Genomic DNA, 119,050 nt, shown 5'->3' with positions numbered 1-119,050 from the left:
CCCTGGAGGGAAGTCAGGAGCCCTCCAGGCAACAGTAAGCTGAAGCCCTTAAGAGGCCAGTAGGAGTCAGATTTGGGTTGTGGGAAATGGGAATGAAATTTGCTCTTGACACCCTGAAGGGATTTCCAGACAAGAAAACCCCCAGGACCTGAAAATACAGCCCTGCTCCTCAGAGATGAGAGTGGAGAGAACTAAGCTGACTGGACCAGGAGGCCAGGTTGACAGGGGCTTGGGGAACCTCCAGGTGTCAGGGGTGGGGGTGATGTGGGGGGGGTGGGTGCTGTACCCGCGGGGGGGTCCTGTACCTGCAGGGGGAGGGGCTGCTGTACCTCGGGGGGTCGTGTACCTGCAGGGGGACCGAGGGGCATCGACAGAACCACGGACACCGCGTCGTGGGTCAGCTCCGGCCCGCCGGGAAGTCCTGCCTGGCCCCCCCGACCCCGGGGACCCCCGCCCGGCGCGCACCCGGCGGTTTCCTGCAGTGGAGGGCCCCCCGGCCGCCCTGGAGCCCCCGGCCCCCGGGTGCTGCTCGGCCCGCGGGCCTGGGAGCGAGGGGCCGCTCGGAGCTGCAGCCCGGGCCGAGCCGGGGGGTGGGGTAGCCAGGCGCGGCAGGGGCGTGTGGGCCCAGCCTCTTCGGGCCTCGCGGGCCAAGGCGGCCCCGGGGACCAAGCTCCAGCGGCATTGGGAGGTGCTGAATCGGGGGAAAGCAGCGGGCGGAGCCGCCGCGGGGACTGCACCCAACTGCGGGGGGCCTTCTGGAGCGGGCGGGGCGGGTTCGCGAAGAGCCAATCAGAAACAAGAAGCCCAATTACGTGGAGATAGCGGATTCTGAGTGGAGGGACCACCGGGGGGGGGGGGGGGGGGGCGGGTCGGCCGCGGCCCAGCCTCGCCCCCCAGTACTGTACGCTGATTGGCGGCGCGGGTTAGCGAGAGGCCAATCAGAAGTCGAGGTTCGCGGGCTCTGGCTGGCTGGGGCCGTGGCAGGATCGAGAGCCGCTGGAGAGCCGTGTCGCCTCGGCATCACGAGTCGCTGCGGGTGAGCCGGCAGGGGAGAGCGGGGACCGCCTCGACAGCACTGGGGGTGCACCGGGGGGCCTGTGGTGCGACTCTCCCGCAGTGGCCTGGGGACCGGGCGGAGGGGCGGCCGTGGGTGGGGACGGGGTCCGGGCCGCAGCCCCCTGACCCGTGCGCCCCGGCCCCCGACTCTCCGGTGGCGACTGGGCGGAGGGGCGGCCGTGGGTTGGGACGCGGTCCCGGGGCTGCAGCCCCCTGACCCATGAGCCCCCACCTCCTTATTTTCCTGCCTCTGGGGTCCTGGAGCACCCCACTCCCCCCCACCGCGTGCTCCAGCAGGAGGACCTCCAGAGCCCCCAGCCGCCCACTGTGGGGCCCTGGGCTGGGCACAGGGGTCACCGATGTTCCCTGGGCATAACCCCTCTCTGCACCAGGCGAGGTCAGAGCAGGGGAATCTCGGGAGAAGGGCACTGTGCAGGGCGTCCTGAGCCGAGTCTAACCAGACTTTGTCCATCTGGCCCGGAGCGGGGAGAACTCAGAATAACTAACTGCGTTTCCACCAGGCTATCTCCACACAGTGCAGGGTTGAAAGTCCAGACCCCCGGGTGTGGGACAAAGTGTGTGGTATTCACCGGCCGCGTGTGGGGTTGGAGAACGTCTGCTCCCTGGATGCTTTCTCAGTCACTTGGTAAAGCCCTCTGGCCTCAAGTGTAGCCCGACCTCCTCTGGAATTTGGATTCTCTTCCTTGTCCCTCCACACACCGCAGACATCAGGGCACACACCACTGATGAACGTATCTCTTTCCTTGTGCTCATTGACTTTGAGGAGCTGACGGTCAGTGCCGTTAGGGTCATCGTTTGAGTCCTTGTGTACAAAGAAAGGCAATTTTCAGCTCGGAAAGAAAGAACCGTAGAAGCATAGGAAGTCAGAGCTGCCAGGGACTCTCAGGGTGGACCTGTCCAACCCCTACTTAGCAGAGATGTGACCAGTGCGCCCTTTCTGAGGCTCAGCCGTGCTGCTGGGATTAATGACGCTTTGTTTCTCGCAGCAGAGCGACTTTCTGCCCTCAGGGTTTTTTATTGTGGTAAAACACACTGGATCGGCTCAGCTCCTTTTTGTACCAATTCGTCTTTTGATGGCGAGAGCTGCCAACACTGCTTCCCTCTCCTTCAGCGGTGCCAGCCTCGTTGGACGAAGGTCTGGGAACATTTTCTAGGCTGGAAGGGAGACAGCTAGGTTCCTTTTATCTTTAAGGGTTTGTAATTCATATCAAATTCAGAATTACTCTGACATCCTTAATGCTTTAGGAGTTGAAAAACTGTGAATCCAATTCATGTTGGGTTTAAACCTTTCAAGTATTTTGAACTTCAAGTATTCTTACTACTGGCCTTATATCAGTTTATAAATCTCCAGAAGGAATGTTAAAATTTTCTGTGAAGTCTTAAAGCCCAAATACAGTGTGATAGGATATGTTGGTTCCCACAAGTTTCAGGTGCAAGGATTATGTTTTGAAACCCCATTCAGGCTTTGTAACAACATCTTAGTGAACAAGCCTAGAAAGCAAATACTCTGGTCAGAAAGTAAACATGGAAAGTGATTGGCAAGAACGCAGTGACTATGACAGGTGGTAGAAACTGGCCCGTGGCGGGAGCGGCTGGCTGCAGGCTTCGGAGGGGAGAGAAGTCACTTTGGAAAGAGGATCTATAGGAAGACAGGGAGGGGGAGGAGAATGGCATTTTAGGCTAGTATTCTTTTTTTTTTTTTTTTTTAAGATTTTATTTATTTGACACGGAGAGAGAGTACAAGCAGGGGAGCGGTGGGCAGAAGGAAAAGCAGGCTCTCTGCTGAGCAAGGAGCCCGATGTGGGACTTGATCCCAGGACCCCAGGATCATGGGTTGAGCTGTGCACCCAGAAGTCCCTAGGCTAAAATTCTTGTCATCACTTGAGTCATCAGGCATAGACTTGGGGCTGTGGCGGGGAGGGTGTCCTATGGGAGAGCCCCAGTGTGCCTCTCTGAATTTTATCCCTGTCTCCTCACTGGAGTGAGGTGAGCTCTGGCTTTCATAGATCCGAAGTGATTAGACGTTCATGGGCATAGTGTGATCTGGGGAGCTCCGAGAAGGTCCTAAGACCCCACCCACCCTCAGCCCCTTGTCCTTGCCAGTCTCTCACAGGGACTTTTTTTTTTTTTTAAGGTTAAATTTACAAGGAGTAAGATTCACAGATCTTATCCTTAAGTTTCAAGTTTGGACAGATGTATGTATCCGTGTAAACCAGGCATCATTGAGATCTAGACATGGCCCTCCAGAGAGCCCTCCAGAAGCGACAGCTGTTCCGGTTTCTGTAGATGAAAGCTCACTCTTCTTGAGATGCTTCTTGTATGATGCCATCTCTTGAACCGCCATCAGAATCATGCCCTGAAATGCAGCCCACCCGCAGACGTTACTCGTTACCTACAGCTTAGTGTGAAGGGGGCGTTGGAAGAAAGCTATTTTGGAAAAAGAGGGAAGTGAGGGTGCATGGAACTCAAACATTTGGTTCCTGAAGGCTGTTCAGAAGCCCTTCCCTGTGGTATCTGTGTCACGTAGGTGCTTTTGAGGGATGCCAAGTGTGTGCAGTTTTTTTTTAAAGGTATTATTTATTTATTAGACAGAGGGAGATCACAAGTAGGCATAGAGACAGGCAGAGAGAGAGGAGGAAGCAGGATCCCTGTGGAGCAGAGAGCCCGATGCGGGGTTCGATCCCAGGACCCTGAGATCATGACCTGAGCCGAAGGCAGAGGCCTTAACCCACTGAGCCACCCAGGCACCCCTGCAATTTTTTTTAGTGTTTTTATTTATTTGTTTATTAAAGATTTTATTTATTTATTTGACAGAGAGAGATCACAAGTAGGCAGAGAAGTAGGCAGAGAGAGAGGAGGGAGCAGACTCCCCACTGAGCAGAGAGCCCGATGCGGGGCTCGATCCCAGGACCCTGGGATCACGACCTGAGCCAAATGCAGAGGCTTTAACCCACTGAGCCACCCAGGTGCCCCATAGTGTTTTTTTTTTTAAAGTAAGCTCCATGCCCAACTCACGACTGTGAGATCAAGATGTAAGCTGAGATCAAGAGTCAGACATGTAACTGATGGAGCCACCCAGGCACCCCTAGATTTTATTTTTAAGTAATCACTCTACCCAGCATGGGGATCAAACTTATAACCCTGAGATCAGGAGTCACATGCTGTACGCCCTGAGCCAGCTGGGCAGCCTTGTGGAACTGCCCATCATGTTTACTTCCAGCCCTTATTCTGCTTGGCTGTAGAAAAGTGATTCTTTGCAACGTAAAGGTCAACTGAGTTCAGTGTTAATTCATACACTTCAGGGGTGTGCTTAGCTCAGGGCTCTTTGGTGTTCTCAGTTTAGTACTTACTGCCTTGTGACTTGATGTTCTGAGCAGCTTCTGAGTGTCGGACTGGGAGGGTGTTTGTGACCGTGAGCTGACGTGCCTCGTGTCCCAGAGCGCCCTGGGGCATCTGCTTGTGTCCTCCAGGGCTCACACCGTGCCTTGCACACCAGCCCATGCTTCTGGATTGAAAGTGTGTATGGTGAGCTGGACGGTGAGGTTATGATTCAGCGGAACTGGTGGGCAGCAGAGTAAGATCCCTGGATCTGAACTTATGTTTTAGCCCCAAGCTGTCCCCTCTGTCAAAGGGACAATACCATGGGTCCGGGGTCTCGGTGTGTCTCAGCAAAGTGCTCCTCCTGTCACGACCTCAGTCTCCCTGGGAAGACAGCTGCTGGGGGGAGTGGGCCAGGAATGGGACTAGGGCGTGCCAGGGGCTTTCCTACCTCCTGTTTGTGAGGTGAGTTTGAAAGTAATCTATGATGCAAGAATATTTATTCACCTGCCCAAACACCTCTTTCTTTATCCCATTTATGAATTTAATTTTTCAGCTTTATGAGTGAAAATTAATGAAATGCATAGAATCAGGAACGAGCAGCATCATGATGGGTCTGTCTTAAGAAAAATCACTTAAGTAAATGTGTTCATTGTGTGTCCTCTTCCTAGTTGGTTTGTTTTCCCGAGACATAATGTCACACGGAGATGATCAGCAATCCCAGGCTCTTGCCAAACCTACTTTCAGTGACGTACAAGCCTCTGCATTGGTGGAATCGGTATTTGGGTTAAAAGTTTCCAAGATCCAGCCACTTCCCAGCTATGATGACCAAAACTTTCATGTGTGCATTTCGAGTGCCAAAGACACCGCAGATGAGCCAATGGAGTACGTCCTTAAGATAAGCAACACCGAGTCCAGCAGGAGCCCGGAGCTGATTGAAGTGCAGAGCCACGTCAGCATGTTCCTGAGAGCTGCTGGCTTCCCCACGGCCTCTGTGCGTCCGACTGCAGGAGGCCACCTCAGCTCTCTCGTGTCCGTAGGTAAGAGCCTGCCAGCTCACCATCACTGCGTCCACTTATGTTACTGCATTTGAGCTACAAGTAGAAACACTGGGAACGGGCTGATGGCTCCCAGTGTAGGCGTGGGGGACGTGTGGCCTCCCCAGAGTGGAGATGGGGGGGCTCTGATTCACAGGATCTGTTGTAACTCTTCCCCTCAGAAAGGACTTGACGGGGGCACCTGGGGGCTCAGGTCGTGATCCCAGGGTCTTGATCTCAGGGTCACGGATGACCTGGGGCCCCCCGCTTCCCAGTCTTGCACGTCCTCTGAATCCGGGGCCACCGAGCCATCATGTGTGCGTGGCTGGCTCTGGAAACCTCGGGTCTGTCCGTCTGTCCTTTGGACCCCGTGAAGCCTGTGTGTTGCTCTTGTCCTGTGACGTCTGTGGTTCTCCTGGTCATAATGACCGAGCAGGACAGCCCCGGCCATCTCCCTGAGACGTGACGGCATGTGCTTGCGTCCATGCAGATGGCGGCTCTGGAGTCGCAGGCTACCTGCTGAGGCTGCTGTCCTACCTCCCGGGGACGCCTGTGGCCGAGATCCCCAGCAGCCCCCAGCTGCTGTACGAGGTCGGGAGGCTCGCCGGCAGACTGGATGAGACCCTGCAGGTAGGACGTGGGGCTTTGCTCTCTTCTAGGACCTTTGTATTTGTTGAGTTGTGGTCTGTTTCAGTTAACAAACCCAGGGCCGGACTCCCTTTCTCCTCCCGGTGCCTCCTGTGGGCTGTTAGGAAGGGACTAGGGCCGCTGCTATGGGCATTTCTTGACTGCGAGGCCTCTCTCCGCCCAGCCCTGCGCCTCGAGGGAGTGTGGGCAGGATTGCCTGCGTTTCCAGGTGGTCCCTACGCTCTTGGTGCCGCTCCCGGAAGACCGTCTGCATTTGCGGAGTGAGCCCCACACTGTCCGGCCAGCGAGCGAGCCACGGCCAGAGCCAGAGGCCTGGGCGGACGTGTGTCTACGTGGTGGTGGAAACGGTACTGTGGACGACGAGTGTGCCCTGCAGCTGCCCACAGCATGTGTGTACGTGCCCCTTGACCGTGCCTGGCTCCGGGAGAAGAGGACGGGCTCCCCTGTCCCAGAGGAGTGTGCTGGGGCGGGGGCAACACGCACGCTAAGAGGTGGTCTGAGCCACGTGATCTGCATGAGGAAAACACCTCCAGGACCCCCGCTGAGTCCTGCTCATGCCACAGGCCACGTGCCTCTGTGGCCCGGTCGCCCTCGCTCCTGCCGTGACTGTTCTCGCTCATCACAGTTGCCTCCCTGTGGTCAGGCTCCTTCTCCAATTTCCTCTTTGTGCCCATTCAGAGTTACTTTCTACAATTACAAATCCAACCACGGACCCTGTCAGCGGCTTCTCGCTACTTCGATGTGGAGGCCAAGGTCCCCGTGTGAGGCCCCGCATGCCCTGTCCTGCCTGTGTCCCCACAGGGCCTCCGTCCGTCCGTCCGTCCTTCTCTCCATCACTCCTTGTGGATCCCCGACGGGCCACTCTGTCTCACACGTCTTCACGTGTGTCTTCGCACATGCCACTTTCTGAGCTACCGGGACCTTTCCCCGTGCAGCCAGACTCCCACGCATCCTTCAGCACGTGGCTTGGGCGTCGCCCTCTGGGAAATGCCCCCTGGACCCCTCCCTTGTTGCTGTGCATAAACAATCACTCCCTCTTCTTGCGACTTCTGAACTCCGACCTCCTGTTGCTGGCCTTGCCGAGCAGCATCCCGGCTACCTATGCTACGTAACAGACCATCCCCAAACTGAGCCTTCAGACATGGATTTATTTCTTGTGTCTCTGTGGGTCGGGGTGTGGATGGGGCCATGCGTGCAGCCGCACTCAGTGGGGTGCTCGGCCGGGGGCGCTGTGGTTCTCCCCCACGGGGGCTCTCGTCCCCCAGGATGGCCCCGTGTCCTCACCATGAGGCAGCTGGTTGCCGAGAGAACAAGACGGGGACAAAAGTGGAGACAGATGCTGGTCAGATTATGAGATACATTGTCGTGTATGACACGAAAGGGTTTAGGGAACTTGGAGGGTTTTTATTTTTATTTCCCGGGTTTTTTTTAGTTTAAATTAAGTTAATTAAGATATGACGTATTATTGGCTTCAGAGGTAGAGGTCAGGGATTCATCAGTCGCATGTGACAGCCGCGCTCGTCACCTCATGTGCCCTCGCCTGGAGGGTCTTCAGACGGGCACAGATTGCGACGTTGCGGCACTCCGTGGACCAGTGTGGTGGACAGGCTGGCAGAGAGCCGGAGTGGGCGGAGCGCGTCTAGGAAGCGAAGGAATCATCAGAGAGAAGCTGACTGAGGGCCGGAACCCATGAAAGCTTCAAGATACATGTTGGAGACGGAGCCGGCCGGATTTGGTGATTGATTTAAAGTTCCGCGATGGGACACAGAGGGGCTGAGGAAGACGCAGGCTCTAACATGTGTGCTGGGACCCGGCGCCGTGCACAGGACGGCAGTCACCCCCGACGTTGGTCACAGGGGAGCCCCGTGCCGCGGGGGAAGCTCGCCAGCCTCCGTGGACCTCACGCCGTGCCCCCTCGTGGCTCCCGGGGTCAGCCCGTCGACGGTGTCCTTCCCTGTGGCTGCTGCTTTAGAAGAGTCACCAGAGCCTTAGCGGGAGCTCAGTGAGAGAAGGGCCGGGGCACCCCAGCCATGAGACGGAGGAGGTTCCTATGCCCCCGTCCCAGAGCCCCTGGGGCCGAGCAGGAGACTTCCTGTGTGCCTTCTGTCCCCGTGTGCCATGCAGGCGCGTCTGGTAGGGGAGGTGAGGTCTTGCTGGTTTTCCCATCTGACAGTCTGTGTCCCTCCTCTGGGATGTTTGCGTTTAACCTAGTCATGCCATGGCCCCCGAACTCTGGCTCGGACGCCCAGGAGCCGGAGCTGCGACGCTCACGCTCGGCAAACCTGTACCGGGCGCCCGTTAGGTGTGACGTCTTTATTCATTTTATTCTTTCCGGTCTTCGTTCGTCAAACGACCGCGCGGCTGGTGTTGACACTCAGGTTTTACCGTGAAGGAAACAGATCTGCAATATTAAGCGGAAGAGCCTGTTGAGACCCTGCTGTGTCGGACCTTGGGGCCGGGTCCTGTCCCGCACCTCCTGCTGGAGCCCGGGCCCTCTCCCATGGGGTGTGTGGCTGGCAGTGCCCTGTTTTAGGAGCCGGCCCAGAGTCCTCCCCGGGTGGACCATGGCTCCGTCTATTGTGCTCTTTACAACGGAAAGGAAGAAGAATGCCCGGTAAACTTTCCAGTGGTTCCGAACAGGGTCAGCGTTCTTTCTCTCCCGTACCTTGTCCACTCATACCTGCAGTCCTGTCCCCCAGGGACACAGCTTCTAGCAGCGTTGTCATGCCGAACGTTCCTGTGACCTGGAGTGGCCCTTGGCACGTCATGCTGTCAGGAGGGTCAGACCGTGTCCTGTGAGGATGACTGGGCACTGGCAAGCTTGACTCTGCCAGGAGGACACTCTGGGGGGCAGGACCGCCGTCTGGGACTATGTGGTGGCCAGTCAGGTGGGAGATGGCCCCGATGTCATCACTGGAACCAGGGCCGGGGACACAGTACAGAGACAGCTCGGCTCAGCGACAGGAAGCCCACAGAGCCGCTCAGGCATGAAAAGTCGCCCCTGTGAGAGGTGCTCTGACCGAGGCTACTTAGCAAGTCCGTAGTGGTGACAGTGGAGCCTGGTCCAAACTCCAGGCCTCGAGAGTGGATGGCAAAATCCACTAAGAGGAATGTTTCTAAAGAAGTAGAATAAAATCCAAAACCCAGCATACATCCCATGGGCTGGTCCACATGCTGCTGACGGAGGCCTGTGTCCTGGGCTGTCCTGCGACACGGCTGTCTCGCTTGAGAAGTCACGCCCAATGGACGGAAGGGCCCTCAGCGCCCCTCCGCCCGCGAGTAGTGACTTCCCTCGTTATCCTGTGTGTCGTGATGGGCAGAGCTGTTTCGAACTCCATATAGAGTGGCCCAAGGCTAACGGCCTTGGCAATTCTAGAATTTTCTATCCCGGGAACATTCATTTATTTGGCAACTGTCGCTGGAGCAGCCTGTTCTTTGAGCCGGGCACCGTGGTAGGTGCGGGAATGTGGAGCTAGCCGACGGACCAACCCAGAGCACGGCCCTCGCAGGAGCTTCCGTTCCCGTGAGGCTGGAGAGTAAGGCCAGAGGGTGAGCTCTGGAGAGCGGTAGCCGCACGTGCTGTGGGCTCCCGGGGAAGACATCAGCGCGGGGAGGGGCAGGAAGGACCGGAGGGGGCTGATGTTTCGGGTGCGGTGGCTGGGGGGGCCTCCCACAGAAGGAGCTGGTGGACGTTCACGGCCTGGCTGTGTGTCCAGGGGAGCAGCGAACGCAGAGGCCGTGGGGTGGAGGTGTGCGGGCACGGTCCTCCCCACCGGGAGGCCGCTGTGGCTGCAGGAGAGTCCGCAAACATAGTAGAAGGTGAGGTCAGACAGGTCACGGGGGGGTGGGGGGGTGGCCGTCGGGGTCAGCAGAGTTCTTTCTCCATGCCTCCAGCTCCCGCTGGGGGCTCCAGGAAGTCCCCCTCAGCTATGAGTGAGATGGGGACGTGCCCTCAGAATGACAACTCCTGGTCAGGTATGCCTGTGTGGGGGGGTTAATGGAGCGAGTCGGTGAGCGCGGGGGCGCCGCGGGCCCCTCGGACCGAGCCTGAGAGGGCGGTCTCTCGCCCACCCAGCTGTCCCTCGTGGCCGCTCTACCTGCCCAGACTCTCAGGGCTCCTTGTCTTCGGTTTAGAAATTCCGTCACCCAAAGTTAAGTCATCTTCGTCGGGAGAACTTCATTTGGAATCTGAAAAACGTCCCTCTTCTGGAGAAGTACCTGGACGCCTTGGGCCAGAGCCGAAACCGGGAGATTGTCGTACAGGTCATCCAGCTGTTCAAGGACGAAATCCTGACCAAACTACATCACTTCCGAGAGTGTGAGTACCCCCGATGGGGGAAGTATTTTCCTTGCTGTTTACACTGGCATGTTTAGAGCATCAGAAGAGCCTGGACATAGGACTCAGTTTCACCAAGTCTCAAAATGGGGCCAAGCTTGCTTCTCGTGCTTTAAAGAATGGTACTTCTACTTCCCTTAAAATTGCCACATTTGAGATCCTCTCCAGACCTTATGTGATCACACCTTCCCCTCCCTACTGAATTCGCACTCACTACATACGTGTTCATAAATGAGGTGCCATGACGTTCTGCATGTTTTCCACTGTTAGATGGGATCAGGTGGTCTTACTGTTCTGAAACCTGCTTTTCTCCATCCAGGTTAATCATTTCATATGGGTTCTAGCTCATTTCGCCCATTGTTGCACTAAGTAGTATCCCATACTACTCAGGTATGCGCCACCATTTATTTCAATGTACTGTGCTATTTTCAGTCTCTTCTCTTGTCGATAGAATTTTAGGTTGTTTTTTTTTTGTTGTTGTTCTGTTGTGGGGTTCCGGTGAGCACACTAGTGTGTACCTCCTTATGGATGTGGGCGACAGTTTCTCCAGGTGGAAGCAGCTTTTGACGGGGCACGAAGCACGGGTCAGAGGACCAGGCAGGAAGGGCACTTGCTGCAAGCCTGATGAAGGCAGTAGCCTCCCTCCTGCCTCTGCTTTCAGTAGGGCCCAGCTCTGGCTGTCGTCACAAAGTATGGAGATGAGGTGGGGGGCTTCCCATGGTTCTGGAGGCTGGAAATGTGAGGTCCAGATGCCAGCATGCTCCGTTTCCTTCCCAGGCCCTAGCCACCTTCTCTCCGCATCCTCACGTGGTGGACAGAGAGCCCTGCGCTCTCCCGTCGGTGTCTCTTCTTAGAAGGGCACTAATCCCACCATGAGGGCCCCACCCTCATGGTGCATCTAAACCCCATTACCTCCCAAAGACCCCCAGCTCCAAACACCACCACGCTGGTCGGTGGGCTTCAACATGTCGGCCGTGGGGAGCCGTCACAACTCCATCTGTAGCGTTTACTTCGTGTAAACATAACGCAAGGCGGTAGCATAAAAATAGAGTTGACTTCCCCCATCAGATCTGCACCCCCTGCTCATCACCTCATGAAAATGGTATCTGCCATTCACCTCGCTGATCTCGCCGAAAACCTGGGAGTTGGCAGCCTTGACTGTTCTTTGTCACACGCTTCACACGCGCTCGAATTCTCCTGGTTCCAGTTTCACTTTCCCACCTTTACTGCTCCGCCGGTCCTCGCTACCCTCGCTTCTCGTCTGCATTACGGGGTGCGCGGCCCCGCGCGTGCTGAGGTAGGACTGCTGGGCCATAGGACAGGTCTACGTGCCGCGTGACGAGACGCTGGCACATGGCTTTCCGGAGAGCCTGCGTGACTGTGCGCTGCTGTCAGCAGAGGCTGCTTGTGTCCGCTGCTCCCCATCCATGGTGTCCTCACAGTCTGACCCCCTCCAGTCCCGTAGGAAACAGCGATTCCTTCGGTTTTGCTCTCCCGTTCCCCATGTATTGGCCATTTGGATAAACTCTTTCGTGAAGTGCCTCGTCAAGTCTTTGGTCAGTTTTCCAGCTGGGATTTCCTTCTCAGTGATTTTAGAGGTTCCAGATAGTTCCTGGACACAGCTCCTTTGTTGGTTATATGTGTTGCAAATATTTTGTTCCATTCTGCCTTTTCACTCTCTTTATGATGTGTTTTGATCAACGGTCCTGAGTTTCTTGGTTTCATATCCGTCTGCTGCTCCTTGGTTAGTGTTTTGTGCCTTGGGTCGACATTTCCCCTACCTTGTGGTCCCGAAGATATTCTCCTGCATTATCTTACTGAAGCGTTACAGTTTTTCCCTTTCATTACACGTCTATAAACTGTCTGAAATTTATGTATGGTGTAAACTTTTCTTGTGGTTGGTAACGTTTTCACCAGCATTTATTAAAAACCCATCTTTTCTCGCGTGGCTTTGCAGTACCATCTCCGCTATAAACCAAATGCCTGAGGCTCTCTGTGTCGTCCCCTGTTCCCCTTGCCCGTCTCCGCTCCTGCACCACACTGTGTGTCAGCTTGGCAGGGTCATGCTGCAGTGACAAGGGGCCCGTAAGGTACTGTGCACTGCGGTAGCAGAGCTACTTCTGACTCCAGCGGCCTGTCCAGCGTGGACTGTCTTGGGTTCTGTTCTGCGGACTCTCACGCTGGGACCGAGATGCGTGGGATGGAGTGCTGCTGTAGCCGGGGAAGGGGAAGCTGGACACAGTACACATCCTTGCATCTCTGCCCTGAAGTGATGTCACTTCTGTTCAGTTCGAAGGGCCAGAAAGTCCCCTGGCCATACACAACTTCTTGAGGAGCAGAGAAGTACAACCCAGCATGTTCCTGGAGGGAATGTAGCTGGACTATTTGTGGGTGTTTCTAAAGATTACCACACTATCTTAATTTTTTTAACTTTTAAGGTCTTGTAGCGGGTAGAACATGGCCTCCCACCTTCTTGTTCTCTTGTAAGAGGGTCTTGACTATTTGGGGTTCTTTTTACTTTAAGTATGTATCAATTTTGGAATCAGTGTGTCATATTTTTACAAATTTTTGTTAAGATTTTGGTTAGGTTTGGATGGAATCTCTATATAAATTTGGAGGAAATAGGTAGGATAGCTTATTTACACTTGTTTATGTTACACTTAGAAGATGGAGGAATCTAATCATGGACATTGGCCCGTCTCTGCACTCACAGAGATCTGTAGAAGATGGTTCTTAGTTACCCTTCTGGTGTGGATTTCTCCTGTAGCTGCACTGTGGGCAGGGAGCATGGGTCCTGTCGGCGCTGCCCAGGAGAGCTTATTCACTGGTGGAAGTGCTCTGTGTCTGTGTGGTCCGTTGCAGTAGCTTCTAGCCACCATGGAGCACCTGCAGTGGGACTCGTGCCACTAAGGAACCAGAGCCTCATTTTATTTAATCTGAATGATTGTGAATGACATCACATGGCCGACGACTACCATATGGGACAGAGCAGCTTTACGTGACTTCAGGACTCCCAAATTTGTTAAGATTTATTCGATGAAGCAGCATTTGGTAAATTTAAAAAATGGTCCATGTGTGCTGAAAAAGAAAGTGTGTTCTGTGGTTGTTGGGTGCAGTTATGTATATGTTAGTCGGTCAAGCTCGTTGCCCTGTTGTCTAAATTCTCTATTTACTGATATTTTTGTCTGTGTGTTCTAACAATTATTGACAAGTGTATTTTAAGTCTCTTGCTGTGATTGTGGGTTTCCTGTACTTTTTGTGTATCTCTGTCAAAATGTGCTTTGTATATTTTCAGGCAACGTGCACATAAAATTAGGATTGTTACCTTACTAGTGAACTGAAGCTTTCGTCCATACAGTTTCTCTCTTTACTATTTGTTTCCTTTGCCTCAGTGTCCGCTCCCTGGGATACCGTACAGTTGTGCAATCCTGTCCTGTACTCTCGCCTCTGTCTGTCTGTTCCAGTTCTTTCTTTTCTTCTACTCCTCTTCTTTTGACGTCATTGTTTTTGAGGTCATTCTTTTCGTAACTGTATTTCTTTCTGTCCAGAAGTTTGGGAGCTGTATGCTGTCATATGTGACCCCGACTTATCAAAGTGTAATGTGATCCCAGACAACATAGGGACCTAAAGATACCTTGAGTGCATTTATGTCTGTCCTGGCTTATAAGCCACTGATTTGGTAAATGTGGTGAACTTCAGATCCCTACTTGGGGCCTCCAGAAGACAACGCTACTGTTGTTTCATAGTCAGGTTTGTTTACATTTACTTATGTGTTGGTTTCCTCTCCTCCAGCCTCAAGCTTCCTGCCTGGCCTCATTTTGTTCCCGCCTAGAACACATCCCCTAGCATGTCCTCCAGTCCAGTTCTCTAACGGTGAACTCTCTGATGTCATCTGTCTGAAAATGCTTTTGTTTTCTCTTCATCCTTGAAGGATATTTTCATAGCCTATAGGACTCTAGGTTTTGGGGTTTGGGGATTTTAGGTTCCACTCTCTCCTAGCTTCTCCATTCCTGCTGAGAGGTCAGCTGTCGGTCTGCAGCCTTTGAAGACCACCTGCCTTTTCCCCTTTGGGGTTCTTGTAGGATGTTCTCTTTTTCTTAAATGATTTTTTTTCTTAATATGCTTGGGTTTCTCAAACCTGTATGTGGATATTGTCTTTCATCAGTTGTGGGAGCTTCTTGCCCAGACCGATTGTGTTTTGTATTTTTTCTGTGCCTATGCTGCATTTTAGATATTTCTCTACCATGTCCTCTAGTTTATCGATTCTTTCTTAAGTTATGTCTAGTCTGTTATAGCCACCCACTGCATTCTTTTCTCATTATGTTTTCCAGTTTTAAGAAGTTCTTTTTTTTAAAGATTTCTATTCTTTATTTGACAGACAGAGATCACAAATAGGCAGAGAGAGAGGGGCAGGGGGAAGCAGGCTCCCTGCTGAGCAGAGAGCCCAATGTGGGGCTTGATCCCAGGACCCTGAGATCATGACCTGAGCTGAAGGCAGAGGCTTTAACCCACTGAGCCACTCAGGCACCCCTAGAAGTTCTTTTTTAATTAAAAAGTGTTTTACATTATTTTTTGTTCCCATATAGTTACCATACAGTGTCACATTAGCTCAGCTGTACAATACAGTGATCCACCATTTCCACATATGACTCAGTGCTCATCACCATAAGTGCACTCGTCAGCCCCTGTCACCTGCCTCCTAGAAGTTTCCGGTTATTTTTCTAGAGTCACTACCTTGTGTCCAGAGAACATACTATATATCAGCACGCAAGGAAATCAGGCACCATGAGCAAGAGCCAAAAGAAGCTCATTTGAGGGGCCTCCAGCCAGCTGAGTCCATAGAACACACGACTCTTGATCTCAGGGTGGTGAGTTCAAGCCCCATGTTGGGTGTAGAGAGGACTTAAAAACAAAAAAATCTTAAAAAAAGAAACTAACTCAAAACTAAATCCAAGACTGTGGTAACCAGAATGACTGCTCTGTCCTCCTGCCTCTCTGGACCTGGCCATGTGAGTAGTGGGGTGTGAGCAGGCTTGTCATCCTTTTGTGAGTTCGTCATGTCATGTCATGGACTTTCAAGTCCTGTGGTGAGCCTTCTCCCGCACCCAGCAGGCAGCACGTACATTTCCTGTCCCCCTAAGGGGTAAAGCACATTGCCGACCTGGAACACTGTCCACGGACCCGAGGCTGCGTTCCTGCTCACTGCATTTCTGTTCTGTGTTTTAGAATATAAGTCGATCTTGTTCTTGAGGTTGGCTCTATCTTTATTTTCTTTTCTTATTTTCGTCATTACTATGTATATTACACACAGGAGGCTTATCAGAGAACGAACTCACTCTGCCATCTTGATCAGAATGCCTTCTCTTTCTTTAATTCTCAAATTCAACAACTTTTGTCATTTCCCCCCCAGGCATTGAATAGCTCTATCATTTTTTGATAGGCCAGTGGACAAGGGATAGAAGCAATAAAATGCTTGTGTAAGTATAGATTGCGTGCTTGAAGTAACGTAACTCAGTGGTTCTAAAATCCCATTTGATTGCATAAGATGCACCGTTCCTTCACCTCTGAGGAGGAAGAAACCTTGCCAATGAGACTGTGACACAGCGTCTGTTGTATCATGCATCCCAGTTTCACAGATGTGTAGTTTAGAATCTGTGGTTTCCAAAAATGTTCATTGTTTCTGCATGTCACCCACTGGGCTAAATTACTTAAGCATGAGTTACGTGATCCCAAGTCACCTAGAAGAAATCGGCATCGTACTCAGGAGTGGATGTTACTTTCTATCACACACTTACCTGAAAGTACGTGACTCACCGCTTCATGCTCCTGGACGTCCCTGTGTCTCCCTAATCCTTAGCCAGGGTTTTAAATCAGAATTTCTCAGACTGTTCTTGAGAGAAAACAAGTGTGGTTTTTCCCCAGCGCCTGCTGCGTGGTCCTGCTGTTCGTGACCGGATCACACCCTGCACCACACACGATTGACCGTGGGAGTCCGGTAACACCAAGCTGGTCTGTACTCTTAATGACATGCACGATCACACTCTTAGATGACAAATTGCTGTAAACACTCTCAGTCTTTTCTAAACATGCTCAATGTCTGTTTTTATCTCATACATGCTAGTAAGAGTTTGTGGACCATCAGTGACCACAGACCCCCCACTTCTAGTGGTACTGACTTGAGATCAGTGTCTAATTTAGTAATCAAAGGACTGGGAGAACTCACAATTATTTGTCATCAGACTTCTTTTTTTTAGAAATCCTAGGTTAAAATAAAGACACATCTGGCCCATTCTAGGACTCTTGGCTTTTTCTTCTTATTTTTTTTCCTTTAAAAAATTTTTATTTTTTATTTTAAGCCCTCTCTACATCCAACATGGGGCTTGAATTCACAACCCCAAGATCAAGAGTTGTACACTCCACTGACGAGTCAGCCAGTCTCCGTTAGGACCCTTTGTTTCGTACGATAATGTGAACATACATATATTCCTTTTGAACACTCTCCATTCATTCTGCCAGCAGTCAGAACCACGTGTTTGCAGCGGCCAGCCTGCATCCTCTAGCCTCGTACTGATAGAAGCAAAGCAAATACAACCACTAAAATTAACTGCTTTTTTTTCCCTTTCAGAGAAAATTCTTTTATTTCAGGCAAAATAGGGTTTGACTCTACCTCTGGACTGCTCATCACAGCTGAGTGGCAGTGCCCCAGGAACAGGAAACGGGCAGAGAAGGAGCTGGGGAATTTCATGTTTGCCCGTGGCTTGATTTTTCTCCTTGTAGGTGTCAATCATGGAGATCTTAATGACCATAATATTTTAGTGGAGCCCAGCAAGTCAGCCTTTGGCGATGCTGTGTACCACGTGTCTGGCATTCTGGACTTTGGTGACATGAGCTATGGCTACTACGTGTTTGAAGTGGCCATCACCATCATGTACATGATGATTGAGAGCAAGAGTCCGCTGCACGTGGGAGGTCACGTCCTTGCAGGCTTTGAGAGCGTCATCCCGCTGATGCCCGTGGAGAGGAGCGCCTTGTTTCTGCTCGTGTGTGGGCGCTTTTGCCAGTCCCTGGTCATCGCAGCGCACTCTTGCCAGCTACACCCAGAGAACAAGGACTATCTCATGATTACTGCGAAAAACGGCTGGAAGCGCTTGCAAGAGATGCTTGACATGGGCCGGAAGGCTGTGGAGGAAATCTGGTTTGAAACTGCCAGGTCCTATGACTCAGGGGTCTCCATGTGACTCAGGGAACCTTCACGTGAGCTCCGATCGTGGAAAACCCAAGGGGACCTAATCAAATTCTATGAAAGTTTTTCCTGCTTGGTGAGAAATGAACTCACGGAACAGACCAGTGCCTGTGGAACCACGATGGCCTTCCAGCGATCTCAGGACCGCTACTTACATGTATGCAAGTGCCCACGAGCAGGTGCGTCCCTCTGGGGTCCAGCTTGCCTTGTGGGTAGAACATGCAGAAGGGTGGTTTTGAGTCAGATCATCTCTCAAGGACTATCCAGCCCTGAGCTCAGTGACTGTTCTAAACTTTAAAAGGAACACATGTGTATGGATAGATTCATGTATTTTAAATAATTGGGTGTAACACAGGGACCTGGTTAACATAGCCCCAGTTCCGTGAAGCCTCGTCCTATCCCCCCACTTCGCTAAAACCTCGCTGTGCTCTGTCTTCGTTGTGGCACATCACTTGGTATCGTGGATTATGGCCATCACGTGGGAGCTCTTGGAGGGCAGAGACTATGTCGAATTATTTTTTTGTCTCTTGTCCCTTTTTTAATACAGCGCTTTCCTCGTGGTTTCAAAAGGTATTTGTAAAATGAACGTATGCTACGAGAAATGTGTGAGAAGGCACAGACTAAGAGGCAGACAGTATTCATAAGAAGAAGGGTTCGCGTGCTTGAGAGGACAGCAGTTGAAACTGGGCCTGGATGGTACTGGACCTGCCCGTAAGCCAAGGGAGACCCCTGGGCAAGGCCGCCGACTCCTGAGTGAGGGGCCCGAACATCACTTCGTTTTCAGCTTGAGACTAAGAGGGTCTCTCAGCAGATACTGCAAAAGTGCTCTCCTTTGTGGTCCTTTTCATATGAACACATGATGTCTGCGAACCGCAGCTCCCTGCACACTGACGTGCGTGGTACCACGGTCTCCTTCGCTGATTTTTCTTCATGTCTCCCTTTGTGCAATTCAGTAAATGGCTTTACTTATTCTTGTGGGTTTGTCTGTTCTCCAGGAGATCTCAAATCTCCAGTCCTGGCCATCCAGGCTTGTCTTTTTCCGTGTATGTGAACAGACATCGCTTCTCCATCTGTGAAGTGGACTCATGAGACGAAATTCAGTTGTGGTTGGTAGGGTTTATGATGAATAACAAAGACACTCCTCTTACTCTACCATTCAGGGGATTACAAGGGTTTTAGAGCAGAAGGAAACCCAAACCTGTATTTATTATATCACAGTATTTTACATGCATTGTCTCATTTAATCTCCACAACAAACCCACGAGGGAAGTAGTGCTGTGATTAATCCCCATTTTCTTACAGAGCCAGGGTCCCAGTCCTCCCTTCTCTCACCCACCGGGCATGCACGTGTGAGCACATCTGTGTTAGAATCAAACGAGATCACTCACGTGAAAGCACTTATGCTTCTGAAATTTAAGGCATTGTATATATTTTTTACAAAGATTTCATCATCATTTTTTAAAAGTAACCTCTACCCACAACATGAGGCTTGAACTCTCAACCCCAATATCAAAGCGACTGAGCCAGCCAGGTGCCCCCATTGTTTTTTTTAATCTAGCTTGACCATTCCGGAAATTGGGGACCAGAAAAAGGAACGGAATCGTGGATTTCACTCCCAGACCACTGTTCATTCTCTTGAACCATGAAACTCTACGGATCTCCTTCTTAATTGCTCCTGCAAACATGGGTTCTCCTTCACCGAGTTCCTAATGCAGATGTTGCTGGCCACGATCTTGATGTTTAAGTACGTACGGGCTTGCATCAATAGTGTACTACTTGGTGTTTGTCCTTGCTTATCTCCAGTCAGTTCCGTGTAGTTTTAAACTCTGGTGGCATAGGGCCGCCTGGCCGGCTCAGTTGGTGGAGCCTGTTGACTCTTGATCTTGGGGTCATGAGTTTGAGCCCCACATTGGATGTAGAGATTTAAAAAAAAAAATAGGTAAACTTAAAAAAACCCCATGTCTTTGATGGCATACATTGAATAGTATTCATTTTCTGTTGTTAGCTCCGTACCAGGCCCCTGGCACACCCTTAATAAATTGCTGGGACGAATGCATTTCCACAAGAGTCGATCCCTGGTCCTTTCATCCACGGAGGGGAAAACCCAGTTCTAGATTTGGGGATCAATGCCGTATGCACAGCAAAGACTCTGCTCTTGCTTTTTCTGTCCAGGCTCTTATCCCCTCCAGGCTACAGAAGCACCTTACTTTCTGGTATTCTTATCCTTAATCTCTCCAACCTACCTCCATCCTTTTAGAGACAGATTAAAAACTCCAGCTGCATATTGCCGTGTGACAATTTAACCAAAAACTTAGTGGCTTAAGTCTCAGTCATTAGCATCTCATGGATTCTGCAGATAGAAACTCAGGCACCAGGACAGCTGGTCTCTGCTCCCCAGATGCTTGGGCCTCTGTTGGGAGGTGATCTGGGGATTGGGGGAAATTCAGTGACTGAGGATATCAGCAGCAAACTTCACTCACGTATCTGGCAGGGGATGCTGGGACCTCGTCTAGGCTGGTGGCAGATCACCTCTCCATGTTCGAAGAACGAGCATCCCAAGAGGACAAGACAGCAATCTATCATCTTTTATGACCTACCGCTGGAAGTCACAGCATATGACTTCTGTTGTAGTCACAGGCCCAGGGGACTCAAGGCGAGGGGACACAGGACCTCCAAATGGGAAGCATCCATACCATATTGTAAAAGGAACATGTGAGGCCTCATCATCCTAAAGCATCACTTTAATGCTTCCTGTGACCCACAGGGGGAAAAATTCTGGCGTTGGAGGCATCTACGAATCGGCCTGATGTCTCTCCTCCTTCCCTTCCTTTGTTGTCTCCTTCATTCTGCTCAGACTCAACTGCTCTGTCCCCCAAACTGATCAAACTCGTTCTCTCTTCTGCTCTTTTGTCTCACCAGATCTTTCTTCCGTCGACCTGACATCCTGCCTCTCACTTGGGCCTGAGAACGCATAGTGACCCACCAGCGTGGGGCCCTGTGCCGTTTTGCCTGGCTCACCTCCTCCTGTGCCCGGGAAGCAGGAGCGACAGCAGAGGCCTCATACACGGCTCATTCCCAGGCTGCCTCCTCTTCAGAGTCCAGTCCCCCAGGAGTAATTTTCCATCCGGCCTGAAGAGCCCGGAGCCCCTGCCCTCTGGGCCTCTCCTTGGAGGGTACTATAAGCCCATGACTCCGTCTTAACCCAGATCTGGCCAAACATGCGACCCAGGGGAACTTAAAGCACGAACAGTAGGTGGTGGACGGGAGGATGGGAGCCGCTGGGAGCAGGGCAAAGGAGCGGGCACCGAACAGACACCAGACGGGGTCAGCCGAGCCGAGTGCTGTGCGCGCTGCTGGTCGGTATGGCCCTAACTCGGGCGGGCCGAGCGGGGAAGAGGCTGAGACCAGGCGTGGGCCCCGCCGGGGGTGCGTGGGCCCATCCCGGCCTGCTCCGTGTGCCCGCAGTGAGAGCGGAGGGCAGAGACCCGCAGGCGGGACGCAGAGCATCTGACGAGCTCGGGACCAGCCCCGCCGAGCAGCGCACGGCCGCCGGCGGGACGCCCCACGCGACAAGCGCGCGGAGTGTCGGGGAAGCGGCAGAGGAAGGGCCCGGGGCCAGCACCGGTCACAGGGTCCGCGCGGAGGACGGGCTCAGCCGCAGCACAGCGTCCTCGCCCGGGGCCCTTCCGACCCGAAGGTGCGTGGCCACTGGGGGGCGCGGGGCGCAGGGGGGGCGCGGGGCGCGGGGGGGCTCCCGGCGCCACCCGGGCACACAACCCAGGCCTTCACGGAACCGAGCGGAAGTAGAAGCCAGAGTCGCCGGCGCTCCTGCTGTAGTCGTCAGCTCCGGCCCCGCTCCCGGACTTCCGGGCCAGCGGCGGCCCCGCCCCCGTGCTCTGCGCACGCTCGGGCGCCATATTGACAGCGACTGCTGGACCGTGGCGGTGGCGGCCGGTGTTCTTCCTCGTGAAGAGTCTCGGTGGACGTCTCCACTCTTCCGTGTCCCCGCTGGTGAGCTTTTGCCCCTGGGCACCCGCGGAAGGGTGGCCGCCTTCCCCGCGGCCGGGGCTCGTGAACGTCGCGGCAGAACCGTCTCGGCCTGCGGCCGCAACCGAGGCGCCCAGGGTGCCATGACTCTGCACCCGCTTCCTCGGCGACAGGCCGGCCGTCGTGGGGCTCGCCTGCGGGGCGCGCGTCTGGGTCGGGGCCGGGGCCGGCGTCCGAGCTGGGATCTAGCGCTCTCGTCGGGGTTGGGACTGGGGTCCCAGCTTGGATCTAGCGCGCTCCTTGGGACCGCGTCCATGTCCATGCTTGAGTCTGTCGCTCACGTCCGGGCCGGAGTCCAAGCTTGGAGCTAGTGCGCACGTTGGGGCCGGGTGTGGGGTCCCAGCTTGGATCTAGAGCGCACGTCGGGGCCGGGGCCGGGGCCGGGGTCGGGGTTCGAGCTGGTATCTAGCGCGCAGGTCGGCGCCGGGGTGCAAGCTTGGACCTAGTGCGCACGTCGGGGCGGTGCGGGGCGCCCAGCTGGGACCTAGAGCGCACGTCGGGACCGGCCCGGGGCTCGAGCTGGGATCTAGCGCGGACGTCGGGGCGGGGGTGCAAGCTTGGACTTAGTGCGCACGTCAGGGCGGGGCTGGGGTCCCAACTTGGATCTAGAGCGCATGTTGGGGCCGGGCGGGGGCGGGGGCCCGGGCCCGGGGCCCGTTCGAGCTGGGATTTAGCGCGCGGGTCCGGCCTGGGTCCAGGCTTGGACCTAGTGTGCACGTCGGGGCGGGGCTGGGGTCGGAGCTTGGATCAGGCGCTGCGATGGTCCGGGCGGAGGCTGGGGTCTGAGCTGGGATCTAGTGCTCCCGTCCCAGTTGGGAATTGGGCTCCGCGTCCGGCGAGCTCTGCCGAGTCGGGACTGGGGTGGGGGTTTGGTGCGCACTCTGGGGCTGGGGCCAGGGTGGGGGTTGCACAGGTGGTGTGGGGGCGTCACTTGGGAGGGTGGGTACCCGAAAGTTGCCCTGCTGGAACTGCACCGGAGGTGCACAGCGGGGCTTGTGCTCAGGGCTGTCCTTCCCTTTCCCCTGCTGGCTAGTGTACAGCCTCCTAACTGGTTACCTTTCTCCCGCTCTCCTCAGCTACAGTGATCTTCCTGAATGTCATCCAGTTCCTGTGGCTCTGTGGCCCACAGTCCTGCCGTGGAGCCCCGTTGCCCGAGAGAGAACACTTGCAGTTTTTACTTGGGTTGGGGGGCTTTCAGGGTTGGGGTCTGGCTTGGATTTCTAGCTTATCTCTCTAAGCTTGCTTCTCAATATTCTGGGATTTAGGAAAATGCGCTTTGCAGTCTGAAGTTTGGCATTTACACTAAATTGCACTGAGCCCCATTGCTGGCTTTTGCAGGAATAGTAGGATCGCCAGCCCTACCTCCTCTAGGCTGGGACTCCGCATCGTCCTGGAGATAGCAAGCCTCAGCCTCTTCACTCGGTGCTCGAGGCTTGTGCGCGTCGGAGTGCATGCTCAGCTCTCTAGCTCCTTCAGGTTTATTTTAAGTTTAGCAGTTTGTCTCTCACCATTGAGCAGGCGTTCTCCTCGGCCTGGGCTGCTCTCCCCGTCTACCCATATTCTTCCTCTTAGGCCCAGTGGTTCCCAGCCTTATTTGTCTCTTCCATGTCTAATTTGAACTCATTTATTTTTATTTTTATTTTTGGTAATTGTTTCTCAAAAAGCAATGGTGTCTGCCTCCCTCACCTGAGTACCAGATTGTAAGCTCTGCAGGGAAGGGATTGGTGTTCCCTGTTTCGGGATTCCAGCATCTGGCCTCGTGCCTGCTGCATTGTGGATGTTGGATGAGTGAAGGGAGTGAACAAAACAGATTTTTCTTTTTAAGTCAGAAAATGCTCCTTAAATTGTTAAGTTTCATTTTAATAATGATCTTACTTTCTTCTTACAGGAATTACGTGAAGTTCAGAAAACATGGTGAGTTGCTACGCATGCCCGTGAGCTGTTGCCTGATAATTGCTATTGCTTGTGCCTCTAGACTAGCATGAGGAAACGGGACGGAAGGGGTCTTCTTCCCTGTCAGTCCCTCCCGCACAACTGAGCTTTGCATGCCAGCGTGTTTCATAAGATGGTTCGTGGGCTGACTTCTGCTGGGCAGGACTCACTTGCCTGTTTTCCTCTGCAGTCTCGAAGATATGACTCCAGGACTACCATATTTTCTCCAGAAGGTAAAATCGAAACTGTTTAAGCTATCTCAAATTTAAAAATGTCTGTAGAGTGTTGAACTAAAAAGGGGGGTGGGTCTACAGACTTTTTTTTTTTTTTTTTTTTTAAGTTTTATTATATAAGTAATTGTCTGCAACCCCACATGGGGCTCAAACCACAACCCTGAGATCAGGAGTCCCATGCTCTACTGACTGAGACAGCCCAGGCGCCCCTATGTAGGAAATTTTTTTTTTAATCCTTTGCTAAGTTCATCGTTTTTGTACTTTGGGCTGATTCTGGACACCGGGTTGGTCGGGTGCCTCATCCAGGGTGAAAGTGAGGCTCTTGCGTGTGTCCTGCCAGTGGTGTGACTGACTCCCTGGGGGCCGTGCTGCTGGGTACTCACTGCTGCTGTCTTGTAGGTCGCCTGTACCAGGTGGAGTACGCCATGGAAGCTATCGGGCACGCGGGCACCTGCTTGGGGATTCTAGCGAACGATGGTGTTTTGCTTGCAGCAGAGAGACGCAACATCCACAAGCTTCTTGATGAAGTCTTTTTTCTGAAAAAATTATAAACTGAATGAAGTGAGTGAGATCTTAGGGAACGGAGTGTAAAATGTCTCACTTTCTCACGCAGTGATATCGCACATATGTTGGGAGAGCTGTTCTGTGTGTCAGGGTGGAATTGAAGAGAACGGTTTTTACCTCTGAGGATTTTCTGCCTTTTAATTATCTTGTGTGAAACCTCCTCGAGCCCCAGACCTCGTGTTACCCTCTTGAAGCAGAGCCAAGCCCTCCGTGGGGAACCGAGTTGTGTATTGATAAGACTCAGGCTTGGTAGTCCCACAGATCTGGGTGAATTTAGGAGCTATGTGACCCTACACCGATTATTTAATGTCTCTGGGTCTCAGCCTACCGGAGCAGTTAAGGCAGTTTAGTGAAATGAAATAAACACAGACAAACCAGCGCAGTGTGCGGCTTGTAGCAGGACCTTTCCAAGCATTGTTCAGAGCGGCTGCTCCGGAATTCTGTGGAATTACACTGACTCTTACCAAACCACAGGCCTCCTGGAGGTTGTGGGGACAGTTCAGCCAAGCCCTGTACCCTCGGTGATGGTGGGGTGTGTGGGACGTGGCAGCTGGCAGCGAGCAGGGCTTGCTGATTGGTCCATCTCCTCAGTGGTGGGCCAGGTGATCGCTGCTACTGGGCTTCTCTGATGGCCTGTCCGAAGGAGTGCTGTTCCCTCCCTCTACAACGTCACTGTCTCAGGCTTGCCAGGCAGGACAGAGGCTCTCGAGTCTGTGGGAGAGCCGGGGCAGAACAGGGGATGAGGGCAGAGGTAGAACTGTCCCCTTCGTGTGAGCCTAGCCCTGGGCTTCTAGGCAGCCTTAGAAAAGGCCCTTCCTGTGGGTGCCCTCCCCTTCACCTCCATCAGGCCAGGCCTCAGGAGGGAGGAGGGTACAGAGCAGCCTGTCTCCCTATCTGGTAAGACCTCTCTCGCCTTTGTGATGAGTCTTGGGATTTACTTTAGCTTCTTCATGGTATTCCCTTGCCTGTTCACAGGGCGGGTGATGGTAAATACATCTGTTGGGGAATTCATGGGTGCATTTGTTTAGTTTTCACGGGAATGACATCTGGTTGAAAGTCTGTAAAGATGAAACTTCTGTCAGTGGCTTTGGAGCAAGGGTGGTGCGTTTCTGACCCGAACTCGCAGACCTCTCCTGCTTACCGATCCTGTCTTCCTTTTCTCAAGGGACATGGCCTGCAGCGTGGCGGGGATCACTTCCGATGCCAACGTTTCTCACTAATGAGCTGAGGCTCATTGCTCAAAGGTATGCTTGTAGATAGCATTGGTGCAGGTACCTGCATAGTGGCCGTATTTCTAAGGAGGAGTCATTTGTGCAAAGGTCAGAGTCATTAAAAAATGTATTCCTGGAAAATTCAAGTTTTCTTAGACCAAGGTTTGTAACATGTACTTCCTCTAAGCATATCACAGTGCGGCATGCTCTCCTCCCCTCTTGGAATCACAAGGTAACTGTCCCTGTGGCACACATTTATTTCCAGAGGGTGTGTTTGTTTGCTTAGGGTATATCTGTGTTTTAGAAAAACTGTTAATATGTCAATTTCTTTGTCGTAGGTATTTATTACAGTATCAGGAGCCGATTCCTTGTGAGCAGTTGGTCACAGCGCTTCTGTGACATCAAACAAGCTTATACACAGTTTGGAGGTACTGAATTTTTTGAGCATCGTATTCCAAAGTTAAACCATTTTATGAACAATAACCTTTTTGAAGATGCTAAAAGTAATTGAAAATTAAATAAAACATTTTGCATAAATTCCTGCTTCATGAATTAACTGGCTTCCGCTGTGTAGATTGTCGTATGTCTTATTAATAGACTGCTGGAAGGCCGTTTTCAAATCTGGAAACAAATTGCTTTCTACATAATAATGAAATTCAGCACCAGTCTTCTGTGTCTTTATTCCTTTTCCTGGCTGTGCCCAAATCCTAGAGACAAAAGTGGCATTTTGGCTGGCGCTTATCTGTGATGTTCAGAAAACAAAGCAGTTTATGAATGCTTCACTTCACAGAGAAGGCTGTGGTCCCCCTCCTGGGCTCAGGGAACCATAGCAATCCCGGATTCAGATCGCTGACAGGTTTGGCTGTTTGCTGTTGCTGTTAAAGGAAAACGTCCCTTTGGTGTTTCGTTGCTCTACATCGGCTGGATAAGCACTACGGCTTTCAGCTCTACCAGAGTGACCCCAGTGGGAACTACGGAGATGGAAAGCCACGTGCATTGGGAACAACAGTGCTGTGAGTACTTTTGTGCTGCGGTGTGAAATTGAGCAAAAGATCAAAGAACCACCACAGTTTTCGAGCGGCCGTGAGTACAAGACTACTCTAAAATAGCTGCTGCGGCCCTGACGTGATGGCAGCGCACCTTTGATCCTGCTGACGAGGAGCTCGCAGGCACCGCTGATCCCCCGGGACTTCCCATCTACCTTTGTAATGAAAGGAAATGCCAGTTTTCAGGAAGAAGTGGAAACAGACGTAGTTATTTTTCATATCCTAGTTCTCAGACCCCTTGACTGCTGTCACGGACCCCTTGCAGGCCTGGGGAGGTCCAGGTTCCAGACCCCCTCGTCACCCCACCCCATGTCTCCCCTCCCTGCCATTAGGGTTGTGCGTGTTGGTTATAGTGCCCACCAGTGATTCAGTTGTTTCTCTTCTGACCAATCCGTATTCCAAAAAAGTGCAGGAATTTAAAGGAAATTCTTTGTTGATTCTCCTTTATGTCTTATAGGCAGCTGTGTCAATGTTAAAACAAGACTACAAAGAAGGAGAAATGACCTTGAAGTCCGCACTTGCTTTAGCTATCAAAGTCCTCAATAAGACCATGGATGTGAGTAAACTCTCAGCTGAAAAAGGTAATTGGTGTTCACTCCTAACCGGCTCACTTGAGTGAGAGAAGCCATTGAGCGGCTCCTGTGTTTGCCCTGACGTGTCCGAGTTCTTTGACGCCTCGGCCTTAATGAATTGAGCGGCCTTAGACCTGTTTCCTAAGTGAGGATGCTAAGCCTTCGTGAGGTTCGGTGCCTTGACCATAATCCCACCCTGTGTTCTGAGCGTGAGGGCTTGGGCCTGAGTGTTCTCAGTGTTCCTGGTTAGAGATCTGAGCTGTGCTTTTGGGTTCATAACCGATCAGTTTCTCGACAGCCTGCTCTGTGTGTGCGTGTACGGACGATAATGTGTGTGTACTTACGTGTTCATCTGTGTGCTATGGTGTGTCTGAGGGATGACATTCGCATGAATTGGGGTATCCTCTGTTCTTTAAATCCACTGAATCTTTTATGTTAGCCCACGTTTGCAATTTTAAGTACTTTATTTAGTTTAAGCTCTGTCTTCATATAAAACTATTTCTAAATAAGGTTTTCAAAAATTAGGGTCAGTTAATGGAACGATTTAGTTTAGGATACTTGAGCCCCTGGTGTTCCTTAGAAAATGCAGTCGACTTGCAGCCTGTCCTGTCATGTACTTCTCCCTGATTTCAAGGAGGCAGTACCCCGTTTCCCCTGCTCAAAAAACTCCTTCTCCTTTGGTGTCAGTTTACTTTTCTTGTCTGTGGTCATGGAAGCCTGCTTTTCATGCTTCGTTTGAAGAGCTTTCCAGAGTCCCTGAAAAAGGCATGTGATTACTGGTTAGAGACTCTGTGCCTTCAGGGGCTCCGTGGAGGACATGGAGGCTCCCGCTGGTGTCGCAGCTAATGGCGGGCCAGCTAGAGCAAGAGGTTGGCGTGCTCTTTGAAGGAAAGTGACAGACTGGCGAGTCGGAGGTCGGGATTGGTGAGGGACCTGTCAGTAGGGGCGTGTGTGTGTCGCTGGGATCGGGACAGGAGGGAAGGTATTGTTGCTGTGGGAGCGGCCGGGAGTCTGCGTAGCGCTGGGCCTGGGCTCCGGGGGGGCTGGACTCTGAGCCGTTTGCCGAGGGCGTCCGCCCCTAACCGCGTGTGCTCCCTTGCAGTGGAGATCGCCACCCTGACAAGAGAGAACGGGAAGACGGTCATCAGAGTCCTCAAACAGAAGGAGGTGGAGCAGTTGGTCAAAAATCACGAGGAGGAGGAAGCGAAAGCCGAGCGGGAGAAGAAAGAAAAAGAGCAGAAGGAGAAGGATAAATAGGAGGACCCAGGGGTTTCGTAGCTCGCGTGGAGTCACTTCAGGGCCCTCGCTGTCCTCCTTCCCAGCCCGAGAAAGCCCTCGCTTGTTCTCGCCTGTGTGGGGAGACGCGGGTCGTACCAGCTGCGTCGGGTCCTCGCCGTCTCTGTCCGGTTGAGTCCTGCAGCGCGATGGCCTGCTGGTCGTGGACGCCCTCGCCCCTCCTTGTTTTGGGTAATAAAACTTGGAAAGAAAGGCGGAGGTGAAGGAACAGAGTGTCTGTGGCAGGAGTCGCGACGGCCCCGGGATCAGCAGAGGCCGTGGTCTGCCGTGAGCTAGGTGCCCTGTGGCGTCCGTGTGCGTGGCGTCCGTGCGCGGGGACAGCTGGCGTGGTGCTAACTTCATAAATGGGAAGGGGGGCATGGCGCAGTCGGGGTTTCCTCTGCTGTTGTCCCCCTTCCGCCGGGAGTGGAACAGAGAGTCTTCGTCTAGGTGTCTGTGGGGTAGAATCCAGGGACGCAGGGCCCCGTGCTGTCCCCAGCGTGGATGGGTGCATACCGGACTGGAAGTGTGTGCACGCGCCTGCGTGAACGTGCACGTCTGTGAGGAGTTGGCGACATGTGGAAGGTGTGACAGAGTGAGACCCCGTGTACCCACTGCCCCCCTCTGCCAACAGCAGTTTCAAAGCGCCCTGTGGGAAGGGTCCCCCGCGGTGTCCCTTTCCCATGTCCTCCTGTCTGCAGGGCTTACACCCTGGAATCCCACCCCCCGCTCTTCTTACAGAGGCTCTGTCCACAGGGATGGGTCTGAGGATGAAGGCGAGGGCTGGGCTGGAGCGGGCGGTGGGGGTAGGCAAGGCAGGGTGAGGGTCCTGACACTGGGCAGGCTGCCCGCGCTGAGACACAAAGGCAGCAGTGCAAGAGAGGAACCAAAGAGGGGACCGTTTACGTCGACCAGAGGGAGCTCCACTGCTGAGTCCAGCCGTCCTTGTGATGGAGCCTCCTTTGCCAGAAGCTACAGAGATGCGTTCCCCTGATTGTGTCCCCGGCCGGCCCCCCTGCACCCCACAGCCCGGGTGTGGGAGACGCCAGAGCTCTCCGGGGACTTCTCAGGCTTGAGGGCCCATGAGAAGCGCGCGCCGAGCTTGTTAGAGCATGCAGGGCCCCAGCCAGTAGGTGTGCGCAGCAGGGGCGTTGTGTGCCAGCCCCACTGCTGGCCTTCCTGCCCAGGGCTGTTTCCAAGACCCTCTGACATAGTGTTTTGTTGTGGTGGTGGTTGTTTATTTTAAGATTTTATTTGTTTGACAGAGAGAGGCACAAGCAGGGGAGCAGTAGGTAGTGGGAGATGGAGAAGCAGGCTTCTCACTGAGCAGAGAGCCCGATTCGGGGCTCGATCCCAAGACCCCAGGATCATGACCTAAGCCGAAGGCGGATGCTTAACCCACTGAGCCACCCAGGCACCCCTTTGTGGTTCTTTAATCCAGATGGCTTTTGCTCTAGACAGCTGGTTCCTGTTACTCCCCGTGGCTGTGTTCTGTTACATTGTCCTGAACACCGGATGAGCAAATGGTGATCCGTGGCCTGGGGGGAATGAGTATCAGGCCAGGATCCTGAGCTGCTGGCCACACTTGCACCAACCGATCAACATGTGACCTTGTTTTGTGTGTGTTTCTGTTTAAAGACATCAATGTGTATCGGTAATTCATTATCTTGGGCTCATGGCCAGCAGCTGTAACCCGCCATCTGACCCATCCATCTCCTCCGTGGGGGGGGGACATCAGCAGGCACTTTGGCCCCGAGTTTAGTTGGGATCACCAACAGCACAAAGATGGGAAAAATAGGCACAAAATAGACCAAAAGAGTGCTATTGGCACACAGGCTGAAATGAGGAGGCAGGGTTCCACTCCGAAGCTGGCTGGGCCGGTCCACCTGTGGGCCCGTCCACAGTGACCAAGAAGGCCCCACCCGTGCTGGCTTGGGGTGACAGGCAAATCTGCAGATGCAGAATCTAAGTGGTGATGGCTGGCTCCGTGGGGTCACGTGATCCTTTGGGTCTCGCTTTGCCCAGAAGGGGAGGTAGATGGAGAAGGGAGCTGCCGGTCTCCAGACCAGACCCAGGGTGCAGGCGTTGGCCATGAGAGCCTCTCACGTGGGCCATTCGGACAGCCTTGTGCCGGGTCTTCCCTTCAGTCTGTCCTCGGCACGGCAGCCAGAGCAGTTCTCAGTACAGGCCGTGGCCGGGCCGCCCTTCCTGCACGGGGACAGCCGCTTCACTCTGGTTTACAAGGGGCCCCACGGCTCCTTCCCTCACCAGGTGCTCATCTGAATGAGCTGCTTGTTTCTTGAAATAACCGAGCCTCTTCACCCCAGGGCCTTTGTGCCTGCCAGTCCCTCTGCCTTGAGACTACTCTGCCCTGGGAGTGTCTGCATTGCCCGCCCCCCCCCCCCCCCCCCCCCCCCCCCCCCCCCCCCCCCCCCCCCCGGCAGCCCCCTGCCTATGTTCAGTGTCACCTTGTTTGGGCCATGTCCCCAAAGGAGCAGCCACTCCCCTACACACGCCTCCTCCCTTTCCCTGTGGCTGTGTTTCTCCAAGCCCTCACCACCACCTGGAACATCTGCTTACTGTCCAGAGCTGGGACTCCACAAACAGCTATGTCCCAGCACCGAGAACAGAAATGGGGACATATTAGGCCTCAGATACTAAGGACTGAGGGAACAGTGGTCCTTGATATGCTGGAGTGAAATCCTGAAATCCACTGCCTTCCTGTCCAGATAGTAGAACTGGTGGGTTTTGTGTGTCCTGACCACCCCTTGAGCACTTTCCTAAAGTAAAGAGAACCGCAGAGGCCAGGGTCCTAGCACATTTTCCTACAACATCCGGAACAAGGATTCAGGACTCCATCCTCATGGTGGAAAAATCTCAACATACCTTTAATATATATATATATATATAATTTTTTTTTAAAGGATTTTATCTATTTGACAGAGTGAGCATGAGCTGGGGGAGGCAGAGGGAGAAGCAGCTTCCCCGATGAACAGGGAACCTGAGGTGGGGCTTGAACCCAGGACTGTGGGATCATGACCCAAGCAGAAGGCAGATGCCTAACTGACTTGAGTCGCCCAGGTGCCCGTATGGTTTTTTTTATTTTTTAATTTTTTTTATTTGAGTCCTCTCTGCACCCAATGTGGGGTTTGAACTCACAATCCAGAGAGGAGAGTCACATACCGCACTGATTGAGCCAGCCAGATGCCGCTGGCCCTTTTGTTGAAATAATTTCATGCTGGGGAGAAAGGGAATCCTGGGGGTGGGGTAGGGGCTGCCCTAACTGGTTTTTCCCTTGCTCCAAGGCTACATCCAGCCTAGATTCTCCCCAGCCCGATTCTGGTCTGTGGCGTCTTTGTGGCTCCGGGTTGCAGGGTGTTGCTGATGCGTCCTGAATGTAGCTCAGCAGTCCTCACCTGAACACGGGCTCTTCCCCTCAGGGCACGGCCGGGGCAGGAGCACTGACAGGCAGAAGCAGGGAACCAAGGAGCTAACAGGCTGAAATCTGGCGTCGATTTCCTTCGGGCGAGTTACAGATCATGGTTTAGAAAATGACTAATGTGGGGGAAAAATTAGGTGTTCTTCTGCATAATTTTACTTCTGGAGCTTTTTTTAATCAGAAAATAAGCAAGACTCAAATTTCTGCTGTCTAGCACTTCGAAAGGTCCATGAAAGCATTAGCAGTTCAAAATTATTCCACGTTCTGGAGGAAAAAAACAACCCAGAAAGTAGATTCATTTCTGTTCCTGTTTGCCATGTTGCTGGTAATTTTAGGTGATGGCAGTTCGTGGCTGAGTAAGACACGTTCCCGGTTATTACTGTGCCGGAAGGGCAGGGCTGTAATCTACTCGCTAATGCGGACACGTGCTGGACCCCGGTGGCCGCGAGCCGCTCGGGAGAGAGGGCCTGGCAGCGGGACAGCCTCCCACATTTATGGAACGGCTGTAGCTGAGCAGAGCTGGAGCCTCCTGCCAGGGGAAGACGATTAAGGACAGGAGATGAGGCTGGAAATGTGCAGAGACAAGACAGCTTTGCTGACCGCGTTGCCTGTGCTCTGCGCCATGCAGGAGCCACAGAGAGTCTTTATTTTTTTAAATTTCTTTTCATGATTTATTTATTTGAGAGAGATAGCATGGGGGGGCGGCGGAGAGAGAGGGAGAAGCAGACTCCCCGCTGAGCAGGGATTTCCCATGCGGAACTTGATCCCAGGACCCTGAGATCACAACCTGAGCCAAAATTGAGAGTCAGACGTTCCACCAACCGAGCGCCCTAGGCAGCCCAGATTTTTGAGTGAATGACGGAAATGAGTACACCCTAACTCGAGTCCAGCAGCCGGATCAGATGGGAGGAGACAGGGTGGGGAGACCAGCATCGAGGCTGCAGAAATGGGAGGAAGGATGAGGGTCTCGGTGGTGAAGAGAAGAGAGTGGGGAAGCTCCCCGGGGTGAGGGGCGAGAGGAGCCGCACCAGGGCTGCTGACTCAGCCCACAGCTAAAAGGCATGAAGAACAGGAGCGGGGCCCCAGCGGCTTAGTCAGGGCAGCCTCTGACCCTTGGTTTCGGCTCAGGTCATGCTCTCACGGTTGTGGGATCGAGCCCCACGTTGGGCTCCATGCTCAGGGCGGAGTCTGCTTCAGATTTTCCCTGCCTCTCCGCTCGTGCCGGCATTCTCTCAAATAAATAAAACTCTTAAAACAAAAAGCTTCATGAACTACCCCTAAAATTTTCTAACCTTTTTTTTGTTGTTTTGGCCTCGTAGGGAGGAACTTGGTGACATCACCTATGAACCCATGAACCCATCACACGCTTTCCGCCCTTTTTCTTCCAGATGCTCTACATTCGCGTTTTCTTGGGCTCTGTCTGCCCATCTTCTTGCCCAGCTTCCTGTCACGGCCCTTAGGAAAGTCATTCCTGAACTCGTTGTCATCCGCGTCCCAGGGTCTTCTCATCCTAGCACTTGAATTTTTGTTTTTAATGCTGATAATGGGAGGCTTTTTGTGTTTTTATAGGCAAAGCTGTGAGTCATTTATGTTTCTTGTTGTTAGTATGATACATATAAAGATACTCCACCCCCACTGCCAAAGTATATAAATGTTCGGTGCACTTGGAAAAGGTGCAGGCACCCTGAGGTTTACTGCAGTGTGTTCAACAATAGGCACACTATGGAAGCAGCCCAGAATAGAAGACGTGCTGTGTACACGCAATGGAATATTACGCACACACCAAAAAGAATGGATACTTACCATTTGCCACGACATGGACGGAACTAGAGAGTGGGAAGCCAAGTGAAACCAGTCAGTCAGAGAGAGACAACTAGCATATGGTCTCCCTCGCATGTAGAATTTAAGAAGCAAAATAAACAAAAAAGAAAAACCAAGAAACAGACTCTTAACTGCAGAGGACACGCTGCTGGTGGCTGGAGGGGAGGCGGTGGGGGTGGGGGATATGGGCTGGGATGGAGCGGGCACTTGAGATGAGCATGGCTGGTGTGCGGAGGCGTTGAATCACCGTACTGTATACCTGACAGTAATGTTACACTGCATGTGAGCTCTAACGGAATCACAGGCTTTTAAAAAGTATATGGACATTTTTCTAGTAAATTTGTGGTCTTACCATACACAATTTAAAAAATGGAATTGGTAAAAATATAAAATAAAAAATTTAATTGGTATCTATTGTTAAAAGTCAGGATTTCAATTAGCGATGCCACCTTAATTCTGTCATTCACACTAATGTTCTTGAATGAATTCAGAATCAGATACAACAAAATGGTGACGTTTTCTCCATAAGGGCTTTGTGGCGACATTACGCACCACCCATCCCCCAGGACGCGCACACGCAGTGGCTTTAGTTTGTCTCCACGGCTGTGCCGCCAACACCACGGTTTAGAACGCTTTCATTCTCCCAAACAGAAACCCTGTCACACTTGGCCGTCACCCCAGCTCCCCTGGCCCCGGGCACCCGCCAGTTGGCTCTGCGTCCACGCAGATTTGCCTGCCATAGCTGTGTCCCAGAGTGCGGTCAGCAAGCCTCCGTGTGGCCGTCTGCGACCGGCGTCTCACCGAGGGTCATGTCACGGTTCGTCGCAGCCCAGCGCTGGTTGGCAGGTCACAGCTTACTGGATAAGAGGAATAACAGCAGGAGTCCCTTGTTCTTACTGCGGAGAGATACCCGCTGTGGGGTCGTACTATGCGCTGGACGCAAGGGTGGTCTCCGTTCGGGGTTTCGTGGCTAGCGCTGCTGTGGACTCGCACGCCTACACTCTGGGTGGACTTGGGCTTCTGTTTCTCGGGCATATCCCCAGGTGGAAGTGCTGGGTCATGTCTTGTTTAATTTTTAATCCACCTTCGTGCCAGACATTCACATGAGCAACTCAGGTTGTAAAAGGGTCTGCTTTCCCCTATTTTCTCTTAAAGAGACCAGGACAAGTGGAGAGTGCGTAGACTCCTGAGTGAATGTCTATGAGTTTGTCAGCTTCCGTTGAAATAGGGCTCACGGTTGGAGAGAACTTTGGATTCCTTTCATGTTGGCAGCCTTTGTACCTAACGCTAGGAAAGGCCGAGTCTTTGATTCTATACCCAGGCGCCTTATATAATATTCTCTGAAAAATTCCAACTCATACAGAATGGGAGAATCCAGGATAAATGTCTCCTGGGTCCTGAACAATCCAGTAACTTACTTTTTCTGATTATAAAGCAGCATGTGCTCGCTTTGCAAAATACACAACAGATTAAATAAAAAATGGCCCGTACAGTCTTGCTCAGAGCTGGCCACCGTACACATCCCTCCCTGGCCCAGATGCTGAGTATGTCTACTGGCAGACTTCAGCAAATCACAGGCCATTCGTTGAAAAACAGTTTCAAAGAAGACATTAAAATAGATATTTCTCCTTCTCGTTGCTTCCCGAAGGGTTTTGAAGCCTTAGAAAACCCTTTCTCTGTAGGACAGAGCAGAGACTATCATTTCTGGAGCAGACGGTCTGCATCAGTGACTTCACCTCTGCTGCGTCTGATAGTCACCTCGTGAAACCTTCCTTACAAGTACAGCCCCCATTGCTGAGGGCCTTGTATGTACTCGGCGACTCAGAGGCATCTTTCTGTTCTCTGGCTGAGGAAAGCAAAGCTCAGAGAAGTGTGTGAGGTGTGCCTGGCCCCCCGGTCTGCCACCTCTGTCCCCGTGTGGGCTGTCCTGCCCTCCTTGGGGCCTCCAACACCTGTCCCCCTGCATGCATGGCTCCCTACCAGGCAGTTTCAGGCTTTTATTGGGACGCTCATGAGGCTTGACCCCTCGCACCCCTCGCGGGCACAGCGCTTCTAAGGCCCTGGGAACGACCCGTTATTATGTATTCCTATGATCCTATGTGCTCAGAGTGAGGTCTTGGTAAGACCCACTGTCGGGTCCCACACCCGCTTCCCCTCCTCTCGAAGGTCCTCAGAGGGGTCTGGCTGCACCGTGAGGTGATCGTTGATCCTCCCAGAGTAGAAATGGCTTCCCTGGCATTTCCTGCCAAGCTCTCTCCAGCTCAGCCGGCGCCCAATGGGAAGGTGTAGAAACAGAAGCTGCATGAGCCCACGGACGGTGTCTGGCACGGTGCCAATCGCTGGAAGAGCAGCAGGGCTCGGCGGAGATGGAGTCAGAAGCCAGTCTCCAGACGTGCAGAATTACAGGCTGAGGATTCAGTCCTCACGGCCAAAAAGGCGGGAGAGAAAGTCTTCCTCAGATGGGTCCCTTCAGCCAACCCTGATTTTCTAGGTATGGCATTATTTGTCCACTTTTAAAAAATGAGTAGTTTGTTGAGTCTTTTGAAATTCTAATTAAATTATGAGGACCCACACCCAAATAATAGAAGAATCTTTACTATAAACCTGTTGCTGCTTTCCACTGTCCCGAGGAGAAAGTCTGTGCTCTCCCTCCTGGCCTCACCCTGTTCCCCCGTCTTGACGCCTCTTTCTGTCCTTCTTCACGAAGCTCTCTGGTCCCGTAGGGCCACACATGAGCTGCCCCCCTTTATCTGGACCGCCCCCCTCCCCATGCTGTGACTGGTGCTTTCCCTGTCTCCCACCTCAGACCACCCCCTCAGGAAGGCATTTTCTGGCGCCCCCATCACTTTCTATATATTTCCTCAAGAGTTCTTAGCAGATGCTGAAAATGTCTTGTTTGTTCTCTGCCTTCCTCTCTAGGCTGTAAGTTCTGCCCTGTTTGCTGTGTCGTCCCAGGAACTGGGCCTATGGTGGGTTCTCAATTGTCTGTTGAACGAATGGCTGAGATGTGACAGAAGGAATTCAAACTCGCGTTTATTTGACACCAAAGATCAAAGGCCATGTACCTCCCAGTAGGCTGTCATCTTGCTGTTTTCCAGTCCGTTACCCCGCAGAGCACTGGGGAGAGCAGACGTGTATCCCAAGTCCCACAGGCAAGCTCAGCTCTGGTTCCCTGATGACAAGGAGAGGACACGCCGCCTAGGATCAGGATGTCCTTTGGCGCGCAGAGCGTCTCAAGCATTCTTCAGTGTGCAAGCAACTGAAAACACCTGAAATTAATCAGGCGTGTTCTAGAAGAGCAAGGAAAGATCGCATCTCAGGGGCACAGCTGTGGAGCTGGACGTTACCAACGGTTTCCCGTCGTCAGAGACCTGGCTCAGGTGGCTTGGAATTAGGTTAAAGATAATCAATTCTCTGGGACAATCAATGTCATCTATTACTCTAACCCTCAGAGGGAACTCTTTGTGTTGCTGAAAGATGCCCATCTGGTCGCACTTCTCAGCCGTAAAAAACTCAGCACCAGTCACTGTTGCACAGGAACTGAAGCTGGGGGTGGGGGCTTGCTAAGTCAGTTCAGGTGGGTAATGAGCAGGTTCCCAAACGAACGTGAGAACAGCCCCAGCGTGCTGTCTTCTTACCCTCCCTTCCCTAAAAGCATCATGCGGTCGTGTACAAATCACAAATGAAGTCTATTTAATTTTGAATTTTTTTGTGTGCTTTTTGTGAGTTTCAGAATTTCATAACACCCCTTGATTGGAGTGGGAACAATGAAATTGGCAATCGTTAAATTCTGGGATGGCAGTTCTGCTGCTGGGTGTGTAGCCACAAATTTCTGGAGCATCTGTGGTCTATACCTGTGGTATAATTTGTCCTTTGAATTTACTTCGGATGTGTGGGGCAGTGTCTATGAATCTCTCTCAGTTCCAGAATAGAAAGTGAGTGACGTCCGGGTTGTGTGTTTGATGAAAATACTTAAATTCTACCTTTTGCACAGAATCAAGCACTTACGATCGTGTCTTGCAGACATCAAAACAGGGGCTTAATGTCTTTTATAAATCTACACCAGTGGGCATCGGGGAAGAACAGGTCACTTAATACAGTATAATTTATACTAGGTTGTGTTTACTTAGTACAAATGTTGAGCTTTGCATATCGAGTAATTGCAAATCTGGTGAAGAAATTTATGGAAATCCATATTCGTCCTTTTTTTAACCATAGAAATCTCTATGCTTTAGCAGCTTTATTTTTTTTTAAGATTTTATTTATTTATTTGACAGACAGAGATCACAAGTAGGCAGAGAGGCAGGCAGAGAGAGAGAGAGAGAGAGAAGAGGAAGTAGGCTCCCCGCCGAGCAGAGAGCCCCATGTGGAGCTCAATCCCGGGACCCTGGGATCATGACCCAAGCCAAAGGCAGAGGCTTTAACCCACTGAGCCACCCAGGCGCCCATAGTAGCTTTATTGAGATAGCAAAAACATGTGTGTCTAGGAAGTGTGTGTGTGGCGACAGGATCACCACAATCGAGCTAATTAACTCACCTACAACCTCCACGGAACCACCACTGCTGTGTTGGGATTTGGTTCAGATCTGTCCGTGTGTATTGTTTCTGTTAGTTTTAAAAGAAAAATTCTTTCATGACGTGCTTCATCACTCCTGGATGTAAAAGCTCTGGACGTTTCCGGGGCATGGGTTTTTCAGTGGAAAACATATCTTTATTTGTAACGAGAGCTTATATTTGTCCAAATAACATTGTAATTCACTCTGGCTTGTGAATTGCCATTTCCTTGTCCACTTGTGTTTTTCTTCTGGTCATTGGGTCTACGACGTTGTGGCATAGAAATGCTATTATTAGGAGCCCCTGGGTGGCTCAGTGGGTTAAGCCTCTGCCTTCGGCTTGGGTCATGGTCCCCGGGTCCTGGGATTGAGCCCTGTGTCGGGCTCTCTGCTCAGCAGGGAGCCTGCTTCCTCCTTTCCCTCTCTGCCTGCCTCTCTGCCTACTTGTGATCTCTGTCAAATAGATAAAACCTTTTTTAAAAAAAAAAGAACTGCTATTATTAAACTCTCCGGACACAGCTCAGATATGTATATGGTTTATATTTTTGTGATCTGTGATTTTATGCACTTCTACTTAGCTATGACAGTGTAATAAAAATATGGCCAACTAATTTTCTTTCTTGAAGCTTTGTACATGAAAATATGTCTGCCCTTTTACATTTTGATTAGTTATTGAAATAGCCCCTGAAAAAAAGGACCTTTTAGTCTTATATCCTTTCTCTTGAAGGATGAATTTTAATACCCTATCAATACTGGCTTTTTCTTCTTTAACCTGTGAAAAACGCATTTAATTTCAGCAGCAAAATTGACAGCATCCATTTTTATCTTTAATTAACTTTTCAGTTTGGCTTTCATCTTAAAGGCTCACAGCAGAATTTATCACCAAACTACAATGGAAATGCTGAATGGGAGATTTGAGAATCTGCCCAGCTCTGCGTTTGGCTCAGCTGACCCCATTATAAGGCAGGAAGTGCACAACAAGGTCGGTACGCAGGACGCCACCTTGGATCACCCCACTGCCAGACGGCCGTGGTTATCGGACTTCTGACCGTGCCCCCCCACCCCCATGCTCTTTGGCTGCAAAGCACCAGTTTCCCTTTGCTTAAGGGCTCTGTAGGTGAGCACATCAGAGAATAACTACCCCATAGAGGACCCCGTCTGCCTCCTGACGGCAGGCCAGTGGGGGAGCCTGCCTCCAGGTTGTAAGGCACCACTTAGAAAATAAAATAGGACAAAATCAGAGAGAGAGAGAAACAAACCACAAGAGAGGGTTGCTGGAGGTGGGGGCTGGGGTAGCAGGGGTTTGGGCATTTGAGGAGGGCATGTGAGGTGATGAGCGCTGGGTGTTATACGCAACTGGTGAATCCCTGACTTCTGCCTCTGAAACCAATAATACACTGTGTGTTAATTAACTGAATTAAAAAAAAAAAAGATTGGGGTGGGGCCCACAGAGCGCATTCGTTCAGAATGGTGGTCTCCGAGGCCTGGGTTTGAGTCCCCGCTCACCATCTTCGGCTCACTAGCTCCGAGATCTGGGGCAGACTCCCCAGCATTCACGCATTTACCCAGCAAACGGTCTGAGCCTCGACCGGTGCTCCAAACGCCGGGTGCAGCTGGGTGAGCGAGGCAGACACAGCTTCAGCCTTTGGGAGCAAATGTCCCACGGGAGGGACTGCATACTGAAGGGCTCGAATCACACAGACTGTGACATGTGCTGAGGGGAGGGTGCAGAGGGAGAGGAGGACCTGACCACAGGGCTGGTTTGTCTCTCAGGAGGTGACAGGAATCAGACACCCTAGGGGAGGTGGGGGTAAGAGAGAAAGGGCAGGCACCTGGAACACCGGAACACCGGGAAGGCGGGTGTAAGGGGGAGGGGTGAGGCTTGCGCTAGTGAGGGCAGCCGGGCTACTCCGAGGGCCCTGGCACGGACTTGGGCTTTGGCTTTCCACATTCAGATGATCACTCAGGTTGCCCTCTGCAGAGTGTTGGGGCGCGCTGGGCAGCAGGCTAAGCTGGAGATGCCTGCAGTGGTAGGAGGGAGGAATAGGGACGGGTTCAAGGATTAGTTAGGTGATGAGCCAGGAAGGGGCGTTGGATGTGCCCAGCGAGGTTGGGGCCGGGGGGGACCTGAGCATGCCGTGTTTAGCTGGAGTAAGTCGCTGCATGGTGGTGCCACAGACTGAGCTGGGAAGAACGAGAGGCCAGGATGGACTGGGACTTCCTAAGTGCCTGGTGCAAGTGACCCAGGGGGACACACTGGGGCTCCGAGGTGAGATCAGCACCCGAGTGTGCATCTGCTCATGTCAGTATGTGGGAGACCCCTCCATGCCCATTAGTAAACGAGCATGGTGATTTTCCCTCCTGAAGGTCCATTTGGTTTAGGTGTCTATAAAATCAGGTGAACGTACTGAAAAGTATGCAGTGAAGCTGAGTTTGGACATTAGAGACAGATACTCATTTTCCTTCATTCTGTTTTTGTGATATGCTGGACATTTGATTTACTATGAAAACTGTTGTGTGATATCCAGCACTGACATGATGAATGTTGCTCCAGATGACATTGAACTTGGGACTGAAGAGACTATGCATTGTGCATGACAGTTTGCCAATCTGTACCATATGAACTGCTGTCATAGGTGAGTAATGTTAAGATTCATAGGTTATACTGTCTTCATTTTGGAATGATTTTTAAATAAAATTAAATTATTAAAAAAAAAAAGTGTGGGAGTGTGGGGTCTGAGCAGGTGCACTTCCCAGCATGCAATCTGGGTGGAAGAGCAGGGACCCGCGAAGAGAACGGAGGACAGAACAGCTCGAGGTTGACACGACACTGCCCTTGTTGGACAGCTCGAGATCAAGTGGGCTTGTGTATTTAAAGAGTGCGTAGATCAGGACAGCCCCCCACTCCTTAGCAAGGTTAACATGGTGATAATTAAGTTCCACTTTCTGTGGCGGGGCACTGACTGGCTGGTGGGCAGATTCTAGGCCTGGGAGCTCATTATCTAGAAGAGGACATAAGATTTAGCGAGAAAAAGATGGAAAGTAGGAATGCAAGAGACAAGAGTTCTGGGTCCTGAGAGAAGGGAGGTGGCTAAGGCTGGGAGGCACCAGGCTGTGCTTCATGGGGTGAGCAGCATTTGAGGGGGTTCCTGAAGAAATGGTAGATGTGGATATTCCAAGAAGGGGTGGAGGAGTATGGCCGCAGGCAGGGATGTGGGGTGAGAACCCCACTCTGGTCAGAGGGCAGTGTGTGTCTGGGATGCAGATGTGTAGGGCAGCCCCTTGGGTCAAAGCTCAGAGCGCCGGAATTGGATGCTGCGTTAGGGGACATGGTCGGTGGGAGCTGCAGCATTCACGCCCTGTGTCAGCGGTGTCTCCTAGCGGTGTGACAATGCCTATTACCAGAGTCAGGTGTGGCCACCACAGCCAGCAACTGAGAGTGATGGGCATATCCTTCCAGAAAAGCCATCCAAGATGCACACTTTATGTTCCATAATTATTTGCTTGGATTTTAAAGTGCCCAACAAATTTCTCACTATGCCTTTCACGTACAAGCAATCACAACGAGTGGTCCTTTCCCCAGACTGTGTCCATCACCACTATTCTCGTGGTTATTGATAGAACTCCTGGGAGAGGTCCGGGAATTGTAATTATGCTTGCTGATGGGGCTGACGCCACCCAGGTTTCCCCCAAAAGGTCCTGTGCCCTCCTGCCGTGATTCAGCCAAGCTGCTTCCAGTCCCCTAGCTGTGAAAGTGCAGTAACACTTGCCTTGCTCAGATGCTGTCCTGCTGAGCTGTGTGAGTGTCTATGCGCCCCATCTGCTGAGCGGAGCGAACAGAAGTGTGCAGCGAAGGGACCACACGCACTTTCCTTCCAGTGCAGGAGTGTCAGTGGGGACTCACCCGACCCCTCTCTGTGGCCCCAGCAGAGCAGCATCATTGGGCTTTGTCTCCATGTTCCTGGCTGTACTTAGACCGAGGGGAGAATTCTTACCTGAACTTAACCATTGTAACATTCTTTACAACCAGGTTTTTTTTTTAATCAGACTTTCTGGGTCTGGAGCTTGGTGTGAAATTCCTGATCATGAGGAGTCTTAGAAGTGTGAAAAATCAGCGAAACGCTCTGCCACGTAAGTTTAAAGTCAGTTCGCCTGAACCTCTTCAGCCAAACGAAGCTTTCTAATCAATTATGAACAGAGAGAATGAAATGCAGGGTCGGGAGGGATTGCAGATGGCACACCAGCAGTCTGCCCGGGCCAGTGGCTGCATTTCTGTTGCATGGAGTCATCAATCTTTACAGACGTTCATGGACGGGCACGTGGTGGGGGGGGGTGCACCGTTTACAGATGCTCATGGTCTGGCATACGGTGGGGGGCACCGCTTACAGACACTCATGGTCCAGCACACGAGGGGGGGCACCGCTTACAGACACTCATGGTCCAGCACACGAGGGGGGGGCACCGCTTACAGACGCTCATGGTCCGGCACACGGGGTGGGGCACGGCCTGCGCCGAGACGGCTGCGTGTCATATCTGCGGGCGCCTGAAGGAGGGTCCGGACTGGGCCCCCCCGGTCCCCACGCTTGGCTTCAGGGACTGGGGAGCGGACAGGCGTCCCCCCCACCACGTCCTCGCGCTTCAACCCGCGCCCTGGTTCCTCCGCTGTTGTCCTGAGGACAGGGAAGGACTTCCTCCTATTGGCGGGGCGCAGACTGGCCCCGTCGCCCCCGGAGCGGCACACAGCGCGGACGTTAATCAGTGATGGTGACCACAGGTAGTTGGGGGCCTGCCCAGGTCGCCGGAGGCCAGATGAGGGACCGGCCAGCTGCTCCAGGCCCCGTCTCCCCCTTCCCGGGATTGAGGGCTTGGCTGCAGCCGCCGGCATTGGGGCGCGGAGTCCGGCCAGTTAAGGGGCGGGGCCAGGCGCGGAAAAGGCGGAGCTCTGGCTCTAGGCTAACTTCTAAGCCAAGAGGCCAAAGGTGGGCTGGGGAAAACGGAGGCGGAGCTACGGGCGAGCGGGCGGGGCCAATGAGAAGGGGCGGGAAAGGGGCGGGACCAGGCGCGCGAGCCCTCTCAAGCGCCGGGAGCCTCCTCACGCGCGCGGAGTCTCCTCAGGCGCCGCGAGCCGGTGGAAGCCCTGCAGGCTGAGGTGGCCGCGCTGGCACCGGACTGAGGCGCGCTCGCGGAGCAGCCCCTCCGAGGCGGCGTCCGTTCTCCGTCGGCTCCTGCCCCTCCCCGGGTTTCCGCCCGCTGGGGCCCGAGTTCCTTTCCCGCGCGGCCGTCGTGAGGTTGCCGCCGGCGTTCCCGCGCGGGGCCAGGCGATGTCTGCGTGGGGGTCCCGGCCCGCGGTCCTCGGCCTCGGGTCCCGCCCGCTCCGCCTCCTCCTCCTCTTTCAGCTGGTCGCGGGGCGCTGGGGCCCGGCCGGCGCGGGGGGCGTTGCGCCTGGAGGTGAGGCTGGGCGGCCGGGGGTCCCGGGATTGCGGGGCGGCGGGGTGCGCGGCGCAGAAGGGTCAGGGGCGCGGGGCGGCGGGGCCCGGGGGGAGCGCAGAAGGGGCGGGGGTCGCGAGGTCCGGGGCCCGGGGATGCGAGGGGCCGGGGGGAGCGCAGAAGGGGCGGGGTCGCGGGGTCCAGGGACCGGCAGGTACGCGGCGGCCCGGGGCGCGGGGCGGCTCGCGCAGGGCCCCAGCTGCGGCTCGCGCTGAGCGGCTCGGTGCCGAGGCCGGTTCGGACCTTCCGCGGGCTCGAGCGGGGGCTCAGGCCGCGCGCCCAGCTGGTTGGCTCAGACTCCGGGAGGCCGCTTGGGGCTGTGTCCCGTGACCCGCGTCACCGGAGACCGCTGGTTGACACCGGGGACGCGGCCTCCACCTTTCGGGGTCCCAGAGGCCACTGGGACCCGCGGGGCCCGCCGTCCGCGCCCACGTCGCTCCGGTGCTCACAGGCGTGCGGCCGCTCGCCCGCCCCGTCCGCCGTCGCCCCGCGGGGCAGCTGTTCCTTGGGCCGTGCCGGCCGCTGCCCGCCGGTGGTCCCGAGAGCCGCGTTGGGGCCGGGATAGAAGCAGCGGCACAAGGAGAGCGTCTCCAGCTTCCGGGCGTGGGGACACTCCGGGCCGCGCTCTCTGATCCCGAAGCCCGCGCCGCTTCGCAGCCCCGCGGCGCGCTCCCGGCGCAGGAGCGGGAGGACAAGGGCCGGGTTCGCGCCGGTGCGCGGCTCCCGGGAGTCCGTGCTGACCGCCGGCCGTCGTCAGGAGCCAGCGGGACCTGGCCGCGCCCCCGTGAGCGGTGGCTTCCGCTCCCGAGGCTCGAGCGGCTCCGCGCAGGCGGGACGCGTGTGGGGACGCGGGAAGGACGGCGGCTGGCGCTCCCGCGGGGACCCCCGTGCCGGGACTGTCGTGACGAAGGCGCTGCGGCGCTGGCAGGCGGCGACCCGGGGTCGCGCGACGACCCCGCCGTGTCCACGGTGCTCGGCCTCCTTGGGGACCGAGCTGTCCTCCACGTGGTCCTCCGGACTCCGTCGTGCGCCCGAGGCCGGTGCGGTGCCGGCCAGACCCGAGGGCCACAGGCCCCGCACCCTGACGCGCTGGAGGCGAGCGCTCGGTGGCGGCGGCAGCCGTGTGCCCCGCGTGGCGCGCAGGGTCCTGGTGGCGCAGCCAGGCTGGCCCAGTGTGGCCCGAAGCCCGCCCTTGAAGCAACGTCACGTTCTGTCGCGTTTGTTACCTCTTTGCCCACGGGAGCTCCTCAGGACCTGGGCCTCGTTTTCGGGGTTCATTTCAGTTCGCGTGTCTGCGGAGTGTCAGGTGTGCCGCACGGTGACTCAGTGCTCGGGTGACCCCGTCAGCGGCCCCCCGCCGGCCCCTGCTCTGTGGACCGCCGTGGTCCTCCGTCGTGCCGAGAAGAGCTGGGACGCGGCTCGGAGCCGGCGTGTCGCGGGCCTCCGGGGAAAGCTCTGGGCAGGACGCCAGAGCCGTAGCCTCTCCGGACCCTGAAACGAGCGGTCGCGTGGCTTCCCGCTGCGGCGCCGCCACCCCGAGACCGTGTGCGCTCGCGGTGCGTGGTCACGCGAGAACAAAGCGAAACTGTGCCCGACGGGGGTGCACGCTGGCTCGAGTGTCGCAGGGGCTTGGGCCCCGCCTCCAGCACCCTCGGACGCTGCTGCCCGCCGGCTGGATGCTTGACCCTAACCCTAACCCTAACTGAGAGGGCGGCCGCGGATGCTTCGGTCCCTTCAGCCGTCATCGCTTCAGTATTACATTTCGTCGTTTTCATATTTATCTTAGAACTCGGTGTTACTTTCCTCACAAACGATCCTACTCGTCGATTAGAGGGAGCGCCAGTGGGGAGGGGGCAGAGCGAGACAGAGAAGCGGCCTCGGCTGAACAGGGAGCCTGTTGGGGACCTGACCCTGGGATCTGCATCGCCCACTGACCCTGGGATCTGCGTTGCGGACTGACCCTGGGATCTGCGTCGCTGACCGAGCTGTCCGGGCGCCCCCGATACAATCTTAGGATGTTCACTTGTTTCTTAGGGTTTTCTGCGACCAGCCCTCAGGGGAAGAAAGGAAGTCTAGTCCCCCAGCGGCCGTACCTACTGGCCGGCGGGAAACTGCAGAGTTTGAAGTGGCTCAAGAGGCAGCTTTGTCCGCTCTAAAGAATAACGGGGCGCCTGGCCGGCTCAGCCGGGACAGCGGGTGGCTCTTGACCTCGGGGTCACGAGTTCAAGGCCCACAGCTGGGGTGTAGAGATTAAGAAAAATAAATTAAGAACTTAAAAAGGATGGGCTCCTGGGTGGCTGAGTGGGTTAAAGCCGCTGCCTTCGGCTCAGGTCATGATCTCAGGGTCCTGGGATCGAGCCCCGCATCGGGCTCTCTGCTCAGCAGGGAGCCTGCTTCCCTCTCTCTCTCTCTCTGCCTGCCTCTCCGTCTACTTGTGATCTCTCTCTGTCAAATAAATAAATAAAAATCTTAAAAAAAAAAAGAACTTAAAAAGGAGAATAATTAGTACATTAAGATAATACCAGCCTTTTTAGCGGAACTGACCACGATTGCGGCGGCGATGTACGCGAGTCAGTCGTTGGTCAGTTATACTTCTCGGCTGTGGGACCTTCGAAGAGCTTGAAACTTAATTTTTAGTATATGTGGTAAGAAGTTCTGTCATGCAAAGGGGAGTAAAATAGTTGTTTCAGGGAAAACAAGGGCTGTGAAGGATTTTTTTTTTCTTGTCACCTTTAGTTTTTCTACTCACATTTTCAGAAGCTAGTGGGAATACGCACATAGTGCCGTCCTCTCTCCTTCTGTGACGGCGTCCACAAGAGTCTCTGGGTGCCTCAGGTCCTCAGGCAGGCCTTCCGCATTACTTCAAATTACACGTTAAACGCAGTCGTGCTCTGTGAGCTCGCCTGTGAGCACCTGGCAGGCCGGGTCCGTCTGTGCATTTCCTGGTGAACCCGATTTACTAATGTAGCAATGGAACTTTGAAAGGTTTTCAGTCATTGGTCAGAATAGAGTTTTTTTTTCATCCTGTAATCTACAAATTAGATCTAGCAGGTAATTTTTTATAATTAGGATATGACTTTTTAGCACAGTAATTTCAGTACAGAACATTTTTCTTCTAATAGTAGTCTTTTCCCTTAAGAAGTGAAATTATTTTTCTCAGATGTAATTTTAAGTTAATATTCAATAAGCATGTCTTGCTTATGAGTTGGCAAATTTGGAATAGTTGTGAAAAAAGTTTCTAACTTGTTTGTCTAGAAGTCTACGCTCCAGAACAGCATGGGTATAGTTTTAAAATGACAGTAGGATAGAGGAGATTACTTTAGCGATCCTTTTCTGCTCTTCAACTAAAATGTTCATTTAAAGGATCTGTTTCCATTTTAGGGATTACATGATATTTTCTCCTGTGTTTAATTCAGAAAACTTATCTTTTTTCCCTCTTAAGTAGAATTATAAAACCCCCCCTTTTTTAAAAAAAAAATTTTATTTATTTATTTATTTATTTGAGAGAGAGAGAGAGAGAGAGAACATGAGAGAGATCAGTGGGGAGAAGCAGACTCCCTGCCGAGCAGGGAGCCCGATGTGGGACTCAATCCCAGGACTCCAGGATCATGACCTGAGCCGAAGGCAGTCACTTAACCAACTGTGCCACCCAGGCACCCTATAAAACCCTTTTACTAGTAAAAAGAGCAATTAAATATAAATATTTGAATTCTGACAAAAGAGATAGCATGAACTTTTTTTTTTTTTTGAAGCATGTCATCTACTATGTTTTGACAGTCACACAAATATTTACACCAAAGTGTGATAGGGGCTTTAATAGAAATATGACAGGAATAACAGAACGGCCAGGAAAGCATGGTCAGTTCTCTACAAAACATTCCCTCCACCTCTGGGCCTTAGAGGCCTGGTTCTCGCTCAAGGAAATGGGTTCCTCTGTCATCCTGTCCAATGCCGCTTACTTGTACACTGTCCCATACGGCAGACCTGGAATGTGGGCACACTAGCTCTCCACTGCCATGTCCACACTATTACCTCTTTCTTCCCTTCTGAACAGAATTTTTTTTTTCTTCTAACAGGAATTTACAGGTTTGATGCAAAACAGCAACAGCTGGTCACTGCTAACAATGTAGTGTAGTGCCCATCCAGATTGTTCTCTGTGCATGTGTGGTTTTCTCTGGTGTGTGCGAGCTTTCTAGGATAATGTAGTCCAACTTATTTATTTTTGCTTTTGGTGTCGGATTCGGAAAATTATCAACAAGACCTTTGTCAAGGAGCTTACCACCAATGTTTTCTTTTACGAGTTCTGTGGTTTCAGATCTGACGTTCAAGTCTATAAACCGTCTTGAGTTAATTTTTGTGCCTGGTGTGAGAAAGTGGTCGGGTTTCATTCTTTTGCATGTGCCTGTCAGGTTGTCCCAACACCATTTATCAAAGAGACTGTCCTTTCCTCCTTGTATATTCTTGGCTCCTTTGTCCTAAGTTAATTGACCATAGAAGCATGGGTTTATTTCTGAGCTCTTTATTCTGTTCCACTGATCCATGTGTCTGGTTTTATGGCGATATATACTGTTTTAATTACTACAGATTTGTAATATAGTTTGAAACCCGGGAGCATGATGCCTCAAGCTTTGTTCTTTCTCAAGGTTGCATTGCCTATTCGGGCTTTTTATGGATCTGTACAAATTTTAGGATTACTTGCTCTATTTCTTTGAGAAATGCCATTGGAATTTTGATAGGGATTGTGTTGAATCTGCACATCATTTGGGGTAGTATGGACATTTTAACAGTGTTCTTTCAATCCATGAGCATGGAATATCTTTCCATTTGTTTCTGTTGTCTTTCATTTCTTTAATGTCTTGTAGCTCTCAATATATAGGTGTTTCATCTCCTTGGTTAAATTCATTCCTAAGCATATTTTTTTCTTTTGATGCAATTGTAAATGGAAGGTTTAAAAAACATTGCTCTTTCTGATAGTCTGCTATAGAAAGGCAACCGATTTTTTTGTAAGTTGATTTTGTACCCTGCAGTTTTACTAAATTTGTTCATTCTAACAGCTTTTTGGTGGAGTCTTTAGGGTTTTCGATATATAACATCATGTCATCTGGAAATAATGACAGTTTTACTTCTTCTTTACCAGTGTGAATACTTTTTATTTCTTATTCTTGCTTCATTGCTCTGGCTAAGACTTCCAGTACTATGTTGAATTAAAGTGGTGACAGTGGGCATCCTTGTCTTGCTCCTGATCTTGGGAAAAGGTTTCAGCTTTTCACTGTTGTGTATGGCGTTAGCTGTGGGCTTGTCATACATGGCCTTCATGATGTGGAGGTGGATTTCCTCGGTGTCCACTTTGTTGGAAGTCTTTGTCATGAATGGATATTGAAGTCGGTCAAGTGCTTTTCTGCATTCACTGAGATGATCATGTGATTTTTACCCTTCACGTTGTTAATGTGGTGTATCCCACTGACTGGTGGGTGGGTGTTAGACTGTCCTCGCATCCCTGGAGTAAATCTCACTTGATCATGTTGAATGATCCTTTAGTGTGTTGGTGATTTGGTTTGCTGCTGTGTAGCTGAGGATTATCGCATCTGGGTTTGTCGGGGATGTTGGCCTGTGATTCTCTTTTCCTGTGGCATCCTTGTCTGGTTTTGGTTTCAGGCTAATGTTGGTCTCATAGAATGAGTTGGAAAGTGTTTCTTCCTCTTCTATATTTGGAAGAACTTGAAAGTTGGAGAAAGATTGGTAATAATTCTTTGAATGATTGGTGGAATTCACCAGTGAAGCTAATGAATTTATGGAAGAGACTGTCCTAGATTTTTCTTTTCTTGGAAGTTTTAAATTACTGATTCAATCTTCTTACTAAGTATCAGTCTGTTCACATTTTCTATGTCATCATGATTCAGTCTCAGTAGGTTGTGTGTACCTAGGAATTTACCTGTTCTAGGTTGTCTAGTTTGTTGGCATGTAACTGCTTCCAGTAGTCTTTTATGAGCCTTTGTATTTCCGTGGTATCATTCGTAACATTTCCTGTTTCGTTTCTGATTTTATTTATTTGGGTCCTCTTTTTTTCTTGATGAGTCTAGCTAAAGGTTTATCAGTTTTGCTTATCTTTCAGGGAATCAGCTCTTTGTTTCATTGATCTTTATTTTTTAGTCTCTTTTTATTTATTTCTTCTCTGATCTTATTTCCTTCCTTTTAACTTTATGCTTTGTTCATCTTTTTCTGACTCCTTGAAGTGTAAAGTTATGTTTTTATTTGAGACTTTTCTTGTTTCTTGATATAGACATTTATAGCTAGGAACTTCCCTCTTAAAACTGTTTTTGCTGCATCCCACAAGTTTTGGTATTTATATTTCCATTTTCATTTTTCTCAGCATTTTTAAAATTTCTCTTTTGAATTCTTCTTCAAGCCATTAGCTGTTTGATAGCATGCTGTTTAATTTCTACATACTTGTGAATTTTCCAGTTTTACTCTTGTAATTAATTTCTAGTTTCATGCTGTTGTGGTCAGAAAAGATTCTTGACATGATTTTAATCCTCTTAAATTTATTAAGACTTGGTTTGTGGCCTACCATATGATCTATCCTGGAAGAATATATATTCTTTTGTCTTGGACAGAATGTTCTGTACATATCTAGGTCCGTCTGGTCTAATGTGTCCTTTAATGCTGACATTTTCTTGTTGCTTTTCTGTCTAGATGATCTAGCCATTTATGTATGTGAGGTATTCAAATCCCTTACTATCATTATATTGTTATCCATGTCTCCTTTTAGATCTGTTAATATTTGCTTTATATATTTAGGTCCTCCCAAGTTGGGTGAATGAATCTTAACAAATATCACATACTTTTTTTTCCTTTGGATTGTCCTCTTTATCGTTAGGTATCAACCATGTTTGTCTTTCAAAAAATTTTTGTTTACTTATTTATTTAAAATACACTCTGTGCCCATTGTGGGGCTCAAACTTACAACCCTGAGATCAAGAGTTGCAGGCCCCCCACCTGAGCCGGTCAAGCAGCCCCATGTTTGTCTTTAATTACAGTCTTTGTTTAAAGGCTGATAGAAGTATAGCTGCTCCATGTGTTTTTGGTTTCTGTCTTCATGGCATCTCTTCTATCCTCACTGTCAACCTGTGTGTGTCCTTACATCTAAAGTGAGTCTCTCACAGGCAGCACGTGGATGGGTCTATTGTTTCTAAACCATTCAGCCACTCTGTCTTTTGATTAGAGAATTTGTTCTGTTTACATTTAAAATAGTTATTAATAGGTATGTACTAATTGTTTGGTTAATTGCTTACTATTTTTGTAGTTCCTCTTTTGTTCTCTTCCTTCATAGTTTAATGATTTTCTTTAGTAGTGTATTTATATTCCTTTCTCCATCTTTCTTGTATGTATAATAGGTTTTAGCTTTGTGGGTACCATGAGGCTTACATTAACAACCTATGTCTTTAACAATCTGTTTTAAGTTGGTAACAACTTAAGTTTGATCCCATTCAAAAGGTTAACATTTTTACTCTTTCTCTGACCCATGTTTTATGCTTTTGATGTCACATTTTGCACTTTTTTAGTCTTCAGTGTCCCTTAACTAATTATTGTAAACATAGTTATTTTTACAACTTTTGTCTTTTAGCTTTCATACTGGTTTGTAAGTGATTGACTACTTTTTCTATATATTTACCTTTGCAATAGATTTATTGAGATTTATTCTTTCATATATTTTCTTGTTATTAATTAGTGCTCCTTTTCAGCTTAAAGAAGTCCCTTTAGGGCGCCTGGGTGGCTCAGTGGGTTAAGCCGCTGCCTTCGGCTCAGGTCATGATCTCAGGGTCCTGGGATCGAGGCCCGCATCGGGCTCTCTGCTCGGCGGGGAGCCTGCTTCCTCCTCTCTCTCTGCCTGCCTCTCTGCCTGCTTGTGATCTCTCTCTGTCAAATAAATAAATAAAATCTTAAAAAAAAAAAAGAAGTCCCTTTAACATTTCTTTTTTTTAATATTTTATTTATTTATTTGATAGACAGAGATTACAAGTAGTCAGAGAGGGAGGCAGGGAGAGAAGAGGAAGCAGGCTCCCTGCTGAGCAGAGAGCCCGATGTGGGGCTCGATCTCAGGACCCTGAGACCACGACCTGAGCCGAAGGCAGAGGCTTCAACCCACTGAGCCACCCAGGTGCCCCCCTTTAACATTTCTTATAAGGCTGGTATTGTGGTCATGAACTCTTTCAGCATTTGCTTGTCAGGAAAACCATTTATCTCTCCTTCAATTTTGAATGCTAACTCTCCTGGGTGGAGTCTTCTTCGTTGGAAAATGTTCCCTTTCAGCACTTTGAATATATCACGTCACTCTCTTTGGCCTGCCAAAGTTTCTGCTGGAAAATCTGCTGATAGCCTTATGGGGGTTCACTTGTATATAAGTTGTTTTCTCTTGCCACTTTCCATATTTTCTTCTTATTTTTAACTTCTAATGTTTTAATTATAATGTATTTTGGTGTGGATCTCTTTGGGTCCTGTTTGGGACTCTCTGGGCTTCCTAGATCAGGATGCCTGTTTCCTCCCTCATGTTAGGGAAGTTTCCCACCACTTTTAATTAATTAATTAATTGATTAAAGATTTTATTATTTATGTATTCAAGAGAGAAATCCCAGGACCCCAAGATCATGACCTGAGCCAAAGTCAGATGCTTAATCGACTGAGCCACCCAGGTGCCTTTATTTATTTACTTTTAAAGATTTATTTAGTTATTTTAGAGGGGGGGAGGGACAGAGAGAGTCATTTTTTTTTAATTTCTTTTCAGCATAGCAGTATTCATTGTTTTTGTACCACACCCAGTGCTCCATGCAATACGTTCCCTCCTTAATACCCACCACCTGGTTCCCCCAACCTCCCACCCTCACCCCTTCAAAACCCTCAAGTTGTTTTTCAGAGTCCATAGTCTCTCATGGTTCACCTCCCCTTCCAATTATTTCCCTCAAATCCCTTCTCCTCTCTAACTCCCCATGTCCTCCATGTTATTTGTTATGCTCCACAAATAAGTGAAACCATATGATAATTGACTCTCTCTGCTTGACTTATTTCACTCAGCATAATCTCTTCCAGTCCCATCCATGTTGCTACAAAAGTTGGGTATTCATCCTTTGGGACAGAGAGAGTCTTAAGCTGACTCTACGCTGAGCACAGAACCTGAGGCAGGGTTCATTCCCACATCCCAGAGATCATGACCTGAGCCAAAACCAAGAACTGGAGGTTCTTGGCTACCCAGGTGTTCCTCTGCCATTATTTTTAAAATAAGATTTCTACATCTCGGGCGCCTGGGTGGCTCAGTGGGTTAAGCCGCTGCCTTCGGCTCAGGTCATGATCTCAGGGTCCTGGGATCGAGTCCTGTATCGGGCTCTCTGCTCAGCAGGGAGCCTGCTTCTCTCTCTCTCTCTCTCTCTCTCTCTCTCTCTGCCTGCCTCTCTGTCTACTTGTGATCTCTCTCTGTCAAATAAATAAATAAATAAATCTTTAAAAAAAAAAAGATTTCTACATCTCGCTTTTTCTGCTCTGTCTGGGAGCCCTGTGATGTGAGTGTTAGTCCATTTGATGTTCTCCCATGGGTCTCTTAACTTATCTTCACTTTTAAAAATTCTTTTTTCTTTTTGTTGCTCTGTTTGGGTGAGTTCCATTGCCTTGTCTTCAAGCTGACAGATCCTCTCTTCTCCTTCATCTAATCAGCTGTTGAACTCCTAACTGTCTCTTTCAGTTTGGTTATTGTGGTCTTCATTCTGACTTCTGTTTGGTACCTTCATGTGTTTTCTACATCTTTGCTGAAGTTCTTGCTATGGTCATTCATTCTTCTCCCCAGTCTGGGGAGCATCTTTATGACCGTTACTTTGAATTTGTTTTCAGGTAAATTACTTATTTTCATTTCATGAAGATTTTTTCCTGAGGTTTTATCTTATTCTTTCCTTTAGAACATATCCCTCTCTTTCTTCATTTAGCTCAACTCTCTGTTGGTTTCCGTAGTTGAAACAAATGCCTCTTCTGGCCTTGAAGGAGTGGCCTATATAGAAAGCAAACCTGGTCATTCAACCCTGTCCCAGTTCTTTGTTGTCTCTCAAACCTCTGTGCACGTCCAAGTAGCCTGTTATATTTTTAATAGCGTCTGGTAGGTGAGAATGTGCCAAGACCGGCCAGTATACGTAAGGGAGGATTTAGTACCTGGATTCAGGGTGTTTGGTAGTGAGGTAGCTACCCTCAGGTAGCAGCTTTTATCTTTCATTCATTCATTCATTCAAAGTAGGCTCAGCATGGGGCTGGAACTCACAATCCCAAGATCAAGAGTCCTACTGACGGAGTCAGCCACATGCCCCCAGGTAGCACCTTTTGAAAGCGTGCTAACATAGGAGCGCCTGGGTGGCTCAGCCGGCTGAGCATCTGACTCTTGGTTTTAACCCAGGTCATGATCTTGGGGTCATGAGATTGGGCCCCAGAGATTCTGTCTCTCTCTCTCCCCCACTCTGCTCCTCTCCTCCTCCTGTTCTTTCTCTAAAATAAATCAATAAATCTTAAAATTATAAAAGCGTGCTAAATATACACAGTCCCGTGGGGCCACAAGAGAACGCCCTGCTGCCCAGGTGATCTGGCAGTATCCCCTGGGCAGCGGTTGCAAAAAAACGGGACTCCAGACCAGTGTATAAGCCCTTTCCTGGGAGATACTGGCCAACAGGAGCAGGGCAGAGGGAGAGCACCACGATGGCATCCACAGCCTGTGTTTGTTGAGAGCATTCGTGGTCCTCTAGGTGCATACCAGACCTGAAGCCCGCCCTTTAGGGCAAAGCTCTGGGAGAGGCAAAGAGGCCGCCTTCACAAAAAGACTTCACAGAGAGGTGGGGCTGTGTGTCTGTCTGTCTCAGTATTCTCTCTAGGCAGTGCTGTGGAGGTGGCAGCCTGCCAAGAGCTGTCTCTTCAATTGCCGCAGTCCCATGGGACCCAGGAATGCAACACCCTCCAGCCCTCCCCAGCCGCCTCCAGAACTGTATCACCAAGGGGCATCCTCTGGGCCCAGCTGCAAAAACTGGGGCACCAGATATAAAAAACAGGGCACCAGTCACGTGTAAAGCCGCCTTCTAGGAGACCCTGATCCTCTGGAGTGTGAAAGAGGCAGAAAGCAAAGAGAGCGCCTACTCTCTAGGTCTCTGGAAAAGTTCGTAGTTCCTCGATGAGAGTTTAACTAGACATCTGCCCCGTAGGCTGGAGCCAGTAGGCCTCCTTCGCAGAGAGACGGAGCTCCTGGGTCTGTTGCCTCTTGCTGTGCTCTGGGGGTGGTGGCTGTTTGCAAACTCTTTCTCCAGGGATACAGTCCTGTGGGACCCACCGGCACAAGCCCCACTGGCCACCAGGACTAGATGGTGAAGAGCTGTCCCTTGTCAGCAGCTGCAAAAGTCAGCGTGACAGACGGGTGTGAGCTCCTTTTCGTGCGGCACCAACTGGTCCAGTCCCACGGAACTAGCACAAGCCCCACTGGCCTTTAGAGCCGGGCAGGCAAGAAGCATCTCCCGGGGAGGCGGCCACAAAAATCAGGAGACCGGATGCATGTTCACGTGGACGTACCGGGGCTCTGGGTCATGGCGACGGGAGAGCTGACGCTGGCGCCCAGCAGGCTCCCTCCCTGGTTCCCATAGATGCCAGGTGTGTGGGTTACATCGGATGCCTGCCCCTCAGGCCAGTGTTTTCAGCTGGTGAGGCTTCCTCACTTTGAGTCCGGGGGATGGGCTGCTTCTGAGCCGGGGTAGGTAAGTCTGTGTGCCTAAGCCCCGTTAAGAGCTGTCTTCCAGATTGTTATAGTCTCGCAGGTCTCAGGATGGGAGCTCTCTTGGTTTTCAAAGCGAGATGTTTTGGGGGCTCATTTCTTACTTGCAGGTTCTAAATGTTAAGGTGGTCGAGGAGTTTGAACGCTTTGCTCCTGGAGGGGCAGCCCTGGGTTTTGAGTTTTCTCCTGGTTTTGGGTCGCTTTGCAGGGGTGGGGTTTCTGGCCTGTCCTGCCTGCCAGATGTGGTGTTTTCTCATTTGCTTGATGTGCAGTCCTAACTCTACCAGCCTTTAGATTTTTGAAGGAGGAAATGGTCCCGTATGTAGTTGTAGACTCAGGGTTTCTGTGGGAGGAGGTGAGTTCCGGGTCTTCCTCCATCAGTACCTTGAGCCACCAGGCACCCATGCATCACCGTCTCGAGCTGGAACCCCACGGTGTAAACTTTTGATACTATTTTTATTTCTTTTTATTTTATGATCCACAATGTCTATATGGAATTGGGCAAAATTTTTTTCTCCAAGTCAGGGTCTCTCAACCCCTGACACTGGGACTGGATAAATCTTTGTTATGGGACACTGTCCTGTGGATTGTAAATCTTTTGGTGGCATTTCTGGCCTCTGTCCACAATGCCTGTAGCATCCACCCAAAACTCTCCAGACAGAGTCAGATGTGCCTTAAGGGACTGCGCTGTTCCCCTCACCCCTGCCCCTGGAGCGTCACTACTGTCAGTCTTACAGACTGCAGCTTCCCAAACCGTGTGCCCTGGAACCCGCAGGGATGTTGTGAGGACGCAGATGCTGGTGCAGCAGTGGGAGGCCGGCTCGAGATTCCGCGTTTCTAACGGGTGCTCAGGGATGCGAATGCCGCCATCCTGAGCTCCGCACTGAACCGCACGCTCGTAGACGTCCGCTCATTCGTATCAGTTGGGTGAATTTTCAAGAGGATCCAATGGCAATAATTACAGAAATAGTGAACTTTGAGTGAACTGTAGCCCAACAATCTAAGACCGATGGAAACTCAGAGAACAAGCTCCGTCCTTCCATCCCCACAGATCACAGCTTCCTTTCCTTTTCTGCATGTCCTTCCAGCCCTAGTGTTCATTTACAATCCAACTCTAAGGGTGATGTTTGCCAGAATCTTACCAAGTTCACCCAGACGGTCGCGAACGGAGGCAACCTTGTGTCCCACTGGGTGTTTTGAGTTAGGGTGCTGTGAACATTCTAGCTCCGGAGAGCCCTCTTGGCCTGTTGAGAGGTTAATGGTATTAAATTCAGACTGCGAGCTCTGATCTGCTGATGCTCAATCTGTCTTTTGTGTGTGAAGGTGCCCCTTCTCCTTGAGAACTATTGACTGGACCTAAACTCAGCACAGCTGGAGGTTGTTTTCTTACTACAGGTGTTCTGAGAGTCCTGGAAATAGGTTAGGTTAGGGTTATTAAAGCTTACCACTTACAGAGATATGTTGTCCTATACTTCTGTTCTCAGAATCAATAGAACATGTAATGAAAATCCTGGAGTGAAAAAAATCCCCTGCATTTCATCCGGAACCCTTAAAATAGTGATTGGTAAGCAGACTCATTTGTCACATTGAGAATGCTGGATACAGAACACATTTCTTCTCCTCTGCAAAATAATTGATTACGTTCAGTGCTTGATCTTGCTGTTGCTTAAAATAACCCTCTGAGAATGGCTGCAGAGAAGATTCTTTTGAAAAACAGAATATAAGTCACTTTCTGCTGAATTAAACAATACCAGGAGACGTGGAAGAGTGGATTGACTGCCCCAGTAATGCCTTAGTCACAGACTGGGGACGCGTAACACATTGTAGGTCACTTCTACAAGCCTCGTTGAGGGCATTCTCTTATTTCATTCTTGTGGCAGCCGGTGACGAAGAACGGGGGGCTCTAGGCAGTACCCAGCAAAATCTAAAACATGTATACCCTTGACTCAGCAGTTCTAGGTCAGTGGCATAGAAATCCTTGTATAAGTGTGGAAAATAGATGTAGAGGGATGCTGACACAGCATTTTCCCCATGGTAGCCTGGTTAGAAATAACTCGGGGTTGAAGGCTGTATGACTGCCCGTCAACGGTAAAAGCTTAAACTATAATAGGCTCATAACTCAGGCCACTTCGCATCATGTGAAGGAAGAGTGGGGAAGGATAGGCTTATACTGACGTATAGGATGGCGAGCAAACAGCGGTCACAGAACTTACAAAGAGGAAGACATGTGCTCTTTGTGTGTGTGTATTTTAAAATGTCTATACATTGAACTTCACAGTGGTTACCTTTGGAGGAAGGAGAGGGGAAAGAGAATTCCTACTCGTAATGTGCTTCTGGTTTGAATCCTGGCAATGATCATGTATTACTTTTGTAATTTAAGTATTATTTTGAGAAAAAACAAAAATGATCCTGGGTCCTAGTTCTACCGCTGCTACTCAGGTTAGACCAGTGGTTCTCAGCCTGGGGTAGTTTTGCAACCCCCTCCTACCCCCACATTTGGCAACAACTGGAGACATTTTTGGCTGTCACATTGTGTGGAGAGGCCAGGGAGGCTGCCGAGCCTGTAGTGCACAGGACAGCCCCCATGACAAAGACCGAGCCCCAGATGCCCATGTCGCAGAGCCAGGAACTCGCGGGTCAGACTCCAGGGCTGCCGCCACGGTCAAAAAGGCAGGTTGTGCACCTGATGGTATTGGGGACTGCTGTTCAGTGTGAGGTGTTCTCTGTGCACCACAAACCTCACCATTGTGATATAAGGGAAAGTAAATATGGACATGTGTACCCCAGGAAGCAGGCACTGGTGCTTTCTCCTGTACTGTTAGCGCCCAGCACGGACGGCTGACGTATTAAGCAGCCACTCAGTGTTGGCTGAGCGAGTGAAGGAATTTAACTAGATACCCCACATTAGGCTCTAATATACCCAGGTTGGGGCAGATGCTGAAGATTTAAGAATTTGCGGATGAAAACTAAAGTTATGGCAGATGTTGTCTGTTAATTTGTCTTAAGATGAGAATTGACAAAAGACTGCTAATACTTGTCATTCATTTTAAAACACCTTTGGTTCACTTTTTGATAAGAAAATCCTTATCTTTTTGATAGGAAAATCCTGTTTCTTTTGGGAGGAATGCCAGTAAAGGACCCTATTGCATCTTATCTTCCTAGATAAGATTTTTTAAATCCTTTGCTATCTTTTTGGCTGTGTACTGACTTTAGTGGAGAAGACCTTAAAAAAAAAATCTTACTTATTTTTAAAATTTAAAATTTATTTTTAAAGATTTTTTTTTTTTTTAATTTGAGAGAGAGACAGTGAGAAAGAGCATGAGCGAGGAGAAGGTCAGAGAGAGAAGCGGACTCCCCGAGGAGCCGGGAGCCCGATGCGGGACTCGATCCCGGGACTCCAGGATCATGACCTGAGCTGAAGGCAGTCGTCCAACCAACTGAGCCACCCAGGCGTCCCTAAAATTTATTTTTAAATAATCCTCACACCTAACGTGGGGCTTGAACTCACAACCCTGAGATCAAGAGTTGCATGCCCTATGGACTGAGCCAGCCAGGTGCCCCTTAAAAAAACATTTTAAACTACTGTTGGCACTGTCTGACCTAGTAAAATAACGTACATTGTGTTTCACTTTATCCGTGTAGCAGCGAGACAGCAAAGCTGAAGGTATTCTTTTATTGATGTTTTATAATGGAAAAACTCAAATATACACAAAATATTTAAGAATAATGAGTTGATGAGTCTTTTTTGCCATACACTTCACAATTTTAGACATCTGCCAACAGATACCCTTATTCATATAGATTACAAGTTGTGGTGTATGAAGGCTAACAGTTAATTAGTGCCAGTGCTCAGATTAAGGCTCTCAGCTTTGTAGTTCTGTGTCCTATTCATCATCCCAAAAATTGAGGAGCAAGGTTACATTTTTTGGAAAATGTATGTGGTTTCACTAAATGACTTGTGAAAGTGAAGGTTTTTCGTAACACATTCTCCTAATTCCTCCCAACGTGAGACAATTCTGGAGCGATGATATTCAGACTTAAAATGGAATTTGTAAAACCCAAATTTAAATCCTTCAAAATGTTCATGGCATTATCCGTATTTGTACCTTTTAGGTATTCAGTTTTGTCTCCCCCTTGCTAGTTGTATCTTTACTTTGGAAGGATTGTCCCATTTGCGCTTCGTCTGGATCTTACTCTATTTTTAGAACAAGCTCCACTGCTTTGCTCCCTTTGTTTTTCTGATACTTTTCACAGGTTGACTTTCTAATTATTACTATTAGCTTTAGAGGATACAGACTTGAGGAAAGCTTCTAATTGAGCCGTCACTGCGCTGTGTCGAGAGCACCCCACACGACAGACCCCTCGCTCTGCCTGCTGTTGCCGGGTTCCACTGCCCAGAGTCCTCTGCAGGGAGATGACCTTTGTTGGACTATTGGGGGAGTTTTAGTCAAAACCAGTCGATGTGCAGGCAGTGGTTGTGGGATCTCTAACTTCAAGAGGCTGTGTCTGGTGACTTTAGTCCTTAGGAGTAAATTCTTGCAGCCCTGTGACAGTGTCTTCACAACTGGTGACAAAATTCTGAATCATTAGAGATAAATGGGACTTGTCGCAGGTGCTGACCCATTTATTCCTTCATGTAGTCCACACACTGAGCACCGCTTGTGTGCCAGCGCGCTGTTAGGTGCCGGGGTCATGTGAACAGGACACCCCCTGCCTTTGGTCTACACCACAGTGGGGAAGACAGACCAGATCAAATATAGCCAAGATTGTACCATTGGACTGCAGGTAAGGAACACGGTTTATACAGAGGAACCCAGTGGAGACTTTGGGGGATGGGGAAGAGCCCTGAGAAAGTGATGCCTGAGCTGGGATATGAGGCTGAGAGGAGGAGGGGAGGTGAGGAGGGGAAATCATCTCCAGCAGGGTAGAGGAGCGCTCCTTGTTGGAGGGAACTGTGCGGTGGGCTTGAGAAGCTGAGCTATCAGTATGGCTGGAACAGAGAGCAAAGGGGACAGTCACACCAGAAGAAGATGGGCAGTATTTGACCTTAAGGATTCGGTCTGTCTTCCACAAGGAAAGTTATGGAGGAGTTTTAAGCAAGGGGCTACCACTGCATCTGTGTTTGGAGAGATCGCTTGGGTATCCACACAGAGAACCGACTGGAGGGGACTGAGAAGCCACGAGGAGCCTGCTTAGGGCAGGAGGTTTGCTCTCACCCCGATGAGAGAAGCAGACAGCTCATGCTAGGTTGGTGGCAGTCTTGGGGTAGGAAATGGATTGATTTGGAAGTATTTAGAGGTAAGCCCAACGGTTTCCTGATGGATTGGCTATGCGGGTGAGGGAGAAGGGATGTGCAAGATGGCTCTTAGTTTTCAAAATTGTAACGAGGCACATGGTGGACCCACTCACTGCAGCGGGCAGTACGGTCAGGGACCATTATGGTGAAGGTCATGAGTTTGGTTTTGTCCGTGTTGAGTTTGTCATCCCTTTTACAACGTCCGTGTTTCACAGAGACCAGATAATTGTGGCCAGCAAAGGTTGTCAGGTGATTGAGTAGTGCTGAGCTCTCAGGTGAAGGTTCTCAGCTTTGCAGTGTCCTCCCTCGTCACCGTGCTGAAAGTAAGGAGCAGGGTTACATGTCTTTGAAACTATGTGTGGTTGCACTAAATGACTTCAATGGGAAATGTTCCTTGTCGCTGAGAGATGGGACCTTCGGGTGTAGAACAAGAGGCGGGGGCTGTGTGGGAGATTCGGATGCCCCTGAGCAGTCTTTCCTTAGGTTCACTTTAGTTCCAGTACCCTTGGAAATGACCTTTTGGGGATTCTCTGGGATAAATACGTGGAGAACCAGAATAGAATTTCTAGGATCTCCATTGCTGAGTGCAATTTCACAAGCCTCCTAAAAAATTTCTAAAAGTGATTGCTGGGTACCTTCAAACAGAAAATCTCTGTGAAAGCAGGGGTTGGATGTGTCCGTGCCAGCAGTTTTGAAAGACCATCTGTGGGACTGGTGTTTCTGAAAGTGTGTCCTGAAAACTTCAAGTGTCTCTGAGATCTGTAGGTGGCCAGCACTGGAATTACATTGTTTTGCATACTGTTTGCAAACTAGAAATGTAAGATTAGTTATGTTTTTCTCCCCCTTTGGAAGTCCCATTGTGTTCTTAATATTTACCTTCAAAGGAATGTGCTCAGAATGAATTGAGTGTCTTAGCTGACATGTTAATGGTACGGAGTTCAGCTAGATGTCACATGATTTAAGGGTTATTATTGACATTGGCTTATTTTACTTTCTTATTACTGTCATGTTGCTTTTACCCCATTCTATAAAAAAGACCTGTGGCTAAAAGAGTAAAAATGACTAGTAATGTACAATTCAGAATTTTGCCATAAATATAGTGTGCATATGCAGTCTAAAGGTCTGTATGTGTTCTGATCCATCAGTCTGCAAATATGGTGGCGTCACGTGTGCTCCCAAAAATGGAAAGCAAAACCACGATCACCTGGAAATCAGGTTTCACCCTCTCAGGAATCCGTTCCCCAGTGCCTGGGGTTATTTTATTGTGAGACTTCGTCAAATAACGGCAGCCCAGAACACACTTGTGACATTTTCAAAAGACAGTGGCCTCTGGTGAACCAATTATTTCCTTGAATAAACATAATACTTCATAGTATGAAATTTATAAATTTTGTTACCAAAGTCAGAGAGAGACTAAGATGCCAGAGACATCAGTCCAAGTTGGATTAATTCTGTGTGACAAGATTGGGTTTAAGGTCTGCTGCAGGTAAGAATTTGCAAATCCAGGAACAAAATTATTCTGTGTGAAGAGAAAACAGAAGTGACTAATAACAAAATTCCTTTATCAAGTGACACATTGGATGTCATGTTAATAGCACGCCACGCGGGGACCGTTACTCTCATGTGTATGTTCCGATATTTTGCTTTTTGGTCCAACAAAACCATGAATGTACAGCACGAATCGTCTTCTAGCTTCTTCGTGATACATTTTGTTATCGGGAAGAAGAGCTGTTCGTTTTAGTTTGGATTGTTTTGTGAGCTCTGGTGTGGATTGGAAGAGTTTGTTGAGAGCCGCTCTGCGGGCTGTGGCGGGGGGCATTGCTGGGCGAGTAATTGGGGTGGCCCTGGGGTGCCCGTCCACACACTGTCCCACTCGCAGGTAGCGGCTGGTGGAGACCATGTGCTTCCTGACTGGTCAGTGCGGGACAGAGTACGGAGCTGAGAATAGGAGCGCGTCACGGGCATGGGCTGTGTCCCTCAGCCGCCTCAGGATGAAACGGGCACGAGGGGTTAGCCTGTGCTTTTCCACCCTGAGACACCCTGATGCTCCAGGGGGCAGGTGCTCACCCCAGCCCTTTAACTTGGGGGATTTGAGAGGAACGTTTCCTTGTGACACTGACAATGCCATTTTCTGACTTCAAGCGTTGGCAGGTAGCCGAGCGCACTGACCCAGTCATATCTTGAGTAGGCAGAGCTGGGCATTTGAGGGGCAGAATGTGCTCTTCCCCCTTGACAAAAAGGAGTCAAGGTCAGAAAAGGAGGGAGACGGAAGTGATGGGGAGGGCAAATACACCAAATTTAAACAGTAATTCTCAAGCAGCCACACTCTCCAGAGAAGCTATAGGTTTCTTAAACTTGCCCACACCTTGACATATGCTCTCCACGCAGGCCAAGTGCTAATTTTTGGTAAATGTTAGAAATTATTTATTAGGATAAAAGTGAAATAGTGTCTTAACTGAAGAATTGGACCTTAGTAATGAGCTATGGCGTGATCATCTCACACATCCAGCTTTTTTCTTTGCCGCATATAATCATACAGCTAAATAAATTCAATCTCTGATTGTTTTACAAAAATAGGATTTTTTTGTAGTTTCTTTTTTCCCTTTACCAGTACCACATGGAAATCCCTATAAGCTTTTGGTTGTGTCTCGTCAGGTGTGACTTATTACAAACTTCTTTTTTTGTTGTTTGAAAGTTTAGATGTCTTTTGTGTGGGTGATAGTTTCAATTAGAATTTTTAAAAAATAATTTTTTAAAAGATTTTATTTATTTGACAGACAGAAATCACAAGCAGGCAGAGAGGCAGGCAGAGAGAGAGAGGAGGAAGCAGGCTCCCTGCTGAGCAGAGAGCCCGATGCGGGGCTTGATCCCAGGACCCTGAGATCGTGACCTGAACCGAAGGCAGAGGCTTAACCCACTGAGCCACCCAGTCACCCCCATAACTACCTTTTTTTTTTTTTTCAAACTGCATCCAGCTTTATTAAAGATACTTTTCATAAACAATCATGGTATTTCAGGCAGTACATGGGTAGACAATCGTTAGCAGTATACAACAACTTTCAAACCCCCTTCTTCAATGGACTACCAAAATCAGAAAGCCACTATAAAACCCAATGCGGTCTTCATGTGATGCTTGGAGCAGGGAAGTTTAGAGTGAGGGCGGACAGTTCACATTTAGCATGTTGTTTAACAACTTTTCACAAGCCAACCCTGACTTTCAGGAAAAGAAATGAAAATGGCAGGATTATCCATCTGAAGACCCACGAGCTAAAAAAGGAACTCTTTTGAGGGACGCCATCTCAGTGGTGACACTTAGTCAAGTCCAGATTGCCTGACATACTGGGAATCATGTCTTGGGGGTCAGGTTCCAACAGGTCTCTGGGTTCAAGGGAGTCAAGTCTATGTTGAAGGCAGAGAGGGAGAAGAGGACATAAAACCTGAATTTTAGTTTTTTCCACACCACCAAGGGATTTGTGCCCAGGCGGCTCATGTGTATCGACGTCAAGGAACTCCTCCTCCTGGGAGCCAAGAAGAAGTTTCTCAGAACTAGGAGGGAAAGGTGTTTTTCCCCTTGTGTCCATCTAGCTTCAGAGATATTCTATTAGTGACATATGCCTTTCCCCAAAACAACAATGAAGTGTTCTGTGTGCTAACAACATAGCTTAAAAAAAAAAAGTAAAACAAAACTCTGCATTTTTATAAAACTCGATAAAAATGGTATTTCAAACTGTACAGTCACCAGAAGTACACAGTTATCAAAGATGCACACCCTTCCCTTGGCATCTCCAGCACCTCCAGCTTTCTGTGCCTGGTCTGTTTTGGCATCTCCATTTTCTGCAGGGTTATCCCCATCCTTGCTGGCATCAGCTTTCCCCTTTTACCCTTTGGGTACCTTCTCTCCCTCTGCTGGGGCCTATTCAGGCTTGGGCTCTGGCTGTGGAGGAGCAGGTTAGCAGGTAACCCTGCAGATCTTCTCTGTGGCTCGTCCTTCACCTTGGCTTTACCTCCTTTAGCCTCCCCTCAGCCTTTCTCCTGGGCATGGTGGTGATGGCGTTGGGACGTAGGCGCTGGATGCGGGGATACAGCGGTGCGCGGGCTTTGGCCGGTCCGCGGGTCGTTCTCATCTCTTCTTCTTCTTCACACCACTCCCCGTAACCACTTTTTAAAAATATTTTATTTATTGATTTCAGGGACAGAGAGTGCACAAGCAGGGGGTTGGGAGAGGGACAGAGGGAGAAGCAAGCTCCCTGCTGAGCGGGGAGCCCGATGTGGGACTTGATCCGAGGACCCTGAGATCATGACCTGAGCCAAGGCAGCAGTTTGACTGACTGAGCCAACCAGGCGTCCCCATGATGACCATTTTTAAGTGTGTGGCTCAGTAGTGAGTGTTAAGTGTACTCACATAGTTGTGTCACACCTCTCCCGGAACTTTTTTTTTTATCTTACACTGAAGCTCTCTACCTGTGGGACAGAAACTCTCCTGCTGCCCCCCTCCTTGCCCCAGTCACCACATTCTACTTCCTGTCTCTGTGAGTTGACTACTCGAGAGACCTCGTCTGAGTAGAATCATGCAGTGTTTGTCTTTTTTGACTGGCCTATTTCCCTGAGCACAATGTCCTCAGGCCTCGTCCACGTCGTCGCAGGGGTCGGAATGTCCCTCCTGTTCGAGGCTGAGTGATATTCCAGGCCGTGCATCCCCCGTTCTGTACATCTGTTCATCTGCAGGGGGACATGTGAGTCACTCCAATGTCTTGGCTGTTGAGAATGATGCTGCTGTACACATAGGTGTGCAAACATATCTCCAGACCCTGCTCTCCCTTCTTTGGGGTGTATGCCCAGAAGTGGGACTTATGGACGATATTGTAATTCTGTTTTTAGTTTTTTGAGAAAACTCCGTACTGTTTTCCACATTGCTGCATCATTTCACCTTCCCCTGACGGGTACAAGGGCTCCAACTTCTCCACATTCCCTCCAACACATTTTCAGGTTGTTAACTTTTCACTAGTAGCCATCCTACCGTGTGTGGGTGACACCTGGTGATTTTGACTCGCATTTCTCTGATGATCAGTGACGGTGAGCGAATTCTTACATGCTTGTTGCCATTTTAATGTCATCTTTTTTTTTTAAAGATTATTTATTTATTTGACAGACAGAGATCACAAGTAGGCAGAGAGGCAGGCAGAGAGAAAGGGGGAAGCAGGCTCCCCGCTGAGCAGAGAGCCCCATGCGGGGCTCGATCCCAGGACCCTGAGACCATGACCTGAGCTGAAGGCACAGGTTTTAACCCACTGAGCCACCCAGGTGCCCCTTTAATGTCATCTTTAGAGAAATGTCTAGTCAAATGTCTATTTGCCCATTTTAAAAAAATTGGATCATTTGGTTTTTGTTGCTGTTAACTTGTTTTCTATTTTAGAAAATAGAAATTCTATTTTATTTTAGAAAATAAAATTCTATTTAACCCCTTATGGGACATATGATATGTACATATTTTCTCCCATTCCCTAGGTTGCCTTTTCTCCCTGTTGATTGTGTCCTCTGATGTTTAATTTCTAAAATTTAAAAAAGGTATTTATTTTTATTGAATGAATTTGACATGTACCGTTGCATAAGTTGAAGGTGTGCAGCATGATACTTTGAGGCATTTCTATATGGTAACGGGGCTGCCATTGTAGCAGTGATGCTCACGTTACATAATTACTGGGCGGTACTGTTTTCTCTAAGCTTCACACTGTGCTTCGGATCTGCATGGCTTACTTACTGCTTGTTACAAGTGTGTCCCCTTGGGCACTAGCAGGCTTACCCCCTACCCATGCAGACAAGTTTTTGAGTTAGAGGTATTCCCATCTGTCCATTTCTGATTTTGTTGCTCATGTTTTTGTTATAAAACCAAGAAGTCACAGAGCACAGCGTCAGGAAGCTTTTGCCCTGTGTCTTCTTCCCGGGGCTGTCCGGTTTGAGTTCTCACATTTGAAATCCATTTTTTAGTTGATTTTTGTATACAGCATGGGGGGGTGGTTAGGGGTCAACTTCTCTTGTGTGTGGGTATCCTGTTTTCCCAACACTGTTTGTTGAAGAAACTGGCCTTTCCCCGTCAAGCAGTCTCGGCACCTCTGTACACCATGTAGTGTGTCACGGGTGTCATGGATGTGACCCACTCTCTTTGGCTCTGTGGTTCCCAGGTATGTGCTAGAGTCCGTACGGAGGCCACCATCCTTACCAGGGTGCCCTAACGTGTTGGTGCCTGTATTGTTATGGGAGTGGGGCGTGGGGTTGCCGGACCAAGGGAATAAATACTTTTTGATAAATTTTGCAAGGGTAAAATATGACAAGGGTATATTTCAAAAAGGCAGTAATACTTTACGTCTCTACTCCCCGTGTTTGAGAGCAATAGGGTTCTTCTTCATCAGATCCCGGGACTGTAGGCTTCAGGAAGGCTTCTCCCTGGTGGGATCATATCTGTGATGAGGAAAAGAGATGTTTCTCTTTATCAGTACGTATGTTAGTGCTTAACATTTAAACACATAAAGACTCCCCTCCTCTCCCTTTCCATGACCTCCAGAAGCCTACTGAGTGGCAGAGTTCTGCTGACCTGTGCTTACCCTACGGAGGTGGGATCAGTTGAGGAGGAAAAACCCGGGCTTTGGAGATGAATCTGGCTTCAAAGCCCAGTGCCAGGTCGGCCTCCCAGCCTTTTGCTGTGTGATCCTGGGCCGATGAGAGCCTCTCACACTCTTCACTTGTGAAAGATGTCGGTGCATTCGCCACTGATGCCACAGAACAGTGTGGCGACTGTTCAGTCCTCCTCACACGTGGTCTCCAATCGCTTGGGCTGCGGAACGACTTACGGCCGCCAGGGTGGCTTGGCAACAGCAGACTCCTGAGAGGCTGGAAGTCTGAGACGAGGGTCCCCCGTAGCTGGGAAGGGCCCTCTTCCAGGCCTGGTCTCCCCACATGGCAGAAGCAGCTGGGGGCTCTGTCCGCAGGCTTCTTCATAAGGCGCTAGCTCCGTGCGTGAGTGCCCCGCTCTCATGGGCTCAGGACTGAGGCCTCCCTACTGATCCCATCACCCAGGGGGCTTAGGAGCTCAGCATGAATTTTAGAGGGCACCAACATTTACACCGTAGCCAATGTCATTTTCTATTTATCAAGATAGTTCTCAAAAACAGACTAAGACGCAACTGTGGCGACAGTAGAAAGATGAGTGGTTGCTGGGGTTGTGGTGGGCGGGGAGCCATGAAGGGCCACAGCGCTGAGCTTGCTGAAGGCAGCGAGACCCCCGAGGACGGTCCCGTGCTGGTGGGTACACGCCCTTACACATTTGCCCATACAGAGAATACATTACGCCGGGGGTGAAACGTAGTGTAAATTATGGACTTTGGGTTCATCCGTGGACACAAGTGTACCACTGTCATTGGGGTGTTGATGGGGAGCAGGGAGTCTATAGAAAATCTCTATACCTTCCCCTCAAGTTTGCTGTGAACCTTGAACTGCTCTACAAAATAGTCTCTTAAAAGTAGTTTTTACATTATTTTTATGATCATCACAGTAGGTCTAGTTAATATCTTTTACCACATATACTTACAGTTTTCTTCTTCTTTAAATTCTTTTTCTTCTGATGAGGAATTTTAAGATCTACTTTCTTAGCAACTTTCAAATATTCAGCACACTATTACACTGTACTCACTCACTGTGTATTACATCACCATGATGTCTATTTTACAACGGAAGTTTTGGGCCTTTTGATCCCCTTTACCCACTTTGCCCACCTGTTCCTCTCTTGCCTCTGCCAACCAGCTACCTGTTCTCTGTGTTTGTGAGCTTTTGAAAATAAATATTCCAAATGTAAGTGAGATCACTCATGGTCTGTCGTTGACTTAGTATAATTCCCTCCAGGTCCATTTGTATTGTCACAAACGGCAAGATTTCCTTCTTTTGAGTTGAGCTGGGGTAGTGTCGAGTTAGTGTTTTCATTTTCTTCAGATAAATGCCCGAAGAGGAGTTGCTGGATTGTAGGGGATTTCTACTTTTCATTTCTTGAGGGTCCCCCACGCTGTTTTCCACAGTGGCTGTGCTAATTTTTCCACAGTGCTGCAATGGTGCACGAGGGTTCCCTTACCTCCACATCCTTGCCAACACTAGTTTTTTCTTGACTTCTTTTTATAAGAGCCATTCTGACGGGTGTGAGGTAATGCCTCAGTGTGGTTTCGACTTGCAGGTCCCTGATAATCAGTGATGGTGAGCATCTTTTCATGTACCTGTTGGCCATCTGTATGTCTTCTTTGGGAAAAAGTCTGTTCCTATTCTCTGTCCATTTAAAACTGGATTGTTTTGCTAGTGAGTTGTAGGACTTCCTTATATATTTTGGATATTAACCCCTTATCAGATATATGATTTGCAGTTTGCAGATATTTTCTCCCATTCAGTAGTTGTCTTTTTATTCTTTTAAAAAGATATATTTATTTATTTTAGCGGGGAGGGGCAGATGGAGAGAGAGAATCCCATGCGGGCTCTGCACTGAGTGTGGTCCCCACTGTGGGGCTTGATCTCACGACTCCAAGATCATGACCTGAGCCAAAACCAAGAGTCAGATGCTTAACCGGCTGAGCCACCAGGCGCCCCTGTCTTTTCATTTTGTTGATGGTTTCCTTTGCTGTGCAGAAGCTTTTTACTTTGATATAGTCCCTTTTGTTTATGTTTGCTTTTGTTGCCTTTGGTTTTGGTGTTGAATCCATAAGATCATTACCGAGATCAATGGCAAGGAGTTTACTGTGTCTTCTTGTAGGATTTTATGGTTTCGGGTCTTCCATTCATATCTTTAATCAGTCCTGAGTTAGGTTTGTGTGTGGTGTAAGATAGTGGTCCAGCATCCTCCTTCTGCATGTGGCTGTCCAGTTCTCCACATGTGATTTATGACCGACTGTCCTTTCCCCATTGTGTATTCTTGGCTCCTTTGTCATGAATTAATTGATATATTATAATATATATATCAATATATAATATATTGATAATATATGCTTGTATTTATTTCTGTGCTGTATTTTCTATTCCACTGATGTCTGTTTTTACACCAATACCACTCTGTTTTGATTCTATTTTTTGTAATGCAATTTGAAATGAAGTAGTGTAATACTTCCAACTTTTTTGCTCTTTCTCAAGGTTACTTTGGCTATTCAGAATGTTTTGTGGTTTCACACACGTTTTAGGATTGTTTATTCTAATTCTGTGAAAAATGCTTTTGGAATTTTGATAGGGATTGTACTGAATCTGTAGGTCGCTTTGGGTAATTTGGATATTTCAACAATACTGATTCTTATAAACCATGGGCATGGAATATCTTCCCATTTATTTGTATCATTTTCAACTTCTTCCAATAATATCTCACAGTTTTCAGTGTGCAGGTCTTTAACTTCCTTGGTTAAATTTATAACCTTATAAGTTAATGAAATAGTAAATGAGATTATTTACTTAATTTCTCTTTTTGATAGTTCATTATTAGTGTACCAAAATGTAACAGATTTTTGTATATTGACTTTGTATTCTGCAACTTTTTGAATTTGTTTATTCTAACTATTTTTTGATGGAGTCTTTAGGGTTTTCTATATATAACATCAGGTCATCTGTAAGTAGTGACAGTTTTATGTCTTCCTTTCTGATTTAGATACCTTTTCTTTCTTCTTCTTCTTTTTTTTAAAGATGTGTTTATTAGAGAATGAGCACGAGACAGGGAGAGGGGCGGAGAGAGAATCTCAAGCAGACTCCCCACTGAGCACGGAGCTCTACATGGGGGCTCCATCCCAGGACCCCGAGATTATGACTTGAGCCAAAATCAAGAGTCAGATGCTTACCTGACTGAGCCACTCAGGTGTCCCAAGACATGTTTTATTTCTTATTCTTGCTTCATTACTCTGGCTTGGACTTCCAGTAGTACGTTGAATAAAAGTGGTGACGGTGGGCATCGGTATCTTATTCCTGGTCCTGGAAAGCTTTTCACTGTTGTGTATGGCGTTAGCTGTGGGCTTGTCATACATGGCCTTCATGATGTGGAGGTGGATTTCCTCGGTGTCCACTTTGTTGGAAGTCTTTGTCATGAATGGATATTGAAGTCGGTCAAGTGCTTTTCTGCATTCACTGAGATGATCATGTGATTTTTACCCTTCACGTTGTTAATGTGGTGTATCCCACTGACTGGTGGGTGGGTGTTAGACTGTCCTTGCATCCCTGGAGTAAATCTCACTTGATCATGTTGAATGATCCTTTAGTGTGTTGGTGATTTGGTTTGCTGCTGTGTAGCTGAGGATTATCGCATCTGGGTTTGTCAGGGATGTTGGCCTGTGATTCTCTTTTCCTGTGGCATCCTTGTCTGGTTTTGGTTTCAGGCTAATGTTGGTCTCATAGAATGAGTTGGAAAGTGTTTCTTCCTCTTCTATATTTGGAAGAACTTGAAAGTTGGAGAAGGATTGGTAATAATTTTTCGAATGATTGGTAGAATTCACCAGTATTTGTTGCGAGGAATGAAGTCTTAATTAAAAAAAAAAATAGACTGTTACTAGGAAACATATAAAACATTACAAAGAAACAAGGAACATAAATGTGCCAGCGTTCCCTACTTAGTTTTATCTTTGGTATTTGCAAGGGAACACTTGTGGGGTGACTATTCGGATAACATTTTTCTACAGTTACTTCCACACTGTTTGTCACGTTTTCTCAGCGGTGATCAGAGCTATGTTGCCTACGTAGGTCCTTGTGTGAGCTCCATCAGAAGGACATTCTCCTTTTAGTGACAGCGTTATCAAGACGTCATTCACACACGATATGACTTACCTATTTAAAGTGCATGATCCCGAGAATTTTAGTATATTCAGGATAGTGCTGCTGTCACTGAAAATGGCATTTGAACATTATCTCCCTCCTCCCCCATACCGCTCTCTCCCTAAGCAATCACCAATCTGCCTTACTCTATCTCTGGATTTGCCTGTTCTGGAGAGTTCACGGAAGTGGAGTCATATAATTCACAGTCTTTGGGACTGGCTTCTCTACATAGCGTGTTATTGATAAGGTTCACCCACGTTCCAGCCTGCACCATTCATTCATTCAATGTTAGGGTGGAAAGAGTAAGAGGTGGAGGGGCCCTGGGTGCCCCTCAGGCTCTTCCCCAAACCAGGTCGGCAGCAGTGGCCTTTCCAGTCCCACAGCCTCACTGTGAAGCGAGGGGAATGCACTGGGTCTTCTCCTCGAAGCATTCGGAGGTTTATGAGCAGCAAACACTCGACACATTTAGGGCCGGCTAAACATTCTCTAAGGAGAATGTGAATGCATGATTAAGGGTTTCTGCTAAAATCGCGCTGACAGGGGCGCCTGGGGGGCTCAGTGGGTTAAGCCTCTGCCTTCGGCTCAGGTCATGGTCTCGGGGTCCTGAGATCGAGCCCCGCATCGGGCTCTCTGCTCAGCGGGGAGCCTACTTCCCCCTCTCTGTCTCTCTCCGCCTGCCTCTCTGCCTGCTTGTGATCTGTCAGATAAATAAATAAATAAAATCTTTAAAAAAATAGCACTGATTTTAGTACCTCCCATTTCTATACAATTGTGTCCAGGAAATGGTATTTCTGACATTTGGTGTACTATGAAGGTATTTACAAGGCAGTATCTGTTTTTAGAATATATTTTTAAAAAGATTTTATTTATTTATTTGACAGAGAAAGAGAGAGAGGGAGACAGTGAGAGAGGGAACACAGGCAGGGGGAGCGGCAGGCGGAGGGTGAGGGGGAAGCAGACTTCCTGCCAAGCAGGGGCCCAACGCCGGGGCTCGATCCCAGGACCCTGGGATCATGACCGGAGCCGAAGGCAGACCTTCAACTGACTGAGCCCCCCGGGCGTTCCTACAAGGCAGTATCTTAAGGGTTATCATCAAGTAGAGTGTTAGAATTAATTTATCAGCTTATTTATACTGTATCTACTTTCTTTCAAACAAGATTTGAGATGGCAATTCAAGCCAGTATCTTTTTCCCTAAGGCAAAAGGTTCTTAGATGCTATTAAAATACATTGTGTTTGTTATTTTTATTTTTTAAACAAACTTTTGGTATTTCGGAGGCTAAGATTTTAAACAGGATTAGGAGAGAAGAAATAGTTTGGTAATGCTATTTTAACACGAAGCTCTAAAATTAACGGCTTTTAAACATGAAAGCTCTAATTTTCTGTCAGACAGTTTAGGTTGGAGAAGGACCATCACCAGCTACTATAAATCCCTGCGTGTGTGCTTAATGATAAACAAGCCAGTGAGGGTTTGGTTCAAGTAAATGCTTTTTCTTTGTAAAATCGTGAGTCCTAGTAAATGTCATGCTTGAATTTCACACCTTTGACATATCCATAACAGAGATTCTGAACTATATAACACCGGAATCTCTCATTTCTTCAGAGAGGATTAGTTAAACTCAGTAGAAATAGAAACATGACCGTGACCTGTAAATCTAACCAGTCTGTGGCTACAGCGTTGAAATCTTTAAAATTTTGTTTCTCTCTTTGGCGCCTGGGTGGCTCAGTGGGTTAAGCCGCTGCCTTCGGCTCAGGTCATGATCTCAGGGTCCTGGGATCGAGGCCCGCATCGGGCTCTCTGCTCAGCAGGGAGCCTGCTTCCCTCTCTCTCTCTCTCTGCCTGCCTCTCCATCTACTTGTGATCTCTCTCTGTCAAATAAATAAATAAAATCTTTAAAAAAAAAATTTTGTTTCTCTCTCTTTCCTTTCTCTCTCTCTCTCTCTTTTTTTAAAAGTGTTAGGCCGTAAGGTAATTTTATATAAACGTATAGCAAACAAAGTATGACAAATCTGAATAATTCATTCAATGTTTGTATGTTTTATATTAAAATCATGTAAGTTAAAACTTGTTTATTTTACATTTACAGTTGGTATAAATAAACTTCAAAGTATCTGTTTTCTAGGTTTCGAATTTCATGACAAGCAACCCCTTTAGTTCCAGTAACTTATTTAAAAGCTTAAAAGATTTTGTTAAAATACTCTGTATTAAGTAGCGAGTGTTTCCTAGGGAACTCAGCATATTTCCATGTGAGTAATCTGATTTAACTAGAAATGTATCCGAAACACAAGGTCCTTTATGGATCATAAATATCTGTATTAATATTTTCCTGTAAAAGCTCTGTTAACAGTCTAAATGATAGGTTGGTTCCTTGATAAAGCCGAATGTTCTTTGAAGTAACTTTTAAACATTTTTATACAGGATTAGCTGAACCATCCTTTGTTGCGAAACATGAAGACAGTTTGTTTAAGGATTTGTTTCAAGACTACGAAAGATGGGTCCGTCCCGTGGAGCACCTGAACGACAAAATAAAAATAAAGTTTGGCCTTGCGATATCTCAGTTAGTGGATGTGGTAGGTGTGCATATCACGACATACTTCATTTCATATGGGCTTCCTGAGGGCATCATGGGGGCCCAGGTACCGTGTGAGGCTGCAGGGATGGCAAAGATGGACTAGACAGTCATTCTCCTGAAGGAACTCAGCAGGGAGAAAGAACTACTACACGAGAGGCCTAGGAATGCACTGTTTCTCTAATACCATATAGTTTGGAAGTCATTTATTGGTCATTTTAATGGGCCTGTTTTTAATAAGTTCAAGGATAGTAAACCTTTTATATGGGAGATTCTCATTACATTTGTTTAAAAATACGATTTTAAAAAGTCAACATTTTAAAGAGGAGAAAGTCCAAGAGTAGAGTTGTAGATTTGGAGGACCAGAAGGTATCTCAGCAGATCATTGTTTCAGTATCACACTTAAAACCTATCCGAGACTTTCCCATATGACGCCCAGGGAGTATCTGTTCCATTGTAACTTGTTTTTATTGTCGGGAGATCCTTTCTACTTAAAGGACAAAGTTCACGCTAATTTTTAACTTAGTTCCTTCTTGTTCTGATCATGTCAATCAATAATTATTTCCCTGCTGTGTTCCCAGAATAGTCCGTGTGTGTGTGTGCATGAGAGAAAGAATGTACACCAACATTTATAGGTGTGCCTTTATTTCCTAATTAGAGAAGCAATGCATAATTTTTGTTGAGAGTTTGGAAAGTGTGAACAAATACAGACGAGGAAATAAAAACTGACTGTGATTCTATGACCCGGAGATGACCAGTGGTAACATTTTGCTGTATTTCTTGCAAGTTTTTCCTGTGTGTATGTTTTAAAATTGGGCTATTTTGACATAAAGAAGACCTTTTTTCCTCCTGTTTTTTCCCCCTCAGAATTTTATTATTTATTTTAAGGATTTTGTTTATTTATTTGACAGAGAGACAGTGAGAGAGGGAACACAAACATGGGGAGAGAGAGGGCGAAGCAGGCTCCCCACTGAGCAGGGAGCCCCATGCAGGGCTCGATCCCAGGACCCCCGGATCATGACCTGAGCTGAAGGCAGACATCTAACTGACTGAGCCACCCAGGTGCCCCACAGGGTACACATTTTTAAAAGTCTGTTGATATATGTCACTTTAACTGCCTCCAGAAAGATCAGTGAATATGGACTGTGTTGTGTGCTTGGCCCTCTGCTTGGGGATTTTCAATATAAATACAACAGAGAAGTAGGAGGGTGAGGGGGGGCTTGCTCTCAAAGACCTTTCTTTCTAGTTGGGACTGTGAGCAAGTAAGTGGAGTCACTATAGGACACAGCATTTCTGGCCACAAAAATCTGGGAACTCAGGTTTTGATCAGGTCGTCAAAGAAAGCAGGATAGAGGAGGGGGCACTGGGGCCGGCGTTGTGGTGAGTGCGGGATTGCACATGCAGGGAGGAGAGTAACAAGGAGCAGTGTGATCACAGGCTCAGAAGTGACCAGGAGTCTTTTTGTCCAGCTGTTGAGATCAGAGGGTTAATGTTGGGAGCCACCCTGGGATGGCCTGATGGGTCTCGGGGTTGCCTACATGCCACAGTGCTGTGCCCCCTGCCATTTTTCTGTTGCCTCTTGGAACAAGTCGCTCATCCTTCAAGGCCAAATTTATTAGACCCACGGTGGAGTCTTTCCCGAGTTGCCAAGACAGTCTCCTCTGTCAGTGTCGCCTCTGCTCTTGACAAGTGGCCATCACGGTGGCTGGCGCTCATGTGCTCGGGGCGGTGCCCTCAAAGCTGGCTGAGCTTCATTCCTCGGGTCCATCCCAGAGCCCAGCACAGTGCCTGGCGCACGGTAAGGGCTGTGCGGATGACATATGTGACGGCCACAGGTGTGGTCGAAGCTGTGCTTTAGGAAGAGCCATAGGATGGTTAAATATGTGGTCTTGAGGAGTGAAGGCGACGGGAAGCTTGGGAGGCCCGTGGAGGCCAGGAGGCAGGAGTCGCCGGACTGGAGCACTGACTAGAGCAGGAGGTGGCAGGTTTTGAGGTCCACGTGGTGACAAGAGAAGAACAGGTCTGAAAGGTTGAATCTGTCACTCTGTGGCAGGCAGAGGAGATGACGTGTCCCACTCTGATAGCAGGTGCTTGTGGTCATTCAAAAGAAAATGTTCCCGAAGCCCTTGGGAAGTCAAGCCCGGCTCTGTGAGGAGACAGGAGGCTCAGGGTCAGCAGGGACAGCCTGGCCCAGGGCCGAGTGTCAAAAATGTGGGACTGATGCGTGTTCAAACGAGCAGGGGAAGCTGGAGGGGCCGTCCTGGAGGAGGCGGTGGAAGAAAGGATGAGCCAAGCAGGGAAGCCGGGGAAGGGCTGTCTCCTGAGAGAAGAGCCCAGAACACGAAAGGTCAGTGATGACGATGACAAGACGGAAGGAGGACAGGAGCTGGGGGAGGTGTGGTGAGGACATGGAGCACAGACGTCCCTGTCATCGCTGAGCTCTGTCCCCCTCAGTCTGTGGTCATCTTTGGGGGCTCCTCCAAGAAGTTCGCTCAGATTCCCGCCTTCTTCCCCATGTGTTCTTGCTCACTCATCTTTCTGAAATCTCCCTGTTGGCTGGCTCGTCAGTTGCTAATTTTACAGTCAGGTTAGAACACGATTGCCCCTGCGGGGCGCCTGGGGGGCTGAGTCATTAAGCGTCTGCCTTCAGCTCAAGTCATGATCCCAGGGTCCTGGCATCGAGCCCCGCATCGGGCTCCCTACTCGCCGGGAAGCCTGCTTCTCCCTCTCCCACTCCCACTGCTTGTGTTCTCTCGCTGGGTCTCTCTCTGTCAAATAAATAAAATCTTACCAAGAAAAAACAACCAAAAAACTATTGCCCCTGAAACTTTTCTGTTCAACTTATGTGTAGCTAACGGGCACTTGTGTCCTGGTGACAAGGACACCTGCGCTTGTCCTTGCTTGGGTTTGTGTCTTTTACATCCTGCATAGTGCCGAACGCAAGAGAGATGCTTGGGAGACAACTAGGTCCCCTTAAGTTGGGCTGTACAGCCGCATTTGGGGCTGGTTGTGAACTTAGGTATTATTCCTTTATCTGTATTGAAGATATGAAGTATTGACTGGGTCCTAGCCCATGGTGCAAAATTTATGTGTGTTCACATTTTTCTGGGGAAAAGGTCTATAATTTTCATTAGATTCTCAAGGATGACCTATTGCTTTATAGGGTCATAGGTAATAGGTTTGCCAGAACTTTCCTAATTGTTAATGCTTCTGTTTAGAACTTTGGGCACAGAGACCAGCCCTTACTCTGGATGCTCTATGACTCCTGGGCACACGGGGGAGCTGGTAGGATAGGGTTTAAACCCAGGAGCTTTGAATTCTAACATCAGTTCTCCCACCGGTTGGTGGTGTTTAGGCAAGTGGCCTCACTGTGCTGGTTTCTGTACTTGCAGAATGAATGGGTTATGGTAGATGAAATCTCTAGGTCCTTGCCAGCTTGAGTGCTTTAATCAAGGACAACTGCCCTTTGGAACAGGAGTGCAGGAGGGATGGCCTTGCTGTGTTTCCTGGTACCTGTTCCCATGGGAGGGACTTCACCCCTGTCTTTGTCCCAAGAGAGGTGTCTCCTCCATCCTCCTCCTCTCTCCCGGGTGCTCACCTGCTGTTGGAATGAGTGCCCTCCAGGCACCTGAGCCATTTAAAACCCTGTCCCCTCTCCCGAGCCCAGGGATAGCCTCTTACCGTGTGGGTCTCTGCACTTGGCATTATATCCCGCACACTGTGCCCAATGATCACGATGGTCTCGTAGGGCCCCAGTCGGCACCATGATGTTTCCATAAAAAACTGTAATGGAAGAAATGTCACTTTAGTTGGGCCTTGAGAATTCAATGAAACGCTGGTCTCACAAAGAAACAACATCAGGGAGGTGTGAGTGGCAAGTATTGAAGAACTCAGTTCTCTAGCAAAGCAGGTTGTGAGAGCTCATGAGGTCGCACGCAGGGCAGCGAGCGCAGTGTCTTGTCTTCGTGGCAGTGCCTCGGAGGTTCAGAGCTGTGCTCAGCAGAGACATGGAACTACCTTCCCTGCATCGTGGCACTTCCGAGGTCACTGTGTGCTTTATCAATAATTCACAGTCAGCTTCTTCCTTTCTTAGCGCTAAGGACGTAAAGTCATGCTGTGACTGTTCCTTGGACTGTGTCTCAGCTTTGACGTCACAGCGTAGTGTGTTCAGCCCGTGTGTTTAGTCGGAGATGCCGGTGGTGTGTGCCACGGCGGTGTACCTGACATACAGAGTACCCTGAGGGGAATGACGCGCAGTTAGGCTGAAAAAGGATCCTGCCCTTCCAGAGAACGGCATCGATGAGCAGGATGTAGGGACTGTATGCACAGGAGTGTTTGTATAAAACTGTAAAAGTTCTTATTTCTAGAATTATTGTTTCTATACTTGAAATAATCAGCCTTGTTTACATTTTTGTTTTCTAGGATGAGAAAAACCAGTTAATGACAACAAATGTCTGGTTGAAACAGGTGTGTATGAAATGCAAAAGGTCACCTGAGTGGTCCCGGGTGCTGTGACCAGAGGATTGACAGCACAGAGAAACGCGAGCAGGAGGTGTCTGGGGGAGGGCAGGATGCAGGAGGGTGGGGGCTGTGGGCACCAGGGAGACAGCAGTGAACAACACGGACAGAAGTCCTGGCCATCAGGAAGCTTCCTTCTGGTTAGAGGAAAGAAACAAGGAAGCTGTATTGTGCCTCGAACGCTGACAAGCTTCAAAGGGGGCAAGGATATGGGATCTTTGGGGATGTACTTTTAAATAGGATGGGTGGGGAAACCATTGAGAAGAATGTAGTGTTTGAGCCAGGCTTGGAGGAAGAGAAAGAAGCCGTATGAGTATCTGGGGGAGAACTGACCCAGGCAGAGATGGACCAGCACGTGCAAAGGCCCTGTGGCTGGAGTGTGCCTGGGGTGTTTCAGGAGGAGCAAGCCAGCCAGTATGGGTAGGGATGAGTGAACCGTGGGGAAGGAGGGGTGTATAGATGAGATCAGAGAAGCAGTGGGAGGCATTTAGTAGGCACCTGGGTTGGTGTCAGGATGGTGGTATTTACTTGGAGTGAGATGGGAATGGGGGATGAGTTACTCTTACAGACAGAGCCCCTTTGTAGAAAGGACTTCTCTGTCTTCTGGGCCGTCAGACTTACGTCCTCAGCTGCTGCTGTGTGCTTCCCTTCGGTCTTTCTTTATTATCCCTAATTATAACACCGACTACCAGTTCCCTGGCCCTAATTCCTAAAAGGCATGCCTCCTTTTTTGGGGGTGCAAGTCTTAACATGATTCCAGAATGTCACTTTGTGGAGGTTGGACAGGTGTTTATATCTGTGGAGTGTGTCATAAATCCAGTCCCCCTGCAGGGACCAGTCCAACCAATGACAATAGAGCTGGAAAAGAGAAAGTCTGCCTAAACTTGGTCCTTACATGCCCATGGCTGCAGCCCCAGGCGTGGTCACTGGTGGGGGAGGAGGTGCCGAGCAGAGCACGGGCCTCACCTGTGTTGCATGAGGACCAGGGGCTGTGCTCCCGTGCTCTCAAGAAAGATGTGGAGCTGAGTGTTCTCTGTGGCGAGCAGAGATGCTTTCTGTGTCTAGAACTTCTGGATTTGGTAAAAAGTGTAGTTTTTACTACTCTTGACCATCGATGTCATTGGAATTGGCAATTGAGGCCATTGTCTTTGTTCTGAAGGAGTGGACAGACGTGAAGTTAAGATGGCATCCTGAGGAGTACGGAGGAATAAAAGTTATACGTGTCCCTTCAGACTCTCTCTGGACTCCAGACATCGTTTTGTTTGATAAGTAAGTTATATTCTAAATACCACTTTGTGTTTTTAAAAGGAAACACTTGTATTTTTATGAGGCACTATTAATTTTTTCTTCTCTTGGAACATTGTTTAGCTCTAAGATCAAATGACTTGATCCTATGTTTTTTGTGAACCTACACGTAGGTTCTGTGGATCCTCTCCTTTTCTTGGCATATTGTTTCCTGATCGTAAACGTGTTCTTTTTTTTTTTTTTTTTAAGACTTGTAGAGCATCTGGGAAGTCCAGGAAGGTGTAAGGAAGTGGGGGGGGGGTTCACCTATAATAACCCCATCATCCCGCACTTGGAGGCAACGTGCACAGTAGCCGACACGTACAGCGGACTCATTCCGTGTCTGGCCGCATGCTCCGAGCTCTGAGCCTGACTGTCATTTGGGTGGCATTGCTGATGGACAAACGGGGACCGGCGTTACAACCTTGGCCATGACCCCACAGTTTGCTGGTGTCCGAGTGGGCTTCCCATGAGGCAGCCTGACGTCAGACCTACCCTCTGATTCAATAGACTACGTATCTGCCAGATTGCCTTCCAGATGTGGGGGGTATTTTTTCAAAAAAATTGTTGAAGTTTTACTTCATGTTCAAATAAATTTTGCTTCTAATTTTCTTAAATTCTGCATTGGAGTTATCCCTTGATGAGGGCCGTTGAGTCCACTCATCTCCACGGGCGTCCTACCTCGCCGTGTCTTCAGGATGGTTCTCACTGGGGAAAGGATAATTCTGGGATCGACTTTCAGGTTTTCTAGGACCACCCATGGCAAATCTGGAAATTTGTGCTTCTCCTAAAGCACTTTGTGGTATTTGCAAGAAGGCATTTGGCATGAAGTCAGAGCAAACACTATGCAAAAATACCAGTCTTTAGACACCCTTTCCTTGCTCGCTTCTCCACAGGTGAAGAGGGAACAAGGTGTACGTTCTCAGGACAGAGCTCCCTGGAGTGTCCTGTACTCCGGGCTGCTGATAGCACGTCTGCATAGGCATGAGTCTAACAAAAGTCACATGAGTTTTAAGATAAAAGAAACTGGTATTTCAAAGAAAGCTTTTGTCGGTTGACTTCTCCAGGATGTGAGTTCCTGGGGTGGCAGAGCTCGAGAGGCCCACAGGCTGGTGTCCAGTGTTTGTGGCAGAGGGAAGAGCACTGTGGGGGAGTCTTGGCGCGTGGAGTCGGGCTCCGGCTGCTCTCTGACTGTTTAAGTCGCCCAGTTGTAGTTCACAGGTCAGGTGAGATCTTTCAGCCTCTCACGAGTCAGGATGCTGGGAAGTCGAGTTGGCTCGCCAGTCTTGGAGAGGATGTGGAAGGAGTTTGGCTCCAGGAGGATTTTGAGGAAGATGTTTGAGGAAGATGGACTTAGAACAGAGTCCCCGTGTCTCCGGCACACTCATCTACGAAGTGTCTCGTGTTTTGGCACAGGCTTTCTTTCACAGAAGGCTCGTGAAGTGTGGGCTTGGGCGGTCTCATCTCTCACTGTCCTGTATGTGTGTGTGTTTCAGCGCAGACGGGCGTTTTGAGGGGGCCAGCACAAAAGCTGTTGTCAGGCATGATGGCACGGTGACCTGGACGCCACCTGCAAACTACAAGAGTTCCTGCACCATCGATGTCACGTTTTTCCCATTCGATCTCCAAAACTGTTCCATGAAGTTTGGTTCTTGGACTTACGACGGATCACAGGTTGATATCATTTTGGAGGACCAAGACGTAGATAAGAGAGACTTCTTCGACAACGGAGAGTGGGAGATTGTCAGCGCCACGGGGAGCAAAGGGAACAGGACGGACAGCTCCTGCTGGTACCCGCACATCACGTACTCCTTTGTCATCAAGCGCCTGCCTCTCTTCTACACCTTATTCCTTATCATTCCCTGTATCGGCCTCTCCTTCCTAACCGTGCTCGTCTTCTATCTCCCCTCCCACGAAGGGGAGAAGATCTGTCTCTGCACGTCTGTACTGGTCTCTTTGACGGTCTTCCTGCTGGTTATCGAGGAGATCATCCCCTCGTCTTCCAAAGTGATCCCTCTGATCGGAGAGTACCTGGTGTTCACCATGATTTTTGTGACGCTGTCCATCATGGTCACCGTCTTCGCCATCAACATCCACCACCGTTCCTCCTCAACACACGACGCCATGGCGCCCTGGGTCCGCAGGGTCTTTCTGCACAAGCTTCCCAAACTGCTCTGCATGAGAAGCCACGTGGACCGGTACTTTGCTCCGAAAGAGGGGACTGAGGGTGCTGGGAGACCAGAGTCTTCTCAAAACCCACTGGAGGCTGCGCTGGATTCCATCCGCTACATCACCAGACACGTCATGAAGGAGAACGACGTCCGTGAGGTCTGTGCCATGTGGTATTTGCGATACGCGGCTGCTTCTGTTCTGAGTGTGGCAGAGTAAATGGCAGGACCTCGAGGGGACCCCAATGTCGAGGGCCACAAATGTTGGGGCACTGTCCTTAGAAGGTCTTTACTGGAACTGGCTTCAGTCAAAACATCAGCATCTCTACCCCCCTTGCTTCTCCGTCCCCCCAGCCACACCGTCATTCTCAAGAGTGACAATCCTGCCATGATTATTTTAATTCTATCTTCCATAATTTTGTGTCTGAATTCTGTGCTGATCTGTCGGCACAACTTGGAACGATCATTGATCAGAATTTGTTTCATTTTTTAACCAATGAGCCTAATGGAGGCTTTATAAATATAGCCAAGATATTTCTTCTAGAATATGTCCTTTTGTTGTTCATTTACAAGAGAATATCAGTGAAATTAAAAGCAGTAAGGTATTCTTGGGTGTCACACATGCCAAAGTGTTCATGTGAAGTTTAGCAATAGTGCTTAATAATATGCTTAATTTGCTTAAAAATAAAAATTCATGTCAAACTTTATTAGGGAAAATAACTCTCACTGGCTTCTTAAGGTTAATATTTAAAGTAAGAATTGGCCATGAATACATTCTACTAATGTGATATTAGATTGAACTTTCAAAACATCACATTTCAGTGTCACCATTCTTACTCTTTTTTTAAAGATTTTGTTTATTTGTTTGTCAGAGAGAGCACACAAGCAGGCAGAGAGGCAGAGGGAGAAGCAGGCTCCCCGCTGAGCAGGGAGCCCGATGCCGGACTCGATTCCACGACCCTGGGGTCATGACCTGAGCCGAAGGCAGAGGCTTAACCCACTGAGCCACTCAGGCATCCCACCATTCTTACTCGTGTATAATATTTTTAAAGCTAGGAATATAGCATTTTCATAATTGAATTTACTTGGGACAGTCCCATTAAAATTATATGAATTCTCATTTCTAAAGCTTCTTTAAATGGAAAAATGTCTAGCAGGTGTGGGAAGAAGCATCAAAGCGAATCTGGTAAAATCACAGCCCTCCCCCCGGAAGGAGCATAGGACATAGATTCCGGAAAAATGTGTAATGCTTGTGGATTTGTAAGGTTTCTATTTCATGATTAGTATGATGAGTTTATGAGGTCTGAAGCAATCGATGGGGTCTTAAAACATATAAATGTTAAGTGATGATTGGAATAGAGGTGGAATTTAATTGATGTCTGCAAAGGGCTGTGTGAAAGGACCAGCACTCATCCCCTGGAGGCAGTAAATGGATTTTATTTTCAGGGAGACTCAGACAATCAGTAGAGTGTTCATAGCCCCCTGAAGTCCACATTGTCCCACACCTGGGGGCAGAGCTCCTGTAGGGGACCTCGGGCCTCATGAAAGCAGGGGCAACTTCTGGTGCTCAGGGGCTGGTCTCCCCTTGCCCTTCCTCTGAGGTCACTGAGAGCTGCAGAGCTCCCTCCCCGCTTAGGCTGCGAAATGGGATGAACTGAGGTCCAGGCCAGCAGAGCTGAATTCACGAGCTCGGATTAAAAGGCCCCCAGGGAATCCAAAACCAAATAATGCAGCTTGTGGGGCAGGGAAGAAGATTTGGGACTGTCCAATAGATATTATTCTGAACCAACTTTTAACTTGGCTTGAAATTAATTAACCTCAGGCTGGGCTCTCTTCACAAATTAAAATAAGTAAGCACTGCTGGGCAAGAGTAAGTAACAGAAATAACTATAGAAAAAGAATCAGAGAGGTTTTTTTAGTTTATCTTATAATAATTATTCAAGTAGTATATCCTGACTTTACTGAACATGTCAAAATATGCCACTTGAATATATTACAAATCAACTTGTAATTTAATAGCGTGTGCAGTGGTCCTGCAAGCTCGTGGAGACTGTACGCGTCCCAAGCTCTGAGCACAGGGTCCCTCACTGTCACGCGGTGGGGGTAGGCGGCAGAAGCTGGCCTGGCCTCTAACTCAGTGTGTAATATCTTGATTATGCAACTTTCACTCACGTGTTAAACGTACGTGTGTTTTTTCTTCTTCTGCAACAGGTTGTTGAAGACTGGAAATTCATAGCCCAGGTGCTGGACCGGATGTTTCTGTGGACTTTTCTTCTGGTTTCAGTTGTTGGATCTCTCGGGCTTTTTGTTCCCGTTATTCACAAGTGGGCCAACATAACAGTCCCGGTTCACATCGGACAGGCAAGCAAGTGATGCCTGCCCCTGGCAGGAACTTAGTTACAAAAGACACGCATAGCTCTGTACCTATCACCGTAGAAAATGTAAGTTGTGCTTGAAATTTGACGCCAGCTCGATCAGACCAACAGCAGCTGGCACTGGTTTACCCTACCGGATTGCCCACTGGAACACTTCACCCGCACGAGTGAGGCGCTGGCTCAACATCTGATCTAGAAATAGTGACCCCGCATCTGAACCGCACTAGTGCGAACCCGGCCTTCGGGTCCTGGCAAATAACACCCACTGTAATCATAGGACGTGCGCTGCTTGACTGTGTCTGAAGACGGGTTTCAGAACTACTCCTGCGTTTGGTAGAAGGCACACATTTTTTTTTTAAAGATTTTATTTATTTATTTGACAAAGAGAGAGAGAGATCACAAGTAGGCAGAGAGAGAGAGAGGAGGAAGCAGGCTCCCCCCCAAGCAGAGAGCCCGATGCGGGGCTCGATCCCAGGACCCTGAGACCATGACCCGAGCCGAAGGCAGAGGCTTTAACCCACTGAGCCACCCAGGCGCCCCGAAGGCACACATTTAAATGTCCCTGACCCCCATCTCATCTTTGGCATGGTGGCCCGCGGAGGTGGTAAATGAGCCAGCTACTTGGTGCCGTGACGAAAAGTGCGATGCTGATTTTCTAGAACCGACGTTTCAAAAAATGAAAAGCGGGAATTCCTTGAAGGCTTACTTTATTTCTTAGATGCTTTAACTGAACAATTACGGTATTCACTATTTTCGTAGCTTACCGTCCGTTGTAAAATCATACAATAGACAACTCCCACAGACATGCACAAGTGTCTCCTTATTGATTTCTACCCCCTTGTCACATTTCCCACAATAACCACCTTCTGTATAAATTGTAGCATTTCTGTACCCTTCACCTTAGAACTACAATGAAGTGAATCTCAGTTTTAAAACTTAAAAAAACCAAACAGCTGTGGATAATACCAAATCGTAGCAGAAACCATCTTCCGCAGGGACAGGTGGATTCTAACCAGGCAGAAGCTCATGGTTACGTGTCCGGAATGTTTCGGTTTCTCTCTCTCGTCCCAACAGTGACCATGCTAGAGCCCTGGAGTTGAGAGGGCTGGGAGATGTCATGCGGGCTTAGCCTTTCACTGCTCACTCGAGGCGGACGGGCTGTCGCCAGTAAACGAGTTAGATTCCCTCTCTCGTGTCGCAGTTCAGCTGTGACCGAACCGGGAGAGCAAGACCAAAGCCCGGGTTTGATGCATGACTCCAGGGTCTTAGAGAACAAACGCCTTGTTTACGGTGAGTAACCGTCTGAGGGCGTCGGTGCTCTCTGGAGGCGGGAGCGGCCGGGCTCTTCCCTGTCTCACTGTGGACACACATTCGGTGTCCCTCAGCGAGTGAACATTGGGTTTGCCGAGTTTAAACTGCCCGTTAGCTAGCTTAACACGTTCACTCCCTAACTCCTCTCTGGTCTGCATTCCCACCGCTTGTAACTTGTATGAGTAAATTTTAGATCTTCATTTGACTTCCTGAAACCCAAGTCAGCGCGGGCTGCAGTTCTGTCTGTTTTATTTTTGCGTAGCCTAAACATCCAAACGACTAGTGGCGAGATCCAAACGGTCTCCGTGAACCCCTGTCTCCTACCAGTGGCCACCCAGACTCTGGCCTGTGGTCCAGGAGACTCGCTTCTAAATAATCTGTCTCAAGCAGTGGTTCTCAATTGGGTAGTTTTGTGCTCGAGGGGACACTTCATTTTTTGAGACAGTTTTGGTTGTCCTAACCGGCAAGGGACCGGGGGTGTGTCACTGGCATCTACTGGGCAGACCCCGGGGGGCCACTAAAGGTCCCACAATGTCCAGGACAGTCCTCCCAGCACAGTGACGCAGAACGTCACTGGTGCCAAGGCTGGGAAGGGCTGTTGCTGAGGTCCATCCACTGGGACCGTGGGAACAGCTGCCCCGTCTCCCAGTGGTCACTCAGGCTGCTCTGCGACATGTGTGGGCTCCATGGTGGAAGTGCGAACCTCAGAATTTTGGGGACTGGGTGGCGGGGGGAGCAGGGTGCAGGGTCAGAGCCAGCGTAGGGAGGGCTGCTGCTGAGAGAGCACGACACTTGGAGCGGGCCACGGGCTGGGGAAGGAAGCCTCGGGAAATCTGCTGCGAACCGACCTAAACAGACATGCCCGGGTCTCACTTCGCCTCCACTACCACCAGCAGAAGACAGTCTTCCTAGTTCGGCCATTTCACACGGTCTGTGATACAGCCTACTGCCCAACACTGCAGAAAAGCTGTATTTTGATGTTTCTCTCTCTCTTTTTTTAAGATTTTATTTATTTATTTCACAGAGATCACAGGCAGGCAGAGAGAGAGAGAGAGGAGGAAGCAGGCTCCCCGCTGAGCAGAGAGCCCGATGCGGGGCTCGATCCCAGGACCCCAAGATCACGACCTGAGCCGAAGGCAGAGGCTTAACCCACTGAGCCCCCCAGGCACCCCATTTTGACGTTTCTTTACCAGAAAGCCAGTTTAAACATTCACTTATCTATAATAAATACTCTTGACGTTTTTCTTCCATGAATCTCTTCTGACAAAATGAAGACGACGGGATAAATAAGTAGGCCTTGAAATGCGAGATCCAATGCCCGTAGCTCGAGGTCAAGAAACCGTGAGAAAGAGCCTAAATGTAACACTTCTTGGAGGCAACAGGACGGATTCTTTACAACGCGGGATTTGACGTGACTTCTGGGATAGCACACAAAAGAGCACAGGTGACAAAAAACTGACAAAGTGGAATTCATGAAAATTTAAAACTTCTGTGCATTACAAGACGTTATCGACAGAGTGAAAAGTCAACCCGCGGACGGGGAGAAAATATCACACATCACATGCCTGATAGGAGCTTAATAACCACGACACACAGAGAACTCCTTGAACTTAAGGACTGAAACACCCAAACAGCCCCACCCCAAAGCAGAAGAGGACCTGAGCAGACGCATCCCCGAAGGCGCCGCACAGAGGGCCGAGAGGCTCGGGAGGAGATGCTCAGCCTCATCATCATGTAAATGTGAATCAAAATGGCAGCGAGACCCCGGCTCCCACGCAGGAGGACGGGCGCTGTCGAAAGCACAGGGAGCGAGCCCTGATGGCAACGAGGCGGGCGCGGGAGATGGTGCAGCCACCCGTGGAGAGCCATCCGGTGCTTCCTCAAAAAATTAAAAATAGAATAGTTCCACCTCGGGGCCTCTACCCCAAAGAACTGGAAGCAGGGTCCCCAACAGATCCCTGGGCACCCACATTCACAGCAGCGTTGTCTGTAACAGCCAAAATGCGGGAGCCCCTGGCGTCCACCGACGGAGGAACGGATACGCAGAACATCCGCTCGTGCACCAGAGTGTCGCTCAGCCGTAACCAGGAAGGACATTCAGACACCTGCCACCGTGCGGACGGGCCTGGAGGGCATTACGCTCAGGGAAAGGAGGCAGTCACAAAAAGACGAGTACTGCATAATTCACTTATATGGGGTCCTCAGTCAAAATCCTACAAACAGTGGCATGGGGGTGCCGGGGGAGAGGGGCGGGGGGCTCGTGGTTTCCGGGATGAGGAGGGTCTGGAGGTGGGGGTGACAGCTGGAGGTCCTGCACTGAAGTGGGTGCCTCCCAATGATGGGCACGGGCCACATCCTAGGGGAGCGACGTTTCCCACCAGAAGGAACCAACGCGCCCCATGCCCATGCTGGTGAGCCGCCGGCCAACCCAGCACGGCCTCATGCCTCGTCCCTCGCCAGCAGAGGTTGCAGGAACAGCCCCGCCGTCCCCAGGATGCACACCAGGATGAAAACCCACAGGAAGATGCGATCAATGACCATGGCCACGTACTTCCAGTCATCCTGAATCTGAAAAACAAAAACACACATCAGGAAAGCAGAAAAAATAAAGCCCGAAGGGCCGCAGAGGGAACCCACTTCCTGCAGGAACACCGAGTCAACACGTTACGGCGGCTGAAACCATCTGGCCTCCTGATACAAGAAAGCTCGCGCTCCTAACGCCGTCCGCAGACGCCCGCCGGTCCCAAGTCCCTCCACGCCCTGCGAGAAACAGGCATAAAACACTCATGCGGAGTCTGTTTTGAATCAGGAACTTCTTGGGGTGCCCAGCCAGCTCAGTCAGTAGAGTGTGTGACTCTTGATCTCACGGTTGTGAGTTCAAGCCCCATGTTTGGTGTAGAGCTTACTTAAAACAAACAAAAAACCCAAAAAAATCCACAGAAAATTCTTAATGTACACATAATCTATTTCTTCTTTTTTAGATTTTATTTATTTTATTTTATTTTATTTTTTTAAAAGATTTTATTTATTTGACAGAGATCACAAGCAGGCAGAGAGGCAGAGAGAGAGAGAGAGAGGAGGAAGCAGGCTTCCCATGGAGCAGAGAGCCCGATGTGGGGCGCGATCCCAGGACCCTGGGATCATGACCTGAGCCAAAGGCAGAGGCTTTAACCCACTGAGCCACCCAGGCGCCCCTAGATTTTATTTATTTATTTAAGAGAGAGACTGAGCACAAGCAAGGGAGGGGCAGAGGAAGAGGGAGAAGCAGGCTCCCCGCTGAGCAGGGAGCCCAATGTGGGGCTCCGTCCCAGGACCCCGGGATCACGACCTGAGGCAAAGGCAGACGCTTCACTGACAGAGCCACTAGATGCCCCATAATCTATTTTTTCCTAAACTGACTTCTAATATATAAGGTTGGTAAAACCAGTTCTTTGACCTGTGCCTATGGGAGGGCTCCTGGACCTTGTTAGAAAAGCTAATACAATCCAACCGTCATTTCCCATTGCTTCCAAGTACTGTTCTTACCCCATTTTAGATACTAATTTCCTTTCAGCATCTGTTCCGCCCACGAAACCAGCACATCAGGGCCAGGCCGGCGTCATTCCCGCGGCCCCTCCCCGGGCCCAGCTAACCAAAGATCCTCTTCCACCGTAAGGCCTGAGCACCACGGACAGGGACAGGCTGGAAATCAGACGTAATTGCTGACAATAAAGTAAGAGGCGGAAGAAAGAGCAAGACTAATTGCATATAACACAGCTTCGGTTCAGGCTTGAAACAGGAAGGAGAACCGCATGTTAATTACAGTCCTAGACGACTCCGCAAGCAAGGAAGCCATAATTGAATTGAGGAAGAGAGAACCCATGAATCAGTGGGTTTTGAAGAAATAATCACGTAATCAAGGGGCAGCATTGATTCAGTGACCGGATTAAGTGCACGGAAATGGGCTGGAGCATGAGAACTGTCGCCCCCGTGGTGAGCTGCACGGGGGTGCTCTTGAAGACATTAGGCTCAGCTACCATTAGACGTGATGCCCTGTTTGCATTCCCAGGACCCAGGCTGTGGTTTGTAAGCGCCTCAAATACAGAACAGACCCCGGGATTCCTCTGGTCCCTCGGCCAGCCGATCGCCCCCCAAAGGCTGTCAAGGCAGAGGGCGGAAACACAGACTTGGAGACACTTTGGTTTCAATCCCGGAGTCTGAGGATCTGGGTCAATTACGTGACCTCGGTTTACCTTGGTTTCTCCGTCTGTGACATGCAGGTACTCACCCTCCTGAGTCCCGCAACCCCCCGCCCCTCCCCCAACCCTAAGTTTGTTTCCTGTTCAAGAACCTCTTACGGTTTGTCTCCTTCTCTGGTTTGATCTTGTTTCCTTTTTTCCTCTATTCCACTATGACCTTCTGTTTTGTTCCTTAAATCCCACATATCAGTGAGATCACATAACTCTTCTTCTGACTGACTTGTTTCGCTTGGCATAACCCCCTCCCGTTCCATCCCTGTCCACGCACATGTAAGTGTTCATCCTTTCCGAAGGCTGAGGAACGTTCCATTGTGTTCATCCATTCATCTGTCGTGGACATCTGGGTTCTTACATACTTTGACTATTGTGGACGTCGCTGCTGTAAACACTGGGGTGCAGGTGCCCCTTCGGATCACTATATCTGTGGTTTTGGGGTAAATGCCCAGTCGTGTGATTGCTGGTTGTAGGGCCCCTCTCTTTTCTAGGAGTGCTGCGTGTTAAAGAGACTGAACTCTGAAACTAACAACATACTCTGTAATTCACTGCATTTAAATAATAAAAAAGGACAGTGCTCCCCTCGACGGTGAGTGCGATGACTTGCGGAGTGAGAGGAGGTGGGGCACGCGGTCCTTTGTGGACAACACCTGCTGGGATTCAGGCCGAACAGACACCCCACCCTTCTCCAACTACACATGTTCCTCTAACATGTTTGTGGGCTTAGCCTGGTGCAGGAGGAGGGGACGTGGGTCTCACCCAGGAACACACATGTGCTGCACAAAGAGCGGGGCGAGAACTGGCGTTAGGTCTGTTAAAGCCTCGAAGGCACAATGACGCGGGGTGGTTCGTGGAAACTTTGGAACTACTGATGACAAAGAGGCATCAGACAGAACGGGGAACTAGCACAAGCTCTTGGCTCGTTCTGCCAGCCCGGCCCTGGAACGTCCCCGAAGCCAGAGGAGCCTGTAGGTTAGGGGCTGGCCTGGGTGCACTGGGGTGGGGGGCGGAGGAGGGTGGGCCGGGCACAGCTTTGGGCCGTGCTCTTTTCACCCCGAATGCCCTGCCTCTTTTCAGACTGTCCACTCCCTGCCCAGAGATGCAGGCTCCTTGGGAGCGGACGAGAGCCCGGTGGAGGTGAAAAGCCAGAGGTCGAGATGACCCTTAAGTGACGAGGTCATGCAGAGGGAAAGAGGCACCTCTGAAGGGTGGTCTAGTCCATCTGGCCTGTGGCCACGTGGGCACTTCCCCAAACAAGCTGCAAGGATGGCTGACCCAGAAGAAGTGAGTTTTCAGACCTCAGTGCGCAGACTTAGTCATTCGAAAGGAAATTCACGTGACAGACAGGTTAAGGATTTAAACTAAACACGAGATCCGCGGAGATGACAGAGTATTAGAAATGTGGAGTAGAGGGAGCAGGGTCCCAGAAGAACCAAGTGAGACAGACAAGTCAAGGAAAAGACCCAGGAGATGGGACAGTCAGCAGGAGACCTGCGAGGAGGGGTGGTGGGGCAGGCAGGCAGGAACCCATGAGGAGGGGTGAGGGCGGCAGGAAGGAGGGGACCTGTGAGGAGGGGTGGGGGTGGCAAGCAGGAAGGAACTGGTGAGGTGGGTGGGGGGCAGGGAGAAGGAAGGGACTGTGAGAAAGGGTGGGGGGCAGGAGGGAGGAGGGACCAGTGGGGGGGGTAGGCAGGAAGGGACCGGTGAGAAGGGGTGGGGGGCGGAGGGCAGGAGGGGAGAGGTGGGGGCCAGAAGCACAGGCATGCAGTTCAGGGAAAGAGGAACAGGGAGAAATCTTCACAGAAAACTTGGAGCCCCTGAGAACGGAAGGTGGGACTTTCGGGGCAAGCGGTTGGTGAGAATGTCCATCTAGGAGAGACCCGCGCACACCCCGGTCCTGGCGTTCAGATTCCAGAGGCTTCTGCACACAATCCGGCAGTCAGACAAACAGCGTCAGGTTCACTGGGAACTGCTCACCAGTGACACTAAACCGGTAGTACCTTCTCAGCGTTTAAGAAAAAGAACTTCAACTCGAGAAATTTCGATCCAGCTAAACTCCCTTGAAAATGAGAGTTTTAACGTTTTGAAGCCCCCAGGCCTCTGAAGTTTCCACTGTCAGCCCTGGAGAAGGCACGTGCTGCAGGGAGAGAGGGGCAGGAGGACGCCCCAGGATGCTCCCGGGGTGAGAGCCTGGTGCGGGAAGCCGACTGCAAGGAAGGGACGCATCCATCCCTCCGCCTCCCCCATCCAGCAGCAGCCCCGGTAACATCCAGGGCGGCTGGGCAGCCAGGAAGGGCCGAGGGGAGCAGGGAGCAGTTGGGGGCGAGACACGGACGCCAGGCGATGCTGTGGGTCTGACTCTCAGATGCACAGCTTCCCCGAAACGAACGAAAACAGATGCGGCTTTCCAAGCAGCCACGATTCAGACTTCACAGCGCACAGCACGAACTCCAGGAAAAAAGAAAATAAATGGAAAACATACAATAAGATGGCCGCAACTGAGCCTTGACATGACAGTACCCACAACGCGGGAATGAACAAGGCACCGATCAGAAGGGAGACGCTGGAAGGCGGGAGTGTCCGTCCACGCTGTGCCATGACATCACGCACACGGTGCGTCTGTCTCCAGCCGGCAGAAGACAAGCTGTCTGCGGACTGGCAGCTCAGAGGATCCGAGCCCCGGGCGCGGGGGCGCCTCCCAGATCGAGAGCCGGTGACCGGCAGCTGCGAACCATGCCGTCAGCAAAGAGCACCTCCGAGGGACCCCAGGCTCGAGGATGACTACAACCCTTCCTCTTACTGCGAGACCAAGCGGGAGCACGCGGTGACCCCCGTGAGCAGCCGGGAGAAGGGAGCCGCCTCGCCCGGGTCACCAGGCCTTCCTGTGCCGTGGGGGCAGCACGGCCGTGACTGGAAGCCCAGCCCCGTGGTGAGCTTCTGAGGGGGCCGAGTGCACCCAGAACTGGTGAGGCCAATCCACAGACCCGGGGATGGGAGCCTCTCCGGAAAACTGTGGATCACAACCCAGGGGAGGGAGGGCCCCTCCAGGCAGCTTGCGTGTCCTCAGCACAGGGCGGGCATCCCGGCTCCCGCTGCCCGCTCATACGTTGCTGTCCAGTGGCCTGTGGGCCAGATTTCTGCCATTTCTGGAGAAACAGGAGAGCTAACAGCCGGCCCACAGCCCCTGTGGCAACAGATGACCAGAGCTGAGCCAGGGCTGCCCCTTGCACGTGCCACCCACTGGCCGCTAATTTACCTTTGGGCATTTCAGTGGCAATTTCCATTTTAGTAACAATTTTTAACAGTGTCCTTTTGTGGAAAAGATGCTTGTGACACTCTAACACTTTGTATGGTGCCTAGTAACTTTGGAATCGAGTTAATTCCTTTCCTTTTTTTTTTTTTTTTTTTAAGATTTTATCTGTTTTAGAGACAGAGCACAAGCAGGGGAGCAGCAGAGAGAGAGGGAGAAGCCGACTCCCCGCAGAGCAGAGAGGCCGATGCGGAACTCGATTCCAGGTCCCTGGGATCCTGCCCTGAGCTGAAGGCAGACGCTTCACAGACGGAGCACCCGGGCGCCCCGAGAGCTAGTTTGGTAGCTCGACGGAGGCTTGCGTGCGAGTCCTCGGATTTCAGTGGTTACAAGGTCTCTGCTAACTGAAACAAGTTGTGAGGCGCGGGCAGGGTCGAGCACACCTGTGAGGCGCGGGCAGGGTCGAGCACACCTGCCTGGGCTGTCAGCGTTGAGGACACAGGCTGTCACGGATCAGGTACTTCCGCTCCAGCAGCCGCTTCCGCTGAAGTTAAAGGGGAGCTTGACTTTGTGGCTCAACGACGGGTGAGCGGGAGGCCCCGCGGCGGCCGTGGCGAGCTCACCGCTGTGCAGGCCAGTGGGGCACAGGACAGGCAGCGGCTGCGGGCTCCCTCCTGTCTCCTCCACTGTCCCAGGCGTTCGGAGCAGAACACAAGAGGCTCCAGTCGTTCCACACCCGTGTTAACCGCTCGCCGTGCGCCCGGGGCTGGAACCATCCGTTCGTCAGCTCCCTGCGACTCAGCAAGTTGAGGCACAGCCCGTTCCCGTGAAAGCAGAGCTTCTTACAAAAGCGTCATGTGTGATTCCGACAACCCTGGGGGTAAACGCAGGGTCGGGGAGCAGCACACACGTGCTATCACGAAGTGTAAAACGTCCCCTAATGCTCACGTCACTTCTAGTGTGAGATCTGCGGAGGAAACAGGAGCTCAGCCAATGAGAAACGGCGAGCAGGAGAGGTCGCCTGGATCCCTCACAGGAGAAGACGGACAAACAGCCACTAAGCAAACGGGAAAGATTCCCACTCGCTTCTCAGCAGGGAAAAGCTCATGAAAACGGCAACGAGGCTCTGGTTCACACACATTGGGGGAGGGGCGTGCAGCCACGGAAACGCGCAGACACCGCCTGACGGGGGGACGACCCTGGCCGAACGCCTGGGGGACCTCGCGGTGCCCACCAAGGAAGTTAACAATGCTTCCCTGTGGAGCTCAGCAAGAGCCGCGGGTACGCGTGTCCACCGGAAGATGCGCATGAGAGTGCGCGCGGTGCCTTCCTTCCCAACGGCCCCAAACTAGACAAGCTGCACCCGCAGCACAGGTGACACGGGAAGCAAACCTCCAAGACATTGTGTTGAATGAAGGAGGTCAGCTGTGGAAGGGTGCGTGCCACGGAATTCCATCTAGATGAAGGCCAAGGGAAGGTAAAACTGACGAATATCAGGAGGTCGGGGGTCCCTGGGAGGGGGCACCAGGAACACCCCATGTCCTTACTCAGCTCGGGGTTACACGGGTGTTACATGGGTGTCCACGCGATGCAGACTCACATGCACCTGACAGCTAAATGGGGCAAACACGCGGTCGGAAAGGGAAGTGTGAGTGTAAGCTCAGCTGCTCGGGCTATGTGGAGGCCACGTGCTCTCAAGCCAGGAAGCCAGCTTCCGGCTCTTTTCTGTACCACCCGCCAGCCTCTGGGGCCGTTCCCCTGCTGGGAGCAGTGACGCCGCCCGTCCAGGACAGTGGCCTGGTCCATGGAGGCGCTGGGTCAGCCGCCGAACCCGGGCCAAACTCAGGCCCACCCTGCCCATCCGCCCCAGGGAGTAACGGCTTCTTACCTCTTTGGCTTCGTTTTGCGCTTTCATGTTTTCGGCAATGTACCTGACGCTCTGGACGGCTTCTCTGACTTCCGGCGACAGCGTCGAAAGGGCCAGCACGGCATGCACGGACTCCGAACTGGAGCTTCTCGGGAGGTTGGCGCTGAAATTCGAGATTTTTATCCTGTGGTGGTGGCACTGGCCGCACGTCTCGTCCTGGCAGGGGCAGCCTTCCTTGCCACCTCTGGGCTCCACGCGGCTGAAGCACCTGAGGTTGGAGAGCTCGGCGTTGCAGGCCGGCCTCGGCTTCTGGCCGGGGCCCTCGCCGCCTGCCGGCCTGGTCATGAACATGACCTTGGGGAGCAGGTGCAGGAAGACTGTCTTCACCCACACAGGCATGGTGTGCGTGGTGGGCGTTCGGTAGTGCACGTTGAGCACGAAGACGGTGATGACGATGGACAGCGTGACGAAGATCATCGTGAACAGCAGGTACTCGCCGATAAGCGGGATGACCAGCGAGGTGGACGGGATGGTCTCGGTGATGACCAGGAGAAACACGGTCAGGGAGAGCAGCACAGAGATGCAGAGCGTGACCTTCTCGCCGCAGTCGGACGGCAGGTAGAAGACCAGCACGGTGAGGCAGGAGATGAGCAGGCAGGGCACGATGAGGTTGATGGTGTAGAAGAGCGGCAGGCGGCGGATGTAGAGCGAGTACGTGACGTCGGGGTAGATCTCCTCACAGCAGTTGTACTTGATGTCGTGCTTGTAGCCGGGGGCTTGCACGATGGCCCACTCGCCGCTCTCCCAGTAGTCCTTGAGGTTCATGGAGGAGCCGATGAGGACCAGGTCGATCTTGGCCTTGTCGTAGGACCAGGAGCCAAACTTCATGGTGCAGTTCTGGTAGTCGAATGGGAAGTAGGTCACGTCAATCCGGCACGAGCTCTTGAAGATGGCGGGCGGGATCCAAGTCACCTCCCCCGTGTACTTGACGAGAGCTTTGGTCTTGTCGTCCACCTGGAAGTCCCCGACAGCACTGCGGAGACAAGAGGACGGTCCAGGGTCACGACCGCGCGCTCACCTGGGCCCGCTTCTCACACCGCAGGCAGCGGGTGCCGGGAAACGCTTACGAGACCACGCGGCAGGAGCGTGCGCCGGAGAAGGTCACCCAGGCCACCAGCCGCTGACCGACGGGGACACCGCGGCCCAAGCCTGTGTCCCCCCAACCCCAGAACATGTCGCTAGTTTGCTCCACAACTGTGAGTCTGCCTTGATATTTACTGTGATGCTTCCAAAGACCCGAAAGAGATCCTTTCCCCTTTAAAGAAATGGGGTGAAGGTTGTCCCTGAGGCGGGACACCTGTTGGCATGTCTGCCCCTCATTCTGGCTTAGACCCGTCAGCCCCTCACTCAGTCTCTGGTGCGCACCTGCTAAGTGCATGTGGGTTCGTAGGGCCAGGCCATGGGGCCGTGAGACGGCAGGGGGCCCACTCCTCCCACCCGGAGCCCCGACAGCTGGGCTCACACCAGACGCAGCCTGCGACCCTGCTCTCCCCACATGTCCAGCCCCACTCTGCTCGAACAATCACGGGTTCTGATGCCTTGTCTTTCAGACCCTGTGCACAGATTCCTTTACCTTCCTGCTTTCCAGCCTCCCCAGTTCTCTTTTACCTCTGCACTCCCCACCTGTCTGCACACAGCCCCGGGGACCTGAGTCCTGCATCTGACAGTCACAGCCGTTGCCTCTCCCGGGGGCCCTACTGGTCTCCTCGAGTTCTGAGTTCTGCGCTGGAGGTATCCATACCCTCCAGAAGGAGAGGCCGCCACACCTGTCTGCCCCGAGGGCCGCAAACAGGACACGCTTGAACAGTCTGGGGACAGCTGTGTTCCGTTATTTAGTGAGAACATGTGGACACAGAAGGGACGGGTCTTGCTAGTCTCTGCCCCGCCTCCCTTGCCTCCATGAAGGCATGTGACGGCATCGCTCCTGGAGGACACAGGCCACTGCCTCCCTGTCCTCTGGTCGGCCGGTCTGCCCCACAGGTGCCCTGCCGGCTCTATTCATGCTCAGCCTCAGGTCACCCGCCGCGCACCCCGTTCTCACACGCTCCTCCTTGCTCCAGCTCCACACAGACAGGAGGCAGGAAGAGTGGGCAGTGTCCACGTGGCCCTGACTCTGATTCTCCCGAAGAACCCATGGGGTCTGCTCAGGGGTGCTGAAAAGACCCCAGGAGAACCTCCTTGCTGCGTCCCAGGGCCACAAAACATGGGGACAGAAAGAGGCCTCTGGATCACCGCGCGACATCCAGATCACGGCATGCAGGCCCACTCCCTTCTCTGTGAACGTGCCCACTGGGAGACAGCAACGCTGTCTACTGTCCGTGGCTGGGGCTGCTTTTGGGTGATGAGGGCAGAGGGACCGCAGCTGGGACCACCGTCCCCCCCAGGTCTAGAATAGTCACTGGCCAGCCCTCCCTAGCCACCTCTGTAGTCCAGTGCCTTTGTGAAGAGGATGCTGACGGTCAGACCGCGGGCTCCTGTGGAGTGTTAATGGCAGGGCCTTGACCCACCGGAACTTGGGGCACGAGTGAGGGGTCACTAAACCACCCACGTGCCCTAAGGTGAGCTGGGGGCAGTGATGGCCGGGGGGGAGGAGTTATTGTGTCCCAGGGGCCCTAGACACAGAAACCAACAAGAAGCACCTGCCCCTCCAGAAAGAGGCCCCTGCTTTCTGTTGAATCCTTTGCAAGGGGAGCAGTGAAACGGGGCCTGTGGCTTCGATTGTGGGGAGAAGCAAGGAGGGGCAGGGTCCATGGATGGTCTGCAGGGACGGCCATCGGAGCTGGTGTGGGCTCGAGTCTCAGATATCTCCCAAACTCCCTCCTGAGCGGACAAAGACCCACCCAGAAAAATGCTGCTTAGGGTAGGACCCAAGTTAAATGGGGAGGGAAAGGGGCGCCTGGGTGGCTCAGTGGGTTAAGGCCTCTGCCTTCGGCTCAGGTCATGATCTCGGGGTCCTGGGATCGAGCCCCGCGTTGGGCTCTCTGCTCAGCAGGGAGCCTGCTTCCTCCTCTCTCTCTGCCTGCCTCCACCTACTTGTGATCTCTGTGTCCAATAAATAAATAAAATCTTTAAAAAAAAATGGGGTCAGAAACAGGTGGAGAAAAGAAATAAGACTAGTTTACAGGTCTGAGAAGCAGGTGTCCAGCAGGGGCCACGCTCCGACCCAGGGGCCCGCCGACACAGACGCTCTCGAGCGGGAGAAAGGAGACGCCCACCCACCCTGTCCTCAAAGGTCGACAAAGGCCACTATCTCCACAACAGCCACTGAGGGGGAGTGCGAGACTTAGGAATGTGAATGGCCAGAGCGCAAGCAGAGAAGCTCACATCCGGAAGGACGGCCCGGGGCCGGGGCAATGGATGGTCTGGTGTGCCCAGCAAGAGGCAGGACGCGAGCTCCGGAAGCGGAAGGAGCGGCGTAACAGGAAGAAGTTAAACAACCCGGCCGGACAGCAGCAGGTGTGTCCAGAGTTGGCAGCTGAAGAAAGAATCACGAGAAGGAAAACCGGCTTCGGAGCAAAGCGTAAAAGCGACAAGACGGCGTCGAAAGCACGGTCGCGGGAATGAACCCGGACAGGACTGAGGTCGACGTCGGACAGAAACGGGAACCCCAGAGAAGCATCCAGAGTGTGGGTGGACTTCCGATGCACGTGCAAACGGAGTTCCCGGAGTGAAAAATCAAGCAGCGGAACACATCTCACGTCCGGGACTCGGAAAGTCGAGACTTACCCCATGCGCCACCCCAACAACAGGACTTCACGGACAAAGGGAGGAAGTTCGGGTGCCTGAGCCGGGGGAACAGCCTCCTGCAAGGCCTGTGCTCCCCAGTCGCCCCGGACGGTCCCGGTTCAGGTCATGGTCCCGTTGTACGTGGCAGTGGCTCCTGCTGTCTACCCGAAATCACCCGATTTCGCCTGCTTAGACAGGCGTGTGATTTCCACAGAGACCCTTCTCAGCGTTTTTAAGACTTCGATGTGAGGAAGGTCGCAGGCAAGGGTTTTACTTCCAGTTGAGCTTTACGTAAGAAGGCTACAATGTGTTAGGAACGTGTGAGAATGTGGGGTGTCTTGTGCCCACGAGTGCTGAGGGTCCTGCTAGAGAAGGAACTTCAGAAAACAAGGAAACCCCAGGGGAACTCTGGCCTGAACTTGTCAAAGACATTGCTCATGTGTCAAAATGAAGAGAAACTCTCCACAGAGGGACCAGTTCTGAGAAACTCCAGCCATAACCCAGAGAGAAGAGCTGTGTGGGTTCCTCTAGAGCCTATTTTCAGTTCCAGATCCCAGGAGAATTCCTGACGCTACCTGCTCCTCACCACGTCTGACAGGAAGCAGCTCACGGTGACTCAGGCTGTTACACTCACGGCCTCCGTCCTCAGCCGTTCACCCGAGATTGCCAGCAAGAAAGCAGCCCTGACATTCGCACCATGAGATTAAAATTTCTGCACACTTTCTCAATTCCAGCTCAGCAAAAATTCTCTGCACCCTGGCCAGTGCCCCAGGACCCTCTCTCTGGGTGCTCAGACTTTGCAAACCAGCTGAGTTTATCTTGTGTTCCAGTTCCATGCAGACTAAATTTACAAATAGAAGTTGCATGAAAGAAACATTTATGGATGTATTTCCTTGGGAAAACAGAACAAACAAACAAACAATGACAACAAAGCAAAAAGTGGCCCATCTTCCGGGCTGGACTCACTTCACCAGAGATCACAAAATGGGACTCAGCCAAAACACAGCTTCTTCAGTCCTAGCAGTTAAAGCATATTAGTTTGTCCTAATCTGGCACAAAAGCCTAAATGCAGAATGCTTTGATTGTTAAGATTAGATGAACTCTGTACCAAGTGCTTTTCTGAAAAATGCTTCGTGGCTGAAACGTGGTGACTTCAGAGAGAAAGCACCGAGGCAGAAACGCTGCTTTCCACACGCGGAGAACAAACTAGGACACACCACGGGAGCCCATACGTTTGCCCAGTAACAGAGCGTCGCTGCGGGAAGCGTCAGGTTCGGGAAAAGAAGCGGGTGTTGGAGGCGCCACGAGGGGCAGGTGGAGAACCTGTGGGCCTGGAGTCACGGGGTGGGGGGTGAAGCTCCCCTGGGTCTGACCTTCGGAAGGTCCCATCCTACAGAGGGCCTCAGTGGCCACGTCCCCTCCCTGGCTGTCCCTCCGGTGGGCAGCTGCACACCTGGAGGTGATGGGTGATGCCTGCACCCACCCCCGGGGTGCAGTAACGGGCTGGGGTCAGGGTGGGCGGCTCCAGCACCAGGCATACAGCAGGTGCTCGGTAAATCCCCGTGGAGTTCTCCCATCCTTGAAGACCCCTGGACACGGTCCCGGGCAGGGCCCAGGCTCAGGCACATGGCCACCCCGTGCTTACTTGTTGTAGAGCACGATGTCCGGCTTCCAGATCTTCTGCGCGGGGACGCGCATGAACTCTGCGCCATCGTAGTCAGAAGGGTTCCACTTCAGCTTGTAGTCGTTCCAGATCTGGGGGGACGAGCGGGGTAGGCAGCGGAAGGACGCACTCGGTCTCCTCCCTCCACCACACCTCCGAGGCACGTCCCTGAGCCCGTTCGGGCGCCCATGCCGGGCTGCGTGTGCAGGCTGCCTCCGCCCAGCCCCAAACTGACTGCGGGGGTTGGCCGCTAGTGCAGGCCAGCTGCATGCCGCAAGTGCCTGCTGTTTACATCCTGAAATTGCTCTCCAGGAGCTTCTCCACACCCATCCGCACCACCCCAGCCCAAGAACAGGGAGCTGATGACCCACAACCCTCTGCCACGCCAGGTTAAGCGGGATTGGTGTCTGACGGTTCTGGGGAAGGAGCCGGGACACCCCCGGGGCTCAAGGAGAATTCAGGAACACAGGCTGGGGGACGGGAGGACGGGTGAGGCTGTGAACAGGTGTCCAGTGGGGACCAGACCTTCCTGCCTCCCCAGGCTCTGGGGCCCGGGAAGCCTGCGTGGGCATGCAAACGGCCACATTAACCCAGGGAGTTATCTGTCCAGAGCCGGACAAGGCCTCCTGGGGCCTGTGGAAGCCCGTGTCCTTGGCCTCAGTCTGAAGAGGAAAATCCAGAGCCCTTGTTTCTGTTTTACCAGAGAAAACAGCAACATCTGATTTTACCGAAGGACCGATTTTTGGCAAGCAGGGAAGGAGGTGGGCTCGGACACTAGCCTGGAGTCAGGGGCCGGCGCCGGGCCCAGGTCTGTCTCTGTGTGACTGTGGAGCTGTCTCCCTCTAGGTGACAACCTGACATGTGTGACTTGAGGGGCCAACTTCTGGGGGGGCCCATACAGCAGCACAGGTGACCCCAAGCCCTGGAAGAGACCCCGATCTTTGGGCTTTTCTGGGTGGCGCAGCAGAGACCGCAGACACCACCAGGGGGCAGCAGTGCCCGAGGTCCGCTCACTCACTTGCTTGAGCCACAGGTTGGTCTCCATGATCTGGTTGACTTCGTCCTAGAAGGAGAGACAGGAGTGGACGCCTGAACACAAACACCGGGCTGGTTCTGGGAGAGGCTCTTCCAAGCCCCGCACTCCACGCCCCAGTTGCGGCTCCCGCACTCACCACCTTCACCAGCTGGGACATGGACACCTCGAACTGGATGATGACTGGGTCGGACACATTGGCCACCGGCCGGATGATCTCGTTGTAATCCTCGAACAGCCGCTCAAACAGACGGTGCTCGGCCTCGGAGGCCAAGGCCACTGAGGGAAGGACATGCCACGTTTCCCTGCGCCAGGGACACCCCCACCCCGGCACCCTCATAGCCTGCTGCAGCGCCTCGAGTTACAGACTGGGAAACTGAGGCCCACCAGATGCATGAGGTCACGCACATCCAAGCCTGGGCTGGAGTTTGGATAGATCTGGTGCAAATCCTGCCAGACTGCTTGGAAGCTGTGTTAGCTTGGGCAAGGGGTTCAACCTTTCTAAACCCGACTTCCTTTACTCAGAGAACATCTTTTTATCTGTATCCACCCCAGAATTGCAGCAAGTGAAGGGCTCACCAAGGACCCTACCTCCAGTGTTCACACGGGGCGGGATCCTGACCTCCAGTGTTCACATGGGGCTGGGGTCTCACCTCCAGGGCTCTCACAGGGCGGGGGCCTCACTCTAGTGTTCACATGGGGCAGGGGCAGTGCAAGTCCAGTCCGCTTCCATACAGCCAGCCACTCCCAGGATGGACAGATGGCCAGTGGGTTCCCAGGGCGCGCCCCACCCCCTCCCCCTTCTGCCTCCCAGCCTGTAGGAGGCTGCAGCCGCCCAGGACTCCCTAGGGCTTTCCCCACCAAACCTCGGGGAAGCTGGGTGTCTGTGTGGCCCCCATGATCTCAGAGTGAGACCAATGGCCAATCTCAATCTTTTCCCAGCGTGGTCAAAGTTACCTCCCTGAAAGGGGTAGGGGGATCCCCTTTGTTCCTAAGCCACACCCTAGGCGACTTGAGTCAGCCTTCTGTCCTTCCCACTTAGAGGTCTGAGGACAGCGCAGCGAGGGCAGGGGGGGAATCCTTGGGGAAGTCTAACCCAACTTGCCCGCGTCCTGAAATGGGGTCTTGCCCGCTGCCCCCTCCCAAACACATCAGAGACCGCAGCAGGGGCTGCAGAGGAGCGCAGGGACTCGGAGTGCTGGGGTCCCCAGCATCAAGGGGACAGAAACGGCGCTCCCCTGACCGACTCCCGGTGTAGCCCTGATGAACCCCGGGCCCTGGGCATCTGCCCGCCCTCCCCGCCGCCCGCAGGCCCTCCGGCGCGGCGCGCTCCTCCGTGCGGCTCTGGCCAGCGGCCTCCTCCCGGAGACCCGGCACCAGGCGCAAGGCGCGGCCCGGGTCCCGGAGAGGCAGGGGGAGCGGAGGACGCGCCGGCCCCTAGCCTCCCGCGATGCCCCCCTCCCGTAGGTGGCACCGGCCTCAGTTTCCTCATCTTTTCCTAGAAGGAAGGGGTGGGCGGGAGGCAGACAATGGAACCGACGACAGGGCGCCGACGCCCGAACCCCGGCCCTCCCGGCTCGCCCCCAGACGACTCGGGGTGGAGGGGAGGCCGGAGGGGCACCCGGGCTCCCCGACGCGGCCGGCGCCCCTTCTCTGCGCCCCCCGCCCGTCTCTCCGGTCCCGCGCCCGTACCTGGCGGCAGTACCAGAAGGGACAGCAGAAGCAGTAGCGGGAGCCCCGCGACCCCGGCTCGACGCGGATGGGCGCCCATGCTCGCGGGGAGCGCGGCCGAGGCGCAGGCTGACTCCGAGGCTGCTCCCGACGCAGCCCGCCAGCGCAGAGCCGGACGCCCCGGCGCGGGGCGCAGAGCGGGACGCTGGCCCCTCCCGCCCGCGGGGCGCCGGAGGCTGGGCGGGGGCGGCGCTCGGCGGGGCGGGGCGTGCGGGGCGTGCGGGGCGTGCGCGGCCTCCCGGCCACGGGGGTCGAGCGCCCCCGGAGCGCGCAGGGATGGCGAAGAGGGGCTGGTCCGGCGGGCCCGGCGCTGGGGACCTTGGGGCGGCTGGGCCGCGGGAGAGGCTCCCACACATCCTCCGAAGCGCGCGGGATCCTGACGCCGCTGAGTAAGTGCGAAGTGTCCCAGGTGTGATGCTGGGATCGCGGGGTTCGTGTTTTCCTTATAGTTTGGGGGGGCGGAAACGGGGTCCTCCGCTTGGAGGTGCTTGTCGCGAGGCGGGAGGGGGACCCGCGTGTTTGCTAGATCGCGCTCCTCACCATGGGTTTGAAATGCTCCCTGATAACAGGGAAAAAGAAACTAAGGAATGAGGCTTGGAAATGGAGCTGCGGCATCTGCACCCGGGGCGTCCACGCCGGCGGCCCTGCCCCCTCAGCACCCCCCGCCCCAGCATCCAGCTCCTCTGACGACTTGCTCACGGTGGGGGGTTGCACCTGCAAGGGAGTCGTCTTTATTACTTCCAAAATGCGTCTCCTTAACCCCAAACGGAAGGAGGCATTTTGCAGGACCCAGGAAATGTAAGAATTGGGGCCAATGTCTCAGGTGCCCATTTAGGGCGTTCTCATTCTCTAGGCCAAAGCTCCTGCATTTGGAAAATACTGCAAGTCGGACACACAACCAAGGACTTGTATCCGGAAGATACACAGAAGCCTCAAAACTCAGAAGTCAGAGTAGAGAGGTGTGAGGGTCTTGTGTGGGTGAGAGTGTTTATGGTGATTAACTTACTAAAACTCATTGAATTGTACACGTAAAGTGGGCGAGTGTTATAATAGGTGTGTTATACCTTAATGAAGTTGTTTTTAAAATCTCAACAGTAAGAAAACTAAAACCCAATTTAAAGAGTGAGCAGAGGAGTTAGACAGACACTTCCCCAAATAAGATGTATGTAGGCAAAACCCCCAAAATCACATGAAAAGATGTTCCACAATGTTGGTTGTCAGGGAAAGCAACTTCAGAGCTAATTCAGCGCTCGGCACCTACGGGGATGGTGGAGATAAACCCATAGCCCAAGCAGACAGGGCCCCAAGTGGCTCTCTTGCTGCTTGCTGGTGGGGACGCAGCGTGGCCTGGCCGCTCCACAGCCCCGTCTGGCTGGGTCCTGGAGGTCCAGCAGCCATTCCCCACGCAGCCTGGTGACTCCACTCCCGGGCGCCTCTTTAGGGGAGTGAAAACTCTTGATCACACAGAATCACACAGAATCCCAAGCACCTGAGTGCTTTACTGCGGCTCTGATCACAGCTGCCCCAGACTGGTCACTACCTGAATGTGTGTCCTTCGAGGGCCGGACTTCTCACTGCTCAGCAGGGGATGGTGCACGCAGTGACCCCAGGGATCTCAAGGGCCTTATGCTGAGGGACGAAAGCTGCCCCCTCTCCCGTGGCGGGCTGTGTGGTTGTGGGCGTGGCGTTCTTGAGACCAGACCCTGGGGTGGGGACCCAGTCAGTGGTCGCCAGGGACTGGCTGGGAGGGAGGCGTTGGGGTGATCGAGCTCTCCTGGGTCCTCAGGACACGGATTTACACGTGTGTTAATGTTCAGAGAACAATACACAAAAAGCCAATTTTATTGTATAATTGAAAACAATGGAATTAAAAAGAAATCCTGCATTGCACAAGTATTTTACGAGCCTGTCATGTGCCCGGCACTGGGCGAACCAGTGGGAGGACCAGTCAGAGCGTCAGCGAGGGAAACAGCTCAGTCTGGCCTTGATCTGGAGCATGTGTCCTGGCTGGGGAGTGTGGCCAAGAGTCCTTCCGTCAGAAGGGGAGCCGGGGACGGCTGCTGGGGTGGGGGGGCATGTGAGCTTGAAGAAGGAATAGGAGTCAGTCATTCATTCAACATTTATTAAGCACCTGCTGTGTGCTGAGCGCTGTCCCAGGCCCTGGGGGTAGTGCAGTGAACTTGAAGGACCGGGTTCCTGCTGTCCCAGAGCTCACACTGGAGTGGGTGAGAGGTGGACAACACACACACCAGCCAGTGAGAATTCCGGTCCCCAGGAGGGCTGGAGGAAGGCAGGGTGACTGGGGAAGGCCTGGTGGGGAGATGACACTGGGATGGAGCGTGGATGGGGTGCTGCAGCCACTGGAGGAGTGTGGGGGGGCCCTGGGGGAGGAAGGTATGGCAGTGCAGAGGCTTTGAGCTGGAAAGGATCCCGAAGTGTGTGAGGGTCTCAGAGAAGACCAGGGGGCCTGTGGGCAGGGTAGCAGAGGGCGATGGGGTGACAGTGGGGCTGAGGGGGGGCAAGATTCTTGGCACGTCCTTGTCCCTGGTGCAGGGAAGGAGACTGGCCGGAGTCACACTGTTTAAAGCCCTGCTGCTGGGGCTCCCTGTAGGTCCTCTGAGGCCTTAAGTGAGGGCAGCCGCGGCTCCCGTCCTGTTCTCCCCTGGCTGTGGCTGTTTGATGGGGTGGATGGCCGAGGGACTCAGGTCCTCTCACTGCATGACCCTGTGGCCCTGGGGCACACAGAGCAGCCTAGGGCCCCTCAGAAGGCGTGTGGGTCTGGAAGAGGGGAGGCAGGAAGAGCCCCACGGTCCCGAGCACACACACAACCACAAACACCCACAGGAAGAGCCTGTCCACCACCACGGCCACGTACTTCCAGTCCTCGACGACCTGTGGGCAGACAGCAGCCGTTACGGGCGCCCGAGCTCCCTGCTCTCCTTCCTCCCCCCGTGCGGTGCTGTCGCTGTGGGGCCAGGGTGCCCCCAGGCTGATGTGGACCCCCCATCACCACCCACAGCATCACAGGACCCCTGCTCCCCAGCATTGTTGCCCCCCGCTCCCCCCCCGCTCCGTGGGCACCAGGCAGGACAGGACGCTGGTAACAGCAACACCAGGAACTCTGGGCAGTGTGGCTGGAGAACCATGCCACAGCGAGGCCCCTTCTCTCATTTTCAGCCCCAGCCTCCTGCCTGAGCTCTGCCCGAAGGAAGATCCGGGGTCCACCTCGCTGTGGGGGGGCAGGACATCCCCAGCTACGGAATCTGCTTGGTTTCCTAACACTGTGGGCAGAGACCAGCCTCCCTGGCCCCCCGCTGCCCAGAGCCACTGTGGGCACCCTGGCTTGTCATCCCCCACCCAGGCCCACCCCAGGCCCCTGTGACCTCTCTCTCTGTGCTCCCCGCTGGACAGTGGCCCGACCCAAACTCAGCAGAGGCTCTGGGCTTGCAAATTTGGGCAGCGGCAGACGAGCTGACATCAGTGACCCAGTTTGTCGGGGCCCTTCCAGAGCGGTCCTGTGTCAGGCCCCTGCTCCTGGCACCGGGATCGGCTGGCCCCGAGCAGCATGCCCTGTGTGGCCTCTGCTTGGCTCTCTGGGGTTTCGTTTCAGAGGACCGTATCTTTGGTGTGTCTTTCCCCCTCTTTTTATACTTGTGTGCTATTTACAGCTTAATCCCGCGGTGGGGGAGGGGAGCGCAGGTATTGGAGCTGAGCCGCAGCCTGGGCTGGCGGAGGGGTAGCCGTGCTCCAAGGGGGACACGCTGGGCTCTAGGAGGGCGGCTGGCAAGTGCTGGGGGCAGGCGAGGCAGCGTGGACACGCGTGGCTTGGCCTGGGGCCAGGCAGCACTGTCTCTGAGCCTTGGCTCCCCGATGTGCAGCGGGGTTTGCATACGTAGGTGCCTCTTGCCGCAGTTCCTGGGGTCTTGGCCTGGATGTAGGCCTGGACCCGGCGGAGCACCCGGTGTGTGCTTGGAGTTCTGGGAAACGGTGATCACAATAATGGGGGATCCTGCCTGGCTTTTATTTAATTGCATCAGAAACGGGGAGAGGCCGTTGAGTGCCCAAGCGGGACCTTTAGAGGAGGGCGCTGGGGGCAGGGGGCCGCTCGGCCAGGAGCACGGACAGCAGGCTTCTCAGTGGCATGTGCTCGTGCAGCCTGGGGGTCCGGGTTTCAGTGTGGGCTTGGGGGGGCCTCCCGGAGAGCCCCGGTCGTGCTCCGACATGGCCCTGGTGGCCCCAGAGCCGGACCAGGAACAGTCACCCAGAGATTCCCTGGAGCCCTGGGGCCCCACACCGCATTTCAGCATCTGGGACCCGGTGGCCGAGCTGAGCCAAGCGGCTGGCTTGTTTTCAAAGCAAGCACAATCCTGAGCGTCTTTGAGAACGCGAGATCAGAGGGTCCCCAAGAGCCATGCTCCTCGCTCCTGGAGCTGGAATGTGTCCTGGAGTCCGCTACAGACGCAGACCCTGAGTCCTGAGGGGCCAGGCTGGGGCTGCAGTGCTATTGGCAGGCGGGCGTGTGGCCCCCCAGGAGCTCCGGTCCCGCCACCCATCGGTCATGTGCTCTCCCTCTGAGGGTGAAGCGGGAGCTTCCGTGGCCTCCTGTTCCTCCAGGCCAAGCACCGGAAATGAGGGCGCGAGCGAGACCGTGCCCTCCTTTCCTCCCGGCAGGCCGCCATGGGGACAGACCTGGTCTGTGAGGTGTTGGAAGGAGAGCACACGTGACCCCGTGACACAGCCATCCTGGCCCATGTGGACGTGTGCAGGGACGTCTCCAGGCTGGGCCTTCCTGCTCTGCATGCAGTGACCCCCAGCCCGGCCTGTGAGTCCCAGGAGACCCTCCACGTTCGCGCCCCTGGCTTTGTCCTGTGACAGTAAAAGTCACCTCTGTTTACAGACCTGTCAGCGTCATCCCGCTCCACGTCATGACCCTGCGAGCAAAGACGATCTAACTGCCGGTTCCGTACTCCCCAAAGCTGTCCTGTTCTGAGCCGGGGGAGGTGAGGGGCAGATGCCCTCAGTACCTTCCCCAGCCTTGTCCCCAAGACTGGGGTCATCTTCTCTCCCAGTGACAGCCACCAGCTAGGGTTGCCTGGGGTTCCTCCCTCCTCTGTCCCATCAAGAGGCTGGATGTGCTGGGGAGTGACCGCCTGGATTCCCTCTGTCCTGGGGGTGGGAGCCGAGGGCTGTGGGCTCCCCTAGACCCTCAGAACCCCCAGAGCCTGAGGCAGTCATGGGCAGCCTGCTCTGCCTCCCTGGTGACCCCTGCATCCTCCCTGAGCTCGCTCCACAGGTGACCGGCTTGTGCCTGGGCCTTGCCTCAGGGCTGCTTTTGGGGACCCCAAGACAAACCCAAAGGGATCCTTGTACCTCCATCCTCCCTAATGTCCGGAGCTGCACTGAGACTCAGCTCAGTTTTGGGCTTCGCACTCCACCCCAGGGTCTGGGCGCTGTGTCCCTGGGAGTGAGCTGTGGGTGGGGGGACGGGCATGGGGGGACGGGGACAAGGGGACTTACGCTCTGGTCTTGGTCGTCACTCTGCATGTGCTGGGCAATGAAGCTGACGCCCTCCAGAGCCTCCTGCACGTCCCGCCGGCCCCTCCCCGACGACCTCAGCCGGGAATCCCGGGCCGGGCCCACTGCATCCGAACTGGAGCCAGAGGCCGAGCCCGAGCCTGCCGGGGACTTGGGGGCTGCAGAGGCGGGGTTCACAAAGTACATGGAGGCCCCATAGAGGTGGGGGGCGCCGGCGGCATCGGGCTGGGTCAGGCGAGGCCGGCCGGGCGGGGGCGTCCTCGAGGGGCCGCCGTCCGGGCGCTTCATGAAGAGGAAGGCGGGCAGCCGGTGCAGGAAGCAGCGGCGGACCCAGGGCGCCATGGTGTGCGTGCCGGGCGAGCGGTGGTGCACGTTGAGCACGCACACGCTGGTGACAATGGAGAAGGTGACGAGCACCATGGTGAACATGAGGTACTTGCCGATGAGCGGCACATCCAGGGAGGTGGGTGGCACGATCTTGGAGATGAGCAGCAGGAAGACGGTGAGCGCCAGCAGCACGGAGATGCACAGCGTCATCTTCTCGCCGCAGTCGGACGGCAGGTAGAAGACGAGCACGGCCAGCGAGGTGATGAGCACGCACGGGATGATGAGGTTGATGGTGTAGAAGAGTGGCTTGCGGCGGATGATGAAGTCGTAGGTCACGTCCACGTAGCTGGGGTCCTGTGGGTTCACGGTCCGCCGGCCGGGCAGCGCCACGATGTCCCACTCGCCGCTGGGAGTGAAGTCGTCCATGCTGGCCGTGGGCGACCGGAGCACCATGTCAATCTCCGTGTGGTCGTAGGTCCAGGAGCGGAACTTGAGGGTGCAGTTCTGCTGGTCGAATGGGAAGTGCTTCACCTCGATCTTGCAGGCGCTCTTGTAGATGGCGGGCGGCAGCCAGAGGACGCTGCCATTGGCGCGCACCACCACGTTGGTGTAGAGGGACACCTCGTAGGTCCCGTCAGCGCTGGGGGCATGGACAGGAGGACGTGGCGAGCTGGCCTGCCGGCCCTCCTCCTGCCCCGGGCGCCCTCCCTGGAAAGGCCTGCTTCCCGTGGCAGCCGCGTGGCACAGGGTGCCCCTCACGTGGACGAGCTCCCGTGGGCCGCACCGTCATTGGACGTGGGCTTTATCATGATCCCCGTTTTTCAGACGGGGAAACTGAGGCTCAGAAAAGTTAAGTGATTTCTTCAAGGTCAGAAAACCAGGGAGCAATCCCAGTGAGGACCTGAACTTGGTTCGTGCTTCTGCCGGGAGCACTGTGACCCCACGGGACCCTCGAGCTCCCTCCACCCCCCAGATAGCGATGAGAGCATCGAGGCCAGCAAGACAAGGGGGGAGGCCAGAAGGAGCACCAGATTCGGGGTTAGGATGGTGGCCCTGGGCCCTGCTGTGCCCAAATGAGCAGGTGACGCTCTCCCGCATTCTCCCGGACTCAGCACCCCCCCCCCCCCCGCCCATGGAGGTGCCGCGGCTCTGCCCAGCTCCTCTGCTAGCCTGACTGCCTGGAGTGACACACGGATGAGGCCCAGGGCTGGGCTCCGGCCAAGCACCTGCAGTGGCTAGGCCTGCCGCCCGCCCGGCCGTCCCCTCCTGCTCCCCACTCACTTGTTGTAGAGCACGATGTCCGGGAGCCAGATGCGCTTGGCCGGGATCCTCAGGATGTTCACACCCTCGTAGCGGGAGCTGTTCCAGGCCAGGCGGTAGTCGGTCCACTCCTGGGCGGACAGGCATGGCCTGGTCACTCAGGGGCCCGCAGCCACCCAGGGGAGGGGGCGGCCCCAGAGATGCCTCTCTGGCGGGACCCTGCAGGCAGTTACCTGTTTCAGCCAGACGTTGGTGGTCATGATCTGTTCTCGCTCATTCTGGGGAGGGAGATGGGGATATCCGTTCACCGGGTGGGAGGAGCCTTGGGCACAGACCCCGCGGGTCACACAGAAGGCTGGGGGCTCAGGCCCCCGTGCCCAGCCGCTGACCCACCATTTCCAGGATGGCTCAGAGCTCTTTCCCTCCCCGCGTGTCTGGGACAAATCTTGTGCTTGTCACCCAGATCCGGTCCTCTGCTGGCATTCCCTCCCCAGCCATGCAGCTCCACTGGCCGGAAACCTGGGGACTGGCTCTGACGTGATGCGCCGTTCTTTGAGCCCCCCGGGAGTCCTGTAGGTGGACCCCCCACCCCACACCCACTGCGTGCATCTCCCACTTGCTGCTCCTGTCTCAGCTGCCGGCAGCATCCACCAGCTGGACGACCGCAGTAGCCTCCCCTCTGATCCTCCTCCTCCCTGGGCCTCCTCCTCCCTGCGGGTCCTGCTCTCTGCCCCAGGCCTCCTCATCCCTGCCCTCGCTGTCTCTACTCTGCAGCCAGGGTATCCTTTCAAAGGCTTTTCTCAACTTCCCAGACTGTGCTGCTCTGCTGCAACTCCCCACGCCTTCCCTGTGTCCCCAGCATCCCTCCTCCGTCCTCCCCATCAGCTCTCGAACCCCACATCCGTCATGGACCATGTTACAGTCTCCTCTGCATTTTCCATCCTCTTTCCTGTCGTCTGTGTGGACATTTTCTGTTGACCTCTCTTCCAGACCATTAACCTTCTCTTCTGCTGTTACTAATCTGCTGTTAGCCCCATCCAACGAACTTTAAATTTTCCATCATCGTAATTGTCTTGAACTTACAGATGGCTGTTACTTCCCTTTTAAGAAAATTTATTTATTCAGAAAAACCTATTAAAATTCTTTATTATTTATTTTTAATCGTGCTAAAGGGCCCATAACATAAAATGGGCCACGTTAATGGCACTTGCTGTGGAATCTTCCATCATCCTGCATGGAAACCCTCTGTGCGTCTGCTTCCATTGTTTGCTGTTCTCACCTCATCCTGTCTTACTGTGCACCCAGGGACTCCTGTCTGCCTCCACAGGCCCCCCGGGAGTGACAGGCAGTTATAGGGGGACAGACCCCCTTCATCTAGTCCATGAGCTGGTTCTGTTGTTCTCGACTCGTTTCTATTTTTATGGGTGGTCTTTTCAGGACCTCCCATCCCGTGGGGCTCGAATGCTGGTGCATGTCCCCCAGCCCTGCGCCAGTGCCCGGCGCTCGGCGGGACCCCCGCTGGCACCAGCGTGCTGCCCCCAGGTCCTTGGCCCCTCTGTCTCTTCCCGTGCACCCGCCATCGCATTTGGGGAAAGGTGCCATAGACAGAGGGTCCCCTCCCAGAACCTGGTCCCTTGAGTCCCGGCTGAGCTCTCCGAGATGGTTGGAGATTCCCGGGGCATTTTGTTCCCACTTTTCTGGTTGTTCTCATGGAAAAGCTAATCTGCAGAGCTGAAGGCCTGCATCTGTCCGTAGAAACATTTTTTTAAAGTTGCGGTAAAATTTACACACAGACACATAGGTCTTAAGCGAACAGTTTGATCTACTTGAGCAAACCTGTTACCCCATGGCCCCTCCGTTCAGGATCTGTCACTTAGGAACCTTCCTGTGTCTCAGTCCTGTCCGTCCCCAGCGGTGCCCCGACCAGTGGGACCAGTGGGCACGCAGCAGGCAGGGCTCGCCCAGCGAGGAAGGGGCATGAGGCGCAGACTGCATTCCGGGACCAAAGAGTCACGGCACAGAGGCAGTCGGGCCCCCAGTTTCGGCGACTCGTGGTTGTACGCACATGGGAAAGGAGTAGACAAGCGGCCTGACCGTGTCCAGAAGCCTGGGCCAAGCCAGAGGCGCGCCCAGCCCCGAGCTCCAGCCCCGCGCTCCAGCCCAGTGGCCCGGATGGGCCGCCAGCACCTACCACGCTGATGAGCTGGGCCAGGGACAGCTGCAGCTGGATGGAGACGAGCTGGGCAGAGCTGGCGGCCGGCCGGATGAGGTTATTGTAGCGTGTCCTGTTCAGAAGGTCGTCCACGAGCCTCTCCTCCGCATTGGCCATGCGGCAGTCCCCTGGGGAGACACAGGCAGACCCGAAGGGCCCTCACTGCCTGCCGCGAAGGGGCAAGTGGGGCGCGGCACACAGGGCCAGGGGCGGCGGGAGTAGCAAAGGGGGACTGGGCCCGCTCCGTGTGACCGAGGCAGAGCCGAGCTCCGTCCTGCCCCGCGCTGCCCCTTCTTACCCCCTCCCCTATGCCCGCTAGGCTGAAGGGAGCCCACACGCAGACACTGCGTCCAGAAGTGGGGTGCCTGCTGGTCTCTCTGTGCTCCGAGTCCATCCGACCATCCTCCCACCCACCCCCGCAGCCCTCGTCGTGGTGCCCCGCCCGACTCTGCCCAGCCACCACGTGCCACACAGTGCGACAGTGGCCGTGGCCTCACTGGGGCCTTCCCTGCCTGCAGCTTTCAGAGCCGGCGGGAGAGAGAGCCCTTGGGGCCCTGGCACCAGCCTACTCTCCTCAAGCTGAAGCTTTCGGTCCCCCAGACGGTCAGCACTCTGCTCCTGAATCCCTCTCCCCGCCCCGTCTTTACTGTCTTACTTCTGAGTCTCTGAGAGCACTCTCTCTCCTGCCAGCATTGCCCCACGGCCACCAGCCGTCAGATGGCCATCTGCCTTGTGCCAGGCGCTGTGTTAAGTGTCAGGGATGACAGCGAGCAGAACCCCAAAAGGGACCCCTGCCTCCGTTTCCATCCGGTGTGGTGGCGGAGGACTGTCACCATGGGTTTCGTGGGCGGAGTGGGGTGGAGGGTGCTGTGTTCACGGGGAGAGAACAGACTGGCCATGGGGAGTTTCCTGAGTTGAAAGCTTCAGACTGCGAAGGGCCTTTGGGACCCCCAATGCTGGGGTCCAGGCTGACAGGTGGCTCCGGGTGCAGAGCTTAGAGGAGAGGGGTGGGCTCAGGGCCGTGATGAGCATAGGCCCCCTGAGCTCCCACAGGCCTGGCCATCTTGCCCAGCGGGATGTGGGTCTTGGCCCCATCCCCTTCACACGTCTGGGAGTGACCGTGAGGTGCAGGGACCCGGTCTTGTTTAGCTGGTGTCTTGGGAGAATGAATCTGCTGAGGGCCGAGGTGGGGTGGCATCTTGGAAGGAGACTCTGGGGAAGATCAAGGTCGCTTGGCAGGAAAGCCCAGCAGCAGGGGAGGGGAGTTTAGGGCAGCGGGTGTGGGGCAGGAGAGTGGGGCGCGAAGAGCAGATAGGACCAGAGCAGGGGCCAAGGCTGCTCAGGGGTTGGGGGTGGGGCTGCGGGGGAGGGGCTGGGCCTTGTGGGGCATGGGGTTCCCATGATGTCCTTCCCTGAGGGGTCCTTCCCCGACGGGCCTGTGCATGGCTTTTTGCCAAATCCCTCCCTTTGGGTGGGGCCAGAGAGTTCAGAATGGCCCTGAAGGGGGTCTGAGGTGGCCCCCTGTGTGGGTGCTGGGCTGGGCACAAGGCCACAGGGGCGCCGCCACGCCAGCCGGCTCTGTGCACTTTCCAACTCGCTGCCTATCTGGAGCAGATGGGATCCTGAGTGCCTTGCACACGAGGCTCCAGGCACACCTGCTACCCGCTGCCCCTCCCCCGACTGCCTGGGGCTGCCCACAGGGGTCCTCTGGATGCCTGTCCTAGATTCTGAGTTCTGCCTCTGTACCCCGACCCCTCCCAGAGGCCAGCTGTTAGAATTCTCTGGAAGCCAGCCTGTGGCTCCGGACTAGAGCCGGGTCCCTCCCACAGCCCCTCTCCAGTGCAGGTATTTTGGCAGAAAGTGGGTCATGTCCCTCCACCCAGCCCCTCTGGCATTTCTGAGGCCAGGGCAGCTCCTGGTGCTCTAGGACAGGGGAAGCCCGGAGCCCCCATCCCTGCAGCCCCGTTACACTCAGGCTGCTCACCTTTCGGCTGTCCTGCCTCCTGGGCATTCAGCCGGCCTGAGGGACCCTCCCTGTGCCGAGGACAGGCTGTGGGCTCCAGAGTTAGGGGTCCTGAAAACCTCAGACTGTTTTGAGCGTTCCCTGTTTCTCACCCGGGAAACTAAGACCCAAGAGGGAAGGAACTTACTTGAGGAGCCCCAGTAGGTCAGAGACAGGCCCTCCCGGACCCCAGTGCCTTCTGTCCTGCCCTTGCTAATGTCCCCAAAAGGAGACTGTCCTGCAGAGTCCGTACCATTACCAAAGCCCAAGTGTGTCCCCATTGTTGCCTGCTGGCGCTTGTATGTGTGTGTGGTGGGGTGGGGGTGGGACTGGCCAGCCCTGCTGCTGTGGGCTGTAATGGTCCCCCGTCCCCGCCGAAAAGGCAGCGGTAGCCCAGAATAATGCACAGTGGTTGCTTTCTGCCTGTGAGGCCTGCTGGGTTCCAGAGATAAGGGCCTGTCACCTCTCCATGACAAGGGTGGCCCAGAATGGGAGGAGCCTCCTGCAGGCATTTTGGTTCAACACAGTCCAACAGAGAGGCCACCACTAGGGGTCAGTCATGACCCAGTGACTCTGAGGAGTTGTGGGTCTGTGCCTCCTCTGTCCAGGCCTGGGCAGGCCTTCCTAGGTCTTCTCTGGAAAACCAGCTCCGGGGGCAGTAAGGGGTGGACACCTGAGAGGAAGCCACAGCTCGAGGCCTCCACTGTGCTGTGTGTCCAGGTCGGCAAAGTGTGATCTGAAAATGTGATACTGGAAAAGTGAAGAGGTGTTCGCTCTGGTTTGGAGCACAAACCGCAGAAGGTAAAGACGACAGAATCCCCCGGCAGGGTGGCTTCTGGAAAGCGGAGTGATTGTCAGTTTGGGGCGAGTGTCCTTAACTGAGGAAAGGAACAGGGCATTTGTGTTTATTAAAGGCAGCTCTGGATTTTTTTAAGGTTGAGATTTTTACTTTTTACAAAAATCTCCCCACAGGTCACCAGTCATGTGTAAGAATCACCCCTGTGCTTGGGTAAACGCAGGTGCCCAGGCTCTGTTTCTGGAGAGTCTGGTCCCATGAGGCTGAGAGTTTGTGCGGGGTAATCCTGAGCCCTGATGCAGGCGGCCGGGAACCACACTTAAACACTGCAGCGGACTCACGTCTGAGTCCCCAGGGATGTAGGCAGGACATACCATTCCTATAGAACAGACGGGGAAACTGAGGCCCGAGAGAGGAGAGAAATGGCAGGGGCCACCTGGCAAGTGGTGACAGAGCCAGGACGCACACAGTGTGGGAACACCGTCTTTGGTGAGAGCGTCATTTCCCTCTAGGAACTTGTGTGTCCTCGAAGTCCTGCCTCTGGCACCCCCAGTGATGTGTCCTGTCCGAGGAAGATGTAGTCCTGCCTGGTCTTCTGCGCCAAGCAGGGCTCAGAGGACAAGCTTGGGCCAGACAGTAGGAGCTAAGAGTCCTTGGAACTCGGGGTGGAACTGAGGCCGGGAGAAGGCACTCCTCATCGCATCAGGACTCTGCCTGGGAAGGGCCAGTGGGGTCTCCCTTCCAGGAGTCAGGTACTGGCGCTTCATCTCCATGGCCTGACCCTCAGCCACCCTGTCTGTCCCAGCCAGCCCAGCCCCAGCGGTGGGTGACCAGAGACAGCGGTGTCTTAGAGTGTTTCTTAGGGGACCGCTCCACACCGCAAACCACCCCGGGTCTGGCGATTTGGGCCAGCCCCTTCCCGTCCCGGCTGAGCTTCCCCGATCTCTTGCAGCCCCGAGCCCTCTCTCCCGGGGCCGAGCGGCGGGGGTGCTCCCGGGCGTCCACACCTGGCAGGTGAGGAGCCTGTCGCCTCCTGACGTCGGTGTCCCGCAGACTCCCTTCGCGCCGGTGCGGAGCCCAGAGGTCGAGGCTGCCCCGGCAGGTGCGCAGGGAGGAGAAGCCGTCCCCACCCCAAACCCCGAAGTCCCGCCGCCCTAGCCCGCCCCCGGGGCCTCGGCCAGTGGACTCACCCTGCCCACGCCTGTCCGGCCGGGACACGCTCCGGCCATCCCCCGGGCGCGGCGCGGCCCCCCCCCCCCCCCCACCTGTGGCCGCTGCTGCCAGGCGGCGCGACAGGAGCCCCTCCCTCGTGTCCCGAAAAGAACTCACCGCGCCGGCAAAGGGCAACCAGGGAGAAAAGGACGAGGGGCTGCGCAGTCCTCATGGCGGGCGGGGGCCGCAGAGGCAGCCGCGGCGAGCCCAGCGGTCGGAGCAGCCCGGCGCCGGCGAGCAGCGAGCGGGCGGAGAGCGCGGGCGCGGGCCTCGGAGTCTGACCCCGGCGCCGACGCGCGCTAGGGCCCCGAGGGAGGGCCCGGCGGGGGCGGCCGCCCTGAGCCCCGCCCACTCGGGGAGGGGCGGGGCCGGCTGGCTCGGGGACCCGCTGCCGCTGGCTGTCGCCCCCACCTGGCTCCCACCTGCTCCCGCTGCGCCCGCCCCGCCCTCGGATGGGGACACGCGGAGACGCTGGCGCAGGGTCCCCGCACTGGTCGGGCACGTAGCTGTGCCCCGGGAAGTGTCCGTACCCCGGGGTTTGCCGAATGAAAGGGGCGTCGCCGGGAGTAGGAAGCGAGACAGACGGAGTGGGGCTAGGCTCTCTGCAGACAAGGGGTGGCACTGGGGACGGTGACCAGCTCAGGGTCTCCTGACCCAGCTTGGGGAACTGCGGGGGCCGGCAGAGTGGAAGGGATTGGGTGGGGCCTGGAGTAGGCTGCCTGTACCCTCCTCTCCCCTTCCCCACCTTGGCCTTGCTACCTGGGCGGATCAGGGTGGCGGGGGAGGGGGTGGTGCTGCTCAGGTGACTCAAGGGGGCACGCAGGCCCTCCTCCAGCCCTCCAGCCCGGTGGTCCTACCCAGGTGTTGGGGTCAGTACTATTTCCCTGGGGGCTGGGGACCTCCCTGGACAGGTATCAGCACTGGGCAGGGCATCCCTGTTTAGGGATCTGGCCAGAGCCTGTCCCTCCAGCTCCACTCCTCCTCCCCTGTGGATTACTGGAGAAACCAAGCAGAGGGCAGGATCTGGGGGAGTGATCACCTTCCTCCCAGGATTCTCAGTCTTGCTCTCATATCGCCTCCCTTAGCATCTTTTTGCTACAATCTGATATGTCTGCGTAGATCTTTTTTTAAAAGAACTCTGTTGACTTTTGTTTTAGGATGGTTTGGAGAAGTTAGGTTCCAGGGGGTCCCCTCTTCTCCACTGCAACAATAAAAAGGGGGAATACATATAGTAAATTAAAGTTACAGACACGCTGAAAAACAAAATCTCCATGAATCAGAATCAGAGAAGAAATCCCGAGTGCAGGGTGGGGGGGGGGGGCTGAAGTTTGGAGCCTGCTGGGCTCTGGAAGCCAAAGGCTGGGGCAGGTCCTTTGGGATAAAGAGGGACTAAACTCGACCAGGAGCTGGGCATTTGCATGGACCTTGGTCCCTGAAAGGAAGCTGGCAGGGGAGGCCTGTTGCCCGTCTGCTGTCTGGAGTCCTAGCTTTATGGGGTGCATGTTTTCCCTGATAAACCAGAGGATGGAGCTTAAAAATGCCCTCCTAGAAGCAGCCACCAAACTGTAAGGTGAGCACAGGTGCGAGGGCGGGAGGACAGCGAGGGAGAGAATACAACACCCGTTCAAAACTGCCTACAGCTGTGCCAGAAAGGAAGGGAAGGGCTTGGAGGATGATGGGGACAGGACAGAGGGAGACGCGGGCCATCTTGAAGGGGCGCCACCAACCACATCTGGGGCAATTTGAGCATTAAAGTAATGCTCGTCAGTGATGAACCCTCACTGAATACAATAAACTAAGCATATATCAGAGTAAATAAATGGAAGTTTGGTAAGAAAAGGGTTACCCACAGAGTTTCAAAGTACCTTCCTACAAAATAGTTATTAATTACAAGGGGATAAAGAGTTATCTCTCCGAGGGTGAAGCTTGGCAGGTGCCACCCACAGTAGGCTGAAGCACGACCCCCAAGGGTGTCTACATCCTCTGGTCAGAGCCTCTCAGTGTTATCCTATATAGTGAAAGGGACTTTGCAGTAGTGATTAAATGAAGGCAGTTGGCATGGGTAGGTTCTTCTGGTGGGCATGCTGTGGTCACAGGGGTCCTGGGTCCTTACCTAAGGGAGGCAGGGGTCCTGGTGGGGTGGGGTGATATCAAAAGGGGGGCAGAGGTTGGAGTGAGGCAGCCTCCCGAAGCTGGA

The 119,050-nt window shown here is 52.3% G+C and overlaps 5 protein-coding genes and 1 pseudogene across 19 annotated transcripts; 3 read left to right on the top strand and 3 right to left on the bottom strand.

Annotated features, from left to right (window-relative positions):
- The first annotated feature begins 920 nt into the window (after positions 1-920).
- HYKK (hydroxylysine kinase) lies at positions 921-21,653 on the top strand. Of its 10 annotated transcripts, none has more exons than XM_047738881.1 (6): positions 947-1,036; positions 3,212-3,479; positions 5,067-5,435; positions 5,923-6,062; positions 10,215-10,398; positions 17,062-18,630. In XM_047738881.1, the coding sequence occupies exons 3-6, from the start codon at positions 5,090-5,092 to the stop codon at positions 17,652-17,654; spliced, it is 1,263 nt and encodes a 420-aa protein (XP_047594837.1). In that variant the 5' UTR covers positions 947-1,036; positions 3,212-3,479; positions 5,067-5,089; the 3' UTR covers positions 17,655-18,630. The 10 variants fall into 10 exon arrangements, 8 of the variants coding, with proteins under 8 accessions (XP_047594836.1, XP_047594837.1, XP_047594838.1 ...); XM_047738882.1 differs by lacking the exon at positions 947-1,036 and adding an exon at positions 1,669-1,849; XR_007128892.1 differs by lacking the exons at positions 947-1,036; positions 3,212-3,479 and adding exons at positions 3,493-3,624; positions 6,340-9,629 and having other exon boundaries at positions 17,194-17,319.
- PSMA4 (proteasome 20S subunit alpha 4) lies at positions 21,537-28,752 on the top strand. Its single transcript, XM_053447861.1, is given in 13 exon segments — positions 21,537-21,670; positions 23,595-23,620; positions 23,829-23,871; positions 24,271-24,436; positions 25,601-25,646; positions 25,648-25,679; positions 25,985-26,039; positions 26,041-26,074; positions 26,531-26,569; positions 26,572-26,622; positions 26,625-26,659; positions 27,150-27,273; positions 28,367-28,752. Coding segments are annotated over 12 exon segments (783 nt in total). The 5' UTR covers positions 21,537-21,670; positions 23,595-23,617; the 3' UTR covers positions 28,522-28,752.
- A 14,628-nt stretch (positions 28,753-43,380) lies between these two features.
- Positions 43,381-85,005, top strand: CHRNA5 (cholinergic receptor nicotinic alpha 5 subunit). Of its 5 annotated transcripts, XM_047737897.1 has the most exons (7): positions 43,386-43,800; positions 74,141-74,292; positions 78,714-78,758; positions 79,969-80,078; positions 81,590-82,421; positions 84,473-84,644; positions 84,773-85,005. In XM_047737897.1, exons 1-6 carry the CDS (start codon positions 43,674-43,676, stop codon positions 84,632-84,634), a joined length of 1,428 nt encoding a protein of 475 aa, XP_047593853.1. In that variant the 5' UTR covers positions 43,386-43,673; the 3' UTR covers positions 84,635-84,644; positions 84,773-85,005. The 5 variants fall into 5 exon arrangements, with proteins under 5 accessions (XP_047593855.1, XP_047593853.1, XP_047593856.1 ...); XM_047737899.1 differs by having other exon boundaries at positions 43,381-43,800; positions 79,972-80,078; positions 84,473-85,005; XM_047737900.1 differs by lacking the exon at positions 43,386-43,800 and adding an exon at positions 44,436-44,630 and having other exon boundaries at positions 84,473-85,005.
- LOC125104947 (non-histone chromosomal protein HMG-17-like) lies at positions 60,600-64,954 on the bottom strand (annotated as a pseudogene).
- A 1,997-nt stretch (positions 85,006-87,002) lies between the features above and the next one.
- Positions 87,003-103,645, bottom strand: CHRNA3 (cholinergic receptor nicotinic alpha 3 subunit). Its single transcript, XM_047737896.1, has 6 exons — positions 103,471-103,645; positions 101,918-102,057; positions 101,764-101,808; positions 100,728-100,837; positions 95,318-96,329; positions 87,003-88,515 (listed from the first exon to the last, which is right to left on the bottom strand). The coding sequence occupies exons 1-6, from the start codon at positions 103,547-103,549 to the stop codon at positions 88,387-88,389; spliced, it is 1,515 nt and encodes a 504-aa protein (XP_047593852.1). The 5' UTR covers positions 103,550-103,645; the 3' UTR covers positions 87,003-88,386.
- Positions 103,646-105,166: 1,521 nt separating this feature from the next.
- CHRNB4 (cholinergic receptor nicotinic beta 4 subunit) lies at positions 105,167-117,136 on the bottom strand. 2 transcript variants are annotated; one of them, XM_047739068.1, is made up of 7 exons: positions 116,971-117,136; positions 112,823-112,971; positions 110,865-110,909; positions 110,653-110,762; positions 109,027-110,011; positions 108,409-108,495; positions 106,270-106,401 (listed from the first exon to the last, which is right to left on the bottom strand). In XM_047739068.1, exons 1-6 carry the CDS (start codon positions 117,023-117,025, stop codon positions 108,433-108,435), a joined length of 1,407 nt encoding a protein of 468 aa, XP_047595024.1. In that variant the 5' UTR covers positions 117,026-117,136; the 3' UTR covers positions 106,270-106,401; positions 108,409-108,432. The 2 variants fall into 2 exon arrangements, with proteins under 2 accessions (XP_047595023.1, XP_047595024.1); XM_047739067.1 differs by lacking the exon at positions 108,409-108,495 and having other exon boundaries at positions 105,167-106,401.
- Between the last annotated feature and the right edge of the window lie 1,914 nt (positions 117,137-119,050).

Source organism: Lutra lutra, chromosome 7 (assembly GCF_902655055.1).
Source record: "Lutra lutra chromosome 7, mLutLut1.2, whole genome shotgun sequence".
In the NCBI taxonomy this organism is placed as follows: domain Eukaryota; kingdom Metazoa; phylum Chordata; class Mammalia; order Carnivora; family Mustelidae; genus Lutra; species Lutra lutra.
The sequence above is the reverse complement of the archived record's forward strand: the minus strand, read 5'-3'. Positions and strand labels throughout refer to the sequence as shown.

Bases quoted from the DNA above. Each gene is read 5' to 3' on its own strand.
- HYKK (XM_047738879.1), top strand. The intron at 5,436-5,922 runs GTAAGAGCCTGC...GCGTCCATGCAG, and splicing joins CAGCTCTCTCGTGTCCGTAG to ATGGCGGCTCTGGAGTCGCA. The intron at 10,399-17,061 runs GTGAGTACCCCC...CTTTTATTTCAG, and splicing joins ACTACATCACTTCCGAGAGT to GCAAAATAGGGTTTGACTCT.
- CHRNA5 (XM_047737897.1), top strand. From the start codon at position 43,674: ATGTCTGCGTGGGGGTCCCGGCCCGCGGTCCTCGGCCTCGGGTCCCGC. The intron at 43,801-74,140 runs GTGAGGCTGGGC...ATTTTTATACAG, and splicing joins GGGGGGCGTTGCGCCTGGAG to GATTAGCTGAACCATCCTTT. The intron at 80,079-81,589 runs GTAAGTTATATT...TGTGTGTTTCAG, and splicing joins GACATCGTTTTGTTTGATAA to CGCAGACGGGCGTTTTGAGG.
- CHRNA3 (XM_047737896.1), bottom strand. From the start codon at position 103,549: ATGGGCGCCCATCCGCGTCGAGCCGGGGTCGCGGGGCTCCCGCTACTG. The intron at 102,058-103,470 runs GTACGGGCGCGG...TCCTTCCCTCAG, and splicing joins CCTTCTGGTACTGCCGCCAG to TGGCCTTGGCCTCCGAGGCC. The intron at 100,838-101,763 runs GTGAGTGAGCGG...TCGTCCCCCCAG, and splicing joins CCAACCTGTGGCTCAAGCAA to ATCTGGAACGACTACAAGCT.
- CHRNB4 (XM_047739067.1), bottom strand. From the start codon at position 117,025: ATGAGGACTGCGCAGCCCCTCGTCCTTTTCTCCCTGGTTGCCCTTTGC. The intron at 110,910-112,822 runs GTAGGTGCTGGC...CTCCCTCCCCAG, and splicing joins TGGCCCAGCTCATCAGCGTG to AATGAGCGAGAACAGATCAT. The intron at 110,012-110,652 runs GTGAGTGGGGAG...CCATGCCCCCAG, and splicing joins GACATCGTGCTCTACAACAA to CGCTGACGGGACCTACGAGG.